Source organism: Equus quagga, chromosome 13 (genome assembly GCF_021613505.1).
Source record: "Equus quagga isolate Etosha38 chromosome 13, UCLA_HA_Equagga_1.0, whole genome shotgun sequence".
In the NCBI taxonomy this organism is placed as follows: domain Eukaryota; kingdom Metazoa; phylum Chordata; class Mammalia; order Perissodactyla; family Equidae; genus Equus; species Equus quagga.
In genome coordinates, this window is record NC_060279.1 from 68,378,725 (window position 1) to 68,522,190 (window position 143,466).

The following is a 143,466-nucleotide window of genomic DNA, read 5'->3' on the forward strand; positions in this document are numbered from 1 at the left end:
CGCGGTTCGAGAGGAACGACTAAGTTTGGCTTCTCCTAGTTGCCATAGCCGTGGTCTCCACGGCAACCGACGGCGCAGGGAAAGGAACCAATAGCAAGGAAGCGGGGCCACGGTAGGGGCGGGGCTGGCGGGGGCGGCTCCCGCTGGTGGACGCTCGACCTGCTTTACGTGTTACGCACGTTTCCCTAAAGGCTGAGTGGTAATAGATTGTTTCTGTGCACCAAAATTGTAGTGGTCGCCCGTGTTAACACTTGTGTAAAATAAGGTTTTCATTAAAAGTTGCCTTAAAGCAAATACCCGTTTATGTGTCATCTCTTAATCCCCGGTGTAGTCTAACCAGCCACAGCACACCCTACATTGGAGGAAAACACGCAGAACATAAATGTGGCCGTGGTCCTGGACCTGGTCCTGGGCTAAGACCAAAGCCAGGTCCCTTTGTCTCCAAAGTTTCTGTTGCTTTCACTCTACTCCATGACAGGACAAACACGGAAACAGGACACAAATCTCGCAGCTCTTCGTGGGATAAATGATAATTACTACATAGCTCTCTCTGCTATACTTTGTTACCGTTTATTGGGTACAAGCTTCCCCGGTTTTAGGGGAAGCTACGGTCCTCCCCAAAGATAACACTTGCTTATCACTTAATTGAATGCTTCCAACCCTCGCCTCCCCCAAACCAGTATTTGGAACACGGCAGAAGGATTTTCTCTTTACCGTGGTTCACAGCCCGTTCTTCATCAAAAGGCCCTGAAGGATCACCCTGCAGTGCCAAGAGATAGTGTGAGATTTGTGCTCGGAGTGGAGTCCCGCAGTCGATGTCCCCCTCGTTTTGTTTTGTTTTGTTTTGTTTTTGAGGAAGATTAGCCCTCAGCTAACATCCGCCACCAATCCTCCTCTTTTTGCTGAGGAAGATTGCCCCGAGCTAACATCTGTTCCCATCTTCCTCTATGTTATATGTGGGCGCCTGCTACAGCGTGGCTTGATAACCTTACACACCTGGGATCTGAACCTGCCAACCCTGGGTTCAGATCCCTCCGAAGCGGAGCGCTCAAACCTATCCGCTATGCCACCAGGCAGCCCGATGACCCTATTTTGAAGGCAACCTAAAAGTGGTTTTTAGATAAAGAGAACAGCTGAGATCCTAACAACACAAACAGAGAGAGGTCGAGACCTGCCCATTTGGAAAAACTATCCAGGGTTCTTACCATAGTCCAAGGCGACAATGTCATCAGCCATAAGATGCTTTTGACATATCCAGTCCAGTACTGCTCATTCCCGATTTAAAGCTTTTCTGGGATGGCAACACAGCTCTTAAATACAGGAATTGTTAGGCTTAAATCTATGTTATGATTCTGACATTATATTGTATCTCTGCTTTAAGTGGATGAGTTTCATTTATTTAAATAACCATTAAAACAAGATTCTAGGATAGATGGTTCTACTGTTGTATCCTGAGGGTGGCTCTATTCTGAGGAAGGAGGTGTTTGCTCCAAAGCGCCTCCTTTCAGCAGAAGGGAACACACACTAACTAGTGTCACTCGGTCACTTCTGAAACAGAGGGAAGTGACTGTTAAGGATGTAGGCGTATTGGGAGGGCAAAACGGGTGATTAGGCTCACATGTGAGGGGATGGACTATAATTAGTTTTCGGGTGGTGAACATGATGTAATCTACACAAAACTTGAAATATATTATGATGTACATCCAAAAATAAATAAGTTAATTAATTAAAAAACAAAACAAAAAGGAATCTAGGTGTATGAAGTGCTTCAGCCTCCCCTGAAATGCCAGGAGCTTTGCCAAAGTATTTAATAATAATGGATACTAATATTTACTCTTTGTCTCCATGATTTGAGGAAGCTAGTCTGTGTCTTTAATTCTTTAAGAGAGAATATTGGATTTTTTAAAAAATGCTAAAGATCTGTGTATGTTGTATCATTTTCACACATTCATGACTGAGAACTGACTTCTCAGTTTCCATAATTTTCTTGTTTCCTACAATTTATCTCCAAGATCAAAGAGAGTTGTTCTCTTAAAACTACACATTTTAATCCAGTTTTACTCCTTTCTAGAAGCTCCCATTCAGGGTCTCCTGAATCAGTCTAGAATTCCTGAATGTTTGCTTCAAAGCTTTCCAACATTTTTTTCACCTTGGCGTTTATCTATATATTGCTGAACTTTTGGCTTCCCAGTTCCCCCTTCCAACTCGAGCCTTTGTTTCTATCTGTTAAGGAAAGTTTATCCTTTGGAAAATGTACTCTTCTCTCTGAAACATAAGATTCACGTTCTCTGTGAAGTTTTTTTTTAGTTTCCAAATGTATTTTTTATTATCTTGTTAATTTTATTACCTTGTGATCAGAGAAAAAAATCATTATAATATTATTGCAGGTAGCTGTCAATCCTTCATTTTGATTGCTGGACACTCTTCCGTTCTGTGCATGTACTACAATTTGTATATCCATAATCTTGTCTGTGGACATTTGGGTTGCTTACAGGTTTTTGCCAATATGAACAATGACACAGTGAACATTCTTGTATACGTCTGCAGGCATACACATGCAAAAGTTTATCTTGGACACACCAAGGAGTAGAATTCTGGGTTATAGAAATGTAAGTTTTTAATGTGAAGTCTTTCTTGATCAGCTTTCCATGGCTTTGTGTTCGCCCCCACTGCCCTAGCCATCCCTCAGTATCCATGTTCACATACCTCGCCAACATTTGAAATTTATTGTGTTTTATAAGTGTTAATGTGTAATTGCATATATTCATTATCTTATTTCTCCTCCTGACTCACCCCTTCAACTGACCACCCCCTCAAGAAAGGTATCCAGTGTTCTTAGAACATTCAATAAGCTAAATGTAATGACCCAAAGAAGGTGATGCATATCATCAAGACAGATCAGAGAAGCCAATTAGAATGGTGAACTAGAAAAAGACATCGAGAAAGCAGGTAAAGATAGAAGACAGAAACGCATTGCACATCATTGAGCCCATCAGGTGACATGCCTGTAAGTTGGGTGAGTGGTGGATCTTTCCCCTGAGAAGTGTACTAGCTCTTTCCGGTGCAAGGTGGTGTAGACATGACTTGGACTACGACACAATGAGCAGGTCTGTAAGGAGAAGCAGGGATCTTCAGCCCCATTTCTAACTCCTCCACTGATTCACTGACTATCAGATGGTGAACAACCATCTTCACTCTTCAGTGTTTAATTCTACTTGCAAAAAAGGTATTTTCATTTTTTCCACTCACTCTCTAGCTGATCTCATCCAGTTCAATAGCTTAAGTATTTCTCTCCTGAATTTAAAACTCATGGATTCATTAACCTACTCTACATCTTCACAAGAGACACACACTCGGGTGTGTCTCTTGAACATCTCCTACTTAATATATCCAAAACCAAACCCTTGATTCTCACCCTCCTAAGCTAGCTCCACTCTATTTTAGTAAATGGCAATTCCATCTCTCCAAAAACCTTGACTTGACTTGTCCCTCACCCCTCATATCCAATCTATCAGCAGATTTTGTTGGCCTTCCTTTCAAAATATATCTAGAATACAACTGTTTCCCACTGCTTCCACGGACACCATCTTAGTTTAAGCCAACATTATCTTCCACCTGGATTATCATAATAGGCTCTTAACTGTTTCCCTTGCTTCCATCCTCAACCCCTTATAGTCTACTGCCTACACAAAAGCTAGCCTGATCACTTAAAAACGAAAGTTATATCATGTCACACCTCTGTTTAAAACTCTCCCGACTTCTCATCTCATTCTAAATAAAATCCAAAGTTCTTCAGATGAAATTCAAAGCTCAACACAGTTTTGTTCTAGATCTCTTTGATCTCATCTCCTAACACATTCCTCCTTGTTTACTCACCTCCAGCCACAAGGGGAGCCTTCTTGTTCCTAGAATATGCCAACCACTTTATCTAATTAGCATTCTATCCCACCATCACTCTCTAGTCTCCAGCCCTGCTTTATTTTCCTAAACAGCACCTATCACTACCTGACATATTTATTTTCTGCCTTGTTCCACTAGAATGCAAGTCCATGACAGCAGAGGTGTTGTCTGTTCTGTTCACTGCTTTTCCCCAACACCTAGAACGGTGCTCTTATAAGCAACAGCAATAACTTCTAGGTATAAAATTCAAAGGATTTTTCACTTCATTAAAAACAAGCAAGCAGGGGGCGGCCCCGTGGCCAAGTGGTTGGGTTCGGGTGCTCCGCCTTGGCGGTCCAGGGCTTCGCCAGTTCGGATCTGGGTGTGGACATGGCACCGCTCATAAAGCCATGCTGAGGTGGCATCCCACATGCCACAACTAGAAGGACTCACAACTAAAAATACACAACTATGTACCAGGGGGCTTTGGGGAGAAAAAGGAAAAACAAAATCTTTAAAAACAAACAAACAAACAAGCAAATAAAAACCTATTTTGGTTGCTCAGATACACAATCTTAAAACAACAAAAATACTTTTAGAATGAAGCTAGATTCCACAGCATCCATCAGGAATTTCAACTGCAGGAAATGATGAATGACAATGTTCAAACATACAGGTCTTTCAGCTGCATCAGAATTACAAGCACGTGGCAAGGATCACGTGCCCAATTAAGTAAATATTCTTGTTACATATTTACCAGCTCATAAACAGATGGTGACCCAGAGCAGACCGCCCTGATGACTCTGCTAGGAATAAAGGAATGACATCACTGGAGAACCTCACAGCATATGCTCAGGCAGGTGACACACACACAGAGTCTGGGCTGGGATTGCTGAACCCTCCGCTGACTGCCAAAGAAGCCCGTCTCATGACCAGCTCTCAGGGGAATTCTCCGAGCCTGATAGTCACCTCTAACTCCTCAGCCAGTTAAGCTTAAGGGGTCTCTTTGTGATCAGTGTGATGTAACACTCCTCAAATGCATATTTGTGATACTTTTCTTAAATGTTTATTCAAACATTTATTTATGGGTAAAGGGAGGAAATGGGTTTTGTTTAAATTCAATTTTTAGGTCCGAGGCAACCTATTATGGCTGTCCCCAATACTGAACCCCGGGTTGTCATCAGTACCTCCCCACACAGTCCCCCAAAACTAATCACCCCCCACCCCCGTACTGAGCCCACAACCTGTTACCACACGAAACAATACTCTCCAAAGCGTCAACGCCCTAAACAGACTCCCCCTGCTATCACCAACCACCAGAAACCCCTCTTCTGTTATTCATACCGCCAAAAGCCCCCTCTTGTCATCAACGCCCCAGACTTCCCTCATGAACAGCCCTCTATAAAAGTCCAATCCGCAGCCAGACCCTCAAACTCCCCATTACCAACGTCCACTGAGTCCCCAAGTTCCCGAATGTCCCCTCCCCAGTGCCCAACATAGCTCACAGATGCCCACGTCGCCAACGTCACCACCCCCACTACCCGGACGGCCCCTCGCCGCGACCCCTTGCGTGCGGCCCCGCCCCTTGGCGCAGCGTAGGGGCAAGTGGAGCCGGAAGCCCCGTCCCCGGCCGGTTGCTAGGCTCCGGGGGCCGGAAGTCCCGCCTGTCGTGTAGTCGCCGCCGCCGCCGCTGTCGTTGTTGTTGTAGTTGGTGCTCTGAGCTCCGCGGCTCCGAGAGCCGGCTGCGTCCCTTCCCCGCCGCCGCCATGAAGTGGATGTTCAAGGAGGACCACTCGCTGGGTAAGCGCTTGGCCCTTGGCGGGGCCGTGGGCACTGGGGCGGCGGTGAGCCCCCTCCCCCACTCAGGCCGCCCTGGGCTGGGCCCGGCAGGGTGGATGCCGCGCGCTCTGGGCTCGGGTGGCCGAGGTCCCAGCCCCCGAGGCAGCTGCCCACGGACCCCGTGCCGCCATCCGCAGGCTCTGCCAGGAGCCAGGGGACCGAGGACCGAGGCCGCCAGGACTTCCGAACCGGAGCCCGTGGCGTGCGCAGGTCGCGGGGGGAGGAGGTCCGGGGCCTCGGGAACCAGCCCGCGGGCAGGCGCGACCGTCAGCCCCGTGTGTTTGTCCCACAGAACACAGATGCGTGGAATCTGCGAAGATCCGGGCGAAATATCCTGACCGGGTTCCGGTGAGTGGACTCCCCGCCCCCTCACCTCGCTGTCACCCCTATCGTCTAGGACTCGTTATAGGGCCCCAAGCCGTTCAACAGTTGACAATTAGAGTTTCCGTCCCAGTTATAGTAGCAGACGGGCCAGACAGGGTTAGGGGCCGTCCGGGGGCCAGGGCGTGAGGGGTTCGAGCTGGTGCTCTTCGGGGTGCCTCAGTGCTGAATCTCCCGATCTAGGCCACCGAGTTGTCTGCAGCCTCTGGGCTCCCTCGCCAATTACGTAAGGAACGATGTTCTAGGACAGGGCAACAGGTCACCGCCACTTTTGGGAACGGTGGTGGAGGGAGACTGTCACTTTGGCCTTAGAAGTGGTACTTTAGTCTCAGGACATTCATCTTTAACTTTGAGCCTCCATCTTTACCTGATTTCTAGCTCCCTTTCCTCACTCTGACCCTGTTATCCTTTCCTGGTCAAAAAAAATCTGAAAAATGGCTGAAAACCCCTTCTTCCGTGGTTTCCCTTTAATTAATAATAAATATGATCCTGTATTTCTACTGTGATAGGGGAGATAGTTTCTGTAATCCTTATTGATTTTTAAACAACATGCAGGCCTGGTATTGTAGCTTATTGCTTGTGAACAATTCCTTTGGGGAGGGGGCAGGAGGGACACATTCGAAACCTAGTTCAGAGAGAAGCAACAGGCCAAATGAAGAGCTTGGTTCTTGGCTGGCAGGGATTGCCAGTCATTCCCATTAGTCCATCCATTTTCATTTCCTGTGTTCCTTGGGATCTTAATTCCTCTGTAGTGTGAATGCAGATCCATTCTGGGGTCCTGGAGTAACAGGCAGTAGATGAGACTCTCATCAGATATTCTCCGGTCTGCCCCTGACAAAATGTTGAAAAGCTTTCTAGTAAGGGCTGTGTTTCTCTTATGCATGCTGAGATCAGGGATGAGAAATATAATAATTGACCACAGAAAAGCATTTACCGTTTCCCTAGAAGACATTTATATCAGTTCTTAGCCTCCAGAGTGTGTGGTTTATTAAGTCAGGGGCATATTTTCTCATGTTATGCAGTTTCCCACCCATCTCATTGCCCACACACTGTTCATCAGCTCCCCAACAATGCGAGGCCAGAGCTGCACATTAGAAATCCAGTCCTGACCTCTCTTTGCTTTCCCAGGTGATTGTGGAAAAAGTCTCAGGCTCTCAAATTGTTGACATTGACAAACGGAAGTATCTAGTTCCATCTGACATCACTGTGGCTCAGTTCATGTGGATCATCAGGAAAAGGATCCAGCTTCCTTCTGAAAAGGCAATCTTCCTGTTTGTGGATAAGACAGTCCCACAGTCCAGGTGAGAGATGTTCACTGGTATTGGCTATCTGCTTGGCTGTTTACAGAACTCAAAGCTTTGGAGGTCTGAAAACTCTTAGAGGTCCTCACTGGAAATCTGGATTTTGTGCTCCCTGACATCAGGAGCTCAAGGAAAATAAGAAAAGGTTACGATATGTGGGAGTGTACTTTGGGTTAAGAAAATTGAACAACGTCTGGATTTAAAAAAAAAAATGAAATCCAGCCTCAGACCCCTGAAGAATCCTTTAAAAGAGTTGAGGACTTATTTAGGCTTAAGCCATCAGTCATACTAAAGGCTGAAATGAAGTTTTCTCCAAATGATTCATATAATAAGACCTGTCATCCTCCACCAGGAGCTTCCGGGCCGTGCTGTAGCTCAGCTTCAGTTAATCACCTTGTCTGCTTGCTCTCCTAACTCACTGAGCTCTGCGCCTCCGCGAGGGTCTGTAGCTGCCCGATCCTCATGTACGCTAAAATGGCTGCTGTCCAGCAAAGGCTCCGAGGTCCCTTTACAGACTTACATCTCCCTTGGCACCACCTGCTCTGACTGGCAGAGTAACTGCCCTTTGCTCCAGCTGTTGTCCTGCCTGGAAGCAATCTTTGGGATAACTTGGGGCCTGAATCTAGGCAGAAGCGTTACAATTCTCTTCTTCTGTAGAGGTGACAGCCCAGCTTTAGTCCCCTGTGAAAAGAGGAAAATGGACTGGCTCAGTCTAAATCCCTGGTCAGTCCTTTGCTGTTACTGATTGAGGACTTCTAGGCCCTGAGCCAGATGCTGACCCCTCTCCCCTGAGTGTGCGTTCTTGACTGCATCTCATCTTGGTGACCAAAACTAAGTTTCATTTGTTACCCCCCAAAGGTAGTACTTCTAAAAGCTAAGGCTTTCAGAAGCCCTGGGAACTAGCCCAATGTCACCAAAATATATTCCTTTTGAAAATGCTTAAAAGCTCCAACGAGGCCTAAGCCAAATTTCAGTCCTTTTCCTACAATAGGAGGAAAACTCTGGCTATATTTGTGGTCTGATTTTCTGTCTCCCACCGTCCACCACCTCCATTGCCTAGTGTTTAGCAGAGAAGCAGGATAGGGGAGAGATGGAAGGTTCTTCCCTAAGGCCAATGTCTTGCCTGAGGAGACAGGCCAGGCCCTGCCCGCTGGGTGCCGTTGGTCTGCCACAGCTATATCTCAGGAAGCTGCGGTGTTGTCAGAGGTGATCCCGTCACCCGGTTGGGCTCTTCCACCTTTCCTTCCCAGGCGTCCAGGCAGTGTGGTACTGGGTGCAGTCTTCACTGGGGGCGGAAGCCCTGGGCCTCTGTGGTCACTTGTGACTTGCCTTATGGTGGTATGGGAGGTAAATCTTCACTCATACCACCTGCAACTTATGCAGAGCCTTCGTGACCGTGTGTTTCCTGCTTCCTAGAGGTGACTTCGTAGTGAGAGGAAGTAGATGACTAGGACCTATGGCATTGAGTTTATTTTCCTTGATTCTGATCCTCTGATGCTTCTTGCAGGAAAGGAGTCAGGCTTCTGAAGACATTAAGATTACTCTGATGGCTCCACGTTAATCTAGCAATGAAAATGGCTGCAGATTTTAGGAACTGCCCCCTCCCTCCGTTATCCCTGAGATATAAATAGAATTGGAAATGAAAAGTGATTCTCAGGGCAGCAGAAGCTGCATCAGGGCCATTTTCTTTCCAAGTCCCATTTGCCTTTCCAACCTGGTAAGAATCTGCTCTAAAGCAGATTACACCAGTGACCTGAGTCAGGATTTTAGAGTCACTAACTAGGGCCCCTCTGCTCAGGCTCTGAGTGCCTTTGGTCCCAGTTAATGACTTCCTGCCCCACAGTTAATGCAGCACTTCTTTGTTTGGGGTTTGATTCTTGAAAACAAATTTGTTTATAAACAAAAGAGGCATGTGACATCATGAGGTTTTATGCAAATACTAATCGCCTGAAAGCACAAACAGAATTGCTACAGGGTCTCCTTCCTGAAGTTGGTGTGTGACTCAGCTTCACCATCTCCTCCTCAAGGCAGTTTAGCATCTCTTCCTCAGCTTTTTCCAGCCTCCTCAGGGAATCGCAGGGCTGCCCTTAACCTTCAGCCAGTGCTTGCAGCCTTCAGAAGGTGGCTGGGGAAATCAGTTGAGAACGGATGAATCCAGGCCTGTAGGAGCCCTCCCCTATCCCTAACAGGAATTGTTTATGCCTGAGGCTGAGCAGAAGTAACTTCATTTATTCCTGCCTTGGAACAGAACTTTGGGAAGTGTTCTGGAACACAGGTGATCACCATGTAAAATGTCGTGATTATTGTTTAGAGTACTTGGTATTAAATATTGATTCTAGAAATAGAGACAGGCAAGTCCCTAAGTGTTTTACTTCCTAAATTCCGAGTTCTGTTTTTTTAAACAGGGAGAGAATCTCAACTGCCTTTTCTTATTTAGCATTGGAAAGCTGAATTCTCTGCCCAGGTTTCTGCATCTAGAATCAGGCCAAAACAAAAGAACTATGCCTTGGTGCAGGCAGGACTTGAGAGGGAACGTCACTGTACAGGTTTCCCAGTCACGGCTTTAGAGGGGAACCCAGACCTGGCAATGGTGTCTACCTTGTGGTCTTTGTTTAGAACACAGACAAGACTCTTGTTAATCCCCCCTTTAAAATAGAAATAGGAGTATATTATTAAATGAACTGTCTCTAAGATGTTATAATTTGGGAATGTTACCTTGGGAAACCTGTACTGTTTAAGATTCTGGTGTTATGGTGTTGCTTCTGGATCTTAAAGAGGTACAAGGTGAAGGGAAGTTATGATGTCTTATAGTCCATTCAAACCTTATTTAGAAATGTGCTTAAATTAAGCACTCTTGATCATTTCTGGGTAAATACTTCAAGAACAGGGTTTATTTCAGCAGTAGAATAGAGTATTTATATTAGAGAACAATCTGATACAAGGAAGAGGCAGTAGTTAATTTTTATTTTTTAGAATCTTGAGGAGCCTTCAGGGCCATGTTAACCTTCACTTCGAGGCCAGTGCCTTTACTGGACCTACAGCAGTGGCCATTGTCCTTCCACCTCACTCCACCTCCCCTGCTGGAAAAGAGAGAAATCCAGGTCCAGTGGAAGTACCCAAAGCAGATGGGAGGCCAGGTGTGCCCATCAGTCCAGCCAGTTCATGAGCCAGGCTGGATCCCACAGCCTCCACCACCTGTCCTTGTTTGGGGGCCAAGAGGAGGTTCTGTAGGGATTGGGCATCCACACGGTTCTAGGTCAGCCTCCCTCAATTCATAGGCTGTTCAGTAGCTTAAAACTACTATTTGTCGTCAGTAGCATGGCTGTTCCTGGATGTGGATCCTTCTGAAACTTGCCTTTATTATTGGTTAGTTGGTCTGGATACATGTGACCTTGAACGGAGGGGTTGGGGACAGAGTTTTAGGGGGCAGTTTAGGTTCATTTCACTCAATACACCAGCTGCACTCCACCTTAGATTGGTTCCATGGCCAGAATCTAACATTGGCTTTTCCCATTTCTTTCCTTGTCAGACTCAGAGCTTAGAAGGCGGCAATACCCTGGTACCCCTGGTACTTGGATGAGTGCATGTAATACTTGGTGCCACAATGGTGTGCATTAGTAACAGGGACTGGAGGCCCTCTCTGGGTGTCTCCTGCAGCCAGTAACTTAGGCAGGAAGCCTTGGAGTTACAGTGCTGCCTGCGAGTTGTCAGTCCATCCAGCAGCCCGTGCAGCTTAGCCTGACAGACGCAGCAGAGCTGCCTCTGTGCATTAGGATCCTCAGGCATTGCAGCGGTGGCCTGCCTAGCGCTGTGTGGCTCAGGCATCTGTGAATTCTGAGAGGGAAGCTCATCTTCTCAGAGGCTTATGGAATTTGTTCTAAACTGACATACTAGCTTTCTGCTGGAGACTGCCTGCTGACTAGGGTCACGTTTTCTCTCTGCACTTCCACTTGACCATTCTTTTTTTTTTTTGGAGGAAGATTAGCCCTGAGCTAACTACTGCCAGTCCTCCTCTTTTTGCTGAGGAAGCCTTGCCCTGAGCTAATACCCGTGTCCATCTTCCTCTACTTTATATGTGGGATGCCTACCACAGCATGGTGTGCCAAGCGGTGCCATGTTGGCACCTGCGACTGAACTGGTGAACCGCAGGCTGCCGAGAAGTGGAACGTGCACACTTAACCGCTGTGCCACTGGCCGGCCCCTTGACCATTCTTTTAATGGGACCAAAAAAAAATTTCTTTTTAAACTGTATTTGTGGCTCAGCTCTTTTTGGCTCTAGGGCAAGTAGTTGTGACTCTGTATGAGTGCAGCCTGATCTCACAAGTGCTGTAGATGTGCCAGTTTTCTTTCGTGGCACCCAGGAAAGCCTCGAAATCAGGCATTCCATCACAGGCTGCTGAATGGAGCTTGTAGTCCCAGAGTTGAGCCTTATCAGTTTTCAAGTTCCTGCCCAAGCGGTAGCCTGAGTATAAGGACACAGTGCTGCTGCCAACTAAATAGTTTCCACGCGAGGCTGTGTGACAGAAAAGGAGAACAGTGAGAGGACTCTTAAAGTTATGAGGCACAGCCATCCAGTCGTCACATTACAGGATGTGAATGAGAGAGTGCTAAGACCTGGCTCCTCGACGTGTGATGCAGAGGCTGGCAGCAGTGGCCGCAGCTGGGAGCTTGTTAGAAATGTAGACTCTCAGGCCCCACCCTGACCCCCTGAATCCAAACAGGCGCTCGAACAGGCTGTCCAGGTGAGTCGGTATGCACATTTGTGTATGTGAGAAGCCCTGTTCTAAGGGAGATTGCTGAAGAAGGTACAAGGACGCTGACATCAGCTCATTAGAACAGACCTAGCAGTGTATTCACTTGGAGGTAGCACAGCTTGGTGTTAAGAATGTCTCCTAGCTTTGTGACCTGGGGTGAATTATTTAACCACCTGTGCCTCACTTTTATTATCTGTGAACTATGGATATGATAGTACCTGCCTCGTAAGATTGTTGTGAGGATAAAGAGTTAATATATGTAATGCAGTTAGAATAGTGCTTGCCATGTGTTTGCTATTAGAATTAGAACTTTTCCTTTATAGCTGCTAGGGCACTGTTTAAACAAATTTATATAACCCAAGTTTTACTTAAAAGACAATGGAGGGGCCGGCCCTGTGGCTGAGTGGTTAAGTTTGTGTGCTCCGCTTTGGCGGTCTGGGGTTTGCCAGTTTGGATCCCAGGTGTGGACCTACACACCACTCCTCAAGCCATGCTGTGGTGGCATCCCACATAGAAGAACTAGAATGACTTACAACTAGGATATACAACTATCTAGTGGGGCTTTAGGTCGGGGGTGGGGGGGCGGGAGGAAGATTGGCAACAGATGTTCGCCCAGGGCCAATCTTCCTCACCAAAAAAACCCCACAAAAAACAAACCGTTAAAAAAAAAAGAGTGGAGTCGAAAGACAGAAAGGTACGTGATTATGGCCCCTGGCCCCACCTCTAAGTCTCAGAGCCTGCCTCGGACAGTAGTGGTTCCACTGGTTTTTGTTCACTATAGACGGCATACGAGAGTCTCAAGTGGGCCACTCATGTTTATAAAACTCAAATATTTCTAATTCAGAGTGGAATTTAGAGTCATTGTACTAGGGCTTCTAACTTGCTAGGAAAAGAGCAGAACTTAATCTGTCAGGTGGAACCAAATGTGACATAGGCACCAAGGGGTGGCTGCCTTTGAATTGCACACAATGTCTGCTACTTCTGCGTCTAAATCCTTTGGTAATGGTAGTGGGGAGATGGTAGGACAGGTCTCATCAAGGTCACCCTGCATACTTGGACCAAGAGGGGCAGAGAGAGTTGTGGCAATAGCTGAAGCTGTTTTCCGCTTAGCCTCATTCTGAGGAATTGCAGAGAAGAGCACGTTCCTCCAGGCATTCCCAGCCACCAGGGTAAAAGTCTTTTTGAGAGACTCGGCTGCTTGTTCAAGCCCTTTGCTCCCTGCTGGCTTCTCACTCCACCTCCTGGCTTGTGAGTCACTCTACTTCCCCATCACATGGCTCTTAAAAATAAGCATCTGCAAAAAAAAAAACCCGAAGCATCTTTCTTCCTCTGGCAGAGGGACTATTTCTCAACCTGGGTGCACCTGGAGTCATCTTGGGCATTTTAAAACATACTGGTGCCTGGGTCCTACCTCCAGAAATTCTGATGGTAGGGTGGGGCTTGGGCGGGGAGATGTTTGTAAAGCTTCTCAGTGTTTCTCAAGTGCAGCTGAGGTTGAGACTCAACACTCCAGGTGTTCTCATGAGGAGGGGTTCTTCCCCCTACCCACTGCCCCCCAAATGCTCACATGTTCCAGGGCAGTGCTGTCAATAGAAAGGGCATGTGAGCCACGTATGTAATTTTAGGTTTTCTAGCAGGTGCATTAAAAAAGAGGTGAAATTAATTTAATAATATATTTTATTTATCCAGTACATCAAATGTCATCATTTCAACATGTAATCAAAATTAAGATATTTTCCATCCTTTTTTATCATACTAAGTCTGAAATCTTGTGTGTGTTTTACACTTACAGCACATCCCAATTCAGACAAGCCACACTTTCAGTGCTGAATGTAGCTAGTGGCTACTGTATTGGGCAGCAAAAATACAGGACATTTCTGGACACTGCTGTTCCAGGGAGTCCTTATTTTACAAATTCCAGGTTAAGAGATCCTCACAGGGAGCACTCTTGTATTATACCAGATGCTGATGACAGGCCATTTTGTATTCATACTCATCCACCCCCACGTTGTTACTCAAATAATTCTCATCTACCCACACAGCCAACCCAGCTAAGCTTGCAAATGGGGCAAGAAGAATAGGAAAGGAAAAAATTCTCCCTTTATAAATGTGCCCTGTATCGCTGTTTACATGGACGTCCCACTGAGTCTGCCAGGAGCAAAGCAGCAGTGTGGGGCAATCATTGCTTCACCAGCTTGAGGCCCTGGACCCTCTTTATGTATCCCACCAGCCCTTGTTTTACTGAATCCTGCATTTAAGTATCTCTTGTGACCTCTCCAGGCTAGTGACCTCTGATGTCTCGAGCAAGCTCTCAGACCGCTGCTTTACTGCTGGTTCTGGTTGACCCCACCATGCATGACTGACATTTAGCACGTCTGCACCTCTTGTTCATCTCGAATAGTCCAGTCACGTGGCCAGAGCTTGCCTCAGGTTCCAGGTGTTACTAGTCTTGCTCTGGAGCCAGTACAGCTCAGTTTCATGGCAGAGAACTAGATTAGGTCTCCTCTCCTGAGTCTGTTTTATGGCTTAGGGAAAGCCAGCTTTCCCACCCACACATGTTTAGTTTGAGCAGTATCTATTTCTGGAGGGTTCTTAGGAAGGTTGGGCAGGGCTTCCTTGGCTCCCAGATACAGTGTGAGAGCTTTTTGCATTATGTGTGAGGAAAATCATTTCTCTGTGATGACGCTGATGCAGATCTGCGGGGCACAGGTTTTTTGGCGGGGGAGCTTCCACAAGAATGAACCACTGTACTTTATCATGTTAGGCACAAATTATCGATCTTCACATAAACCAGCCTGAAGGGGAAGAGAGTCCCATGTACTCTTCCTTTCCGTGGTCCTCCACCCACACTGGGTTTGGCCTCTTAGGCTCTTAATTTTGCCCAGTTTTTTTCCCTTCCCTTGGCATTCTGAACGTACTAACCAGTACTAAGAAGCCAAGCCCACTCAAGGAGCTAGTGTTGGCCTCTGAAGGATTTATTTGGTCTGAGGGTGAGTCGGATGGCCTTGCCTTGGGACAGGAGGATGGAGACTTGATTCTAGTCTTATTTACTGATTCCCAGAGGCCTAATTTATCTTAATGTTTTGTGGCTCCATTTCCCTTCTTTAAAACAGGATTGTAGGCACACAGCAGGTACTGAGATCTGAATTACTTTTACCACCTACCACCAAAAGTGTGGTAGAGAGTAGCTAGTTTAAGTAGTCAAGTTCCTTATCCTCAAGCCATCTTTCAACACCTAGACTCAGTAACCAAACCCAATTCTCAATGTTGTGTTTTGTTTTTCTTTTTCAAGCCTAACTATGGGACAGCTTTACGAGAAGGAAAAAGATGAAGATGGATTCTTGTATGTGGCCTACAGTGGAGAGAACACTTTTGGCTTCTGAGGGCCAGTGCTGGGCTGGGTGCACCGTTCCTGCTCGTGTATCTTGTAAATAGCTGGCCGTTTTCAGTTACTACACCAGAACCTCTTCACATAGACCTATCAGTGCATTTGTAACTGGATTTATTTCTTAATATATTGGAAGGTTTTGTTTCCTTAGACTAGTAAATTATCATACAGAGTTTTATTTTGAGTTTTTCTTTTTGTGCACTGTCCTCATGGCTATACTCTCCAGGGAACTTGTTCCTCTGGGAATCATATTTAATGAAGATATTTCCATATTGAAGTGAGGTAGGTGGGTATTAAAGTGAAAGGGAGGGAGATGACGCATTTATTCTGGATTATGTTTGAAGTGTTAGATGGCTAAGTATTAAAAGCATCCAAATTAAATCCTTAGCAATCAGAACACTTGCTTCACTAGATTTTGCTAACTGCCAATCATGTTGGAGTGAGCTAATCTGTTCTTCTTTCTGAAACTATTAAGGTAAATAATTAACAATAAAACTTCCTCTTATAAAGGCCTTGAAGTGTGACCATGTCCTTTATTCACCTTCTTTTAGATGGGTCAGAGAAGTAGCTCCTATGTCTGCTAGGCCAGGATGAGGGCTTGTGGGGGCCATGACAGCACAGCATAGGACAGGAACAGTGGCCTGTGTCATAAGGAGGGAAGTCTTTTTTTTGAATGGTTAATATATTTACGTGGTTCAGATATCACATATCATAGTTCATTTATCAATACATTGAGAAGTCCTGCTCCTACCACTGCTTTCTGATTACCCTAACCCTCCACTTATGGGAATCTACTTTTACTGGCTTCTTTCTTTCAGTATTTATTTTTGAAAGTACAACTAAGTATGAATATGTGTCCTTATTTTCTCCTTTTTCTTATACAAAGAAAACACTTTATATATATATATAGGTATATTTTTTTTCATGTAACAGGATATCCTGGTGATCTTTCCATATTACTTCATAGAGAGCTTTTTCATTCACTTTTACAGCCAAATAGTATTGCACTATGTGGATATATCATTACTTATCTAGTCCCCTATTAATGGCATTTGGGTTGTTTGCAGTCTTTTACTATTACATGACAGTGTTGGAATGATAACTACATACAGACATCCTTTATATTTCCCTGCATTCTTTAAGGTTTTGCTCTCCTATCCCTTCTTCCTAAAAATCAATATTAGATTTTTTCAGGCCTACGAGTTTCATGATTTCTCACAAATTAGTACAGATGTGTAGGCTTGCCACAACACAAATGCATTTAAGAGGAAATGCTTACTTTCCTAAATCTTTCTGAGATGGACTGTGTTGGAGGCTAGAGCCCCACATAGATCATGAGAATGAAGAAACCAGGTATTACCCAGTGATCCAAGAACATGTAGTTAAAATGACTGTCTTAAACTTCCTGTTGGGGAAGAAACAAAGGTCTTTAGCTTTTTCTTTACCAAATTATGTAAGCAACCCGTCGAAGCTCTCTACTAATGTCAGCTTCCCAACTAGGATCAGAAGAAACATTCTTGTCATAAGCATCTTGTTGGTCTTTCCCAAACCTGACCCAAGAAAATCTGTACTCCCATTTGCTGCTAGTTTCAAACTATAGAAGTAGGTAGAAACTGACCTCTGAGTGAGCAAGGTAAAGAGGAGGAAGAAGCTCTGTGTTACCAAGGAAACTTGTTTGCAGTGACATACACCCAACTGAAACTAGCTGAAGTTAAAAAAGCTATTTATTATTTTAACTATCAAATAGGGATGGTTCGCTAGCTTCAGGCATAGCACGAACAAGAGATGAAATGATAACATCAAAACTCTTTCCATCTCTTGGTTTTGTTTTCCTCTGTGTTGACTTCATTCTCAGGCAGATTCCTCCCATGTGACAGCAAAGATGTCCCCATCAGCTTAGCAACTCCAGTGGAAGGAAGAGCGTTTCTTCTGAGGACAATGTTAAAAGTCCCTGGGAGGACTCTGGCCTCGCTTGACTTACCAAAGAGCCCCCACCTGAGGCAGGGACTGGTGGGAATGAATGGTAAAACCCTCCTTATCCAGAGAAACAGAATGGGATTATACAGAAATGGAGGAGGGCTAGCTTCGCAAAGGCATTTCGATCTGTGTCTGTGTCACAACCACAAACCCACAAATGAAACTGAGAAGAAATACTTACAGAGAAGGAAAAAATCAAAAGGCAAGTGTCACTGAAGCCACCTATGTTTTTCTTTCTTTTAAAAGTAATTTATAGTTGAGCACTCACCGGATACCACAGTAGCTAGGTACATCATCACTTAATCTTCAAAAAGCCCTGATAAGATGGGTAGCGTCATTCTCACAGCCACACTACTACCGGGTGTCAGAAGTGAGACATCAAACTTGAGATTTCAGAGGAAAGAGATGGTTGGCAACCTGAAATCATTTCAAGATGTTTGTTTTTTCTATTTACAATGTGCCTCACACTGTGCTGGACACTGAGGCACAAATATGAATAAAACATTACCCCATCCTGTAGGCGCCTACGGTCTGGTGGTAAACCAACACGTAGACAAATAATTACAGAGCAGTGTTGTAAGTGCTTTATTAGAAAGTATTATTGGAACTGAGGAGGGAACAGCTATTACCAAAAAATAAAAGATTGAAGAAAGCAGCATTAGTTGTAATATCAACCAATAAAAATAGGTTTGTCAATCTTGCCTTTAAAATGCAGCATCTGAAAGAAGGTTTTAAAAGTTAAAGTAGCATCTAGTCTCCCCCAACTCTAGTCCTTAAAAGACACTAGCAAGATTTGACAGATGAATTTTATCAAACTACGTAAGGGACCCTTAACCCTTTCTTAAGTTTTCAGAGATTAGAAAGAGGAAATAATCACAAATTCATTTTGAGACTTATAAAATCTCAATGCGAAAACTTTATAAGAGAGAAAAATTATAGATCTCATTTATCAACATAGAAAAACTCTAAATAACATATTAGGAAATAAGCAGTGTACTAAAACAATCATGACCAGGTAGAGCTTAGCCCGAGAAGGCGTTACATAGCTTATCATGTCTATTAATAAAAAATACCAAATTAACAGAGGAGAAAAACTATAGGATCATCTCACAGATGAGGAAAAAGCACCTGAAACAACTCAGAACCAATTCATAATTTTTAAAAAGCCTCTTAGCAAATTAAGAGTAGAAAGGCACTTCTTTAACTTGATAAAGGGAATTCATAAATCTACAGCGAATATGTACATTATTATATAAAGCTATGGGAAATACGGCAGTGTGGTACTGACATTAGGATAGATACATTCACTAATGGAACCGAACCCAGAAATAAATCTGTATATAAAACATATGTCAGAGATAACATGACAAATCAGTAGGGAAATGGTGACCCAGTCAACAAATGTAAATGGTACTATGACAATTGATTACTTAGATGGTAAAATTTTAGAGGCATTCCCATTAAAAACAGTAACTAAAAACGGAAGTCTGAAGGTTGAACTTTATGGTATGTGAATTATATCTCAATAAAGCTGTTAAAAAAAAGTCTGCTGTCACAGCTTTTACTCAACATTGTTCTGGTGTAAAACCAATACAATAAGAGAGGAACAATAAATGAGAGGCTTAAGAGTCAGAAAGGAAGACTAAACTGTACTTGTATGCAGACAGTGATAGTCTACATAGAAAAATCCAAGAGAATCTATATAAAGATTAGGATAAGAAAGTTCAGCATGGTTGCTGGATACCAGATCAGTTACAAATATCGATGATGTTTCTACATACCAGTTGTAACCAATTAGGGAATGTAATAGGAAAAAAGATCTCATTCTCAATAGGAGCACATAGGAATAAATTTAAGATATGATGAATCTTCCTCAGCAAAAAAAATAAATAAATAAAAATAAAAAAATAAAAAGATATGCAAGACCTTCATGGAGAAAATGACAAAACATTATTGAAGGACATAAAAGAAGACCTAAATAAAAAGAGAGAGATAGGGGCTGGCGCCGTGGCATAGTGGTTACGTTCAGCACGCTCCACTTTAGCGGCCCGGGTTTGCAGGTTTGGATCCTGGGTGCAGACTTAGACCACTTGTTGGCCATGCTGTGGCGGTGACCCACATACGAAATAGAGGAAGACTGGCACAGATGTTAGCTCAGGGCTAATCTTCCTCAAGCAAAAAAAGAGGAAGATTGGCAATGGATATTAGTGCAGGGTGAATCTTTCTCAGCAAAAAAAAAAAAAAAAAAAAAAGATATACTAATATATTATATTCAAGGATGAGAATATCCAATATTGTAAAGATGCATATTGCCCTCAGATTAATCTGTGAGTTTAATGCAATTCCAATAAACATTCCAATTAGGTTTTTATGTTTTTTTTGTGGAATCTGACAATTGGTGCTAAAATCCATCTAGAAGAGCAAAAGGCCAAGCATAACCAAGAAGTGTGAAGAAAAACAAGCTGAGGAAACTGGTCTTAGCAGTAATTAAGTAATTAAGACTGTGCCATATGGCATAGAGATAGACAAATAAACAAGAGAAGGGAACACCACAGAAACCCAGAAACAGACCCATGTTTAAAATATAACAGTGATGACATGAAAGTCAAAGGGGAAATGATGAACTAATTAATCCACGATTCTATAATTGGTTATACATATGAAAAAATAGATTTCTCTATCATATCATGCATAAAATAAATTCAAGGTGAATTAAAGATCTAAAATGTGGAAAAGCAAAACTTAAGAAAAGATCTAGAAAAAACTTTTTAGACTATCTATGACCTTGGAGTAGGGAGGGAGTTCTTAGACAAGATACAAAAATACAAATGATAAAGGAAAAGATTGATGAATTTAAGTACATTAAAATTAAAAATTTTAATTAAAAGAAAAGGTACTATAAACAAAATTAGAGCCGGCCCCATGGCCGAGTGGTAAGTTCACACACTCCGCTTCTGGCAGCCCAGGGTTTCGCTGGTTCGAATCCTGGGCACAGACATGGCACCGCTCATCAAGCCATGCTGAGGCAGCATCCCACATGCCACAACTAGAAGGACCCACAACTAAAAATACACAACTATGTACCGGGGGTCTTTGGGGAGAAAAAGGAAAAATAAAATCTTTTTAAAAAACCCAAAAACATGGGGCCGGCCCAGTGGCACAGCGGTTAAGTGTGCACGTTCCACTTCAACAGCCTGGGGTTCGCCAGTTCAGATCCCGGGTGCGGACATGGCACCACCGGGCAAGCCATGCTGTGGTAGGCGTCCCACGTATAAAGTAGAAGATGGGCATGGATGTTAGCTCAGGGCCAGTCTTCCTCAGCAAAAAGAGGAGGATTGGCAGCAGTTAGCTCAGGGCTAATCTTCCTCAAAAACAAAAAACAAAAAACAAAATTAATAGGAGCCACAGATTTGGTGAAAATATTTGCAACAGATATAAATCAAAAAATAATTAATATCCAGAATAAAGAACTCTTCTTCTTCTTCTTTTGGTTTTTTTTTGAGGAAGATTAGCCCTGGGCTAACTACTGCCAATCCTCCTCTTATTGCTGAGGAAGACTGGCTCTGAGCTAACATCCATGCCCATCTTCCTCTACTTTATACATGGGACGCCTACCACAGCATGGCTTTTGCCTAGCAGTGCAATGTCCACACCTGGGATCTGAACCGGCGAACGCCAGGACGCCAAGAAGCAGAACGTGTGAACTTAACCGCTGCACCACCAGGCCGGCCCCAAGAACTATTCTAATTAATAAGACAACCCAAAAGAACAATGGACAAAAGATAACAAAAACTTCACTCAAGGCCACTGTATATGTTGTTCATTGTACCAACTCTGGAGTGTGCTTTTCACAAAGACTACAATGTGGACAGTGCCCCCTAGAGTTGTACAGTGCACAACTCTACACTAAAAGATACAAATTTACACTATATAGTTGGTGGCCCTGTGAAAATACAAAAAATAAACTATGGGATATCTCTTCATACTCATCAAATTGGCCAAATTAAAGTTTCAGCATATAAAATGTTAGGGAGTATGTGAAGGCATCTGGAATTCTCATAAATTGCTGCTGTGAGTGTAAACTGGTACCATCACATTGGAAAGCAATTTGACAACATCCAGTAAAGCTGAAGATAACCCATGACCTAGCAAATTCCACGTCTAGGTATATATCCTAGAAATAATGCCATCCATGTACAAGAGTGATCACTGCAGCCTTATTTGTAGGAGCAAAAAAACTGGAAACCAACTAAATGTCTGTCAAGAGAAGAATGAAGAATATGTGGTATAGTCATACAAAGGAATACTTGACAGAGTTAAAATGAATGCGCTAGAGCTATGTATGTCAACATAAACCTCCAAAATGCTGCAGATGAATGAAAAAAGGAAGATGCAGAAATACATTCAGCAGGATACCATTTCTATAAAGTTAAAAAACATGCAAAATAATTCTATGTCTTGCTTTCAGATACAAACTTATGAAATAAAAGTATAAACAATGTAATTCAGGATGGTGGTTACCTGAGTGACAGTATCAGGGAGGGGTAAATGTGGGGTTTCAAATACAACTAGTCATGTTTTATTTCTCCAGAAAGTCAAAACCTGAAGCAAATAGAACAAAATGTCTACTGTTAATTGTGTGGTGGGTGTTATTTCTTTTTATTGTTAGGTTGGAAATATTTCATAACTTTTTGTTTTTCAGTTACATCAGTGAGACTAGAGATTGAGTCTTTCTCAAGGAAGAGCACACGGTGCCTCCATTTCTCACTTCCCTTTCACTCTGCAGTCTGGGAGAGGCTGGCTTCCACTTCCCTGACCCTGCGTTTGCTGAGGTTACCAAAAATAACCTTGTCAAAAGAACCTTGTCCCCCAATGGGGGAGGGCGACAAGGTTGTTAGTTCTTACCTTCCTTGTCTCTTTTAATATAGTCCACGCTTTAGATTTCTGCCTCCTTGAAGCTCCTAATTGGCTTTCTCCTGATTCTCCTCTGGCCACCTAGTCACAGTCTTTCCTGTGCTTCTCTAAACTGTTCCTGAACTCTCTATGTTCCCCAGGGTTCAGTCCAGGGTCCCCTTTTCTTCTCATTCTGTACACCTTCTCTCTGGACGATTTTACCCTAACCCATGTCTTCAAAGACTTCCTATAAAAAGATGACTCAAAATCTCTCTCCAGCCTGTCTCTCTATCCCTAGCCCCAAACCAGTCCCTCCAAATGTCCACTCGAGGTCCTTATCCCATTGTATCACAGAAATCCCAAACTCCGAGACTGAGCTCGTTGTTCCCTGCCTGCATCTCCTGCCCCCCCACCCCAAGACGAGCTCCTCTTCCTGGATACCCTTTCCTGATACACGGCACCACATGCCATCCTGTCACCCACACAGTAACCTGGGAGCCATCCTCAACACTCCCTCATCCTTATCCCTACCTGCAGTCAGCCAGTCAGCCTGAAGAGCCTCTGAGTATTTCTCAAGTCAGTCCCCTCCCTATAGCTCCTCGAACCATTATTGTCTGGGCCTCATCATTTCTAATTACTGTAGTAATCCTCCAACTGTGGTCTCCCTGCCACCATCCCTGCCCCTGTCAATCCATCCTCCTTGCTACGGAGGACAGCGATCTTTCTAAAATGCAACTTCTATCCCAACACCCTTTTCTCAAAATCCCTGAAGTGCTGAGTTATCAGGATAAAACCATTCTCCTTTGAAGAACATACAAAGTCTGCCCCCAGATGCCCCCAGTGCCTCCACAGCCCCTCCTGTGCTCCGCCAGCCCGAGCTGCCGTGCTCTCATCTCTGGCCTTTGCTTATGGTGATTCTCTACCTCAAATATCCATCTCTCACAACTGTTCATATATGCACTACCATTTCTCTTTGCTTGCTAACCCCTAATCCCTCCTCCTTCACCTCTCTGCTCAAGTATACCTGGGCCTATGAAATCATCCTGTGCCCCTCACCTCTAGGATGGCCACCCTCACACTGTACTGTCCCACTGCAAACACGCTTGCCTGTCTTCCCCATTGGTCAAGGAGCAACAAGGGGACTATCCCCTTATCCTTGCACCTCAGGTGCATAGCGCAATGCCTGGCATATTGATGGTGTTCAGAAGGCCTACGACAGGTCTACCTGAAGCTGAGAGCCTACTTAATAAGCGCTAATGCATCTTAATATTGCAACAGTGGCCGAAACACACTGGCCACATGGAGGGCATGGGGCAGGTTTGTGCATCCGGGAACCATTCGAGGTGGCTCGAGGACCTCCTTCAAGGAGAATTTGGAAGAGGGCAATATAAATTTTCTTATTCTCCAAAGACTTGCTCTTCATTAGACCAAATGTTTTTTAAAAGTGCAATTGGTTCCCCTTTTCATCTTCATTTCCTTAGGGAGAAAAAACAATCCTGGTGGTTGACATGGGGGAGACAAAGCCACAAGAGTTGGGTAGGAGGATCTATATATACCTCTGAGATCAACAGCTTTGCTTTCTCACCTGCTTAGCTGCTGGAGACAAGCTCTTGCTTCCAGATGTGCAATGGAGTGGTGCATGCAAACATGCAAATGCCTGGTGTGCAGCAAGAGGCGCCATGAACATTTGCCCAACAAACTCCTCCTAAGGACAATCTCTTACATTTATTAGCACAAGCTCTGGAAACCAGGACTAGCAAATTGGAGAGAGTCACCTATGAACTGCAGTGGCAGACCAAGGCTGGTGTTTCCTATGTGCCAGGCACGGGACGTGTGGTAGGCAGCCATCCTCATACCTATGTTGTACTTTATCTCATCTCATCCCTACCCATTGCCAGGGGCTGGTAGTGTCCTCATTTCAAAGGTGAGGATACCGATACTCTGAGAATATGCTTACCTACCTAAGATCGCACAACCAGTACATCCTGGAGCTACAGTTCATACTCAGGTCTACGGCCAAAATCCATCCTTGTTCTGCTAGACCAGAGGTTAGGAACTGAAGGCCCGTGTCTGTATTGGCCCATAAAAATCCAGCATTTTTGCTTCTCCTGTAAAAATGCTGAAGATCTGACAACAATCAGAGGGAACAAGATAATGACTCCTCATTGGACAGGGAATACACTTCATTCACTCCACCTACTTTTAGTTTCCTACTCCTGGAAATATTTGGGTTTACAAACTGCACCATAGTTTATGTGCCATCCTTTATTTTAGAACAGAATTCCTCCAAAGTATATGCAAGCAAAATACTAACCACATTGGTCCTCATCTTTCATGAAAGGAGCAAAGAGCTGGGCTGCATGATCTGCCCACGTCAGCACGGCTGAGTGAACACTGTTGTCTGGAGCCAGGTGAGACTGTACTGCCATTCCATCACCTGAAACCTTGTTTCTTTCACCGCCAGCTGGTTGCTCAGCCCCGCAGTTACCAAAGTCCTGGGATAGAAGGGCATTCACAATGGCACTGGATAAACGAGGAACAAAAAGTACAGGATGAAAATGCCAGCTGAGGGGGCCAGCCCGGTGGTGCAGTAATTAAGTGTGCTTGTTCCACTTCTCAGCAGCGTGGGGTTCACCGGTTTGGATCCCGGGTGCAGACATGGCACCACTTGGCACATCATGCTGTGGGAGGCGTCCCACATATAAAGTAGAGGAAGATGGGCACAGATGTTAGCTCAGGGCCAGTCTTCCTCAAAAAAAAACCCCAGCTGAAAAGGCACTCATGGCAAGTCCAAATAGTCCATAAGTGGTAGCAATAAAAAAGAAGTTGAGGGGCCAGCCCCATGGCTAAGTGGTTAAGTTGGTGTGCTCCACTTCGGCCGCCTGGGGTTTTGCTGGTTCAGATCCTGGGTGCGGACATGGTACTGCTCATCAAGCCATGCTGAGGTGGTGTCCCAAATAGCACAACTAGAAGGACCCACAAATAAAAATACACAACTATGTGCTGGGGGCTTTGGGGGAGAGGAAGAGGGAGAGGGGGAGGAAAAGAAAAAAAAGATTGGCAATAAATGTTAGCTCAGGGCCCATCTTAAAAAAAAAAGAAGGTTGATGAAATCTTGTCGGGGGCAGGTGGGGATATACACTGAGAAGAGCTCTCTTCTTTCTCTCAACAGAATAATTCAAGAAAAACAGGGGGGAACTAGATTGAGTGTGCATGTACCGTTGGGCAAAGCTTGGGTCGGCCGCAGTATAATTTCTCCGAGATTTCCTAGGTTGCACATAAAGGCCTCTTGTTGAACTGCAGAAAGATGCTGGGAATGGGCTCTGTTATCCTGCTCGGCTGTCAGGTTGGTTTCACCACCAAGCGGCCCACCCTGCTCTCCCCATGGAGACACTGCTGGGTTTCAATGTGCTTTTCATTCTCTTGGCCGCCTCAGCAAACAGCCATCACTGTTTCCATTGTGAGTTCTTCTCCTTCTGGAGCGGAGCCCAAGTTCAGGGAACATGTGCTTGAGACCAGCATTTGGCAGCCTGGGTCCCGGCTTGGACTGACTTTCCACCTTTGCCTTTTCCTCCTCAAGACACTTCCCTCCATTTGGAGATTGAAAAGCAGGGCTGAACACGCTTAGTTCTAAAAGCTGGTTCCTAATCCTGCTGGCTCATTGGGATGAGGGACAAAAAATTCCACACCCAAATTCAGACCCAGGTTACCAGACGCAGACAAGAATTATTTCCGTCCCTCCTTTATCAACATGATGGAGACCAAATGTCTCTCAAAGTGTCAATGGGCTCAGTTTCCTGGAGAAAATTTCTCTTTACATTATCTACCCAATTAAATATTTTTATGAGAAATCCTGCCTCACAGTTGAAAAAATTGAGCATCCCAACTGCTGGGACCTCATTTTGTAGAACAGGTGATGGTTTAGAAGTCAGAGACTACGCGCTTTCCCCACATCCACATAGGAAGTAGTGGCAGAGTGGTACTGGAACATAATTACTTGAATATCCAGACCAAAGTTTATTCTATTATACCAAATAATTAATAAGGACAAGGTTTTTTTTTTTTAATTTTTAAACTGAGGTATAATTACATACAATAAAATGCACAGATCTTAAGTGTAGAGCTTAACAAATTTTGAGAAATGTTTACACCCATGTAATCAATACTCCAAACAAAACAGAATGTTTCCATCATCCTAGAAAGTTCCCTTAGGCCTTTTTCCACTCAGCTCCCCTTCCCTCATCTTCCCATACCAGGCAACAACCACTGCTCTGATTTCTATCCTCTTCGATTAGTTTTGGGGCCTCAGTTTTAAGAAATAAAAATGGAACACACACAACTTTGCCTGCAGCCCTGACGTGTCTCTTTGTAGAATTTTCCTCCCTCTTTTAGACCACAAGTATTAAAGATTTGTTTTGGATCCATCTGGACAGACTTCCAGGAAGTCAGTCTTAGCCCCGGTATAGATACGTTTAAGTTTAAAGGCATTCACGTTTCTAAGACGTGAAGGCAACTATGACTCCTCAATATGTGGTCTAAAAAGAACTCTTCTTTCTGGAAAATAAAGTTGCTTACTCCAAAATATCTGCCTTCTTGGCTCTTTCTGTACCCACCACTGCTCAGGATAACTGCCTTTGTTTCTATGGAAAGAATCGCTTGAGCCCTTGAAAGCAAGCACATATGTATTCTCTACTTGGAAGCAGTTTCCTACTTTCGACAACCTTCCCGCTGCACCGAGACTCCTCTTAACAGCTCATCTGCTTCCTCAGACATCATCACATGACGCCAGTGGCAGCTGAAAATGTAACACGGTCCTAAACCATTAACTAGCCCGCAAGGGAACTAAATTTTAGAAACTGGAAAACTTTGGCTAAGGCTTGCTCAGAACATTGTCTTAAAGCCAAAAAGTGCTGCCAGAGTCCAGGTGGAGGCAGCTTTCCACCAGCCACAGACACAACCAAATCAGACAGGGCCTGCCTCTCTTCCAAGCGGAGCACTGGCAGCCAGGGTGGGTCATTTTCTCCATAGCAGCTTCGTCTCCCCAGACGGTGAGCTAATGCTTGGCAGTGGCAAACTCCATAAAACAAGGCATTTACCCCCATGCTTTGAGGCAGAAATGACTACATGGAATATATACACAAAATTATTTAAATCAAGCCAAGTTTTAAAAGTTCTAAAGAAAAAGAGAATAAAAATTAGGCACACATAGTCATAACGTTAGAACCCACTTGCAAACACAGAACAAAGCAGCCATGCTCAAAGTGTAAACTTCCCTGAAAGAGCCCAATTCCAGAAGACATTTTGTTAGTAAAGAGATAATTCTGTGGAATTATAAGCAGAGCTGCTTGAAGCATGCTGTGAGATTCTCTCTTCCATATACAATGTCACTGCTATTTTCTGGTGTTTTCACAGCTTAAAATAAAAAATTTTTTTCTATTTTATTTTTCACTTCTGAAATTTATTTTTCAAATAGATATTACGTTAACAAGGTTCAAAATTTTCAAAATAACAAAATGTAGAAGGTTTTCTGTGAAAAGTGTCCCTTCCACTTCTGGGTCCCAGCCTTTCCCCTTCCCTCCCCAGAGGCCCCATTGTTGTGGTTTCTTGTGTATTTACTCAGAGACTTTGGCATCTACAAGCAAAACATAGATATATACGTTTCATTCTCCTTTGTTATAGAAATGGAATGTTACAATGCTGTCCTGCATTTTGCTTTTTTTTTGTTTTTTTTGGAGGAAGATTAGCCCTGAGCTAACATCTGCTGCCAATCCTGCTCTTTTTGCTGAGGAAGACTGGCCCTGAGCTAACATCCATGCCCATCTTCCTCTCCTTTATATGTGGGATGCCTGACCACAGCATGGCTTGCCAAGCATTGCCATGTCTGCACTGGGATCTGAACTGGCAAACCCCGGGCCACCGAAGTGGAACGTGTGCACTTAACTGCTGTGCCACTGGGCTGGGCCCATTGCTTTTTTTCTTTGCACTCGTATTTAGAAACAGAACTTTAAAGATGTATTTTAAAAAAGCAAAATTATATGTTCATTCACCTTTTGACCCAGCAAATCCCACTTCTAAGAATCTATGCAAAAGATACATTGGCAAAAATACAAAATATTTTATGTAAGCTATTCACAGAGCATTTCAAAAGCAAAGAATGAAATGCCCACCAACAACTAATAAAAATAGTTTCTGCTGTGAGAAGGAAAAAACGGGGGGTGGGGGGAGACAAGGGTGGAAGACCTCTATGAATGTACCTTTTTTCTTTTTTAAAAATAGTTTTAACCTTAGAATCACATAAATATTTTATATAATTCTTTAAAAATCCCTCCTAAAAATGGTAAGTAAAATGACCAGGGTTGGTCAGGAGGCAGGGGAAGTGAGGGGGAAATGTGGGCAAGAGCTGTTACTGTGAAAGGGAAGGAAGGGGCGAGGCAGGGTAGGCAGGCGTGGAATTGGCAAGTTCGACTAATTTCAGTGGGCTCTGAGGCACAGTGGCTGTCCCTAGTGTCTGGTGCCTGGCTGTGGGGTGATTAGGGCAGGTGGACAGCGGCCCAGAGTGTGAGAGCCTGACAGAGGAGGTGGCTGGCATAGGGGCTCTGGATTGGTGCTTTGCATATAAAAGGTGCACTCACAGATGAGCCTTTTACTGTCTCTAGGAACTGGCTGACCCTGGGAGGGGCAGTTTCTGCAGGGTCAGCAAGGCCCCAGATGTCGAAGCATCAGAACACATGGTTAATGCAGAGGGGACTACTAGAAGCTTGTGCCTGCTCTCTCCTGAGCTTCACCCACACAGCTGTGCCCTTTGCTCACTTTAATTTGTTTGCTTTCACTGTAACAAATGGTAACTATGAATATAACAGCCTTTCTGAGTTCTGTGAGTCCATCTAGTGAATCATCGAACCTGAGGGTGGTCTTGGGGACCCCCAACACAGCCGCTAACAACATCAGGTGAAAGGGTGATGGGAGCTTCATAACGGGATAGAGCAGGCTGACAGCACTGAACCCACTGCTCAATCACTGAGAGTGGGACAGCCAGATGTCACTTTCTTGATAGGTGATTCTGCTTACTTCTGTTGCATCCTAAGAAGTATTCATGCCAGATGAACTGAACCTGAATCTAATCAAGCCTCTCCATGTAACTGCACATTTATAGGACATATGGGAGACAGAGGAATCTGTATCAACACTAGAGGAAATCAGCAGCCAAATCCAGGATGGGGGAGATTCTAGAGGACAAATGACCCATTTGTTAAACACACAGAAAGGAGAGTGAACTGTTACAGATTTGGTAGGACAAAAGACAAATCAATCAAAAGCACTGTGTGGACTTTGTTTGGATCCTAATTTGAAGAAATCAATAGTCAAAGACATTGTTGAGACAATGGGGAAACAGAACACGGACTGCATATTAGATATTAAGGAATTACTGTTAATTTTGTTGGGTGAAACATGATGGTTAGGATTTGCTTTGAGATGCTCCTAGGAAAAAGAATGGGAGGGGAATAAAGCAGATAAAAGCAGCATAAAGCTGAGGGTTGTTAAGTCTGGGTGATGGGTACATGGGGGTCCACTGTGCTTTTCTATGTAAAACTATCCAGTTAAAAAAAAAGAAATATATTTAAAAATTAGAAGGAGTTTTCAGTCAAATACGGGTTAAGAAACATTAGTAAAAACACAAGATCTGATTAGATGTATGAAATCTGAGAACCTACCAATTTGGCAGAGATGTGCTTCTAAGGCATAGGTGAGATTCTAAACGTTGGTTTTAAGAGATTAAAGTAAAACGTAGGAAGTTGGATGTCTAAGCACCACTTTCAGCTTTTGAGAAAAAAAGGCAGAGCCCCAGGTGAAGCTGCCTTTCATCTCCAGTTTTTAGGGTTTTCCCAATCTCTGTTCGGAAGACAAAATTTAGGGGTGTTTTTTACATTTAGCTTTTTTTGTGTAGGTTTGACAAACTTACCAGAAAATATAAATCTTTAGCCTTTAAAATAGAATCTCATGAGAGAGAGAGAGAGAGATGCATGATCTTCTGCGGATAAAAGCTCCTGTCAGTTGAGGTGTCCTAAGTGCTGTCATATTGTGGGACTTGGGGTCAGGCAAAAGGGTCTCACTAATGCAAATCAAAACTACACTAAGATACCACATTACGCCTGTTAAAATGGCTATAATCACTAAGACTAAAAATAACAAATGTTGGAGAGGGTGTGGACAAGAGGAAATCCTCATACACCGCTGGTGGGAATGCAAACTGGTGCAGTCACTATGGAAAACAGTACGGAGATTCCTCAAAAAACTAAAAATAGAAATACCATATGACCCAGCAATCTCACTACTGGGTATCTACCCAAACAACTTGAAATCAACGACACAAAGTAACACATGCACCCCTATGTTCACTGCAGCACTATTCACAATAGCCAAGACATGGAAACAATCCAAGTGCCCATGGACTGATGATTGGATAAAGAAGATGTGGTATACATATACAATGGAATACTACTCAGCCAGAAAAGAGACAAATCCATCCCATTTGCAACAACATGGAAGGACCTGGGGGGTATTACGCTAATTGAAATAAGCCAGTCTGAGAAAGACAAACACCAGATGATTTCATTCATATGTGGAATTGAACAAACACATGGACAAAGAAAACAGTTCAGCGGATACCAGGGGAAGGGGGGTGGGGGTGGGCACAGGAGGTGAAGGGGAGCACTTATGTAGTGATAGTAAAGAAATAATGTACAACTGAAATCCCACATTGATGTAAACTATTACGGAAAAAAAAGGGTCTCTCTGATTAAAGGAGAACATGAGCGAGCCTGGCCTTCAGCTAGCGGTGTTTTTGCCTTTCTTCCTTGCTATCTAAAAGGATTTCTTGGGCTGGCCTGGTGGCGCAGCGGTTAAGTCTGCACATTTTGCTTCTCGGTGGCCTGGGGTTTGCTGGTTCGGATCCTGGGTGCGGACATGGTACCGCTTGGCACGCCGTGCTGTGGTACGCGTCCCACACATAAAGCAGAGGAAGATGGGCATGGATATTAGCTCAGGGCCAGGCTTCCTCAGAAAAACAGAGAAGGACTGGAAGTAGTTAGCTCAGGGCTATTCTTCCTCAAAAAAAAAAAAAAAAAAGAATTCAAGGATAACTTGTTATGACAAACATATATTACTTTGGTAATTAAAATTTAAGAACATATGTTTACACACAAACTTGTACACGAATGTTTATAGCAGCACTATCCACAATAGCCAAAAAATGGAAACAACCTAAATGTCAATTAACTGACGACTGGATAAACAAAACGTGGTATATTCATACAACTGAATGTGATTTTTATTCCATAAAAAGGAATAAAGTACTGATTCATGCTACCAATTCATATTACATCATGAATCTTAAACATTAAGTGAAAGAAGCCAGTCACAAAAACCACATATTGTATGATTCCATTATATGAAATGTTCAGAATAGGTAAATCCACAGAGACAGAAAGTAGATTATTATCACTTGTTCTAGGGGAGTTGAGGGGAAATGAGGAGTGACTCCTAATGGATACTGTACTGGGTTGAACAGTGTCCCCCAAAATTTAGAACAAAAATGTTCTAAAATTGTGGTGCTAGTTGCACAACTCTGTGGATATAGTAAAAACCACTAAATTGTATACTTTAAATGGGTGAATTCTATAGTATGTGAATTATATCTCAATAAGGTTGCTATTGAAAAATATTTAAAGCTATAAAAAAAAGAAGAATCAACAGGGACCTTGAGTCATGTGAACATGGAGAGCTTCCATATTCAGGAAATAATTCAAGGTGTGACGAGGTTGAGTGTTAAATATTAGGTGTTGGCTCAAACAGGATTGGTTGCTAGGTCTGTTGCTGATTTGCTACAGGGAGTTTTGGCCATTTAGACAGAACTCTTTCCATTGAAAGTCATAGAAAATCATCTCAAACAGGCTTACTCAGAACAACAACAGGAACTGATCTCCCATAACTGAAGTCCAGGGTGGGCACTAGCTTCAGGCATCCGAACAAGATCCCGAGAGCTCTGATTCTCTGGCTGTTTCCTTCTTGACTGCCTTCATTCTCCAGCTGGCTGTCTTTATTCGGTAGGCAAAGGCAGCCATAGGCAGTCCCAAGACTATGTGGCCCTTACTGCTCCTGATACAAGAGGAGACTCTTTCCTGATAGCTCTGGCGATAGTTCCAGGACTGTCCAGGGCTGGCTCACATTCCTGGAGCCAAGGAGTAAGGTTCACTTTAACCAAGTTCCCTGGATAGAGCAGGAAAGAGTGGCTCTTGGAAGGAAGAAAGGCTAGGTATACAAAATATATATGCCAGGTGAAGCTCTCAAACTTGCAGAGATTCAAGCATCACCTCAACCCAATAAATATTTGCTGAATCAGTGAAGGGACACATGAAATGGAGCTACTGCAGAGTTCTTTTTTTTTTTTTTTTTGAGGAAGACTAGCCCTGAGCTAATATCTGCTGCCAATCCTGCTCTTTTTGCTGAGGAAGACTGGCCCTGAGCTAACATCTGTGCCCATCTTCCTCTACTTTATATGTGGGATGCCTACCACAGCATGGCTTTTGCCAAGCGGTGCCATGTGTGCACCCGGGATCCGAACTGGTGAACCCCGGGCCACGGAAGTGGAACATGTGAACTTAACCACTGCGCCACCGGGCCGGCCTGTGCAGAGTACTTTTAAAGCATTATATTCCAAATTCTTATTCCATACTTTAGAGAAGCAATAAAACACAAGTTAGGATGGATACCAGGGCCATTAGTGAGATGCTATTTTAGCAGAGAGCTACTTCAATCAACTATAGATCGATTGTTCCATGTTTTGGAATTCCATCCATCTTACATAGAAGAGATATGTTGCTCTGGTAGATGGCAGACTCTTTTTCCTGACTCAGCCACAAGAAAAGCTAAGACTTGTCCAGCACAAAGGAAGAAGGCAAGGCAGTCTGGTATGAAGGGCTGAAAACACACTGCTGCCAGTAAGTTCTCTGCAAACTTTCTCTTCTCATTTAAACTGGTGATAATCCGGTGGGTTTCTGATCCAGGATCCAAAAGCCTGCTTCCGGAGTGCACTCCAGGCTTCCTGGTAAGCAGATGCAGCTTCCTTGTACTCTTGGTATGTCTCTAGCTTCCGCACCCTAATGCACACACACCACCAAGCACACAGGTTCTCAGTGAACAGTTCACCACTGTGGCCAACGAGACACCTGAGAAATCCACTGCACAGGTTTATACAAGAGACGTAGCAACTGAGGATTCTGGTACACTTTCCTAGAGCGACTCTGTCTCCTTTGTAAATAATTCACTAGAAAGCAACATGGATTAAAATGGGCAAGAATAAACAGAATGCTAGTTGTGTCTGATCCTGGCGGAATCAGATAAAACAAGAATAACTGTATCTACTTTTTGGTTTGAATTTTTTTTTTTTAAAGATTGGCACCTGAGCTAACATCTGTTGCCAATCTTCTTTTCTTCTTCTCCTCCCCAAAGCCTCCCAGTGCCTAGTTGTATATTCTAGTTGTAGGTCCTTCTGGTTGTGCTATGTGGGACGCCACCTCAGCATGGTCTGATGAGTGGTGCCAGGTCAGACCCAGGATCTGAACAGGTGAAACCCCGGGCTGCTGAAGCGGAGTGCACAAACTTAACCGCTTGGCCACGGGGCCAGCCCCTGAATTTTCTCAGCATCTATAATTTCCACCAGAGGATCTAGCCATTAGAAACTTAGCTGCATTTTTCCTCAGTAAACTAAGGTGCTTTCCATCTTAACCATACACTACACTCCTGTGTACCACCAGCCAACACCCCTTCCCAAATCGCTTAACTGCCTCTGACTGCTAAAGAATGGCTGACATGCTGAGTAATATTTTTAATACTTAAATCCAGTTAAAAGATTTTCTTGTGACAAAGACTCTCTCCTTTGACCAAACTTGAGTCAGGCTCCTCTGAGCTTTCTTCTCAACTTGGCCCAACCTTGAACTCTGTTCTTGCCATCTTTTAGTTGAAGAAACTGAGACTCATGTCTTATTGATCCAGTTTTATCACGCTTCTACTCTTTCATTCTTTGCTAGGATCTGAAGAGACCAAACAGTTTCTTAGCTCACTTCAGCAGGAACAAAGTTGCTAAGTGTAGCAAACAATGCCTCATCAATTTCCCACAGTTTTTTGATGGTTAATAGGTGGGATCCCACAAATGACAATGTTAAGTTTTACCTGACCCCTGTGTTCCCAGAAAACAGCTATGGTTAAGAAATCACCCTCCTACTCTTCTGTGTTCTGGGGAACAGCTGACTGCAAAGAATGGCCCTTCTCTATGACTTAGACTCATGGATGCCCCCCTTGTTTACCTATGACAAGGCCAGACACACACCCTCCAAATTCCCATTTTTTGGTCTCATAATGGTTAGCTGAACTGTCTGTACCCACTGACCTATCTCAGCAACATGAGTTATGCTTCTCTCCTCCCCTTAGACCCCTGAACTCTGACCCACCCCAGCCTGGCTCACGTGTAACAAAGCCTTCTTAACAGCCCCTCTGGAGAACTGACTGACCCCAAGAAAAGACATTTCCTACTCAACTGTCCCATCACACCACCTGCTCACCCTACACCCTGGTTCCGGTTCTTCCTAGCCTTGTTTACCCCTCCCTGTGAAAGAAAACTCCTTCTGTCTGCCCTTTGGGAGGCTTAAAGATCTTACGATTGGAGTCCTCTCCCAACTACATTACTCCTCCTCCTATTGCAGTAGTCTCCTTCTCTTGTTGCAATAATCCTTTTGAATAAAGTCTCTCCTGACCTGAGTCCAGATTTGTTTTTATTGACACACAGAATGGATGCAAACCCAGCCAGTTCCAGTTTGATTCATTTTTCCGGACAAGAAACAAGCAAACTGACCACAGATGACTGGAGGGCATCAATACTGAGTAGGCATCATGGTGGCAACAAAGGCTAGCCTCTTCACACAGCAGCTGCCAGTTCCTCCTTAGCTCCCCACTGTTGTATAATAAAGAATTTGGCTAGTCTTGGTTGCCAGTTCCTGGGAGGAAACCTCTAAACCCTTAGAATTTCCCAAGTGATAGGAATGTCTTTGTTATTCATGGTGGATCCCTCAGATCACACAATGAAGTGACTCACGGTAAAATGATAGTTTCAGGGTGGGGTTGGTCATGCCAGAAAGACCAACTACAGGATTAGAGAGCTGTAAGCTTTGAGCCTCCTGATAACAGTCTGACTTCCTAGGGGGTAGGGGGACATGGAGATCGAGTTCAATCACGTTATGTGGCCAAGGATTCAATCAATCATGCTTATTAATGAAATCCCAATAGAAAACCCTGGACCCTGCAGTTCGGGTCAGCTTTCTGGTTGGTGATACAGTGATGTGCTGGGAGGGTCACACATCCTGAGGACACAGAAGCATTGTGTTTGGGACCCTCCCACACCTTGCCCTATGTGTCCCTTCTTTTAGCTGGTCCTGATTTGTACCCTTTACAATAAAAAGTAAGTGTAAGTATAGGGCTTTCCTGGGTTCTGTGAGTTTTGTTTTAGTGCATTATCGAACCTGAGGGAGTAAGGGGAACCCCGGAATTTGTAGTCAGTTGATCAGAAGTGTGAGTGGCTTGGGGGCCCCTGAGCTTGTGGCTGGCATCTGAAGTGAGGGCAGTTTGTAGGACTGTGCTCTTACCCTGTGAAGTTTGGCCCAACTCTGCACCTGAATTGCAACCACCCACCTGCCCAAGGAGTGGTTTTATAGTTCTCTACATTCCCGTGTGGAAGTGATTTAAATTGTGGAGCTGCAGTTCACAATCACTGATGTGAACAAAAGAAAAAAGAGAAGACAGTAATGTTCTTAACAGAATATATTGCTCCTGAAGCACTCACATTTCCACAATGTTCTCCGTCTGGAGGTGGAATAAAAGGAGGGCCTGGAACGGGCCAAGCCCCAATTCTACCCCTAGTCTCTTGTGACTCTGTACCATCCTCTACACCTCAGATCATACACAACGTGCAAGTGGGGCTGTGGGACAGAAGAGCATGTGGTCAGTAAGAAACGCCCCCTTGCTTACTGAAACACCATTCCTGCCAAAGCTTCCTGCCATTCTTTAAGCAGAATTCAACCCAAAGTCTTCCTAAATATGAAAAAACATGGGTCAATAGCATCACCTGAGGGAATCTGGCCACTTGTCCTCTGAAATACTGTTTAGCAGCTTCTGGAAGGACCTAAAGAGTTCCACTTTGCTGATTCGGGATCTGTTTGGAAAAAGAAGACAAAGAGGATTTATTAAGTGTTTACTAGGTACCAGGCCCCTATCAAAGACATCAGGCTTCACATGGTGTTTAGGTTTGAATGAGCACCATTTTCACCTGTGTTTGGCAAAGAGAAAATCTAGGCCCAACTGTCTGATTAGGTCGAGGCACAAAAATGAATCTCATCTTAAGAAATGTCACCAGAGGTGAAATTATCGAGGTGACAGGTTCAAATGGGGTAAAGATGAAGGTGGAATTGTGAAATTTCCCCCCAGGAAACCTATCAGCCACGTCTGGCTTCCTTCTTTCAAGAGAGCTGGTAATATTGCTTACAAGAAATTGAAAGTTTTGTTTCAAAGACTTCAGTGTTGTTTCCTGTGTGAACTGTGGTTACAAACTCCACTTGCATGAACCGCCTGAGGTAGAATCTCCAGACTCTCCCTATGGGCATTGTGGGCTTTTGGAGGACAATCCTTTGCTTTTAACATCAAGCTTCAATGGAGGTCATAGTTTGGAACAGTGAAGGAAGTGAGTGTGGATTCCTTCCTACCAGCCCACTCGGGCCTTCCTGGTTTTGCCCATCCATGTTGGCTGTGGATTGCTGGATGATATGTGCCTCCTTCCTTTCCTCATATACACAATTCATGAGTTAATCTAGAAGTTGGGAACTGTTGTGTGTGCCAACAATGTGCAGTCTCATCTTTATATAACAGACTCTTCACTGTCCTCGCAAATCATTCCATCAGCTGGGATACGGTGGCCATAACTGGTATATATTAGGGGATTGTACAGTCTGCTGAAAAGCTCCCTTACCTGGCTGGGACCTAGCCTACTGTGGGAATCACTGCTTAAAGGGGAACCCTGAGCCCCACATGCTGCTGTCCCTGGGCTTAACTGTGCTAGAGTGGCTGCTGGCACTCAGGAATATAGGTTGCTTTAACATTAAAAAAAAACTCACCAAAACCAGAAAACTAATGGAACTCATTTCATAACAGATTAAAGGAGAAAAATAATATAATTATGAGGACAATATATGCAGAAAAAGCATTTGTGAGAATTCAACATCTATTGAATGATTTAAAATCTTTTAGCAAACTAGGACTTAGAAATATAGTTTTTAAATTCATAAAAGGTATCTACAAAAATCCTACAGCAAATATATGTCCTTAAAAATCAGGAATAAACACGGGTACTTGCTGTCACTACTTTTATTTAATATTATACAGAAGGTTCTGGTCAGTAAGACAAGAAATAAAAGGAATAATGATTGAAAAGCAAAAACCAAAGTCATTATTTGCAGATGACTGTGACATTGTCAGTTCTAGCCAGCACAGTAAGTCAAGATAGAGAAATAAAAGCAATGGAGGAATGGAAAGGAAATACTATTTGCAAAAGACTGTCTACATTAAGAAATTCCTAAAGAATTCCCAGGCAAATTAGAATAATGAGAGTTAGCAAGGTTGCTGGATACAAACATCAACTGCAACAGAGAGAAACAAGAAGTCGACTGCAAAAGCAAAAACCAGAAAATGAAATAAAAGGAAATTACTTAAAACAGCATCTGTGGTAGCCAGCCTCTGAGATGGTGATTCCTGCCTCCTGGAATTCATGCCTCTGTGCAATCCGCTCCCACACTGAATAGGGCCGACTTGAGGAGATCACAGATGGAGTGTGACTTCTGAGGCTAGGTCATAAAAGACACCGTGGCTTCTGCCTTGCTCTCCTGAATCGTCTGTTCTGGGGGAAGCCAGCTACCATGCTATAAAGACGAATACTCATAGCCTTATGGAGAGATCTAAGTTGTGAGGCACTGAGGCCTCCTGCCACAGCCAACACTGACCTGTCAGCCATGTGAGTGAGCCATTCTGAAATCGGATCCTCCACCCAAGTCAAGCCTTCAGATGAGTGCGGCCCCCGCTGACACAATGGACTGCAACCTCATAAGTCCCTGAGTTAGAAATGTCTGGCTAAGTTCCTCCCAAATTCCTGACTCACAAAAGTTGTATGAAATAACAAATGTTGATTGTTGTTTTAAGCCACTAAGTTGGGGGGGGGGTCATTTGTTACACAGCAATAGCTAACTAATACAACATTCAAAGAGTAAATCTAATAAAAAAGATGTGAAAGATTTACATGAAGGGGGCCAGCCTGGTGGGGTAGTGGTTAAGTTCGCATGTTCTGCTTTGGTGGCCCGGGGTTCTCCGGGTTGGATCCTGGGTGCAGACCTATGCATTCTTGTCTGGCCATGCTGTGGCAAGAGTCCCACATATAAAGTAGAGGAAGATGGGCATGGATGTTAGCTCAGGGCCAGTCTTCCTCAAAAAAAAAAAAAATTTACATGAAGAAAATCATAAAACTTTACTGAAATATATGTAAGCCTTAAGATATACACATGTAATTTTTTAAAGATTATACATTCATATTGATATTTTCAATCTAGCCCTATCTCTGGTCTCTTGACTGGGATGGGAAGAGGATTTGCCTATAAGAGGCAGAGCAAAATTAGCTTCTTAGCAATAAGAGTCCTTTATATGGTTCATCTCATCGCTTGTAAAAAACACAAAGACTTAAATAAAATATTTCCTTCTAGTGCTGCACTAGCATATTAAATGTCTCTAACATCCAAGCCTGAGTTCATATTCCTCATAGTTTTTTTTTTGAGGAAGATAAGCCCTGAGCTAACATCTGCTGTCAGTCCTCCTCTTTTTGCTGAGGAAGACTGGCCCTGAGCTAACATCCAGGCCTATCTTCCTCTACTTTATATGTGGGGCGCCTATCACAGCATGGCTTGATGAGCAGTGCCATGTCTGCACCCGAGATCTGAACCAGAGGACCCCAGGCCACTGAAGCAGAACGTGCGCACTTAACCACTGCGTCACTGGGCCGGCCCCTCATATTCCTCCCAGTTCTAAAGGAGGTCCCAGGATGCCAGCACTCAGGAATACACAGTGAGAAAAACCTGCTTTCTCCCCAGCAGCTGCTGCTCTTTTGAATGAAAGTAACTCTGGCTCTTTCACACATGATCTGAAGCTTCATCTGACGACTGAAGAGGAAACCAGTCCTAACAAGGTGTCTATCAAGCCCTGCACCACGCTCTTCTCATTCAATTCTCATAGTATTTCTGTGTGACAGATACTGTCAGTTACCCTTGCTTTATAGCTGGGGAAACAGAGGCTCAGAGAGGTACAGGGATCTGCCCAAGTTCACACAACTGGCGAGAAAGGGGCCAAGAAATTAAACACTGGTCTCTTGAACTACACAGCTCCTGCTCTTTCCACCATGTACTTCCCCCTGTATGGCATTTGCCTTCCAAATGAAGAGACATCCACAATGTGTCAGGACCTCAGATCTCTACTCCAATGTCCTCATTTTACAGATATGAACACACTGAGACGCGGAGAGCAAGTGGACTTGTCCAAAGTCACCCAGATAACTGGAGACAGAGCCAGGGTCAGAAGATGATGCACTCTCAATCACACAGAAAGCAGTGACATATTGGGACAAGCTGGAGAAAAGCACCGGAGGAATTTGGAGAAAAGATGGTAATTTTGAGCCAGAAGGCAGCAGTAGCTTAACTGGGCTTTTATTTTTTGGTGAGCAAGATTGTCCCTGAGCTAACATCTCTTGTCAACCTTCCTCTTTTTGCTTGAGGAAGGTTGTCCCTGAGATAACATCTGTGCCAGTCTTCCTCCACTTTGTATGTGGGATGCCACCACGGCATGGTTTGATGAATGGTATGCAGGTCTGTGCCTAGGATCCAAACCCATGAACCCTAGGCCACCAAAGCGGAGCATACGACCTTAACCACTATGCCACTGGGCCGGCCCTGAGCTGAGCCTTTCAAGTAAAAGAAGGTGTGGATTCATACTGAAGAAAAGCATTTTAGACCTGAGTAAAGTAGCAAATGGAAGCCACAGTAAGGTGGGTGGGGCCAGTATGAACTGCTGTTGGTCTGTCACTAACAGGAAAAACAGGGTTCAGCAGGAAATGTGGTTCCTGTCCCCATGACTTGCTCTACTCACAAATCCTGGTCTGTGGCTAACAGTTGGTCCTTTACAGGTGTAAACAGAGGTTAGAGGTCAGGAAGGCCCTTGGGGAAAAACTGGTCCAAAAATCTCTACCCCTGACAATTTCGTAAATATTACTCAATTCAACATCCTAGGCCACCAGGAGACAGGCTGAGTCTGCCATTTAGGCTATTTGAACCCTGGTTAGTGGCTGTAATGAAGAAAACATTTTTTTTAAAGTCTGAAAAGATGTAAGTTGTTCTTGTTTGTGTTGAGGCAGACAAATAAGCATGTCAAAAAGAAAAGAAACAAGTCCATCTGTGAACTTTAATTACAACACAACTTTTTATAAGGGTGTGATAAGAAATGGAAAAGCAACTTAGAATGAAAAGGACTACCTTAAATTGTGGGAGTCCTACAACAGTCACTCAGTGGCAACTCAATCCAGACTGAGATGGAAATACCTTTGGTGGAGAGGCTGCTCCCCCACAGCCCCTCCCCTCTCACCCTCAGGCAGCCCACCTGTGGCTCAGTGGGAGGGAAAAGCAGAGTGGGTGAGATCGGCTGAGCAAGAGAAGAACCAGCAAGACAGATGTGATGTGTGAACCTCCAAACACACAAGGATGAAACCCGAGTCCAGTGGCCCACAAGCTCTATACTTCAGTAAAAGCCAATCTGAAGACACAAACTCCTATTTCCATGGTGCCCTTTTCACCAGTCCAAACCACTGTGGAGCTTCATAAACAATTCTTAGGTTCCAACCTTGACCTACTAAACCAGAATCCCAAGAGGCAAGGCCCAAGCAAGTGTTCTTTTTAAAATCTCCCAGGTGAAAGAGTAGTCTTTCCCAAAAAAGGTGCTGGAACAACTGGATATCCACATGGAAAAGAATGAAGTTGGATCCCCACCTCACACCTTACAGAAAAATTAACTCAAAATGGATCAAAGTCCTAAACATAAGAGCTAAAACTACAAAATTATTAGAAGAAAGCACAGAGTAAATCTTTGTGACTTTGGATTAGGCAATGGTTTCTTAGATATGACACCAAAAGCACAAGTCACCAAAGAACAAAACAGATAAAATGGGCTTCATCAAAATTTAAAACTTTTGTGCTCGAAAGGACACTGTCGAGAAGTGAAAAGACAACCCATAGAACTGACGAAAATATTTGCAAATTTGTATCTGATAAAGGACTAGTATCCAGAGTATATAAAAAGAAATCTTGAAACTCAACACAACCTACTGAATGGGAGAAAATATTTGCAAATCATATATCTGATAAGGGGTTAATATCCAAAATATATAAAGAACTCATAGAACTCAACAGCAAAAAAACAATCCAATTAAAAAATGGGCAGGGGATCTGAATAGACATTTTTCCAAAGAAGACATACAGATGGCCAACAGGTACATGAAAAGATGCTCAACATCACTAATCATCAGGGAAATACAAATCAAAACCACAATGAGATATTGCCTCACACCTGTTAGAACGGCTATTATCAAAAAGACAAGAAATAAGTGTTGGAGAGGATGTGGAGAAAAGAGAACCTGTGCACTGTTGGGGGGAATATAAATTGGTGCCGCCACTATAGAAAACAGTATGGAGGGTCCCACAAAATTAAAATAGAACTGCCACATGATCTAGCAATTTCACTTCTGGGTATTTATCTGAAGAAAACAAAAACACTAAGTCAAAAAGATATATTTTGGGCCAGCCCAGTGGCACAGCGGTTAAGTGCACACATTCTGCTTTGGTGGCCCGGGATTCACTGGTTCGGATTCCGGGTGCGGACATGGCTCTACTTGGCAAGCCATGCTGTGGTAGGCGTCCCACATAGAAAGTAGAGGAAGATGGGCAGGGATGTTAGCTCAGGGCCAGTCTTCCTCAGCAAAAAGAGGAGGATTGGCAGCAGTTAGCTCAGGGCTAATCTTCCTCAAAAAAAGAAAAGATATATGATCCACGCGCCCCCGCCCCCGCATGTTCATTGCAGCATTATTTACAATAGCCAAGATATGGAAACAATGTAAGTATCTACTGACAGATGAATGGATAAAGTAAAACGTGATATATATATATATATACACACACATACATACACACAATGGAATATTATTTAGCCATAAAAAATGAGGAAATTCTGCCATTTGCTACAACATGGATGGACTTTGAAGGCATTATGGTAAGTGAAATAAATCAGACAGAAAAAGACAAATTCCATATGATCCCACTTATATGTGGAATCTAAAAAACAAACAAAGACCCCAAAAAGCGAAGCTCATAGATACAGAGAACAGACTGGTGGTTGCCAGAGGTGGGGGGTGGGGGTGCAAATGGGTAAAGGGAGTCAAAAGGTACAAACTTCCAGTTATCAAATAAATAAAGCATGGGGATATAATGTACAGCATGGTGACTATAGTTAATAATATAAAATATCTGAAAATTTCTAAGAGAATAAGTCCTAAAAGTTCTCATCACAAGGACAAAAAATTCTGTAACTATGTACAGTGATGGATGTTAACTAGACTTATTGTGGTAATCATTTCACAATATACACAAATATCCAATCACTATGTTGTACACCTGAAACTAACATAATGTTGTATGTCAATTATACCTCACCAAAAAGAAGATATACAAAGGGCTAATAAGTATATGAAAAGATGCTCAGCAACTTTAGTTTTTAGGAAATGAAAATCAAAACCCCAGTGAGACAGCACTTCACACCCACTAGAATGGCTACAATAAAAAAGATAGACAATAGTAAGTGTTGTAAAGGATATAAGGTCATTTAAACTTTCATACATTGCTAGTGGGAGTTTAAAATAGGCAGACGCTAATCAAAACTGGCAGTTCCTCCAAAAGTTAAACGTAAGATTATCATATGACTCAGCAATTCTACTTGGGCACACACAAGAGAACTGAAAACATATGATCACCCAAAAGCTTGTATACAGATGTTCATAGCAGCATAATTCATTATTCAGAAGGCCACATATTATATGATTCCATTTATATGAAATGTCCAACATAGATAAATCCATGGAGATAGAAAGTAAATTAGGGAGGGAGAGGGAGGAGTGGGGAGTGACAGCTATGGGTACAGGATTTTCTTTTTGGGGTGATGAAGATATCCTGGAATTAGACAGTGGTGAGACGTGAGTGCGCAGCCAACATCTCCTTCTGCCCCAATATGCTGTACCTGGCCTGAAGGCTTTGGATTCCTTTCTTTGTTGTTCCCTGCGGAAAGCCATTGGCAGTGACATCTAATGGCTGCTCAGGAACTGCACTCCAGCTGATGGCTATGAAAAGATAAGATTCTGGGGTTAAAACTGTTCAGTTTTCTGTAAATGCCAGAGATGTTTTAATAAAGATATTTCCCTGCCCCTGCAGACCTGGATGAGAACTGGATATGACGTCAGAGACCAGGATTGCCACTCTGACCCTTGGCCTCCGGAGTACAATAATATAAAGTGATTCAGGATTCATCATCATAGTTAACACTCACTGAATATTTATTATATGCTGGACACAGAGTGAATGCATGAAACAGAATTTCTCATTTAAATCTCATAACAACCCTGACAAATAAACGATAGACTTATCTGAAGATGAAGAAACAGAGGTCAAGAGAGGGTAAGTAAGTTGCCCAGGGTCACATAGAGCATGAACTTGACCTAGTGTGGATGTCTCCCAAGCCCACACTATTGACCAGTCAAGTGGTAAAGTGCCTCCCGAGGCTGGGAGCATGCAGCCTCTCCCGGCCACTCCCCGGTCCGGGGACGAGCTATTCCCCGGGAACCTGGATCCCTTACCTGCCCCACAAGGAACAAGTCGGCCTGGGCCGTCAGCTCTTTTCACCTGCACTGCGCAGCGGCTCTGTTCAAACAGTAAACCTGACTGCTGTATTTTCACTTCTTGAACTCCAAAGCCTTTGGGTAAAGCCGAGATGTAGTGACACCTAAATGTGAGGGAAATTGCATTCAGTAAGGAGCACTCCTAGAGAAAGAGTATCTAGGACTGTCCATCACATTACTGCTGCTGAGTCTCAGTGGGAGGCAAAGGCCTTAGGAGGTGTGTAGATTTCTTTCTTTCTTTATTTATTAGAGGGGTTCCAGGAGGGCGTGACAGAATAGAATCTAGATCCTACAAACCTATGGCTGGAGGAAGATCCCTTCCCACCACTCTGAAGAGAGAACTCTATGAATTGAGTCACCATCCATCAGTGATTTCAATAACACTAAACTTCATTCCGATACCAGCTTGGAAAGATTTGAAAATCTTAAGCAGAAATATTACTTTGTAGGCACCTGCTTCCTAGGGAATCCTTCAAACACACCAGAAACCAAAATTATCTTATAGTGTTAAAACTTCCTTTCTTTCTCTTGTATCTTTCACACAAACTAGATGCCAACACGATGCTGGTCTGGAACTAAACACACAGCAATGGAAAGTCTCAGAACTGGGAAAACACAGAAAAGTCTTAGGGACAGTGCCTTTCTCCCCCCTAATATCTTTATTGAGATACAGTTTATATAGCATAAAATTCACCCATTTAAAGTGTGTCATTCAATGGTTTTTTAGCATATTCATAGAATTTTGCAACCATCACCACCATCTAAGTTTATAACATTTTCATCACCCCAAAAAGACACCCCACACCTAATTAGCAGTCACTCTCCAGCTCCTGGCAACCACTAATCTTTCTGTCACTATGGATTTCCCCATTTTGGACATTTCATGACATGAAATCATAATTTATACGTAGCTTCTTTCACTTAGCATAATGGTTTCAAGGTTCACCCATGCTGTAGCATGTATCTATGCTACATCCACATCCTTCCTTTTTGTGGGTGAGTAATATTCCATTGTATGGATCTACCACCTTTTGTTTATCCACTCACCAGCTGATGGATGTTTTGGTTGTTTCACTTTTTGGCTATTATGACTAACGCTGCCATAAACATTCACTTGCAAGTTTTCATGTGGATGCATGTTTTCATTTCTCTTGGGTATGTACCCAGCAGTGGAATTACTGAATATTATCCTGGGGCTGCTTCCTGGAGTCGGCTTCAGGAGTGGTGTATTTGACATGGGCCCCTTCCCCTGCCCATGGCTTCACCTACTCTCAGTTACTGCAGCATTAATCAGGGTTGGCTGCCTTCTTTAGGGAGACCACGCTTGAGTGGTCATCTTTTGTCTTTTATCTTTTTAAAAATTAAAACTAATGTTAGAAGGTTTTTAAAAATTATAATAGCAATATATTTACACTGTAGGAAAATTAGAAAATATAACAATCACTAAGAAGATAAAACCACCCATAATACCACAACTCAGAGGTAATCATACCGATACCTTGGTGTATATCCTCCTACAATTTTTTCTATGTGCATACATACTTTAAGACCAAAATGAGCTCATTTTACCTTCTAAGTTGCTCTTTAAACATCATGAGCATCTTTTCATATTAAATATTCATCAATATTATTTTTAGGAAAAATCTACTGCTGGCCATTTCAGTTGTTTCCTTTTTCTCCTTTTAAAATGACTACACACAAAGCTAAATGTTTGAGCACTTTTTAAAATTATTTCCCTGGGCCAAACTTCTAGCAGTGGAACTGCTGGATCAAAACGTATGGATATTTTTAAGGCTCTTTGGACATACCCTCAGACTGCCTCCTGGGAAGGCTGTTCCAATTGAGCCCTCCCACCCTGCCGTCTCACCTCCCAGTCAGTGCTCTCTGCATGGCCTCCTGGCTGTATGGGCACTTCCCAATGACCACAGCCGACAGGTAGATGGGCTCTTCTAGGAAGTGCATCAACAGTGCCCCTTGGCATCCGAGGACATTCCACCGTGCCAACTTGTCACTGCAGGACATGGAGGAAGTCCTGTCTCCCCGGCCTGGCTTCACTCGGAGCAGCCCTACCTGGTGATATGCAGCACCAGGCTTTCCCGAGTCTCCAGCTTCTCCGGGCACACACTTGGCTCCTGTTCTGTAAACGTCTACCACTTTGGCACCACTGGGGGCCATTCCAGTGACAGTGGCCAGTTCCTCTGTGGTGAGATTACATCTGCTGACACTTGGCGGGTCTGGGCTGCTTTCCTGATTGCCAAAACTCTGATGGTGAGCCACACCATCTGGAGTCCCAGGCTCAAGCCTCATCTTTTTGGTCACAGGACTGTCCGGGTCTTCACATTTCCTTTTATCTTCAGGAGCTTCCAGGTTACCACTGGCTTTTACTGATGGGTTATTGGCCCAATTTCTACTGACAGGACAGCAAGGCTGATCTTCAAACTCAAGCATCGGAATAATGGAGGCATCTCCACCTGCAGGAGAAGGAACGCCTTAAACCACTGGTTCTCAAAGTGAGCTCCTGGACCAGCCATATCAGCATTCTTTAGGAACTTGTTAGAAATGCATTCTTGGGACCCCCAGTTGATCTACTGAATCAGAAACTCTGGAAGTGGTACCCAACAGTCTGTGTTTTAACAAGCTCTCCAGCTGATTCTGATGCAAGCTCAAGTTTGAGAACCACTGCCTTAAACAAAGTTTAATTCTATTCTCCCAGCTGACCTGATACGAATAAAGAACACTTGCCCAAATTTCCCTAATAAGAATCCCAATAAGAATCCAGGGTTCTTGTTGAAAACCCTATCCTAGACCCAGTGAGTTAGACTCTCTGGGGTGGGGAGGGGGTCTAGAAAACAGAATATTTTAACAGAGCCTAGATAATTCTTATCATAGGAAGTTTTCGAAACATCAGTTTAGACCAGGGTTTCTCAACCTCCACATTATTGACATTTTGGTCCAGATAATTCTTTGCTGTGGGGGCTGTCCTGTATATTATAGGATGGTTAGCAGCATCCCTGGTCTCCACCTACTAGATACCAACAGCACCCCCAAGTCTGACCATGAAAAATGTCTCCAGATGTTGCCAAATGTCCCTTGGGGAGCAAAATCATCCTGAGTTGAGAACCACTGGTTTGAATAAGCATGGTTTCCCAAGTGCATTTCGTGGACTGTTATGCCATAAGATGTGTTGGAAAACAAAAGTGGGTGGTTGATTTCATGGTTAAGTAAATTTGGCAAGCAATGCTCACAATGTCCTCATCTTGGAAATTTTGTGCATATCCTCACAGTAAAGACTTTGCAATAAATTACAGAACTGGTGTGTCCCCGTGCTGGTTCAGAGATTTCTGACCTACTCTGTGCTTACAGGGAATCAAAGAAAACCAGAGGTCAGTAAAACACACAGCTTCCCCTTGAGAAGGGAGCTACTTCTTCAAATACTAACCTCATGTGTGTCACTTTTCTAAAGTGTGTAAATAATACATCTGTAGTCTTTATAACCTAAGAGTGGGAAAGGCAGGAGATGTAGAAGTGGGAGTGTTGCCAGAGAGGCCGGCTGGCAGACTTTCAGGGACCTCACAAGGTGACAGGACCTTTGGAGAACTCACTGGGGCCCACCTCCCACTCTGGAGGCTTGGAGATTTGATCTTGATGGATGCTTGAACTCGAGAAGCTGACTCATGCTAATAAAACTCACAAGTAAGAGTCTGAAGTAACTAACCCAGGCACTAAATTATCAATTAGTAATGAGGAATAAATGCCAAGGGAGACAGATAGTCACATTCTTTAGGTAGTGTTCTTTCTTCCTGCAGACAAATCATGTGGACAGCACATTTTAAAAGATTACCCATGAGCCAGGGGAGTTAGATCACTGGCTCTAGATTTTGATTTCATGGACCAGTAAAATTTCCAGAAGATTTTAAGATCAACAGAAGAGTGTCAACTTTTTATTCCATCAAGTAAGATCTTTAAAGATCCTAACTACTATTATTAAAAAAAAGATAAAAATCTCTAACCTTTTCATGGAAAGATATTAGCTTTTTGAAAAACTCACTGCATAGTCCTGATTCTTCTCACCTGGCCATGGACCTGTACACTCTCACAGGGCAGTGCCAGCCTGTGGACCACTGTTTATGTAGTTTGATTAGGTAGTCAGGCTAGCAGTGGTCCTCAGATGCATCTGTTTTCACAATAAGGCTGCATCTGCCACTGGGATCAGCTAGGCCTTGGCTACTTAAAGTGCAGTCCACAGACCAACACCACTGGCATCACTAGAGTTGGTCAGAAACGCAGAACCGTAGGTTCCACCCTAGACCCACTCAATTTGAATCTGCATTTCAACAACATCCCTCGGTGATTCATATGCATATTACAGTTTGAGAAGCACTGAGTTAGGAAATGTCCTTTGGTCCTTGGACTAGGGCACCCACTGCTAAGAACAGAGCATGGATGAGCCCTGCCTACCTATGTCATTTTTCTGACCTTTGACTCTTTTTTTTCTTTGAGGAAGATTAGCCCTGAGCTAACATCTGCTGCCAATCTTCCTCTTTTTGCTGAGGAAGACTGGCCCTGAGCTAACATCCGTGCCCATCTTCCTCTACTTTCTATGTGGGATGCCTACCACAGCATGGCTTGTCAAGCGGTACCAGGTCCACACCCGGGATTTCAACTGGTGAACCCCAGGACTCCGAAGTGGAATGTGCGCATTTAACCGCTGTGCCACTGGGCCGGCCCCTCACCTTTGACTCTTAACCCACTCTTTTCTGATAGACTTACTCTCTCAAAAATATTACATTTTTGATTTGAGTTATGATCAAGTCTTGACAGCTATTCTGTCTCATTACAGTGATTACCTATCTCTGTTCTAATTGCATGTATTAAAGTTTAATACTCACAGGACTATCTTATATCCTTCTTTCAAAGGTTTTAGGGTGAGGAGATTTTACTACCATCCCTGAGCTGTTGTCTACAAAGGGTAGAAATTCTTCTCAATTTCCAAGACAGAAAAACAGTGGATCAAAACGATCCCCCAGTTTAGGCCTGGTCTTCCTGCCTAATGCAACCACAGCATCCGTACAGCCACTTAAAACTCATCAAAATTTACTTTAACTAACCATGACTGTCTACATTCCCTAAAAGGCTCTATGAAGGTAAGCAAGGGGCTTGTCTTATTCATTGCTATATACCCAGCGTGTGCCTGACAAATAGAAAATATTTGTTGAATGAATGAAATAGGTTTCAAGATAAATTCCTACAGAACTCAGGGCTTTGGACTTCTAAGCCCTATTGTTGGTTTCAGAACTTGTGGGGTTTTATCTTTAAGCTTCCCAGTCCTGAGTGGGAACTGAGAACTGAATAATGGTATGAGTGAGGCTCTCCCTGCCCCCTCACCTTTCCTTGGTAGAGAAGTGGTTAGGCACACTGGCCTGTTCATAGAAAGGCATTGTCATCAGTTGTAGCTACACTTCAGCCGGAAGTGCCTTTTATCTTTTATCTTTTTACCTATCGATAAGACAAACATAAGGAAGTAGACAATGTACCATTAATCCAAAGGCTTGAATATACTTACAGGGTGTATGGCTGGAGAAAAACACAAACAAGAGGTCTGGTCTGAGTTTCCACAGTCCTCTCCGAGTTCCTGGGACAAAGATGCTATCCTCCTTCAGGGCGGCTGCTAAGTGGAGCTGATGGAGAAGGTACCTAATGGGGGCAGGATTTAGAAGGAACAACCAATCTCTGTAGTAAAGGGAGACTCTGCCTGGGTGATAAGAAAGAAACAGTTACTGCAGACTGGTGATTTGGAATTATGAGAATGATCTAGACCAGTGATTCTCCAAGTGTGGTCCTTGAACATCGGGAATTTGTTAGAAATGTGCAACTTCTCCCACTCCACCCTGGACCTGCTGAATCATAATCTCTGGGAGTGGGCCTAGTAATCTGGGTTTTAGCAAACCCTCTAGGTGATTCTGATATGCACTCAAGCATGAGAACCACTGTCTAGACCAGTGTTATCCAAAGTGTAGGTGACAGGGCGACATCATCAGTATTACTTGGGAGCTTATCAGAAATGCAAATTCTGGGGTCCCCACCCCAGGCTAAATCAGATTCTCTGGGGATGTGGCTTTACCTTTGGAAACTCCTTCTGGCTATGATCTCAGCATGGCTATCATTGAGGATGTCTCCTGCGGCAAAGACAGCACACTAGTGAAGACATATGGAACCTCAAGAGGCCCTGGTTCCTCGCAGCAGAACAAAGCAGTTGCCCCAGCACCCAGGACAGCCATGTAGCTCCTGGAGGGCATTGCCAGAAAGCATCACAATCTTTAAAGGCAGAGCATTTACAGCAGGGTTTCCTTAACTTAGCACTATTGACATTTTGGGTTGGAAAATTCTTTGTGGTGGGGGTCTGTCCTGTGTATTGTAGGATGTTTAGCAGCATTCCTGGCCTCTTCTCACTAGAGGCCAGCAGCATACTCCCCTCCCCTGAGTTGTGACAACTAAAAATATCTCCAGATATTGCCAAATGTCACCTGGGGGGTAAAATCTCCCCTAGCTGAGAACTACTGATTTATAGCGGAGTCTTTATCTGGAGATCTTTTGTACCCTAGTGTGCGTTCATGGTGATACAATTCCACCAAATTCAGTCCATAGTGTCCCAGAAGAGCTCCCTCATATACAGGAGGCAAGGCTAGGATAACAGAGGAAGCAAACTCCAGGAAGACGTGAAGATGCCAAATCTCTAAGGGATTTCCATTTTCTTTTTGGTGCAAAAATCTCCATTTAACTCAAGATTGCTTTCTGGGGCTTCAGATATAATGTGGAAGAGCTAAGCCCATGGAACTTCCAGCTTGAGCATGAAAATACTGGCCAACTTTCAATCCACTCAGAAAGCATGTTCCTGGCGGCCTTTGTTTCCACAATTTATTTCCATTCTTTAAAAGAATTCTGTCTTTCCAACTGGAGCGACAGTCAGTGGGAATAGAAAGGTCAGCCACCTCAGCAATATGGCCCCACCGTCCTGAGGTGGAGAGGAAAGGGCACCGTGGACACCAGTTCCTAAAGTTCCCTAGACAGACAATGTTTAGACCCCATCTGGGCTTACCACTCTTCCTCATTTTGGACTGGCCTATGCATTTCGTTCCTGTTCCCATTGAGACAACTTCCTTCATCACTGAGGGGAAAAGAACGAATCGTTAAGTGAGCTTTCAGAATCTGCACATTCCCCAGTCCTCAGCTTTAATAAGTCTGCACATTCCTCCAGAGCATGCCCATGGGCTGACCCAACTGAGAACCGCAGGTCCAGCCTGGCCATCTCTCGGCACCAGAAGTACTGCGCCACCTGGCGGAGAGCAGGGGAACATGCCCAACATTGCAGTTTACACCTGGCCACGACTGTCCCTGCACAGCCATGTATAATTCTACCATCTTTGACAGGAAGCAGGAGTGTTCCAAGGACAGAACGTCTTACCTTGTGCTGGTTTGTCAGGAGAGTTGCAGGCCTGGTCAGCTGCAGGCTGTATCTTCACCATGGCTGCTAGTAAAGTCCACTCACGGTTGGGCTCAGGTTTCCCTTGCTTGGGCAGCCTGAGCCCATAGTGCTCGTAACACAGCCGCGCAATCTCATCTGCGGTCCACATGGTTTGAGCTGCTGCTGAGGCCCTGATCAAAAACCACAACCATCAGAAGTACACAAAGGAGAGCCAGTGCAAGATGCTACAACTTTGTGCCAGTGCTTCACCAGGCTTTCAGATACAGCCCAACCGTGTTCACACTGAGGTTTCTCTATCTGGAACTCTGGGGGTCATTTTCTCTTACTACCTCCCTGCCCCCTTTTCATCTTTAAGATCAAAGAAGTCCCAAATCTCACCAACCTCAGAAGATACCCTATTTCTTCAAGCTGTTTTTCTGTTTGTTTGTTTGTTTTTAATGTTGGATATCTGACATGTTTCTAATGAATCTGAACCTACCACTCAAAACGAAAGCACATGAGAGGGAAGCATCCTTGCTACTCTACTTTTCATTTGGAAATAGCACCTACAGGGCTGCAGACCTCAGCTGGCCTTGGGCAGACTCTCCACACACAAGGATTATCTTTCCAGGTAGATGTTCTTTTCCACCCTCTTTTCCAGATGTTTTACTCTTCTCTCTCCCCAACACCAGATTGGTTCTTTATTTCCTTCTAGTAAATCTCCACTGATGCCCCCATCAGGAAGGCAACCCTTTAATTTCTGCTATAACGTTTTATGACACAGAGGGGAGAAGCGACAGAGCCCGGAAGTTTTTCACCAGTCATGTCTTCTCCTCAAAGGAGCTGTGCTGAAGAGTGTGGGTTTTGGAGTTACTCTTTCTGGGTTCTAATCCTGGCTTTGCTACAGATTAACTGTGTGATATTGTGTAGATTACTCAATCTCTCTGTGTCTGTTTCTTCATCTGTTAAAACACGGATAACAGTAGTATTTAATTCATGGGCCTACTGTGAGGATTAAATAATATTTATTAAAAAGCAATTGCTACAATGTTGAGCATAATGTCAACTATGATTAATATTACAGAAAAGAACATTTGATTTTCCTGGTTGATTTCCCTTGAGCTCCTTGGGGGGCAGGGGGACTGTAATGGGCACGGAAAGCCATGAATAAAAAACCACTAAGCAGATCAGGTCCAAAAGTGGCCTAGGATACTTTGTTAGAAACTCTCTCCCTAGACTCTACTGATGTTCGCTCAATGACCTCATTTCGACTCAAATGTATAAAAAGCTTCTTAGTAGAAAATGAGATCATATGGTGATGGATATAGCTAGATGTTTAAAACACAGAGGCTTTACTGAGCCCCAATGCATGTAACTTCTGAAAACTGGTATTTCTACAATGAGCCCCCTGCACTGTGTTAAATTAATTAAACAAAGACGTCATCAGACTGATGTGGCTCTAAAGCCTTGGCCACCTATGTAAGCAAACCAAGATGGAAACTTGTAAATGCCTCAAGGTTACAAAATCAAAATGCTAAGGACAACCAGTCACAGCCAGACAACTAGGCTTCAAACTATAGCCAATTAAGAATTTCCTTCCTTGCTTCTGCACTTTCTCTGTCTTTCTCCTGGCTCCTATCTCCGGAGAGCTCCCAGCCACTTCTGGTTTGGTGCTGCCCGATTGGAATCGATTTATGCTCAAATAAACTCTTTACAAAATCTTAATATGCCTCACTTTATCTTTTAACAGTTCCGACGTGCAGGCCTGTTATTGCAATAAATGGTCATGGCAAATCAGACCAAATCAGTGATTTAAAACAAGAATCTGGCAGGAACTAACATAAACCGTGACTTTAAAGTCAGAGAACCAGCATACGTCTTGAGTCTCTTGGAGCAAAAGAAAAGCAGGGGAGGGAGATCCTGGAATCCTCCTGGAATCCTCCGTTTGCAAGGGATCTCTATCTCATTTCTAGGGGGGCGTCACAAGGCAGTATATTGTATGAAGGCAGATACTGTGGCACCAACCTGAAATTAAACCAGAGGCACACATCACAGACCATAACAGCCAAGGAAGACAGAACTTGCCATAATAAACGGTGCCTCCCTAAGACGAGGCAGCCCAGAACTGTATCGTCACCTCATTCCCGTAGCTGAGTCTGGAAGAGCGTGCACAATAGTTGAAATGAATGTTTTGCTATGCTGGGTCCACTAAAACTCAAATCTCTTAGATCTTGAATAACTTCATATGCAACAATAGCTCAGCGAAACAGGGATTCCTTTGCCCACAAAATCGCACGTTGTAATAGTTGCGAAAAGCTTAAGGACACACTTCTTTTTCAAGGAAAGTTAAGGGAGGTCGGCTGCCCGGGGAGAAAAGGCTTTAGCGGTGTCGGAAGGTGAGACTACTTCGCTCAGGCGCCCGCATCATACCCTCCGCAGCACAGCAGCGTGCCGGCTCCAGAGGCCGGGGGTGGGGCCCGCTCGGCAGGGTACAGGTGAGCGAGGACCACACGCCCCGCGCGCGCCCGCGGCGAGAGCGCTCCACGCGGCGCATATTGGCGTTTCCACGGAAGGAGTGGCACTTTCCCACGGGACACACCTGGGAGAGGCGCCGTCCTCACAACCTCTTCCTATACAAACCGGGCTCAGGAAAGTCAAACAGAGGGCATCCCTCCCAGGATTCCCAGGCCTCCCTCACTTGCGGCCCCTAGGCCCCGCGACCCCACCGCCTCACGGACGCACCCCTCCCACCTCCACAACGTGCGCCCTCGGAGGAAGCGAGCAGAACCCGCGCTCGAAGCGGACGTGACGTCACGGTGGCCGATCTTCCAGGCACCGCCCCCAGAGGCGCGCAGTGCACGCTGGCTGTTGTAGTCCTTCAGGGGGCGTAGCCGGGGGTGATGCGGCTGCTTGCGGTCATGCAGCCTCCCGCGCTGTACCTGGGCACCGGTGAAAAGGGTGGGTGCAAGCTGACTCCCAGGTAAGATATGATTCAAATAGAATGATGTGTCTTACTAGTCTGAGCTTCTGTCTAAAACAGCGCTATCCAATAGAAATATAATTTGAGCCAGATATGTAGTTTAAAATTTTCTAATAGCTACATTTTAAAAAGTCAAAAGAAATAGGTGAAATTATTTTTAATCATATATTTTATTTAACTCCTCAATAGCTCCGTGCGCCTAGTGGCTACCGTGTTGGACAGCGTGGGTCTAAAACCTTAAGACTGCCAGAAATAGGTAACATAGCAGTCTGGATAGTTCAGGAGCCTATACTATCCAGCAATTGTATACCTCAATTCCTAAAGATGAGAGAATTCACTTTTGTTACTCCTCAAAAGTTAGAGGAGACAGAAGTGCAGCTTACTTGACCCCATACTTCTCTCTAGTTCAGAGGAGAAGAGCCAAAGGCCTCCTCAAGCCTAAGAACCCTGCTCCTCATTCCTAACATCTTTAATCTGCAGCTGACTCCCTCTTCTGTCTTTAAAGAAGCAGTAATCCTGGTGGAGAAATTAACCTCTTCCAAGGTTATCTCAGGAATTGATACCACCATCAGTCAAGTTGCATAAACTAAAAAATGAGTCACCTTCCTAGTCATTTCCCTTCCCTTAACCCCCACAATATGTTACCAAGTCCTGTTGATCTTACTTCCTATCTCTTGAATCCATCCACTTCTCTCCACTTCCACAGCAACACCCTAGTCCCAGCCACTATCATCTCCCTCTTGGATTGCTATGCTAACCTCTGGACTTTCACTTTTTCTTACCCAACTCAAATACTTTTTCACAGAGTAGCCAGACTGATGTTTTCAAAACACAAATATGATGTCATGCCCCTGCTTAAATAGTGGCTTCCCAGCACTCTTAAAATACAAAATCCCATAGCAAGGCTCACAGCTCTGTGTGACCAGCCCCCTCCTGCCTCAAATGCTGTCATATTTCTTTGGGTTTCTGTACACTAGTGTCACTGGCCTTCTCTGTGCTCTTTCCTACCTCAGGGCCTTTGTGCTCTTTGCCACACATGGGAAGCCCTTCCTCCCCTTCTTTGACTAGTTAGTGCTCTATCTTCCTTCAGGTCTCAGATCTAATGTCCTCAGAGAAACTTCCTTAACTAGGTCTGTTACAGTTTCTCAATAATCCCATAGACATCTCCTTCAAAGCATTTACCAGAGCTGCCATTTTATAGTGTTTTGAGTAATTTATTAAATATCTATTTTCCTTACAAGTCTAGAAGCTTGATGAAGTTGGGAACATGCCTTTCTGTTCGCCCCAGTACGGCAGTTAGCAAATTGCGAGCCTTCAACTCTTTGAGGCAATGAGGACTTTATAATCCTTTTCCTTTTAGCTTTCATCCTCTTTGTCATTTTTCCCTCCAAATCCCACAAAGTTGTCTACTGCTGCTCTAGTTCATCTGTATCTCCAGCCTCCTTGAGGCCAGACAGCTGGCTTCTGTCCTCTTCTACTAAACAGCTATTTAGAGGTCACCTGTGACCTTATTAATCCACGTTGCCTTTTCAATGGTCCACATTGACAGTACAGTGTTGCTTGAAGTTCAGTCCCTTATCTTGACCCTATTCCCTCTCCCCTGGTGAGAGGATTGTTTTCATTTTAGTAATATCACCTTGCTGAAGGATGTGCCATATGGAAGTGTTTCTTTTGAAAAACCACCTGGTCATCTACCACCACTGCCAAGTGCTCCTAGAGCGTATGCTGAAACACCAGCAAGGGGTGGAGATGCTCAACATTCTCTGAAGCAGTTCCCAGTTAGATAATCTGGCACGCTTAGATCCTTTCCCCAGCTACAGCAGCAGAAAGCTGCTCTGTCAAAGTAGACTGGCAACACCCAAACTGGGACGCTTGCAGATGTTTTGCTGAAGCGCAAAAGACAAGTCCTTTGTTGGATGACTCATAGGAAGGTTCCCCCAGCTGCCTCCCTGTGTCAGGGATCAGGCGCTCCCCTGTAACAGCAGGCCCTCAGCCATACCCATGTTATTCTCAGCCTAGTCAAACTGAGCTGAAGATGAGGAAACTCCAGGCTATTCAACATCCTACTTACTATTCCCACTGTGTCTAAGAGGCATGTCAAATTTAGTATGTTCAAAACCAAACAACCCACCTTCCCTCTCAAACCTTCACTTCCTCAGTTTTTTCCATCTTGGTAAATGACAACTGTACTTTTCAGTTGCTCCAGCCCTAAACCTTTAAATCATTTTTTACTGCTTTTTCTCCCAACCCAGACGTCATCAGCAAATTCTGTTGACCTCAGGAACACTGGCAAAGTCCAAAGACTTGTAACCATCTCCATCAGTTTAAACCACTCAAGTCTAAGCCGTCATCTCTCCCTAGCCAACTGCAACAGCGTAATTGGTCTCCCCGTTTTCACTGTTGCCCTCCACATGCTAACTAGGACAATCTTTAAAAAAAAAAACTCTGCTCAAAACCCACCAATGGCTTCCCATCTCACTCATAATAAAATATACACTCCTCTGCATGGCTTACAGGGGCCTGTGTGACCAGGCCCCTCACTGACCTTTAGTCCCCCCCTAGCCATACTAGACCCTTTGCTGTTCCTCACAAATGCAGTCCTCTAGCCTGGATCACCCTTTTCCCTTAGATCTTTACTTAAATGTCACCCAGAAGAGGTCTTCCCTGATCATATATTTAAAATAGCATTGTCCCCTCATCCACCTCTTCCTGCAAGAGCTCCTGTCCCCTCATCCTGCTTTTTCTTCTTAGTATGTACCATTACCGGATATAATATGTATTTACTTATTTCTTGTTTGTCTGGTTGCCCCTCACCCTCCTGCCCCCAAAGAAGGAATTTAAGTTTCAGGAGGAGAGCAGGGATTTGGCTTTTGTTCACTGCTGTGTCCCCAATCCCTTAGGACAATGCCTGGCACAGAGCACACATTAATATAAATTTGTCGAATGAATAAAGTGGTATAATCCTAAACATTTTTTAGGCTATCTGAGAAAAAGTTGACATTCCAAAGGTAAAAAGAGTGATGGGACAAAGAATAGAGACAAATGGTTTATTTGGTAACAAGGAATAAAAAGGAAATCTTAATTCCTCTTCTCTCCTCTGGTGGCTGACCTGCACTGTGATAGTCAATGGATAGAAACACACAAGAATTCCCTTGCAGTCCTTGATCTTTTGCAGAGATGCAAAGATGCCTGAGTTATATGACTTGCAATGATTGTTTTCTAGACAGAAGTGCCAGCTGTTGTGCTTTCCAATGTGTCAGTGGTTGCTACATTCTCCTTCTCCTTCTTGTCTTCGGGTTTCATGGCAGGAAACAGAAGTACTTCCTACAGGAGAGAAAACGCATTTTGAAGCTAAGAGGGACTCAATTTTTCCACAGCTATCCACCCAATCCTTTTGCCTCTGGTTCTTGTTATGACCAAAATCCAAAGATCTGTTCTTTTATTTCAACTCAGTCCCTCTGAATGACAGAGGATGGGAAAGGACAAAAGCACAGCACTGCTTAGAGCACGATGTCAGAAAAATAAACACAGAAGTTCTCTTCAAATATGATTTCCTCGTCTATAAAAATCGGGTAATGACAGTGTCTGTACCTCATAGGGCTGACAAATTAAATGAGATAAGGCATGTAGAAGGCCTAGCACGTTCCTTAGGTCTTTAGGAAATGCAAACAATTAGTATTCCTTCTGCCTCAGGCCAAGGAAAACCCCAGATCCTATAAGGTCAAGATGCTCTGATCCTCCTCCTTTGAAGTTGCATGTCACTCCTCTGCCTGTCCTCCTTCCAGCCCAAAGCTCTATCTTTATTCTCCTGGCCCACTGTGTGCCCCCTCACCAGAGTGGCGCTCCTTCAGGACAGTGTGTGCTGTAGAGGGCGGCTGTTTACCTTGATGTTATTGGAGTCTGTGAGAAACATGGTGACGCGGTCGATGCCCATGCCCCAGCCAGCGGTGGGGGGCAGCCCGTACTCCAGGGCGGTGCAGAAGTTTTCATCTATGAACATGGCCTCATCATCGCCAGCAGCCTTGGCCTAGACGAGGAGAGAACCAAACAGTGACAATGCTCCAGGCTGCACTGTCTCTCAGTGTCTGAGTGAGCATGTTCAGAGGGTTTACCATTTCTCTCAAAGACCCAGAGGTCAGGACTGATGAACTCCACTTCAGAACACATGCAAATTTCTCTGTGAAATGAAAACACCTCCACTGCCTGGGGCTCTGTGAGTCCAGTGAGACTGACTTTCCAAGACTCTGATGACTCCTAAGAATCTTTCTCCCATTTCCAGAAACTACCCATCAATGGCAGTGCTAGTGCAGGCAGCCTGGGGGACTCTGTCTTCATGACTCTTTACCTGCCTCTCATCCCCAAGCCACCTCAATAAATGTGCCATCTGATGAAAATTATGTTCTTCTTAGGCAAACATTTTCAAGAGAAGTCTCACACTGCCCTCACAGATAATCATGCCTAAGCTCTTCTTATGTAGAAAATTCTAGGGCCCAAACTAGTCAAGTTCTCCATCTTCAAGTGTGACTTCACCGTGGAGGAGGGAGGAGGAGCCTGTGGCTTTATCCTTCATTTCTGTTGAAGTCACCAAGAGATGCAGACAATGAGAGGCCAGGGTTAAGGCTGATATTTTCCAGTCAGTGGGCACACCGATGAAATATGTGCCTTTGCTCACACTCTCCCTCCTTACCTTGGCCTGTTCTTCAAAAAGCTGCCGCTGCCGCATGGGGTCATTCAGCTCAGTGTAGGCATTGCATATTTCCTTCTTCATGACAAACAGCTCAAAGCGCTCAGTCAGGCCCTCTTTAGAGCGGTGCCTGGGGACAGGAGACCAAAGGAGAGGCTGAATATACAGGTTCACTAATAACATCTGGTACAACAGAGTTCCTGAATTCTATTAAAAGTGTTACTGATTGTGACTTGGAGCCTGCATGCATTCTCAGCACCAAATCATTTAGTACAATAGTGAGGAAGATTAGAGATAAGGAAGCTTTAATTATCTTCACAAACCTGTGCGGTAGACTGTTGCACTGAACCATAGCTCCTGTATTCATGCCCTTCTGCAGTCCCTGTCACACTGACTCTGGTCTGCCTACATGACTTGCTTTGGCCAATGGGACATCAGCAGAGGCTTGATATGTGCTTGCACCCTGGGCTTTATTCTTTTGGAATGCTTCCTCTTGGAGCCTAGCGACTATGTAAGGAAGCCCAGGCTATGCTGCCAGAGAGAGGCTACATGAAGACGCTCTGGAGGGTGAGATCCCATGTGGAGGAGAAGGTACCCTGGCAGAGTTCCTAGCTGAAAAAAGCCACTTGAGTTACCTTAGCTGACACTATGTAGAGACTACCCAATGAACCTACAAGATTTTGAGAATTAATAAATTGTTGTTTTATGCCACTAAGTTCTGAGGTTGTTATGCAGCAATAGGTAAATGAAACACAATGCTTTATCTTACCATTTGGCCAAAGGGCTCATTATCTGCGGGTGATCACAGATGAACGTAGGGTTGATGCACGTCACTTCCAGGAACTCCCCGACGAGCTTAAGGAGAAAACAAAGCAGAACTAGAGACCCCTTCTGAATAGCATTTTGATTGTCCCAGTCTTGGCAGAAGAGGACTCAGCTCCTACCCACACCTAACGCTATAAGGATTTATCCTAAGTTTCTCAATGGGGCTGGTTAAGGACTAACTGAGATAACATACCCAACTCTTTGGCACAAAGCTTAGTATAGTAGGAGTTCAAAACTTATTAATTCTCTCATTTCTCTCTTTAGAGCTTTCCTGCGAAGCTGTACGAGTTACTTCTCCACAGTGGAGTACACTGTCATAGGGGGCAGGTGGCTAGTGACCACTGGATGAGGGCATGTACTAGAAGCAAATGGCCTTTCACCTTATCAAGGAGCCTGGCTGTGGTCCGAGGTGGAGGGCATTCAACACCTTTTGCCACACAGATATCATCAAGAATTTTGCGAGTTTCTGTAATACAAATGTACAAGTTAGAAGAGAGAATATCACAGTACCCCCTAAAAAAGTATATAAAGAGAGTGGTGTGGGAAGTTCTAGCCCTGACCTAATTCAGAGCTGACCAGGAAGGAGGGCCATAGAACAGAGGGGTGCATCACTTTACCTTCAGTTTCGAAAAGGTTAGTTTCTGGCAACTTCACCCCCAGGACTTTCTCAAGCTCTTCTACCATGTTGATTCTCCGGAAGGGTGGGGTGAAGTCAATCTCCTGGGCTTGGCCCTCCGGGCCATCTGGATGGTAGATTACCTTGTAACTGCCTGTAATGTGCTTCACCATCCCTGGGAAAGAAATCTGTCATTTAAAGAGGACCAAAAGGAAGTCCTCCTGTAAGCAGCACACCAGCCCTTCAGACATGCATGAAGGACAAAGGGAGCCGATGGGGGGGGGGGGGGGGGTCGTTACCTGAAATCATCTTCTCTGTGATTTCCATGAGATCGTGATAGTCTGCATAGGCCATGTAGAACTCACAGGTGGTGAACTCAGGATTGTGAGTCAAATCAATTCCTTCATTCCGGAACTGGCGCCCAATTTCATAAACCCGGTCAATGCCACCAACCACCAGCATCTAATAACAACATGTGGCCATGGTCATAGCAGCTAATCTTGTCTTAATAGCTCTGGAAAATTTGTCTCTAAAAGCTGTAACTTGGTTTTCACAGCTCAGTCATGCTTTCAGGTCTTTATCCAAATGGTGAGTACTGTCCTCTCTTTAGGCCTTTGTAGTGGATAGACACCATTCACTTTGGCTTCCCAGGACCTTCCGTGGTCTGTGGTGTCCCCCATCTCCAAGAAAGAAGGCTCTCTTGGGGTTAGGATACAGGCATGTGACCCAACTCCCCACCAATCAGACACACCTTGAGATGTGTGGAAGCTACTGAAAGAAGATGCGGGTATTGCAAAGAATTCTTCTGGTGAACAGGGCCAGAGATATCTAGCTTTTAGAGGTAGTAACTGCAGAGGTCCTAATGGCAGTGACCTGTGCCTAGTGCCAGGGTTATGAGCTGTGGTAACTGCCCCTAGTGAAAAAGATACGGGGTTCTCCATGGGAACAGCCCAGTGTTGTAACTGTATGGTCTCCAAGCCTGATTCTCTGATCCTCCTGGAAATTATGAGCCTCCTTATATATACAAATACATTATCTTTTTGCTTAAACTAGTTATAACAGATTCTGTTGCCTGCAGCTAAGAATATTGAAAGACAGTCTTCTATATTTATTCTGGTGATTTCAAGATATTTATTTCCAGCTTCCAGACAGGATTAAGCTCTTTCTGCTACGAAAGACTAAAATCAGATCTAATCCAAGGAGGAGTGTAAACTTAAAATATTATGAGAACCAAAGTAGGGGAGGAGGATCTACAGACCTAGGAAAGACAATTCCTTTGCCCTCTGACCTGCAATGCTCTACTGATCTTGTAGAGAAAGTCGAAGTGTAACACTCACAAGGCTGACAAATTAGAATACTCTCCTGGCAAGTCTACGCTCACTGTTCCTCTTCAATCAGACTATACCTGTCTAGCCAATGGTTTTCCAACCTCCTGCTTCTCTAAGGAAACAGGGCATCTTCTTATTAATTACCTTATGGTAGAGTTCTGGAGCAATTCTCATATATAAATTCATGTCCAGCTCATTGTGGTATGTGATAAAAGGCTTGGCCACAGCTCCACCTGGGATGATGTTCATCATGGGAGTTTCAATCTAAAAGACAGGGAGAAACATTCAGTCCACAGACAGAGGTCCTCAAACCAGAGACCTTGGGGATAGCTCATGCTTTGCATGTCTAAACCTGTTATAGCCCCAAGTATAGTTAAGTTCAATAGTAAAGTGCAAGTGGTTGACAAAAAAGTAGAGTTAACTTGATTTTCCAGAGCAGTTTCTCAATTTCTATTAATACCAAACACTATTAACATAGTACCATAAACTTTCGCAAGCTGTAAGTGGGAATCTAAATGGGTATAGCCTTGAGTTCAAATTGCAGTATTAAAAATTTAACTGCTTATATCCTTTGACTTAGTTATTCTACTTCTAGAAATCCATCCTACAGAAACAGCTGCATGGGGCCGGCCCCGTGGCCGAGTGGTGAAGTTTGCATGCTCTGCTTTGGCAGCCCAGGGTTTCGCTGGTTCAAATCCTGGGCACGGACATGGCACCGCTCCATCAAGCCATGCTGAGGCGGCGTCCCACATGCCACAACTAGAAGGACCCACAACTAAAAAAAAAAAATACACAACTATGTACTGGGGGTTTTGGGAGAAAAAGGAAAAAAATAAAATCTTAAAAAAAAACCCCCAAAAATCCCCAGCTGTACCTGAGCACAAAGATGGTCACTGAAACATGATAGAAGAAAAACAGAAACCTAAACTATCAATAGGGGAAATAACTTATGCAGCATTAAAAAGGAATATAGATAGATAGATAGATAGATAGATAGACATGCAAAAGGCTCCAGATTATAGTAAGTGGAAAAAAGCCAAAAAAAAAGACCCAAACCAGATCCACCACAATACATATAATGTGACTTCATTCATGTTTAAAGCAAAAAATAAAACCCTCCCAAAACATTTACACATGTACCCATCTGCAACATGCACAGGTGTGTATGTATATATGCATAGTAAATGGCATGGAATGATACAGACCAAACTCAAGTTTGGGGAGGGAAGTTAGTTGGGATAAATAAAAGGAGACTTTGGTTTTGCTTCTCTTTTATTGTTTGAATTTGTTTTACATGCACTCACCTTTCTCATACAATTAAAAAAAATGTTTCTAAATAATGCTTTCCCCAAAATTTCCCTAAAAAAACTTTTTTCCATTTAGATAAATTGAATAAAAACTAAAAATTTTTTTTAACGCTACAAAAAAGCAAAATGAGTTGATAACACATTGAACGTGGCATCATTAGTGTGTGGACAGCCCTACACTTTGTCCATTATCTTAGCAATCAGATCCTGTCTTCCTACTCAGGGCACTAAATAAAAACAGAACAAAGACACTGGCAAAAAAGGGGACTTTTCACTGAGCATAAAGGATATTGACACAGGATATGCCCCGGAAAAGGGAAGAGAAGGAGTAGTAAGAGGCAAGCATAGCAAGGTGGCTAGTCATGTCAGCTAAGGAACTCTCCATCACCTCTAGGAAGCCCAACTCATCCAAGAAACTTCTTATATATGTGATGATCTTAGAGCGGATGATAAATTTCTGCCTCACAAAGTCATTTAGGATCAAGTCCAAGTATCTCTGACGATATCGTGTTTCCTAAACCAAAAGCAACAGAGAGAAATCACTGACATGTCTGCTTCAATGGTATGATAAATCACAGCTAGGAGGCCACGAGAGCTTACCTTGTCTTTGAGGCCAAAGTGAAGATGAGGTAACATATGCAAGCAAGGAGACAGCAGTGTGATCTCATAGGGAATGATGCTCAGCTCACCCTTCTTGGTTTTCCCAGGATTCCCCTGAACTCCAATTATGTCTCCCCGACGCAGTTTGTTATTGATACGAATAAATTCTTCTTCTGATTTATAATTCCTGAGTGAAAGGCAAATGTAATTCAGTATACAATATTCCAAATTAACACTGACCACTGGTTTACTCTGGAACCTTCACTAAACTGTTAATGCTTAATTACTGGGAGCTGAAGAGGAAGCTCAGATTCAAAGTCAACTGTTAAAAAAGTATTACCTTTTATTTTTAACTGCCACACAACCTGATAGCAGTCATTATTCTTCAGGTGATCAGATGGCCTTTTTATTCTCTTTTCAGCCTTACCCAACCATACCCCATTTCTTCTAACTTTAAATACTAATGGGAAAAGAAGAGCACACAGACCTTTGTCCCCAACTGTGTTGCTCTGGGCCAAACTAGAAAGGCTTATAACTGGATATTTCTATATACCTGGAATTGGCCATGACTTGCAACTTGACGCCCTCTCCTCGAAGATCATAGAAGATGAGCTTTCCCCCAGAAGCTCTTTTGGCATGAATCCTACCTAGAAAAAGAACAGCAAAAATACTGATTGACAGAACCAGAAGCCATTTCGTGATATCAGTTCCAAAAAGCTCTCTGTGTATTATTTACGTCTGGGCAGAACATAAAGTAGAACAACCTGATTTTAACCTGATGCCTAAGCCCTGCCTTTTTCTTCATGATAATGATCACCAGTCAAACCAATTAAAAATGTGCAGGAAGGATGTTTATTGGATTCCTAGAAGATGGCAGTGTTGGTGCCAGCATTGTTTTGGGATCTTCCTGAATCCTCACATAAAAATAAAAGGACAACTAGATAGGCAAGGCCAAAAAACTGTGGACGAAATTTACAACAAAATTATGTTGGAAGGTATTCCCCAGAATCCCCAAATACAAGCAATGGGGCAAACCACCAAGAGCCCCAAGACCTCCATACAGGAAAAAGCTGTAGATAGCAACAGGGCGTCTGATGGGTCTGAGAACTGGAAATCTCCCAAACAGCCATAAGTATTCACCGGAAAATGTGGCAGGCTGAGGGGAGGAGAGCAGCTGAATCTGGGAGGGGATCTGCCTACTGCCACATAAGTGAGTACAATGGGCTGCATTATGAAGGTCTAGGGGCCGAAGCCCTTTAGTGCAGCCCCAGGAACTCTCTAAAGTTTACAGCCAGGGATCTTTTCTACACAAGGCCCCACAAAATTGAACCAGACCAGGAAAACAGAGGCAAAAGAAAAAAAGGTCCAACAAGAGAGAGGAAGGGCAAGAGAGCCTGAAAATCTCAGAAAGCAAGCTGTTATATTTCTGAACACTTCACAAAAACAACAGAAGAGGGAGCTCAGTGAAGCTGGAAAAGCTACCTGAACCAAGCTTCCTGTTAACATTCAGGAAAACTAATTTCATACAAAAATAAGTAATGTGGTCAAATACCACACACAGTTACTAAACAAAAAAAAAGAGAGAATAAGGAGAGTAACATCCCCACAGTGAAAGCACTTAAGAAAGACAGGCTCAGAAAAAACAAAATTCTATTTCGCACTGAGCTGAAAGACATTAAGATGACAACACAAAACATGAAAACACAAGTTAGAATCAGAAAAACTAAGAAATGAGGTGACACATGAAAAAATTAGAAAGAAAGTGAAAAAATCATCTCGGAAATGAAGACTAAAGGAAACAGGACTGAATAAATACAACAAATAATGCCTTGAGAGAAACAAAGTGGAAAGGAGGATAAAATTAAAAAATCAAAGTATACAGAAAGAGATAAAAAGGATGTGAGAAAGAGTGACAAATACCAAAAAGCAGCAAAGATACATGTGGATAAAACGAGTCCCAAAAGTAAACCAAAGCAAGAAACAGAATACAAAAAATTATATTCAAGAAAAACTTTCTAAAATAGACTTGAAAACACGTATTTAAAGGGCACACTGGGTACTGAAAATATTAACCAGAATGACTAGCATGAAGACGTATTTGGGTAAAATCACTGGACTTCAAAGAAAAAGAAATTTTGGGGGCATTTAGCTATAGGCAGGAGGTTCTCTCTGGGTGGTAGCATTATGGCTAACTAAACTTTTCTGTGTGCTTCTTTGCATGTTTCAATGTCCTAAATTTTCTACAACTAATAGTTTTATTATTTTTTTTGGGGGGGAATGAAAGATTTAAATTTTTTTTAATTAAGAAGAGATCCCACACAAGATATTAAACTCCAAAATAACAATGTTCTAGAAATGACAGACTAGCACAAAGCATTTTCAGGCCACAGATTCACATTTTTTAGGAGCCTGGGGCCATGGCTCCCACAGATGAAGGGAAGTCCTCATAAAGGACTATGAATGAGTAGGAGCATCAGGCTAGGAGTCCCCCTGAGACAATGCCCCTTCCTCTGCAGCATCACCACTGGAATGTGATCTCACGCCTCAGGGCTGCTCTACTCTCTGTGAATAGATACACTGGCACTGTCCCTAGTAAAGCAGCCTTAGACACAAGCTGCTTGAAAGCCAAGACCACCCCAGACCCTTCTTTGCGCTACTGGAGAGGTATGCCTGCTGTGGGAGCTCAGCAAACTGCCAGGAAGGCTTCCTACCTGCCACCTTTAAGGTGATGTCAGTCAGGTGGTCCCCAGGCTGCAGGTGGCTGTATTCTTGGATGAAGTGAGTGAGTGAGATGTCTACATGGAACTTGTGTGGGTACGGGTCTTCCCCACTGACCTTCAGTTGGTGGACTGCTTGGCTGCGGATCTTGTAGTATTGCTGTAATAAAAAAAAAAAAAGAGCTTTGAGAAGTTGAACCTGGTCCGAACAGCGGCCCATCTAGCAGAGTACTGTATTCTGCCTCAGAGGAGCCCCAATACACTGAGGTTTTTTTTTTTTTTTTTGATGAGGAAGACTGGCCTTGAGCATACATCTGTTGCCAATCTTCCTCTTTATTTTTTTTCTCCAAAGCCCCAGTACATAGTTGTATATTCTAGTTTCAGTCATTCTAATTCTTCTATGTGGGATGCTGCCACATCATGGCTTGATGCGCAGTGTGTAGGTCTGTGCCCAGGATCCAAACTGGCAAACCCCGGGCTGCCAAAGTGGAGTGCATGAACTTAACCACTCAGCCATGGGGCTGGCCTCCATTGAGGTTCTTTAACTGAGCCATCTGCACTGTTGAAATCACGGGATTGGATATGGAGTGAGATTTGCACTTAAAATATGCAGCATGGCCAGATACACAGCTGGAAATGAAGGCCAGAATTCCAAAACGCAAGATTCAACAAAAAGAAAAATCAGAGTTCTTCCTAAAATAATAGAAGTTAAATGGTATAGGTGGCCTTGGTTACCACTTTTGTGGAACCATCTGGATAGTGAATCACTTATCTTCTTTCCTACTTTCCTACCCCTGGCCACACATCAGACTTTTCCCCAAAGCCTGGAGAATGTAAAAAAGAAATATTCTACAGCAGGGGTCAGCAAACTTTTTTCTGAGGCAACTACTCTAATGTAGTGTGAAACCAGCCTCAGACATACGTAAACAAATGGGCATGGCTGTGTTCCAAGACAATTTTATTTACAAAACCAAGAAGGAGGGTTGGGGGGGAGGGGCAGTGCTGCATTTGACCTGTGGACCACAGTTTGCCAATTTCCTGTCTAAAGTAAACCCTAGTCCATCTTCAGGGAGACACTTTCTCTGGGGCTGCTATAAGGCCCAGCTAGTTCCAAGGAGATTAATCAGTCACTTGGAAGTACTGGGTTCTCCCAAATGTCTGTTGGGAGTTGATTAGAAAAATACTCAGGGCCTATGCCTTTAACCAGATGGAGTGGTAGGCCCACTCCTATCTCTTTGCTGTGACCCAGGGCCCAGTGCCGGTTCCAGTTCCTATTTGTCATCTTAGTCACAGGTCCCTCCTACTGTCTGGTCCCAAGGAATCTGCCACGCTCCACCAGAAGCTTCCGTGTGCCCAGCCAGGTGGTGGTCAGAGGACTCACATTTGGGTCCAGGCTCTCCTCCTCTGCACCAACACCATTGTCAGCAGTGTGGTTGGTGGCAGTGGCTTGGCTTAGTTGTTTCTCACTGAGCTCCTTCTGCTTGGCCTCCTTCTCTGCTACTTTCTTCTCAGCTTTCAAGCGTCTCTTTAGCTCACTGTTGGGAAAATGAAGATGTTCAATGTGATAGCTGCTTGAAGAGTCCTCTACTACGTTCTGCCCCATAGCCACTCATCAAGAATATGAATAGCCTGGGGCAAATGCTCTGGCCCAGTTCTACACCCCCACCTCTAGGCTCTTAGTCACTGAACTCTATATGTGAAAGAGACAAAGGAAAAAATTAGCTTAAAATAAAGATGTGAGAGATCTTTCTCAGTTTCTGCTTTCCAGTCTGAGGTCTTTGGCATTAGATCCCAACTAAAGCTAAGATACACCAGGACAAAGAAAATCCTACACGCTAATTTATATATAGAACAGGAAAAAAGGTTTCCCAGAAAATCAGCAAGATAGGCCTTTCTCAAGCTAATTAGGCTAGGGAGCTCCTTGAGGCCAGGGACTGAATTTTAGTTGTTTGGTATCCTCTGTAGAATATGAAGTTCCTAGAGTACCACACCTGTGATAAGGCAACATCTCTAGCTCTGTCTGCCACCTCTCTACTCTCCCCTAAGGAGTGGGTTAGTCTGGGGTGGGGTGGGGGAGAGGCGGCTCTTCAGAGTTCAAGGAATACTCTGCTGACAGTCTCTCCCTCAGCACTGATCAGTGCATTGACAATGGCCCTCAGCATTGGTCTCACTCTGCGCACAGGAGCCTGACTATGACGACAAACTCAGTAGAACAGTGTACACAGCAACATGGCATAGGTGATGATATACCCTCTTTGGAGTCAGATGCCTGGGAGTACATCCTGACACATCTACCTACCACTTATGTGAACTTGAGCAAGTGACTTAACTTCTGCCCATCTGTAAAATGGAAATAATAATAGACATTCCCTTCCCCAAATGTGGTGGGGATTGAGATAATGTATGTAAACAGACGACCCTGTCCCTAGCATTTAGTAAGAACACAAATGTGAGCTATTCTAGGTTATCTCTCACTATCTTAACCCTTCACTCTCTGCACCCAAGACAGAAACCTTACAAATTCGGATAAATTTCTGGTCAAATCCCTCACTATCCAAACTCTTGATACTTATCACCTGAGACTCAAAAACTAATTTGGACAACTTGGTATCCCTTATGATCTGAAATCTTGCTATCTGAACCCAGAAACCAAACAGATTTGGGTAGAGACGGATACCCTCATTATCCAAATAGAATTGATCATTCTTTCAAACCACCAATGTTAACTGAATATCCTATAATAATGAACCACGGCAAATGATCCTCAGTCACGATTGCATATTGTCTGGCTTCAGGACACATTCTTAATTTTCAGTGAGTTTAGAATAACTCAATTAAAAAAACTTAATTGGGGATTTCAAATGGTCATCTTTTAAGTAACAAAACTGGCTCTCAGGGCCTCAAAGCAGGCATCTCCGACTGGATATAATTTGTCTTCTAACAGCTGTGAAGACAACCTTTCCAGAACAGTGTGCCAGGCCTACTGTGCTGTAATGAGTCAGCAGGCATCTAAGCCTATCTAGTTCTTCCTAGTATTAACATAATAAACCTGTGTTCCATTCAACTAGGTGTTGCTCTTTAAATCAAATCAGTCATAAGGATAAGCCAAAAAGGCCCTGGGGATAGAACTAAGACTAGAAACCAAACTAATCTCAGGAGCAAATTTCAGAAAGACAGGAAAGAGAAAATACCGTATTAGAAATTCTTTATTCATACACGGGTTTTGTTTTCTGCACTGTTCTAGAATAAGATCCAAAAGTCATCTCAAGAATCTATGGATTGAGAATTCGAATTTATTAAAGAGAAAACGAAAAAGGACCATTGATTCTGGTAGCAGGGCTCTTTGTTTCCTTAGTAACAAGTCCAAAGGCTTAAAAGACAGGAACTTAGTAAGGGAAGGAATTTTGCTCCCAGAGCAATAAAGAAGGTAACAGGCACCAACCTTCTTTTATTAGAAAGTGGCTTGTCCTTGTGAATCGCTGTGAAAGGAGCAAGTTGACACAGTCGCAGCTCCCTCTGCCCCCACTGTGCCCAGGAGGTTTGGCGCAGGGACCCCCTAACAAGCCTTACAGCAGCTTGCATCAACATGGCAGAACACCCTGGAACTAACGATTACCACCACCTAACAGGAAACACAGAGATGTGGTGTCAGATGGGACAGACAGTATATACACACCCAACCAGCACTCCTAGTCTTATGGGTTGGGTGAGGGGGATGGGGGAGATTGTACCTTTTAGTGTCCCATTTTACATAAGACCCTCTTAACTGACAGCAACTCTGTAACATTTACTGTGCTGCAACTGTAACTGACAACGTTCTTGGTCCTGGCTACGGTAAAAAAGAGGTGCAGATCCTGCATCAAAACTCAAGAGCGAGTCAATCAACAGTTTGCAGGTAGAAATGATCACAAAATTCTAGAAGATGGGAGATAGGACATAAGGCAGTATTTCTGCAGCCCCTCACATGTGGTTTCTCCTGGAGATGAAATACCTGGCCACAAAGATGGCAATGGGAAGTATATACAATTATCATTATCAACTGCAAACTCTAGATGAAGCTAAAAAGTAAACCACACAAAAGGACCTCTGAGGTAAAGATAAGACTTGTTTAGAGTTCTAGAAACAAGAAGGAAAGGAGAATTTCAGGAAGGGTCTTAGACTACATTATGTTTAAACATTAACACTGGAAGGCAAGAGAATTATAGGGATCATATTCTTTACTGCATTCAAATAAATTTGGCCTTTCGTTCGGGAATGAGTCACCTGGAAGGCAGCCCTTCTCTTCTTAAACTCGGAGAAAATAACTGGCATAAAATGGTGCTCACTAAAGATTCAGACCAAGAAAGTTCCAAAGAACAATTAAGAAATACAATCATGTGCTGCTTAACGATGGGGATATGTTCTGAGAAATGCATCCTTAGGTGATTCTGTCCTAACGTGAACATCACAGAGTGTAGTTACACAAACCAAGATGGTACAGCCTACTACACACCTAGGCTCTATGGTACTAATCTCATGGGACCACTGTCATATATGCAGTATATTGCTGACCAAAACATTACGTGGTGCATGCACAAATTATTTTAGCCCGTAGTCCCTAGAGAAACATATGACATCAATGGCAGATTCTTTTAGACAATGTGACGAAGAGGTATGGTGCAGTCAGTGTAAAGAGCATGGGCTGTGGAGTTACGGACTTGATTTTAGATTTCTGCTCCAGAGCTCTGGATCAGTGATAGACCACACTTTAGCAACATATTTAATCACCCAGAGCCTCAGCTTACTAAATTGAAAAATGGGTATTAACACTTGCCTTGCAAGGTTATTACTGAGATCAGACAGGAAGTCTGTATAGTTGTAGCACAGGGCCTGACACACAAAAGCTATTTTAAAAAGTGGTTGCTATAATTAATGTAAGAAAAGTCAGTAGAAAGGATTTGGTCAGTTTCCTCAATTTACCTTAAAATCTCACTTGACTACGAGGTATCTGTGATATACAACCCTAAAATTCAATTACTGACGTAAAGATCAAAATCCAGTCAATTTTTCCCAAAGGCAGAAGTCCAAGACCAGGCTCTAAACATTTATAGTGATCCATCAGACACTCTCAAAAAAGACAACATATTAGGGTGCCATCAACCATAAATTTAGGTATTTCCTTTCCCATTTTTCTAGAATATTTGAAGTATAAACCCAGAGACACAAAAGGAAACATCAATTCTTACTTGTTGAGTGCAGTTCCATCAGGGTTCTGCAAGGGAATTGAGCCCTCGCGCAATAAAACAGCCTTTATATGTAATGAACTAATTTCTCTCCTATGCCTCTCAAATAGCACTATTTATGTACCATCTTCGGGGATATTGAGAAAAGTCATTGCCTATGTTCTATGAAGAACCCTGGCTGATAGGGAGTGGAGTATTTAGAGAATATAAGACGTAGTCAAAGAGCGGCTAATCTTGGTTTGTTTAAATTTACTTTCATACTCCAAGGATTTGGGGTGATTAGCAAAGATATACCCAGCAGTGTAGGAGCAACTTGGTGTACTGGGCTGAAGAAGGCAGTCCTTACTGCTAGACACTGCTCATTCACTCAATACTCACAGATCCCTGGAATAGCCAATATGGATAGGTGCAGGACACTGTTTCAGAACTGATCTCTTCTATATAGAAGGTTCAGAATGGCCTTGGTGAGGCCAAGAAAAACTTGGAGGTCTTTCTGGAAAGCTAGGGTATTTAACATTTCTCCAACCTCCTCATCGAGGCGTGGCTTCCTCATAAAAGAACGCATTTCTCAGAGAGGAAAGGGAAAGAGTCAAGTTTCGCTTTTCTCTCCGTCACCTCTCAGTCTTCAGTATTCTCTTACTCTAGGAGTAGGACGGGCGAACCCCGCCGGCCCCAGGGCATCCTGGGGGATAGAGTTTCGGGGAGTAGCGGCTACGTCCCGGCGCGTCCGTGCCCACGAGAACCGGCAGGAACGCCCCACGAGAACCGGCAGGAACGCCCCACGCACAGCCACCTCTCCAGGAGCCTCGAGGTGATTCCTGGCCCGGACACTCCGACCGCAAAGGCCTTACTGACCCGCAGCGACACTTACTTCTTGCTCAGTTTCGGCTCGCCGCCGTCCACTTTCACCTCAGCCGCCTGCACTGCAGCCATGTTTCCCGAGGGCTCGACCTAAAAAGGATGAGGTCTCACGGCAATTTCCAGGTCAGCGTCGGAAGCCCCACCACTTCCGGGGCGAGAGGGCGGTCCCTCTTTGCGCGCTGCAGCCGCGCAGGCGCACAGCGAGGCTTCGCGGCCGCGGCGTCGGGCGCGCCAGCTGGTTTAGTTGTGTGCGCCAGACGCTCTAGGGGGGCGGCTCTCCTGGTGCCTCTCTTCAGCTATGGCGGAGGCCATGGATTCGGGGAAAGACCCCAACGGGCCCACTCATTCCTCGACTCTGTTCGTGAGGGAGGACGGCAGCTCCATGTCCTTCTACGTGCGTCCCAGTCCGGCGAAGCGCCGGCTCTCGACGCTCATCCTGCACGGCGGCGGCACCCTGTGCCGGGTGCAGGAGCCCGGGGCCGTGCTGCTGGCCCAGCCCGGGGAGGCGCTGGCCGAGGCCTCGGGCGACTTCATCTCCACGCAGTACATCCTGGACTGCGTGGAGCGCAACGAGAGGCTCGAGCTGGAGGCCTACCGGCTGCGCCCGGCCCCGGCGGCCGACCAGACCCTGGAGACGAAGCCGGGGGCCCCGGCCGAGGGCGCCGCGGAGCCCGAGCCGAAGCCGTACACGGGGCGGATGGGGTTCACGGACGCGGACGACTTGGCCATCTTGACCTACGTGAAGGAAAACGCCCGCTCGCCCAGCTCCGTCACCGGCAATGCCCTGTGGAAAGCGCTGGAGAAGAGCGCGCTCACCCAGCACTCGTGGCAGTCCCTCAAGGACCGCTACCTCAAGCGCCTGCGCGGCCAGGAGCACAAGTACCTGCTGGGCGACGCCCCCGTGAGCCCGTCCTCTCAGAAACTCAAGCGGAAAGCCGAGCAGGACCCCGAGGCCGCCGACAGCGGGGGTGAGGCCTGCTGCTGTGGCCGCGCGGGCCCCCTGCTCACCCCGGTGCTGGGGCGGGGGCGTCTCCTCCCCTCTGTGTCAGGCGTCCATTGTGGCGTGTTTGCTGGCGCCGCGCGGCCCCTCCCTCTCTTGACATCCGGGTAAAAGTGCAGCATTGTTTTCGTCTCTGAGTTTCCTTTGCTTTTCCAATATCTGGGATATTGGCACGATTCGATGTTCAAAAGGTACAAAAAGCGCGCATGGAAAGTCCTCTCGCCCTTCCTACCCACCCAGTTTTTTTCCCCCGAAGGCGACGCGTTTACCAGCTTGTGTTATCTTTTCAGAGAGATTTCAGAGACTGGTTTTGGAAAAGTATTTCCATGTTCAGCTGGGTTCGATATAAACCATTTTAAAGGCGTGCCAGACGAGTTTGGTTTCATGTTTTGGCTTAATTGAGTGCGTAGTCCTGTGAGAAGGTTTTCACCCACTGGACAAGGGTTGTGCTCAGGGGAAGTGAGCTTTTAACGCAGTTGAATTGAATGTTGGGATTCAGGTGTGGTTAGTGATGCGGGGTTGGTGAGTCGAGGAGTTGAAAGATTTGTTGGACTCTCAAGGTCTGGCAGTAGTGCTCTTTTATTTAGAGAATAGTGTGGAATAGCTTGGGGACAGGACCCATGGGCAGTCAGGCTGCTGCGGGGGGACAGGGCCCACAGGCTGGAGGAGGTGCTACTGCTGCCGGCATGGGCACAGGACTGATGGGCAGGCAGACCTGCTGCGTGGGGACAGGACTCACGAGCAGGAGGAGCTGCTGCTGCCGCTTCTGCTGCAAACATGAGTGGAGAGTAAGGCTAAATTTAAGGCATAGTTATGTGAGCCATCTCTTTACAAGACAAAGGAAAGAATATGAAAAAAAGTTAAAATGGTATCAGTGCAGGTGGGGTCTGGCTATTGGGTGATCCCCTGACTTTTAGATAAGAATCAAATCGGATTAAGTAAAGGTCAGAAGCCACCACCCTAAATTACTTACATGAGATTGCCAGACGCTAACCAACTTAAGTTCTTGCCTTCCCCATTGAGAGTTTCTGGAGACAAGGTCATCTCCCTTCTTTCACAAATGCAAATGTCTCTCAAGGGGCAAGCAAATTCCAGTCGTCGGAGCCTGCCTCTCATCTGCAGTTTAAAATTAACCAGCCTAAAATCCTCATCAGTTAGGACACGGTGTCAAGCTGTTAAGATGCTTCACTTTTGATCTAGTGGGTATAGACAGCTTAAACTGACGGAGCCTTTTGTTTAAAAAGGCAAGTCCCCCCCTTCCCTTTTCTTTCCTTATGGCTATTAGATGTAACAGGTGAAGTCTGGGGAGGTAAATCTGTTTCTCCGTTGAGTATGCTTAGTAGGAATTTTGTTTTTGGTAAAAGTGACATTTCAGATTCATTCATTCAGCAGATATTTGAGTACCAGTTACTGTTATCCTGCTGGGATATAACAATAAATAAAAGTCCCTGCGGTTATGGATCTTAACATGCTAGCTGGGCAGTGCTAAGTGCTGTAGAGAAAAGTAAATCAGCGTAAGGGCTGGGGAGGAGGTTCTTCTCTACAGGATGCTAAGGGAAGGTCACTACATATGCTGATGTTTGAGTAGAGACCAAAGGAGATGAAAGAGCAAGCCAGGTGGTTATCTGAGGAAGTGTTCCAGGCGGAGGGAATATTAAGTGCAAAGGCCATGAGGTGGGAATGTGGGTGGTGTGTTCTTGGAGCAGCAGAGAGATCAGTGTGGCTGGAATGGAGTAAGCAAGAGGGAGAATAGGAGAGAGGACAAGGCTGTGTGTATGGGTGAAGTAGGTCATGTAGGGCCTTGCTTTTAAATCAGTAGTGATGGGCCTACTGGGAAGCCATTTGGAACTTGGGACAAAATTAAGCAGGATTTACCCTACTCTACATATTTTGATCACGTATTTAAATGTAAAAATTAAAATCCTAAAATGACTAAGGGAAAACACTGAAGAATATACTTTTTTTTTTTTTTTGAGGAAGACTAGCCCTGAGCTAACTGCTGCCAATCCTTCTCTTTTCACTGAGGAAGCCTGGCCCGTGCTAACATCCATGCCCATCTTCCTCTACTTTATATGTGGGACGCTTCCCACAGCATGGCTTGCCAGGCGGTGCCATGTCTGCATTTGGGATTTGAACCAGCAAACTTCGGGCTGCCGAAGCGGAACGTGTACACTTAACTGCTGTGCCACCAGGCCAGCCCCTGAAGAATATACTTTTTAATACAGTCATGAGCTTCATTAATGACATTTCAGTCAACAACAGACTGCATATAGGACTGTGGTCCCATAAGGTTATAGCCTGGGTGTGTAGTAGGCTGTACCATCCAGGTTTGTGTAAGTACACTCTGATGTTCAAATGACCACAGAATCGCCTAACAATGCATTTCTGAGGTTGTGTACCTGTCCTCACGCATGATTGTATTAGTGATGTGTGACTGTATTAGCATGGGGATAGTCCTGAAACCAAGAAGACTAAGAAAAAGTTTTAATATATTTGATTACTTAAAATCAAAAACTTCTCATGATAAATAAAGACAGGGCAAACTGGAAAAATATTCCCAATACTTTGCAGAGTTGGTTTCCTTCAGGACCAAAGAGCTTGCAGAAGTTAGTAAAAGAAAAACTAGTAGAAAAATGAGCAAAGGAAATGGAACAGGAAGTTCCCAGAAAAGGAAATAAATGGCCAATAAACAAATGCAGAAGTATTGTTAAATAAAAGTAAATAGACTCTGAGCAGAGGGCCAATATAAGCCATGCCTGTACTTCTGACCCATAGAAACTGAAATAATAAATGTGTGTGGTGGTGGTGTGTTTTAGACAGTAAATCAGAGCAAGGAAATGTATTTTATCAGATTGGCAAGAATGAACAAAATGGGTAATACCCAGAGTTAGTGATGTATATGAAAAACAGGTACACTCCTGCATTACTAGTAGAAGAAAACTGGTGTGATTTCTTTGGAGGGCATTTTGACAAAATCTAATATTTAAAATGCATATTCCCTTAAACATGGCAATATTGCTTCTAGGAATTTATCCTACAGATATACTCAGACTGCAAAAGGGTGCATAGTGAAAAGTAAGTCTCCCTGCTACATACCCTTCCCCTGGTTCCTCTCCCACGGGCAACCTTTGTTATTGTCCCTTGGCTGTGTCCTTTTTGCTCATTAGCACGCTAGACATCATTTTGTTTTACAGTTTGCTTTTTTTTTAACTTAATAGATATTGAAGTTCTTGTGTGTCTGTGCCATAATTTGTTTACTTTTTATTATAGAAAATTTCAAACATTTGGAAAAGTATAATGAACTGTACTGCATGTACCCATGACCCAATTTCACCTGATTATAGATCATGGCCAATTTTTTTCATCTATACCTTTCATCCTGACTTCTGGGATTATTTTGAAGAAAATGCTAGGCATCATACGATTTTGTCTGTTTCAGCATGTATCTTTAAGAGATAAAACTTCTTTTTTAAACTACTTGAAAAAAATTTATAGAAAATAAAATTGACTTATTTTGGTATACAGTTATGTATGTTTTTTAAATTTATTTTTTATTGTACAGTATCCATTCCATAAATTTACCATTTTAACTGTTTCAGTTTAGTGGCATAAAGTGTGCAGCCATTGCCACCATCCATCTCTAGAACTTTCATCTTCCAGAATTGAAACTCTATACCCGTTAAACACTAACTCCCCATTCCTCCTCCCCCAGCCCCTGGCAACCACCATTCCACTTTCTGTCTTTATGAATTTAATCTCTCTAGGTACCTCATGTAAGCAGAATCATAGAATATTTGTCCTATTGTGTCTGGCTTATTTCACTTAGCATCATGTCTTTAAGATTCATCCATGTTGTAGCATGTGAGAGAATTTCCCCTTAGTAGTCAGTTTTTGTTAAGTTGGAAAAGAGAGCAGAGTTAAATCCTCAGAGAACTAAGAGTAAAAGAGAAACAGGAGGATGTTTAGCTTTAGGAGTTGCTCCTTTCTGTAGATGGCATGTTGTGGGTTGTGATGTATCTCCCAGATCTGCCTTCAGCAGCTGGGAGAGCTGCCTTGCCCATAGTCCTGTCATCTCAGGGTGGCTAGCATCCAGTGACTGATCTATGTGGAGTTATAACGTCTTGGCTCCCTCGCTCCAACTCAGTCAACTCGGAAGGCCTTCCCAGCTCTAGCCTTTCCCTGGTTTCAGCTGAGGCCCTGTTGGAACTATTTCACAGCTCAGATCTCTCTCTGCCCACTCTTGGTTTCTTCTCTTCAACAGGTGTTTTCCCGGAAGCACTCTCTAATAAACCCCTTATTTTTTTTTTTTTTTAAAGATTGGCACCCAAGCTAACAACTGTTGCCAATCTTTTTTTTTTTTGCTTTTTCTCTCCAACCCCCCCCAGTACATAGTTGTATATTTTAGTTGTGGGTCCTTCTAGTTGTGGTATGTGGGACGCCCCCTCAACGTGGCCTGATGAGCGGTGCCATGTTCGTGCCCAGGATCCGAACCATTGAAACCCTGGGCTACCCTGGGCTGCCGAAGCAGAGCGCGTGAACTTAACCACTCAGACATGGGGCCGCCCCAAATGCCTTATATGTTAATCGCAATCTCAGAATCTGCTTCCCAGAGAACCCAATTTATGGCACAGTTTTGTTAATTTTCAAAATCTGTAAATACAAAGCAAAAAGTGAATTACGCTTGAAGAGTATTTTTATTTTACATATCAGAGCCTAGGAAAATTATCACATTTGGATAGTACAACTTTCCAGAAACAAGAGTAGAAATTATTGAACATGCGTGTGTTGTGTTTTTCTTATCCTCTGACCAAAACAGATGTCTTCTAGTAGAAAAGGAAAATGCAGGCTTACTTTTGGCCTAGAGCTCATGTACTATATTTTTGGTTTCTGCAAAAGAGGCTAATTCTAATCTGATGCTGTTCGTCTCTTTAATAGAACCACAGAATAAGAGAACTCCAGACTTGCCTGAAGAAGAATTTGTAAAGGAAGAGATCCAGGAGAATGAAGAAGCAGTCAAAAAGATGCTCGTAGAAGCCAGCCGGGAGTTTGATGAAATTGTGGTATGTTAACTAAATTTAACTCATTTTTTTCCTACCTCCTTTGAAAATGGTCATCGTATCTACCTTTTCATACACCTGAGGCCCAGAAAGGTAAGAGAGAAGTTCAAGGAGGAAAATGGAAAGTGGGACTGATCCTAGGTTCTAGACATGCAGCTTTTAGTTTTTGGTAGGACAACTTGAGTGGGAAGGGAGAGAGGGAGAAAAATTGGGAAGAATTATTTTTAAACAGTATAAAGCATTCCATTTTGATACTTTGATCTCAGTATAATTTTTTTAAAGTTAAGGCTATGGATTTTTCTTTTAAAAGCATTTTTATGCTTCTCAGGAGAATAAATGTAATTTTTTAAAGAGTTAAATTTTTTTATCAAGCAAGTGTAGCTTTTGGTATGCAGGCTTACCTTGGAGATATTGCAGCTTCAGTTCCAGGCCACTGCAATAAAGCGATTGTTGTAGTCAAGTGAATCACATGAGTGTTTTGGTTTCCCAGTGCATGTAAAAGTTATGTTTATACTATACTATAGTCTATTAAGTGTGCAATAGCATTATGTCTAAAAAAACAATGTATATATCCTAATTAAAAAATGCTTTTATTGCTAAAAAAATGCTAACCATTATCTGAACCTTCAGAAAGTTGTAATCTTTTTGCCAGTGGCGGGCCTGGCCTTGATGTTGATGGCTGCTGACTGATCAGTGTGGTGGTTGCTGAAAGTTCGGGTGACTGTGGCAGTTTCTTAAAATAAGACAACAATGAAGTTTGCCACATCGATTGACTCTTCCTTTCATGAATGGTCTCTCTGTAGCACATGATACTGTTTGATAGTATTTTACCCACAGTGGGACTTCTTTAAAATTGGAGTCAGTCCTCTCTAACACTGCCACTGCTTTAACAACTAAATTTATGTAATATTCTAAATCCTTTGTTGTCATTTCAACATCTTCACCAGGAGTAGATTCCATCTCAGGAAGCCACTTTCTTTTCACATCCGTAAGAAGCAGCTCCTCGTCCGTTACAGTTTTCTCATGAGATGGCAGCAATTCAGTCACATCTTCAGGCACCAGTTCTAATTCTAGTTCCCTTACTTTTTCTACCACGTCTGCAGTTACTCCCTCCCCTGAAGTTTTGAACCCCTCAAAGTCATCCATGAGAGCTGGAATCAGCTTCTTCCAAACTCCTGTTAATGTTGATATTTGACCTGTGAATCACAAATGTTCTTCATGGCATCTAGAATGGTGAATCCTTTCCAGAAAGTTTTTAATTTACTTTGCCCAGATTTATGAGAGGAATCACCATCTATGGCAACTATAGCCTTATGAAAAGTTTTTCTTAAATTATAAAACTTGAAAGTCAGAATTACTCCTTGATCCATGTGCTGCAGAATGGATGTGGTGTTAGTAGGCATGAAAACAACATTTATCTGGTTGTGTGTCTCCATCAGAGCTCTTGGGTGACCAGGTGCTTTGTCAGTGAGCAGTAATATTTTGAAAGGAATCTTTTTTTATGAGCAGTAGGTCTCATTAGTGGCCTTAAAATATTCAATAAACTATGTTGTAAACAGATGTGTTGTCATCTAGGCTATGTCATTCCATTTATAGAGCACAGGCAGAGTAGATTTTAACATAATTCTTAAGGGCTCTGGGATTTTCAGAATGGTAAATGAGCATTGGCCTCAACTGAAAGTCACCAGCTGTATTAGCCCCTTACAAGAGAGTCAGCCTGTACTTTGAAGCCAGGCATTGACTTCTCTCTAGCTGTGAAAGTCCTGAATGGTGTGTTCTCCTGATATAACGCTGTTTCGTCGACATTGAAAATCTGTTGTTGAGTGTAACCACCTTCATTAATTATCTGGATAACTTGCTGCAGCTTTACATCAGCATCTGCTGCTTCACCTTGCACGTCTAAGTTATGGAGACAGCTTCTTAGATCTCGTGAACGAACCTTTGCTAGCTTCAGATATTTCTTCTGCAGCTTCCTCACCTTTCCTTTCTCAGCTTTCATAGAATTGAAGAGAGTTAGGGCCTTGTTCTGGATTAGACTTGGGCTTGAAGAATGTTGTGGCTGGTTTGGTCTTCTATCCAGGCCACTCAAACTTTCTCCAGTCAGCAATAAGTCTGTTTTACTTTCTTATCATTCGTGTGTTCACTGGAGTAGGGCTTTTAATTTCCTTCAAGAACTTTTCCTTTGCATTTACAACTTGGTTAACTGACACAAGAAGCCTTTCTTTTTTTTTTTTGAGGAAGATTAGCCCTCAGCTAACTACTGCCAGTCCCCCTCTTTTTTGCTGAGGAAGCCTGGCCCTGAGCTAACATCCATGCCCATCTTCCTCTACTTTATATGTGGGACACCTCCCACAGCATGGTGTGCCAAGTGGTGCCATGTCTGCAGGTGGGCTCCGAACCGGCGAACTCTGGGGCCACCGAGAAGTGGAATGTGCGAACTTAACCTCTGTGCCACTGGGCCAGCCTCAAGAAGCCTAACTTTCAAGCTATCTCGGCTTTTGACATGCCTTCCTCACTAAGCTTAATCATTTCTAGCTTTTGATTTAAAGTGAGAGACATGCACCTCTTCCTTTCACTTGAACACTTGGAAGCCATTGTAGGGTTATTAATTGGCGTAATTTCAACATTGTTGTGTCTCAGGGAATAGGCCCAAGGAGAGGGAGAGAGACAGGGGAATGGTTGGTCATTGGAGCAGTAAGAACACACACAACATTTATCGATTAAGTTTGCCATCTTATATGGGCATGGTGGCATCCCAAAACAATTACAATAGTAACATCAAAGATCACTGATCACCATAACAAATATAGTAATAATGAAAAATTTTGAAATATTGTGAGAATTACCAAAATGTGATAGAGATGCAAAGTGTGTAAATGATGTTGGAAAAATTATGCTAATAGACTTGCTTGACACAGGGTTGTCACAAACCTTCAATTTGTAAAAAAACATACTATCTGCAACACACAGTAAAGCTAAGTGTAACAAAATGAGGTATGCCTGTACTTACAGCTTTTTTGGAATTGTTTTAGTTCTTCCGTATTTAATCTAGCTTCTTATTCTCTGTTGGAATCCCATATTTAATCATAGTTACAGAGAAAGGCAGGAGGCATAAAATAATGGGTAATTTTAAAAAATCCAAATTATATGTGCGTATCATCTTCAAGAAAAAGGATATTGTAAATTAACTTTTCTTACTAACACAAAGAAAAATGGCTAAGCCTCAGTCTCAAACAGGAAAGTAATGTAAAGTTTGTGTAATTGATGAGTGAAGGAATACACAGGAATTGGCAGAATTTAGGGATTGTTGCCTTTATTTATTTATTTATTTTAGGAAGATTAGCCCTGAGCTAACTGCTGCCAATCCTCCTCTTTTTACTGAGGAAGACTGGCCCTGAGCTAACGTCCGTGTCCATCTTCCTCTACTTTATATGTGGGACACATGGCTTGCCAAGCAGTGCCATGTCTGCACCCGGGATCTGAACCGGTGAATCCCAGGCCGCCGAAGCAGAATGTACGCACTTAACCGCTGCACCACTGGGCCGGCCCCAGATTGTTGCCTTTTGTAGTTTGAGGGTTTTTTTTTAGTTTTTGCTATTTGGTTCATTTTCCATAAACTTTCAGATGCTCTCAACAACTCTCAAACATGGCCTACATAGGTCTCTTCTCACATAACATGCTTTGTAATGTGTCTAAATGTGGTATAGCTTGGAGAACCTAATATATTCATACAGCAATGTTTTTTGAGTACTTATTATGTGAAGGCATTGGTAGGCACTGGGGATGTAGTGATGAGCAAAACAGGTACAATTCCTACCCTTATTGAGCTTACAGTCTGAGTGAAGTCAGACAGACTTTCAACAAATAATCTAATGTACACATGGGTACACATATGTATGTGTGTGCATATACTATATTTTTTAATATTCAGTGTAGCTGCCAATGTTGTAATACCAGAAGTGATTATACATACACATACACACATATGCACACACACTTAATATACCTACCACCTACACACATATTCCCCCTTACCCCATCACATAGGTATATACGTGTATACACATCCAACATGAGTAAATGTAAGAAGGAACATAGCATATTAGAGGAACATCCAGTGTGATTAGGGTGAAAAGGGTAAGAAGGCAGTAGTTGGGAGAGACGAGATAACACAAGAGTAAGTGTTTGTGACTTGATAATTAGGAACTGGTTGTATTCATCACTTTCTCTAGGTGGATGAGAGCCCTGATTTTGAAATACACATAACAATGTGTGATGATGATCCACCTACACCGGAGGAAGACTCAGAAACACAGCCTGATGAGGAGGAGGAGGAGGAGGAAGAAGAAAAAGTTTCTCCACCAGAAGTGGGAGCTGCCATCAAGATCATCCGGCAGTTAATGGAAAAGTTTAACTTGGATTTGTCAACAGTTACACAGGCCTTCCTAAAAAATAGTGGTGAGCTAGAGGCTACTTCTTCCTTTTTAGAGTCTGGTCGAAGGGCTGATGGGTATCCCATTTGGTCCCGACAGGATGACTTGGATTTGCAAAAAGATGATGAGGCTGCCAGAGATGCATTGGTCAAAAAATTTGGTGCTCAGAATGTAGCTCGGAGGATTGAATTTCGCAAGAAATGATTGGCAAGCTAATGAGAAAAGAAAAAAGGTGTGGCAGATGAGGTGGTTAAAAAAGGGTTTTGACTGTTGATCTTCAGAGATTCTTACATTGGAGCTGACACTTGTCTTTTGACCAATACTACCATTGCTCTCTAAGTCCCAGATTTTGTAGCCAAGCAGAGTTGTGTAGGAGGATAAAAATAAAAGAAATGGGATATATTTAGAGCAGTCCCTGGCAGTATCAGTGTGCTGATGAAAGGAATATCTAAACTAGAGAGAACTTGGTCTGCATAGTAGTAATCCTTTTCTGGAATGGAACCCTTGCTATATTGGTGACAGGAGTTAGTGACAAAGTCAAAGGAGGAAAATTAGGAGGGAGATCTTTTCAGGCAGCATGAATAAAGAGCCTCCTATCTTTTGGCAGAAGCTCATCTAGATTGTGGTAGATTCCAAATTAAGAATCTAGAAATATGGAAAGATTTCATTACAAGGCCTTGAACATGGACTATCCCAAACTCTGTATCCCCCGTTGAGCTCTCATTTCTAGACTGCTTTGAAAACTCCATATTCCCTTTGTTAACGTAATATTTGGGGACCCTGCTTCTTGGCTGTTCTTTTCTTCAAGTCCTTGATAGACATGTCTCTAGCATGTATTTTCTTACCACCCGGTTTTTAAAACACACACACAACCCTAGAGAGTCTGAAGAACAGTCTTACTTTGTTACTAGTAATGTGTTTTTAGTTAGTCTTTAGCACAAAACTACCCCCGATTGTGTTAGATTTAAAAATTAGTAGATTAATTCCTCTCTGTTGTATTGCTTTCATTATTGAAAATAAATAGAACTTTGTATTTGAGTCTCCAACAAGTGTTTTCTCTGATTGTATTTACAAAAGCTTTTAGGTGTAAAAACCATAAGGAACCAGCATTTCTGGTTCTTATTAATTAGAACCAATAAACTGGTTCCATTTTAGAACTAATAGGCCATTAGAAAGATGCTAGTTCTTCTGGATGGAGCAAAAAGAAGATCTGCATCAAGGACTGTGAAAGTTGGCAAAATAAGATGAACTGCTGAGAGTCAAGGGGAAGAGAAGCCAATCAGGAACCATCAGGTGTGTAACAGGTGTCTACCCCACTCATATCCCCTGGGCACTCACTAGTCCAACACATGCCACCAACAGGAGTCCTGCTAGCATCTACTTGCAGTGCTGTGGATTAATGCCCCTGGGAGCGGCTTTCAACTAATGGCAAATAAGAATTAGAGGATGCATACGCAGCTTCCTTGCTGACCAGAGAAATGACACAACCAAATATTGGAGAGTTACCCCTGGAGTGGGATAATGGTTTCCATGCCATCTTTTAGAGGTCTCCAGCAGAAATAAGCATAGTTGCCCACGATGGTAATCTGTTTATGAATGCACTCAGTATAGGCTTCCTTCTCTTGTCTCACATCCCAACTTCCCTACTAGTGCATCCTGGAATCACACCAGTTACACTCAACTACTTTCTTTAGAGTCTGCGTCTAGGGGAACCCAGCTTAAATCGAAGTGCTTAACCTTTCCTTCCTCCTTCGTATATTGGAAGGATACAACAAACTCCCAGTAGTAACTACAGCTTACTACAGTTGTTAGTGCTTTTGAGTTGGTTCTCACTCCTAGAGATCCTGTGTACAGCAGAATGAAACCCTGACCAGTCTTTTTGTGCCATCCTCTCACCTGGTGCTGTATCAGACAATGCTCCACTGCTATTCATAGGGTTTTCATGGTCCATTTTTTGGGAAGTGGGTGGCCAGGTCCTTCTTCCTAGTCTGTTTTAGTCTAGAAGCTCTGCTAAAAACTGTTCAGCATGAGTGACCCTGCTTGGTATTTGAAATATCAGTGGCATAGCTTTCAGTACTACAGCAACACACAGACATCACAGTATGACGGTTGACAGGTGATTTGGTTCCCTGACTGGGAAATGAACCCAGGCCTTGGTGGTGAGGGTACCGAATCTTAACCACTAGAACTTGCTATACTAGTAATTCTTAAATGGGGATTGGGAGGGGCTGGGTGGTGGGCATTTGTTTAAAATGTGTTCTCGATTCTGATATGACTCTAGGGTGGTTGAAAATCATTGCTTTAGATGTGAAATGGAGACGTCATCTAGGATGTCAATACCTTAGTAAAGTTACTGCAGCCTATTGGCTTTACAGGGCTAGAAATTCCAGTTTTGTCAAATCATGTGCAAAAGGGTCTGATATATACCCAGACTCTCAAAAGACGTGTTTAAACCAACATGCACACCAACCTGTAGTGCTCATTGTAAACCAGTAAGTTTCAAATACCTGGTTTTGTAATTTCTCTGGTCATTCATCTCTCCTGCTGGCACATATATGTGGGGAGTCAAATTATCAGAAGTGTTTTTTGGAGCACAAACCTAAGGGAGGAAAATGAGTTGGGTCTTAATGGTTAGTGGCATTGAGCTATGGCTGCATCTGCTACACAGACCAGCTGTTCAAGTCCTGAAGTCGGAATACCTCTCCCTTGAAATGCCGGATTGTTCTTTAGGCTTTCTTTTCTCAACTTCGAGTCTGGTTGTGCTTTTCTGCTTGTGCTCTGGGATACAGAATTTCTTACACAGTTTAGCTCTTGAATTCTGGGCCTTTTTCACCATTCCTCACTGCTCCTCCCCCTTACCCATACTCCAGCTTTTGAAATTTTCTGGGCTTTAACTTGTATAACTTCAGTAGTGCCAGAAGCATTTCCTTTCTGTTTCTTTCCCTGTAGCAGTGGATTCTGCCCTTGGTGTCCAGTTTTCCTCTGTTCCCTCTTCCTTTGAAGTAGGTACAGTTGAATTTTAAAAGTTTCAGCTGCTGCTTGAGTTGTTCAGATCCTCTCTTGCTTTTGGTCTAATACTGTTTGCTGGATCATATGCCTACCTGCCTATATCAATAAGGTATATTTAGTTTCATGCAACAGGAAACCTAACCTAAAGGACTTTAAACGATAAGGGGATTTATATCTTGTATTTGTAATAAGAGGTCCTGAGGTGGGGTGGCTTCAGGGTTCTTTGTATTTTTCTGCTTTGCCATCTTTAGCTTGTTGTAAAGGCTGTGTCCTAAAGGTGGAGTGTCTTCCTTGGGCTTCAGATGGTATAACCTTTTCTGGGAATGTGGCCTGGAAGGGGAGGGTTAATATCCAAACAAAAGTCAGGGAGTTTAGGGCCTGCTAAAAACTTCCATTGTACAGACAATCCTGGTCACTTTCAGGAGCAAAAGTATTCCACCCAGAAACTGTCTCCTTATCATTAATCTGGACTTAACCTTTTGAGTTCATTCTTGTCTCATCTTCCTTATAACTTTCCTTCTGGTTTTTAATTTGCTTCCTGAGCATATTTTCTTACAACAAATGCCAACTATGCTTCTCTATCAATAATACTCATGACAAATAAAAATGGCAAGCAATAGGATATATTGGAGAATAGGAGGAAGCCATTTGGTATAAACCTAATTCGGCCTGACCTTGTCTTTCCAAAAGGGCCTGACCCTGGCTCTTGAGCATGCATTATATATCTGCTTTAGATATTCCCTATGGCAAGAACAAAGGCCCTTCAGATAAAGGTGCAACTTCCCTCCCCCTCCCAACGTTGGCGTTTCTTTAAGGATTAAGCATCTTTCCTTAGGCTAGAAACTGATTGCTGTGCTCATCTGTGACCACCCAGCTCAAGACAATAGACTTGCCTCCTGCTACAGACCCACTACCTGCTGTGTCCAACAAGCGCTGTGCTGACAGGGCAATCTTGTGACTATTGTGGGAGGGACATTTCAATCATATGTGAAACGTCCTGCTTGGGGGTATATAACCACTCTGTACACCTCACTTCTTTGGTGCCCTTTCTTCCTTTGGGAAGAAAGGCCCCGGGCCATGGTCCTCAGATTTCAGCTCAGAATAAACTCACCCAAATTTTCATTTATAGGTTGGTTATGAATTATTTTCGTTGACACTCATTACCTTGAAACTCACTCTGCATGACTTCCTGGTGTTTTCCTCAGGTTCTGCGGCTTCCAGTATAGTTGTGCCTGTCAACAAGGATGGCTTCCCCAGTTCTTTCTTTCGATTTTCTACTGGTAGCTTTTGATGCGGGGGTCGGTGAGCCGAGGAGTCGAAAGAAGGATTTCTTGGACTCTCAAGATCTGGCAGTAGTTCTCTTATTTAGAGAATAGTGTGGAATAGCATGGGGACAGGACCCATGGGCAGTCAGAGCTGCTGCTGCCGGCGGGGGGACAGGACCCATGGGCAGTCAGGCTGCTGCATGGGGACAGGGCCCACGGGCAGGAGGAGGTGCTGCTATTGCTGCTTCTGCTGCAAACATGAGTGGAGAGTAAGGCTAAATTTAAGGCATAGGTATGTGAGCCATCTCTTTACAAGACAAAGGAAAGAACGTAAAAAAGTTAAAATGGTTATCAGTGCAGGTGGGGTCTGGCCATTGGGTGGTCCCACAACTTTTAGATAAGAATCAAATCGGATTAAGTAAAGGTCAGAAGCCGATACCCTAAATCAGTTACATGAGATTGCCAGACAGTAACCAATTTAAGTTCTTGCCTTTGGCATTGATTAAGAGTTTCTAGAGACAAGGTCATCTCCCTTCTTCCTGGCACAGAGAGGGAGGCATCCCCACAGAAGGGGGTTTCCCCCACAAATGTAAATGCCTCCCAACAAAGGACAAGCAAACTCTGCTCCTCGGAGCCTGCTTCTCATCTGCAGTTTTAAAAGTAACCAGCCTAAAATCCTCATCAGCTTTCAATTTTGATAGTTTGTTGGCCCTGGGATCTTTCTGGGGAATGTATCAGATTGTTTTCTGGGCTCATTACTCCCCACCCTTTGCTGCCTCAGACATGAGGTCATACATTTTTGTCCAAATATTTGGAGAGCTCCTCTGGACCCTGTTGAGAAGTTTGCTGATGACTGTCTTACCTAGTGGTTTGTGTATTTGATTGCCAGCTGCCGTCCGCACTTAAAACTGTTGCACAGATTTAAGTAAATCAAATTATTTTCTAACATTTTTAAGGTGGGCTGTGGAAAATTTTTACAGATAGATTCTTAAAGTTGTTAAAATAGTTAAATAAGGAGCCTGTTAGACTGGAGTGGCTCTAGTGCCTTTGGTAGCTTATGTAAACCAAAACCTAAGCCAGAGTGAATGCACTCGAATCTAAGAAAATGAAACTGAAGAAGAGGAAATTTGGATACACAAAGAGGCACCCTGGAGGCACGCACACAGAAGAAGGACTGTGTAAGGACACAGGGAGAAGCTGGTCATCAGCTTAGCAAAGAGAAAGGCCTCAGAGGAAACCAACGCTGCAGACAACTTTGATCTTGGACTTCCAGTCTCCAGAAGTGTCAGAAAATAAGTTGCTTTTGCTGAAGCTACCTAGTCTGTGTATGGTATCAATACTGTCAAATAAATAAGTCAGATTCTTTTTTTGTAGATTTGTGCCACTAATATGGGTATATGTTGTATGCACGTATGCGTGTGAGTTTTAATTCCCTAGGTGATTCATGAAAGGATAGCACATATTAGGAAAAATATTTTCTTCTGAGTGTAATTTGATAATTATAAATAAATATTGATGTTAGAATATTCTGGCACTTGTGCTTTAGTGTATAAACGCCTAGAGAAACTCTTGCACATAGTGCATCCAGACACCAGTAAGAATGTCCCCGTCACAACTGTTTGTGTTAGTGCAAAACTGGTATCTTTGTAGAACTAGTTGTCTGTGTACTGACCTTGTTTTGACACCTTTACATGGAAAGTAAAAAAAGCAAATATGACAAAACAATGCAAATTGATAAAATGAACAAAGAAGTGGTATTTTTCAAAGATATTTTTATTATACCAAGGTAAACCCACATACACCTTTATACACCAAAATCTATTTTTAGACGTTAGCATTTCAAAAGAAAAGAGAAGACTGAGAATGAGAATGATTATCCCAGGTTTTAGATTAGCAGAATTTATAATAAAATGAGGATTTTGTGGATATATGTGTATATGTGTAGATATATATGAAAAACCTAAGATAGTGGAAATATTAACATCATTAGACTATATTCAGTGATTGTATGATGTTGCTACGATAATTTCCTGTGATTTTTTTTTTGTGTTTTAAATAGTTAAAGTAAAAATACATTTATAAATGAAAATTACTTAGTATTATGGACTTATCCTAATCATCCCCTTAATGATGGATACTTGAGGTAGTTTCTAGTGTCCAATTCAAACCCTCAGAGCTTCGGGAAAAAGCTCACTTTTATGAACTCACATCATCAGGAAATAGAGCATCCCTTCATTTTCTACATGAAAAACTAATTTCAATTTTGCCTTCCTGTGTTGCCAGAAGGGAAAGAAGTGCCAATGTGTCCCTCAGAGACATATTCTCACCTGGGTGAGGTACAGTTCATGGCTATTCCAGACTGTTGAGGACATGATGATTACAGGGAGGAGGTCATATTTGTCCGTAAAATACTTTTTTTTGCAAAGTTTCAGCAGATGTCTCCACTGCCTAGTACCTGGAGTGCTTCCAGAGGCTGCATGGAGCTTGGACACAAACCTTTACTCAGTGAAATGTGTACAGAAGATAACCACTGCCCACAAGACAGGGTAAAAAAACTTGCATTTGGGTTCCCAAGTGATTTCTCCTTCCCACTGCATTAGTTTTGTCCCAAACAGGGTGACTTCATTGTTCATCATCCTTTCAATTGCACCGATTCTGCATCAAGAGAAAGGAGGCCTGGACCAGGTTCTAAGAATGCCATCTTCTTCCTCCTGAAGCTCAGGTCCTGGTGAGCTTTGCAGCATGTGCAGAAGAGTCTGAGAATCTTCCTCACTCAGACACGGTTGAGGTCCTGGAGGGTCTTCTTCCTGTGGATCAGGATTCAAAAAAGTTTGTACCTTTTACTGAAAGTCTGGATGGTGGGAGTTGGCCTACAGGCTTGAGGTTTCTACGTATTGCTGGTGCAGTTGGCTGAGGGAGTGAGATGGTTCTCCAGCTGACTGTGTACTGCTCCCACAAGTCTGTCTCAGTCTGTTCCTTTTTGAGGATCCCATTCTGCAAGCAGAGCCTGGTAGCCCTCATCCCACCATTGCATAATGTAAGATATGTCCACCTGACCCAGATCCTGTGGTGGCTGTTTTTTGTGCTCAGAATTAGGCTGAGAATTGTCCTTCAACTGTAGTACTCCTGTGTCCGTCTGTTCTTTGTGATCCTGGCATTTTTCTTGGTATTGGGGCCAGAAAGGATTCTGAGTATCCAAGAGGTCTCCTCCCAAAGTCAGGGGTATTGGGACATAATTTGTAAGTGTCAAAGTAGAGGAAGCATTCTCTCCTCCCTGCACAGCCTGTGTAGGCTGTGTTCTCATGATATTTTGTCCTTGGATCACATCAGGGACAAAAGACACATGTGATGGAAGAAGAGCAAGTAGAAATGTTTTGTTCCCGCTGAAAGAATTGGAGGAAGGAAAATGATAAGACCTGCTTGGGAGAGTGGACAGGTCAATTTGGTGCTGCTGAACTGTCAGATCTGGTCTCTCATTTGGGCCATCTGCCAAGGGATTCATGGGCTCACTTCTGCTCTGCCCAGGGTACAGAGATCTTCGGTTCTGATACCACATCTACGTGAGGAAAAGGAAGATATGGACATGAAGCATAAGCAATTCTGGCTCTGTTTCTCATACTGTGTAAAGCAAAGGGGCTATTAATATAGGCCCTAATCTCAGAATATATATGTGAAATTAATTACCCTTGTTCCTGTGTTCAGTGTGTGTGTGTGTGTATGTTTGTATATATGTGTATGTATGTATACAGATACATACATTGAGGTCATAACACACTCAGCAATCCATTACATGTGAATTGAAACTGGCTGAAAGGGCATATGCTCTAGAATCCACCCTCTAATTTCAACAATGGATCAGCGAACAAGGTCTCTTGACCAGGTTGACATTTTTTTCCTCTTTGTCAATGTGTGCACAGGCATGCATACCTTATATACACTTGTGTAAATCTCTTCAAGGGTTAATAAGCACAAATAAGTGTTTTTGAGGGCTACTGTGCTGATAAACCTATGAACATGCTTCCTAGTCATGAGCATTGAACATATGCTAAATCACTATGCCCTTAACTTAGGTAGAAGAAGGTACTCAATGAGGACGATTTTGTTCCTCAACTGGATGACTTCTACTATGTCTATAGATTTTTGGGGGGTGTTGTGGATGGGAGGAAGGGAAGTGGACAGGGTATCTAGTTGGTAGGGGCCAGGAATGCTGAAAAATATCCTACCAAGCACAGGACAGCCCCTTAAAGAATTATCTGGCCCAAACAGTGCCAAGCTATAGAAAACCTGACAGAGTGTTCTCAAAATAGGTATTAACTTTAACATTTTCTCACAGTTTTGCTGCTGGTGATTCTAGATGGATGCACCACTGACAGTTTGGTTTGAAAATTCTTTTTGCAGGAATGTGACTTGCAATGCCTGTTCTTTTACTATCCCATTTCTTTGCCCTCGATGACTGTGATAATCCAAGTTAGGTCAAGGTTTTCCAGCAACCCCTCAGGCGGTAATATCATTTAACAGGTAGGGATTTTTGTTGCTACAGATGTAGAACTTACTTTAATTCTTGATTCCCGAATGCCTGTTTGTTTAGCCAGTTTTTTCCTGGCTACAATGTCAGGGAATCGGTTCCTCTCAAAGGCTCCAACTAGGATGTCTGATTGAGATCTTGTGAGGGATGTCTGGTCTCGTCTGGCTTCTTTTGGTAAGTAGTCTAAGGGAGAAGACAGGGACAAAAGGGGCTTGTTAGGACAGCTTTCACATTCAAAATGGAAACTCAAACTTGTGAAGATAATGCTGACCTTTCGCTCCCTCTGAAACCCCCTGAGATGATAGAAGAGGATGTCACTCTGCCTCGAGCAGCAGGACGAAAAAAAGGTCAAAGACCTTGCTTGCTAAGAACCTACCTGTCCCAGCCAACTGTGGGACCGTGCTTATATTTCCGACACTACATTGCCCAGAACAAGCTGTAACTGGCTCCCGAGCTAAGGATTCTTTGTGGAAAATTTGGGCACAACATGGAGAATTGTTCCCATCTCAATGGGACCCACTGAAGAACTGCATTTGGACTTGTAGGTTCTTACCTTGAATCCGTGGCTGAGTCTGGTCCTGTCCCTGGGTTTGATCTTCTCCTAAGGAGCATCCGGATCCCAATTGTCTCTGTTTTGCTCTGTGGTTTTTAAACCAAATCTAAGTGGGAAAAGAAAATGTGAAAGTCATGTAACCTGATTTGTGTCATCCTAAGTGTCAGTGCAATTGAACAAAATTGATTTGATCAACTGCCCCTGGGATAATATCCCTAAGAGAAAGGCAATGTATTATCCTAGGAATGGTGTTACTATTAGTGTATAATTCAGGACAGCACAGCACACAATCTGCTCTTAACTCAAATTAGCCTTTCTTTTGTGGTCATCATCAGGGTATCCAAAGTAAATTTCCCTGATTTAAGAGACACTGTTAGTTCTCTCAAAAGAAATAACCAATCAATCAATCTCTCTGTCTCTCTTAGTCTTCAATGTCTGAATTCTCTTCTTGGCCCCCATCATCTCTTCGTAAGAAAGAACATTTCAGAATACACAATGCATATGGAATTGATCTTAGAAAAGAATTTCTTTATGCAGGGCAGTAGAATTAGGCACAGTCAAAAGCTGGACTAACACTCGTCCACATTTCCTCTTACTTATTTTGCCCCATAGTCAGCAATAGATAAGGAGACTTAGGGATCCCGTCCATCTCACTGTAAAACTGTTGTCACTAACGCAACCAATTGTTCTCTTTGCTTGTTACCTCGTTATTGGAGTCAGAATTGCAAGGTACTTTCTAATTCTGAGTCTTTTATTTTGATAATTTGATGACTCATGATCAAATTTAGGATGTTAATGATAATATCCGATGAACAACTCGTATCCCAGGCATTGTGCTAAAAGGTTATAACTGTTCTCTAAAGTAATCAGGCAAAATATTTTCCAATAAGTCTTCAGTGCAAGTTGAAACTGGAAACTAATGATTAAGTTAGCGAACACTATGGCAGAGCCATATATAATTGTTTACAGCTATCTCCTTACTAACTGAAGAAGTCCAGTTTAGTTTCATTTTTATATCAGTAGTTATATTCAAAATAATACATTATGGGATCTTACTTCATACACTTCTGTATATGAATCACATTTCAGATATTAATTAAAAACTAGCCTGAAAATTGGGAATTTATATGAATTCTTGCCCCACAGTTCCCTTGTAATTACACATTAATCAATCACCATTCTGCAGTCTGTACTCCAATATGTAATGACCATATCATTATCATAGTGATCCAATTTCCTGTATTCTTTAAATCTCAAATTGTGGGGCCGTCTCTGTGGCCGAGTGGTTAAGTTCGCGCGCTCCGCTGCGGCGGCCCAGGGTTCGGATCCTGGGCGTGGACATGGCACTGCTCATCAGGCCACGTTGAGGCGGCGTCCCACATCCCACAACTAGAAGAACCTGCAGCTAAGATGTACAACTATGTACAGGCGGGATTTGGGGAGATAAGGCAGAAAAAAAAAAAAAAAAAAGATTGGCAACAGTTGTTAGCCCAGGTGCCAATCTTTAAAAAATAAATAAATAATCTCAAATTGTGATTTAGTTATTTCCTGTTGAGAGAGCCCGAATCAGTATATTCTCCTTCCTCCATAAGTGAATACGTCCAACCGATTTCTCCACCACTGATAAAAGATATAAACAGAGTTCTTGTTTTCAATATAGTATAACAGGAAAAACCTTCTGAACAACATACCTAACAGGAGAATTGCCTCAAGGTGCTGAGCCCAGCTTTTCTCTTTACCTTGACCCTGACAAATAATGAAATAGAAATCTAATGCTTACCTGAATTTTAGACTCTGCAATGCCAATTTCCTTGGCCAGTTTTTCCCTGGTAGCTTTATCAGGGTAAGGGCTGTGTTGAAACAATTTTTGGAGGATGTCTTTTTGACTCTGGCTGTAAACAACCCTGCCTTGCCAGGTTTCTTTTTGTATTATCCCTGATGAAGAGAAAATAGGGAAAGAAATGTGAAAGATATATTTATGGGTTAAAAATGTATGAGCATATGTCTTATGTTTATTCCAGGTTGAAAGCCTGTAGGTCCAATGATTATTCTTTATTTTTACTTAAAGGATGCAGCTAAAGTAATGCTGAATATATAGGTTGAATGTATAGAATAGGAAAAATGACAGCCTATGATCTGAGTTACCAAAGGAAGAAGTTGCAGAAAATCTGTAAAATTATATGCAAAGAAAATAGTAAGCAATAGGAACTAGGAAAATTAGTGAAAATAAATGAAATAAGTAAAACATAAAAAAATTAAAAAGCTAAATAAAAATATAGAAAACATATTTTGTGATAAAAATACATTTTAATAAAATTAAATATAAAATATTAGGTATTCCATATATATTTTTCTCCATTTAAAGAGTCAACTTTAAAACTTGACAACCCACTTTTGGGACTCAGGGCTGTCATAGTAAATTTGAAATTTCAGTCTCCAACTTCAAAGCACCCATCAATCCTCTGATAAAAGTTATTGCTGCAAAACAACCCCTGCTCCAGCTATCTATCCCTCTAATTGTGATTGCGGTTCTAACTTTTGTAAACTTTGGAAAATAAACAAAGCATGTGGCATCATGAAAGAAGAGAGCAAAAAAGCAGATGGGAACTGACCACTCACAGAGTTGTTCAAATCCATCTTGGGAAGATGTACCTGGATTCCACAGAGACCAATGGACAACTGAGCAACTCCCCAAGACACAGGGCTTATCAACGCCCAGGGTGAGCCACCCATTCCTTAAATACTCTTCTATTTAATCCCTTCATTAAATATTTAACACTTTTAGGAAGAAACTTAAAGTAATCAGATTAAGAGGAAGTACAGACTCTACCAGGTAATTTTACATGTATCATATTATCTTTCCAAAGATGACTTAGAATCTGTGCTCTCTAGTTTACTTATACACATGTATATATAAACGTTTTGTTCTCTATAATGTTTTAGTACTCTTCTTAATTATTTTGGCTTCACAATATTATTTATAATATTGTATGGATATCCTCACTTCACTTTGTATTTTTCCTGTTTTCCTCAGCTCCTCCTGAAACACATTTCTTTCCATCATTGATAACAGGGTTTATGCATCATCCTGACTAGTTTGTGCTCCACAGTTATTTAAAAAAACACTAGGTGTTGCTGTGAAGGTATTTTGTAGATTGATTAAATTATGCAATCAATTGGATTTAACTAAAGGAGTTTATCCTCAATAAGCTGGGTGGGGCTGATGCAATCAGCAGAAAGTCTTTTTTTTTTAATTGAAGTATAATTGACATACAATATGCTATTAGTTTCAGGTGTACATCATAGTAATTCAGTGTTTATATACATTACACTATAAGTCTAGTTACCATCTGTCACCATACAAAGTTATTACAATATTGTTGATTATATTCCCTACGCTGTACATTACATCCCCATGACTTATTAATTTTATAACTGGAAGTTCAAAAAGTCTTAAGTGAAAAGCTGCAGGATTCCTGAAGGAAAAGAAATCACACCTGTGGATGGCAGCTTCCTTTCCTAGCAGAGACTTTCAGTCTGCCCTTCCAAAGGCCCTAGAAATCTCATTCTTGCCTATCTGGGCCCCACAACTGTATCTTTATGTGGGTGTGTATATATGTGTGTGTGTATATATATATATATGCATACACGTATATATATATATTTTCACTAGTTCCCTATGTGACTTGAATTCAGAACACTACTGATTCTGTTTCTCTGGCTGAACACTAAATGATACAGATGTTGGTACTGGAGGTGGTTCTATAAGAACAGACTCTTATAGATATATGTTTGTATATATACATATATTTATAAATAAATATTTGGGTCACCCAACCAGGCAAAGAACCAAAACCAAGTGAAGTGTTTGCTGGGGTCAAAGGAAATAAGAACTGGTAGTGAAAGAAAATAGTTACTAATACCAGCTACTACCATGTGAAATGGTAGTAGTAAAATGAAGACATAATAGTTATGAGAATTTTGTTATGAATCTTTTTGTATATGTATTAACAAAATGTTTTGTTTTTTTCCCACTGTTATCCCCTAATGATCCAACATGAGATGCATTAATAATAGTTAACCTTAAATCACGGTATTTAAGGGACGTCAAAAGAGAAGGACCCGCATTACTCAAGGATGTTGCATCCTCTTTTGGGGAAATGGTTGGCATGTTTCTATTGTAGGCAGGATAGTTGTACCATATTAAGCAAGAATATCACTTTGTTATTTTCTTTATTTGGAAATTGTGTATGGTTTCAGGAGATGTGTGTGGTTTATATGTTGACAAGGGATGGACAGAGATGATCAGTTTTACGTGTCACTGTGGTGAAGCTACAGACCCTAGTTATTCAAACACTCATCTAGGTGTTTCTGTGAAGGTGTTTTGTAGATGTGATTAAAGTCCATAATTACTTGACTTTAACTAAAGGACATTATCCTATATAACCTGGGTGGGCCTGAGTCAATCAATTGAGAGGCCAAAGGGAGAGAGTGGAAGCTTCCCTGAGAAGAAATCACTTGTTGACAGATGCTTCAGCTCATGCCCAAGAGTTCCAGTTTCCCGGTGGATTTTGAACTTGCCAATCAGTCTCAACAGTCACATAAGCCAGCTCCTTGCAATGAATCTACTGATTTTGTTGCTCTGGTTGAACTCTCCCTGATACAATCATCAAATTCTTTATTTTGAAATGATGACATTAACAGGAAAAAAAGTATATATGTGGATTTGTCATGGGGATAGGTCAAAGGTGGGTGGGAAAATTTATGGAATCCTAGAAAGATGGCAACTCATGTTATGCCACTATAAATTTTTTTTTGGTTAATCTATGTCAGCTGTGAAAAACTGGAAGACAGGAAAATGTGACGAACCGTCTTGTACGTTGACCTAAGGATAACAGAATATCTCTGTCGTGACCCATGTACTCTTGACCACTGCTGCCTGGGAACATCTAGAAAGAAATGAGCTCAGAAAGAAATGTGTTCCTTAACTGCAAGAAGGAAAGAGGATGGAAAGAATGCGTGAGCAGCAAGGTAAGGTGGATGGGTAGAGTTTACATTTCTTTAAGTGAGGCAATAAAAATTTGGAGACACATTTTCTAACAAAAAATTATACATAGTTAAAAAAAGCAAAAATCAAACCTGGATTGTGGCTTAAAACCTTTGGTTTAAAGCAATGATTACATTAAAACTTCTACCAATAAATCATTTCCCTGTTGTTTAAGAAGGCATTCCTGTAAACTACCAAAGAAAAAAAATGCTGTGTGCTTTTACCACAGACGACTGATAAGCTCAAAATATTTTAGTTAGGATGAGAGACAGAAAAATTAGGCACAATGAATTGGGGATGGGCTAATTGCACCTAAAAATAGATGTGATCAGATAGGTTACTTGGTCTTTATTTGTGTGTGTTTTCCTTTGTCAACATATGTGTGTGCTATTACCAGAAAATTCACATGCTTTAACTAAAAGAAACTTTGTTTGGATAAAAACAATATTTTGTGTACTGCACCTCCTCGGATCATACCCAGAGGGTAAAACCCAGCAGAGCTCTAGTCTCTAATGTCCCTATTAATGAGGCCAAGCAGGATAAGGGACATCTGGTTTGGGGACTTCATCCAGGAAGCAGAATTTGACCTAATTAGGGGGAAAAGCATCTTCAGTTAAGGAGAGCTCTCCCTCCAAACATCTCACTAGCTGGATCTTGCTATTGCTATGTTCTGATGGGTGCTGTATTCCTCCTCTTCTTCCATATCAGGAGAGAATGTTTATTATATGAATGCAGTCCCTGTTCCAACGGCTCATGGCATGGGCTTTTGTTCTTTGACATCTTGATGAAGAAGAGTTATAATATCTGGACATTCTAGTTGGTTTGAGTGTGAGTGGAGGCTTTGAGCTTGGAAAATCTTTCATATTGTGCCTAGTGGAGAAGGGTAGGATTATTTCATGTACTTTAGGGATGGAAGCTAATAATTTTGACCAAATAGATGGACCACTATATATATATATATATATATATATATAAAACATATATATATATTTATTTTTTAATTTTTTTATTGAGTTAATGATAGGTTACAATCTTGTGAAATTTTAGTTGTACATTAATGTTTGTCAGTCGTGTTGTAGGTCCACCACTTCACCCTTTGTGCCCACCCCCCACCCCACCTTTCCCCTGGTATCCACTAACTGTTCTTAGTCCATAATTGTAAATTCCTCATATGAGTGGAGTCATACACAGATTATCCTTCTCTCGCTGGCTTATTTCACTTAACATAATTCCCTCAAGGTCCATCCATGTTATTGCAAATGGAATGATTTTGTTCTGTTTTGCAGCTGAGTAGTATTCCATTGTATATATGTACCACATCTTCTTTATCCATTCGTCTGTTGCTGGGCACTTAGGTTGCTTCCATGTCTTGGCTATTGTAAATAATGCTGCAATGAACATTGGGGTGCATAGGACTTTTGGGATTGCTGACTTAAAGCTCTTTGGATAAATACCCAGTAGTGGGATGGCTGGATCGTATGGTAGTTCTATTTTTAGTTTTTTGAGGAATCTCCATACTGTTTTCCATAGTGGCTGCACCAGTTTGCATTCCCACCAGCAGTGTATGAGGGTTCCTTTTATCCACAACCTCTCCAACATTTGTTACTATTAGTTTTAGATATTTTTGTCATTCTAATGTGTATAAGGTGATATCTTAGTGTAGTTTTGATTTGCATTTCCCTGATGATCAGCGATGATGAGCATCTTTTCATGTGCCTATTGACCGTCTGTATATCTTCTTTGGAGAAATGTCTGTTCATGTCTCCAGCCCATTTTTTGATTGGGTTGTTTGATGTTTCATTGTTGAGTTGTGAGAGTTCTTTATGTATTATGGATATTAAGTCTTTGTCAGATATATGACTTGCGAATATTTTTTCCCAGTTAGTGGATTGTTTTTTTGTTTCAATCTTGTTTTCATTTGCCTTGAAGAAGCTCTTTAGTCTGATGAAGTCCCATTTGTTTATTCTTTCTATTGTTTCCCTTCTCTGAGATGGCATGGTGTCCGAAAAGATCCTTTTAATACTGATGTCAAAGAGTGTACTGCCTACATTTTCTTCCAGAAGCCTTATGGTTTCAGGTCTCACCTTTAGGTCTTTGATCCATTTTGAGTTTATTTTGGTGAATGGTGGAAAAGAATGGTCAATTTTCATTCTTTTACATATGGCTTTCCAGTTTTCCCAGCACCATTTGTTGAAAAGACTTTCTTTTCTCCATTGTATGCCCTCACCTCCTTTGTCGAAGATAAGCTGTCCATAGATGTGTGGTTTTATTTCTTGGCTTTCAATTCTGTTCCATTGATCTGTGCACCTGTTTTTGTACCAGCATCATGCTGTTTTGATTACTGTAGCTTTGTAGTATGTTTTGAAGTCAGGGATTGTGATGCCTCCCGTTTTGTTCTTTTTTCTCAGGATTGCTTTAGAAATTCGGGGTCTTTTGTTGCCCCATATGAATTTTAGGATTCTTTGTTCTAATTCTGTAAAGAATGTCATTGGGATTCTGATTGGGATGGCGTTGAATCTGTAGATTGCTTTAGGTAGAACGGACATTTTAACTATGTTTATTCTTCCAATCCATGTACATGGAATGTCTTTCCATCTCCTTATGTCATCATCCAAGTCTCTCAGAAAGGCCTTGTAATTTTCATTATATAGGTCCTTCACTTCCTTAGTTAAATTTACCCCAAGGTATTTTATTCTTTTTGTTGCGATTGTGAATGTTATTGTGTTCTTGAGTTCTTTTTCTGTTAGTTCATTATTGGAGTATAGAAATGCTGCTGATTTATGCAAATTGATTTTATACCCTGCAACTTTGCTGTAGTTGTTGATTACTTCTAAGAGTTTTCCAATGGATTCTTTGGGGTTTTCTATATATAAGATCACGTCATCTGCAAACAGCGTGAGTTTCACTTCTTCCCTCCCTATTTGGATTCCTTTTATTCCTTTTTATTGCCTGATTGCTCTGGCCAGGACCTCCAGTACTATGTTAAATAAGAGTGGTGATAGAGGGCATCCTTGTCTCATTCCTGTTTTCAGGGGGATGGCGTTCAGTTTTTGTCCATTGAGTATGATGTTGGCTATGGGTTTGTCATATATATGGCCTTTATTATGTTGAGGTAGTTTCCTTCTATGCCCATTTTGTTCAGAGTTTTTATCATAAATGGCTGTTGGATCTTGTCAAATGCCTTCTCTGCATCTATTGAGATGATCATGTGGTTTTTATTCCTCAGTTTGTTGATGTGGTGTATCACGTTGATTGATTTGCGGATGTTGAACCATCCCTGTGTCCCTGGTATGAATCCCACCTGATCATGATGTATGATCCTTTTGATGAATTGCTGAATTCTGGTTGCCAAAATTTTGTTTAGAATTTTTGCATCTATGTTCATCAGTGATATTGGCCTGTAGTTCTCTTTTTTCGTGGTGTCCTTGTCTGGTTTTGGTATCAGCGTGATGTTGGCCTCATAGAATGTGTTAGGAAGTGTTCCAACTTCCCTAATTTTTTGGAATAGCTTGAAAAGGATAGGTATTAAATCCTCTCTGAAAGTTTGGTAGAATTCCCCAGGAAAGCCATCTGGTCCTGGGGTTTTATTCTTTGGGATGTTTTTGATTGCTGTTTCAATCTCTTTCCTTGTGATTGGTCTGTTCAAATTATCTGCCTCTTCTTGAGTGAGCTTTGGGAGATTGTAGGAGTCCAAGAATTTATCCATTTCCTCTAGGTTATCCATTCTGTTGGCATATAGTTTTTTGTAGTATTCTCTTATAATCCCTTGTATTTCTGCAGAGTCTGTTGTTATTTCTCCTCGCTCATTTCTGATTTTGTTTATTTGAGCTTTCTCCCTTTTTTTCTTTGTAAGTCTGGCTAGAGGTTTGTCAATTTTATTTATCTTCTCAAAAAACCAGCTGTTTGTTTCATTGATCCTTTCTACTGCCTTTTTCATTTCAATAGTATTTATTTCTTCTCTGATTTTTATTATTTTTCTCCTTCTGCTGACTTTGGGCTTTATTTGTTCTTTTTTCTCTAGTTCAGTTAGGTGTAGTTTAAGATTGCTTATTTGGGATTTTTCTTGTTTGTTAAGATGTGCCTGTATTGTGATGAATTTTCCTCTTAATACAGCTTTTGCTGTATCCCATATGAGTTGGTATGGCATGCTATCATTTTCATTTGTTTCCAGGTATTTTTTGATTTCTGCTTTAATTTCTTCAATGATCCATTGCTTGTTCAGTAGTGTGTTGTTTAGTCTCCACATCTTTGTGCCTTTCTCAGCTTTTTTCTTGTAATTAATTTCTAGCCTTATAGCACTATGATCGGAGAAGATGCTTGTTATTATTTCAATTTTTTTAAATTTGTAGAGGCTTGCCTTGTTTCCCAACATATGGTCTATCCTTGAGAATGTTCCATGTGCACTTGAGAAGAATGTGTATTCAGCTCTTTTAGGGTGAAGTGATCTATATATGTCTAGTAAGTCCAATTGTTTTAGTTTTTCGTTTAGCTCCACTATTTCCTTGTTGATTTTCTGTCTGGATGATCTGTCCATTGATGTGAGTGGGGTGTTGAGGTCCCCTACTATTATTGTGTTGTTTTTAGCATCTTCCTTTAGGTCTGTTTATAGTTGCTTTATGAATCTTGGTGCTCCTGTGTTGGGTGCATAGATATTTATAAGCGTTATTTCTTCTTGATGAAGTGTCCCTTTGATCATTGTATATTGTCCCTCTGTGTCTCTCTTTACCTGTCTTATTTTGAAATCCACTTGGTCTGATATAAGAATTGCAACACCTGCCCTTTTTTCCTTGCTATTAGCTTGAAGTATTGTCCTCCACCCCTTTACCCTGAGTCTGTGTTTGTCCTTGGGGCTGAGGTGTGTTTCCTGGAGGCAACAAATTGTTGGATATTGTTCTTTAATCCATTTTGCCACTCTGTGTCTTTTTATTGGAGAGTTCAATCTGTTTACATTGAGAGTGATTATTGATGCATGTGGACTTAATGCTGTCAATCTGTCGCTCATTATCTTGTTGTCCTGTGTTTCTTTTCCTGTGTGCTTTAGACTACCCATTTAATACTGCAATTTCTTATGCTGGGTTTCTCATATTTTTCCTTATTTATGATTTGTGACTCGGTTCTGTACTTTATTTTAGTGTCTACCTTGAAGTTTGTATTTAGAATCTCATGTATAATATAGTCTATTCTCTGGTGGTCTTGACCTACCTACTTGACCAATACTGATTTAGACCCTTTGCTCTTCCCCTCCTAAATAATTATTTTCATTTTTTATTCCAACTCGTCTTATTAATTTGTAGTTAGAGTGATAAGATCGTCCTTGTTTGGTAGTTTCCTTACCTTTACCCTAATGCTATAGTTGAATATTTGCTATCCTGTTCTGGTTCTATCCATTGGTCTCCCTAGTCTGTGGATTGTGACCCCTTTCTCCCTTATTTCTTTGTTCAGGTATGAGAGCCTTCTTGAGGATTTCTTGTAGTGGAGGGCTTTTAGTTACAAATTCCCTTAACTTTTGTCTGAAGGAAATTCTTGCTGGATAGAGTATTCTTGGCTAAAGATTTTTATCTTTTAAAGCTTTGAATATGTCACTCCATTCTCTCCTAGCTTGTAAAGTTTCTGTAGAGAAATCCGCTGACAGTCTGATAGGGGCTCCTTTATAGGTTATTCTCTTCTTTTTTCTTACTTCCCTGAGTATTCTTTCCTTTTTGCCAATTTTACTACTATGTGCCTTGCAGTAGGTCTTTTTACATTGACAAATCTAGGAGATCTGAAACCTTCCTCTACACACATTTCTCCGTCAATCCCTAGATTTGGGAAGTTCTCTTCAATAATTTCATTAAGCACACTTTCTGCTCCATTTTCCTTTTCCACATTCTTGGGAATTCCTATGATCCTTATGTTCTTACTCTTCATTGAATCCACTATCTCTTGGAGATTTTCCTCATTTTTTTAAATTCTTAGTTCTCTTTCTTCCTGTGTCTGGAGCCATTCAGCCTGTCTATCTTCAATTATGTTAATTTGCTCTTCTATGGTGTCTACATGGGCATTCAGGGAATCCGTATTCTGTTTTATCTGGTCCATTGTGTTTCTCATCTCTAGTAATTTTGTTTGATTTTTCTTTATGATTTCAATCTCTTTTGTGAAATGACTCCAGAACTCGGCTTGTTTCTCTATCTTTCTCTCTACCTCATTGAGTTTTTTGATTATAGCTGCTCTGAACTCGTTATCACTTAGTTTACCTACTTCCAAGTCCTCAGGACTTAATTCTATGTTTTTATTGTTTTCCTTCTGGTCTGGGGCTTTTATAAATTGCTGGATGGTAGAGGAGCGGTTTGTTCGCATGGTGGCAGAATTCGGTTGCAGTTACAGCCTGTCGCCACTAGATGGGGGTCGAGAGCCACGTGTTATGAGCTCTCCGCCTTTGGGCAAGATGGCTGCACCCACTGGCTTTGCCGGGAGGGAGGGGTGCTATTCTCGCGTGCCAGTCTGGATTCAGATCAGTTCTGTTCTCTGGTCTCCCGAGGCCCTGGGTTTATGGGGTCCCCGTGGACGGAAGCTTTCCCCTGGTCAGCGGGTTTCCACTGAACCAGCGGCAGGAGTCCTGGATGATCCCCCGGTCGCGTGGCCCCTCCCCCACTCCTTCCCGACTGGCGCCAGCGATCGCAGACTCTAGGGGAGGGAGCGATGTTCTCTCCTACCGCTCCAGCGCCTCCGAGGCCGTAAGTAGGGTTTATGATCTCCGCCTTCTTGGTATTGTAGGTCTCTAACGTGTTGGCATTAGATTTAGTCTCTGAAATTCAGTTTTTCCAATCCTTTGTTGTATTTTGGAGGGGAGAGAATCCCAGGTCAGCTCACCCTGCCATTTTGCCCCGCCCCTTCTCCTATATTTATTTTTTGAGGAAATTTTTTGAGGAATCTCCATACGTTTTCCATAGTGGCTGTACAAACTTACATTCCCACCAGCAGTGTGTGAGGGTTCCCTTTTCTCCACATCATCTCCAACACTGGTTATTTCTTGTCTTTTTAGTAATAACCATTGTGATGGGCATGAGGTGATATCTCATTGTGGTTTTGATTTGCAGTTCCCTAATAATTAGTGATGTTGAACATCTTTTCATGTGCCTCTTTGCCATCTGTATATCTTCTTTGGAAAAATGTTCAGATCGTCTATCCATTTTTTAATTGGGTGGTTTGTTTCTTTGTTGTTGAATTGTATGAATTTTTTATGTATTTTCCATATTAACCCCTTATTAGATATGTGATTTGCAGATATTTTCTCCCAGTTGTTAGGTTGTCTTTTTGTTTTGTTGCTAGTTTCCTTTGCTGTGCAGAAGCCTTTTAGTTTGCTGTAGTCCCATTTGTTTATTTTTTCTTTTGTTTCCCTTGCCTGAGGAGACATGATATTCAAAAAGATACTGCTGGGGCTGGCCCCGTGGCCGAGTGGTTAAGTTCGCGCACTCTGCTGCAGACGGCCCAGTGTTTCCTTGGTTCGAATCCTGGGCGCAGATATGGCACTGCTCATCAGACCACGCTGAGGCAGCGTCCCACATGCCACAACTAGAATATACAACTATGTACTGGGGGGCTTTGGGGAGAAAAAGGAAACAAATAAAATCTTAAAAAAACCAAAAGAAACAAAAAGATACTGCTAAGGCCTATGTTGAACAGCATACTGCCTATATTTTCTTCTAGGAGTTTTATGGTTTCAGGTCTTACATTTGAGCCTCTAATCCATGTTGAGTTAATTTTTGTGTATGGTGAAAGATAATGGTCTACTTTCATTCTTTTGCATGTGGCTGTACAGTTTTCCCAACACCATTTATTTATTATTATTATTAATTTTTCTGCTTTATCTCCCCAAATCCCCTCTGGACATAGTTCTATATCTTAGTTGCAGGTCCTTCTAGTTGTGGCATGTGGGACGCCACCTCAACATGGCCTGACAAGCAGTGCCATGTCCGCACCCAGGATCTGAACTGGTGAAACCCTGGGCTGCCACAGTGGAGTGTGCGAACTTAACCACTCGGCCACAGGGCCGGTCCCCCAACACCGTTTATTGAAGAGATTTTTCCTTTCTTCATTGTATGTTCTTGTCTCCTTTGTCAAGAATTAGCTGTCCATAGTTGGATGGGTTTATTTCTGGGCTCTTGATTCTGTCCCATTTATCTTTGTGTATGTTTTGTGACAGTACTGATGCCGAACCTCTTAATCTCAAGTTTGTGTGCCCGATGTGCAGTGAGCCAATCACTGAGACAACAGTGCTTGGAGATGGAGAGAGGTTTATTTGAATTGGCCAAAATGAGAAGTCAGGAGGATAGGTTCTCTCAAAGCTACCTTTATAAGAGAAGAAAGCAGTGGGTTTTATAAAGCTAAAGGGCTCGGCAGGAGGAGTTTCAGAGAAACAGAGGGATAATCTGTGTTTCTTTTACTCCAGATAAGGCCCTGGGCAATCTGACTTCTGGACATCAATGGCAGATGGAGGCTGGTTATCTGGTGATTCTAACTTCCTTGAAGGCATTCTTTTTCTTCTGCAGAACAAGCTCATAAATCTTTGTGACCCTTGAGTCACCCTCAGGTTAAACAAGAAAACAGCAAATTAACAAGATTAACTTCTTTTCGTCTATGTCTGGATGGGAACAAGATTGAAAGGTCATCCTGTTCTTATTGAATATTTACAGTTAGTCTCAGGTACCCAGCTTCAGTACCATGCTGTTTTGATTACTATAGCTTTGTAGGATGTTTTCAAATCTGGGTGTGTGAAACCTTCATCTTTTGTTCTTTTTTCTCAGGATTGCTTTGGCTATTTGGGGACTTTTGTTGTTCCGTATAAATTTTAGGATTCTTTATTCTATTTCTATGAAAAATGTTGTTGGGACTTTGATAGAGATTTCATTGAATCTGTAGATTGCTTTAGAAAGTATGGCCATTTTAACTATATTAATTCTTTGAATCCAAGAGCACAGAATATCTTTCCATTTCTATATGTCGTCTTCAATTTCTTTCAACAATGTTTTACAGTTTTTGGTGTATAGATCTTTCACTTCTTTGGTTAAATTTATTCCTAGATATTTTATTCTTTTTGTTGCCATTATAAATGAGATTGTATTCTTGATTTCCCATTCTGCTTTTCATTGTTAGTGTATAGAAGTGCAGCTGGTTTTGTATGTTGATTTTGTACTCTGCAATTTTACTCTCTTTATCATTTCTAATAGTACTTTGTGGATTCTTTAGGGTTTTCTATATAAAAAATCATGTCATCTGCAAATAGTGGCAGTTTCACTTCTTCCTTTCCAATTTGGATTCTTTTTATTTCTTTTTCCTGCCCTATTGCTCTGGCTAGGACTTAAAATACTATGTTAAATAAAAGTGGCAAGAGTGGTCATCCTTGTCTTATTCCTTCTTACAGGGATAGCTTTCAGTTTTTCACCATTGAGTATGATGTTGGCTGTGGGTTTGTGGTCTTTATTATGTCGAGGTACTTTCCTTTTGACCCATTTTATTCAGACTTTTTGTCCTAAATGCTTACTCTGCATCTATTGAGATGATCATGTGATTTTTATTCCTCATTTTGTCAATGTGGTGTACCACATTGATTGATTTATGGTTGTTGAACCATCCTTGCATCCCTGGAATAAATCCCACTTGATCATGATTTATGATCCTTTTAATGTATTGTTGTATTTGATTTGCTAATATTTTGTTGAGGATTTTTGCATCTATGTTCATCCATGATATTGGCCTGTAATTTTATGTTTTTGTGGTTTTGGTATCAGGGTAATGTTGGCCTCATAGAATGAGTTAGGAAGCATCCCCTCCTCTTTAATGTTTTGGAAGAGTTTGAGAAGGATAGGTATTAACTCTTCTTTGAATGTTTGGTAGAATTCACTGGGAAAGCCATTTGGTTGTGGACTTTATTTTTTTGGGAGGTTTTTTTTTAGGGGAAAATTCTACCTAAGCTAACATTTCTTGCTGATCTTCCTCCTTTTTTCTTCCTCTCCTCACCCTGCAAAGCCCTGGTACACAGTTGTGTATAGTTATAAATTTTTCTGGTTCTTCTACTTGAGCCACCACCACACCATGGCTACTGACAGACAAGTGGTGTGGTTCTGCACCCAGGAACTGAACCTGGGTCGCTGAAGCAGAGTGCGCTGAAATTTAACCACTACACCATCAGGGCTGGCTCAGGAGGTTTTTGATTACTGTTTCCATCTCCTTACTAGTGATTAGATTATTCAGGATCTCTGTTTCTTCTTGATTCAGTTTTGGAAAGTTGTCTGATTCTAAGAATTTATCAATCTATGTATATCAATCAAAATATATGTCACAATATATTTTAGAGGGACCGACTGTTTCATGCCTATCCTTGTGGTACCACCCCAGTCAGGACATGTCTTCCAAAGGGATTATGCTCTCCAAATTCCTGATTTCAGTCTTTGCCTTGTGATTTCTTTCAGCCAGTGAAATATGACTGGATTTAATGAAGCACTGAGTGCCATCTCTGAGCAGAATCCTCCATCTTTTTGGGCCAATGTTCTTTTCTTACTATAATGAGCATTCTCTGTCTTACATAATGATGATCCCATTAACCTGAATCTCAGAAGGATGAGTGAGAAATAGACTTTTGTTGAGGTCACCCATTAGTGTTGGGAGGTTATTTATTACCATGACATAATTGAGACTAACGTGATGGAAATACAAATTTGCTTTTTGTATCTGAAAGTCTGTGACCAGACTTAAGTCTTTATTTTTAAACAGTGATCTGAACATTCTCAGTGTAGGGACACTAGCCTGCGTGCCCTGTCGTAATCGTGGGCCCTTCCGCCCCCTCTTGGCAGGACACCAACCACCTGGCGTTTGTAACAACCCACTGCCTGACCAGCCTGGATCTGTTTATCTCAAAGAATAGCATGTCTTTTTTTTTTTTTTGAGGAAGATTAGCCCAGAGCTAACTACTGCCAATCCTCCACTTTTTGCCAAGGAAGACTTGCCCTGAGCTGACATCCATGCCCATCTTCCTCCACTTTATATGTGGGACGCCTACCACAGCATGGCTTTTGCCGAGCGGTGCCCTGTCCACACCCGGGATCTGAAACGGTGAACCCTTGGCCACCAAGAAGCGGAACGCGTGAACTTAACTGCTGCACCACCGGACCGGCTCCAAGAATAGCATGTCATGAAGGAACATAGAGCCCTTCCATGTGAACTACTGGTCTTTGGAAGGCTGGTCATGCAAAGATAGTCCCTCTTGGGAAGCAAGTAGCCTTTGTTCCCCTGCCTGCTTAAGCAACCCCCTCTCTGCTTGCAGTAGCTATTAACTCCGTCCAGCCAGCTGCCCTAGACACCCACTGTGCATAAGTCCCAATAAACGCATATGTCTTGTATGCTGTCTCTGGGTCTTTTCTTCGATCTCACCGAACCTGTCCCAAACTGCTCGCACAACTGGGTGTGCAGTCAGACCCCCAGAAACCCATTTGTTATAATTTTGTTTTATAGCCTCCCCTTTTTTTCAACGGCAGTAAATTTTTGTGAAATTTAGAAGGGCATGAAATCCATTTTCTAAATGAAAAGTTCCAAGAGACTTCTCCTTGTGTCAGGTGGGAAACCTAAGGAGGTACCAGAAGGACAAGATCCATCATGTTGAAGATCACGTGAAGATGTTTGCTCAGGTGGTCATGTGACATGCAGAAAATGAGAGAGTCCCTCTGGACTTAAGAGATAGACTCAGAATGTTGCCTACATGTGGGAGAAAAGAGGGAATCTATCCAAGTGTTTTCTTCATCCTGGAGAAGATGTTTATTTGTACTTTAGGAAGAAAGGATACAAAGTGATAAAACAAAGACCTTTCTGGATGTAGTTATCCAGATTCTAATCTATTTATTAAAAAGTTGAGATGAATCCACAGTCCCAGGGCCAAAATAAGGGACAAACAACCCTTTGACTCAGAGAATAACTGAGACAGCACAAATTGGTGCCTCACCAGAGAGGGGTGAGAACTCCAATCCTAGTAGTAGATGGGACAAAGGGGATGTTAAGACAAATTTTCTTCTGACAGTGGGTAAAGCATGTGAAAAATTAAGGCTATCTTTCCCAGGGCTGCACGTATGATTGCAGAGGTTGTGCATTGTACTTTCCCAGAGCTACAACCAATGATCTTCAGAATCTGCCGCTCATTTGTAATCTTCCCACTCTTGTTCACTAAGAGACTCTCTCTGTACTACAGAAGAGGCTCCCAGTTGTCCCACCAATACAAGGCATTGTTCCTACAACTGTTACTTTACTCAGCTGCCCCACCAGGGTGAATTAATGATGTACATTCTGATATCTCACACTTCTGTTTCTTATATGCTCATAATTCTTATGTGCATTGATATCCACAAGTAAAACAAGAAGATGTTCGTCATTACTTGATCACGTGTTTGTTGTATGACCCTATTTCATTTAATTTCTCTAATCCTTACTTTACTCCCTCATCTGCTCTTGTGTGACAGGAGCTATAGCCTGGAGGGTCTTAACCCTGAGTAGGGGGCCACGTAAGAAGGAAGACCCTCCCCAAACTATGAGCAGAGGTTGCAGCCCTCCTCAGGCCCAACCAAGTGGGACAGGTGGTGCTGTGGGGCATGTTCCTGGTGAACAGGTCATGGATGGCTGGGACAGACTGTGCTGGGCAGAGATCTGCAGCGCTCTGGTCAAGAACCACAGGGACATCTCGTGTGTGCAGGATGTGCCCGGGCGGTTGCAGATCCAGCGCCATTGTGTGCGTGTTCAAGATGGCCTCTCAGTTGTGGCTTTATAGCCTTGAGCTGGAGCCAAATGCACGAAGAACTGCTGCCACAGTACATAGTTCTCACTGAACAAGTTTGAATTCTGACTTCTAATCCTATTGCAAATTAGGTGCCAATTTCACCTCAATCCAGAGATAATCACTATGAATGAACAAAGCCACAGATGGGAGGCCATCAAGGCTATATTCAATGACAACAGACTCAAATAGACTTGTTTACTGGAGGGAGGCCTTAGGAGCAGTGAAAATGGCCAGAGGCACTGACTGTCCAGCCTGAACCTGAGACCCAGCAACCAGACCACCACCCATATACTCCACAAGAGCCTGTGGAAAGAAGACTTCAGAGCCCCCTGGCCACTTCCTCAGTACCCACAGTTCAGCTTGGGTGGATGGCAGGTGCCAGCATGTGCAATAATCTGGTGATCCCTGTGCTAAGCTCCTTCCTGGAGGGGCTACCCCTGCATATCTACTACATCCCTAGGGTTTCCCCTCTGGCTGTCAACTTCTGCCCTAGGAAGTACAATACAGTGCTCAGTGGTAAACCAAAGACACCCCTGACATGGAAGCAGAAGGGGCCTAGGACTCAGGACATGTGCATGTGACTAAAAGACTATCCAGTATGCTATGTTTTGAAGGCCTCAGAAAGCAGGGGCAGCCAAGGATGCACAGGTTTTGAGGCAGTTCCAGTCACCAGCATCTCCCTACATTGCTCATGTTCTCATGATGCTATCCTCTGCCACACAGAGGCAGACAAATGTCCCGGAAGCCAAGGCAGCAGCAGCAGCCCTGAGTCCAAGGATGGCTCTTAGCAGGCCAGGAAGGTTTGCCTGGACACACTGTCCTGCAGGTGACTGATGAAGGACAGCTTGTTCTAGGCTCTGAGACTGCTGCCCTGCTGGGTTCCCTGCTCATCTGCCACCCACCATCTGTCCAGAGCTCTTCTATGTTGGACTTTGGCTCATGAGACAGGACAGGAGAGTGTCACAAAGCTGGACATCACTTCCCTCAGTAGTATGGGATGGGGCTGGTGGCAGCAGTGACATAATCCAGGAGTAGCTTGGACTTTCTGAGTAAGAGTAGCTCCACCTACTGCTGTAACTTACCTGTATGGGTACTATAGACAAACAAACCTTAGATGGACAAGGAAAGTGGAGTCTAACCACAATTCCTGTAATGAGGACAAGTAGCCTGCAGGGCCCAGCCCCTGCAGAAGGAGAGGTGGACGGGGAGGGCACCTTCCCAGCCAGTTTTCCTGCTAGCCCCATCAGTCTGCAGTGGGTGAAGGGATTTGTTCTGACCCTTTTGAAGGGCCACCACCAACATTGTTCCCAGTCTTGCTGCTGGATTCCTTGCTGATCCCCCAAACCCTCTATGGTTTGGCAGTTGCCCTTGTGTAAAGGCCTTATTATAGGATTTCCACTTATACTAGCTGACTTTGGGTTGAGTTCATGGAAACAGACATTTTCTCTGGATTGTGTACAGTCATGAAACAGGTATAATTCTATGATTGGTATTTTAATAAATCTTATCTGTAGGGAGGGAAATTTGAGCAAGGCTAGAGCTGTAATTGTAAAGAAGCAGCAGTCCCTCATATTGGTCAGGAGAGAGGATGGTTGGTATTTTGTGGTATAGACAATGTTCAATTTGTCTGTGTTCAGACAGGATCAGAAAGTGATCTTTTTGTGTCTTGATCCATCATGGTCATAGAGTAGACTTGTGTGATGTTGATAGTCTGTAAAAATGCTTATGTTCTACAGAAGCACATCAAGACATAACTGAGGGTGCTAGGCCAGCTCCTGGATACCAGGCATGACTTCACTCTTCCTCATACATTTCATTGAGAAGTCAGGGCAGGAAGTGAGCTGGAGAATTGCAGCACGTCTGCTGGGTCCCTTGTCTTGTCCACTCTCAAATACGGGTCTAAGGTAAAGAGAGAAGGGAAAGAAAAGCGTTGTCAAAAAATAATGGAGCCATGATGAACCTGACTGGGAGAGGAAGGGAGCCTGGGCTGGTGGCATCCAGGACCTTCTGCAAAGGGAGGAACCAGTGTCTAGGCAGCCAGAGCGCCCTAGGCCATTCCCCTGAGAACCACCTCCTCTCCATTCCCTCCTAGTGTCTGACCCCTCTTTACTTCTCCTCCTTCATCAGAACAGATGTCATTTTTCTACCTTCTCCCCAACTTTCTTCCATCTATTGCCACCCCCTCCCTCTCTCACATCAGCCATCTCACTCCTAGAAAACACTTAAATGTCAGCCCCACAGGGCTTAGGGCTGGGAAGTGCTGAGCCTCCCTCACTGCCAGATGCCAACATGGAGAGGGCAAAGAAGAGGCAAAGACTGAACAGGGTCCCAACATTCGTGGTTCTCAGTGCCTGTCCTATAGCACATCTGAGAATATTCCAAAGAGGTAGGGAAACTGATGTGAAATAGAAATTTCTATCATGGAAAGCATTTTGCATATGATATTCATAGCACTGAAAAAGTACTTCAATTCAGGAAAAAAAGTATTTTGGCTCTTACCCTGAAAATAAATATTTAAATCATTCATGATTTAACAGAATAAAATGACACTCTGCACACTGGGTCCAACAGGAGCGTGTGTGCACGTGTGTGTGTGTGTGTGTGTGCACTCATATTCCTTTGATAAACTTTTGGCACCAGGTTGGCTATTGAGTCATTCTCACCTGTGCACAGCGAGCTGACTCTCTTAGAGACAAATTTCCTTATGGGTTTACAGGGCATCTTCCTCAAACAAGTCTTGCCCATTCCTTTTTGGGATCTGAGGGCTTTTTTCTCCCCTAGGAGGGCATGCTTTCTTTCTTTCCCAGATTTTATTCTCAAGCTCTTTACTTAAGGAGAAGAATGACAAGGAAAGATTTGGGTAATTACTGAATGTAGGAGACCTCAATCAACTGATGAATGGATAAATAAAATGTAGTGTATCTATACAATGGAATATTATTCAGACATATAAATGAATGAAATACATGCTATACATGGATGAACCTCGAAAACATTATGCTGAGTGAAAGGAGCCAGACATTGTCTGATTCATTCACATGAAATGTCCAGAATAGATATATCTATAGAAATGGAGTAGGTTAGTAGTTTCCAGGGACTGGGAGGAGGGAGAATGGGGGCTGATTGCTAATTGATAAGGGATTTCTCTTTAGAGATGATGAAAATTTTCTAAAGTTAGCTAATGTTGATGATTGCATGACTCTTTGAATATACTAGAAACCACTGGATTGCAGAGGCACACCCTACAAGGATAAATTTTAGGGTAAATAAATTATATCTCAATAAAGCTGTTATAAAAAAGAGAATAACGTAAAAAGATAGTATAATGGAAGGGTCATGAAATGTTCCATCACCTGAATATGTGGATGTGCAGAGGAAACTTTCCAAAAACAACTTTGCAAAATTGTTTAAAATGGAAGTGTAAATTAGAGTCACACACTATTGTGAAATTTAACGCCATTGATAGTAACACTTGTCAATATATATATTGACAGACTACACACTTTAGATTAAAAGTCTAGTTGACTGTAACTTGAATATTTATGTAAAGTATCTTTGACCAGAAGAAAATATTTTAAAGTATGCATTTAATTTTGTGAATAACTTTAATTTTTCAAATGAGGATATTAACAAACATTGGAAATTTCAAAAACATAGAATGAATAATACGATCTGATTATGTTGAAAATGAAAGGAAATTAAAACATAGCTCAAAAGCATTCATTCATTTCCAAGTATTCACTTTCTTTTTTCAGTCAGACAGAAAGTGACATTAATATAAGGAATATCACTTTATTTATTGGCCAAAAGATATCGCATATGATTCTATATAAATATTAATTATAAATTTGGAAAGTATTGTCTTAAAATATGATGAAAATATAATATTTTATCAATCACTAATATAATATTAGTAATAAAAATATTTTTATTCAAAATTAAATTTCTATTAATATTTTAATAGTACCACATAATTATTATATTGATAAAAGAGAATTGTTTTATTAATGATTATTTCATAGTCTAATATCAGAAATATGAGTTCAGATGATATAAATAATAAAATTGGGATTTATGATATGTTCACCATTAGAGCACTCAATTATGATTAATTTTTAATATTTTTGTTAATTATTCTATCATTAAAATTATTTTATCACTTAAAGTTACCTTTCTATTTTAGATGCTTTAACATCATTTTGTTTTTCTAAGATCTTCATGCTGCTTTTTTCTTGATTCTCAGACTTGATAAAAATCAACTTATCACTGAATCCTGCTGTTCTAAAAGCTGAGGGCTTTTGCTCTCTGGGTGCTGCAGGAAGAAATGTAAGTAGCTTTGAATATCAATTACATTTTATTTCTAATATTCAAATCAAGAAGTTCAAAACAAAATGTGAAATTCTCAAGAATATAAACCTTACTAAATACAATGGAAATGAGTACATATGAAATATATTTCTTCTCATTCAATCCTGGGATTCTTTTCAGATCTATTCATATGCATATGATCATGACTTACTAGTAACATTTCCCCATGAATAAATTGGTTAGGCTGCAATGGCTGGGATGTCAATGACCTGGGAGACAATGTGGTACCCTGGATATTAGGCTAAAACCTAGAAAACTTGACATAAGTAGCCAGAATCTTCATAATGATATTCAGACCTTAAGATTTCCTTTACCACCAACTTTTGTGTCATGTCACATCTTCCTGCCCCTAACCTTGCATCTATCATAGCACACATTTCATTGTCCATTGCTGAGAAATAATCTAGTATAGCACTTTCTTCCTATTCCTTAGAACATAACATACTATATATATGAATAAGTATACATGCATACTTATGGAACATTTATATGCTTATATATCCTGGTAATATTTTTCCTGTTATTTTATCTAAGAAAAACATTACTTGCCTTTCTGAAGCCTCAAGTGTCCTAAATATTCTATCAATTGGAAGGAATATAAAATGAATAATTCAAATAATCAGGCCTCAATTCTAAAATCTCTCCTCTCTTCTAATTTTGTTTTTCTTAATTATTCATGCATCTCCCAGTCCACTGAGGAAGTACAAAATTGTTATTAAAGAGAATGCTCCTATCTCCTGAAACTCAAATTCCATAGTTTGTTTGAAAGCTCCTTGGTTAATGCAATTCTTTGACAGAAAAAAGATTATTTTTGTTTTTTAAAAACAATCCATGAAATCATGCTGAATAGCTTTCGATTTACTAGTGAATGTAGATTCATTTGCTACATGCCTTTCCCCATAAAAATCCAATCCTAAGACATCCCTAAGTTAGATTCAACGTCGTATTAAAGTTCATAAACTTATGCCTACTACATCAAGGGAACTAAAAACTAAAGTTATAAAGAAAGATGTAATAGCAAATAGGATAAAAAAAGATTTGTGGACACAGAGTCCAGAATGGTGTGCTGAGAAACAGATCTTTGCTGGAGGTTAAATATTTGCCTAGACCTGTGTTGGGCTTGTCCTGGACACCATTAGCTCACTCAGACACATTCGATGTTGAAGGACATTTCAGGTAAATCAATACTCAGTGATGTGTCCAGGAGTCAGGTCTCATCTTGGTCATGTCGGGGTGCAAAGGATCAGGCCCAGCCTACATGGGCAATCTGTTTAGTTGCAGGCTGTATCAAGAAGCCTCCAGGTAGAAAGTTCTAGAGCATCACCTAGGATGAAAATACATCAGCCGATGGAGACCCTATATACTTGGGTTAATTGGGGACGTATCTGCCAAGCTCCAAAGCATTTACAATTCAATGTGATCAAAGGAAAGCCTTAGTCATGTGATCAGGCAAAATGTCATGATACAACTAAAAACTCACAAAACTGCTTTGGCTGTGAGGGGAGGGTACTTTCTCTGGGCTACTATTTCCCCGCAAATAACAACCGTGTATTTGTCTTCAGAAACTGATAAACTGAGTAAGAGACACTTTGGGAATTTTTTGTGAAGAATCAATAGTTGTCTCATTCACCTGTGCCAAAGGTCAGAGACATGCACTACTGCCTGCTTTAATGCCCTTCTTCACCAGACTGGGAAGGAGTCTTCATTCCATTAGTTTGAGCCACAGAATACATTTACTCCCAGACCCCACCTCATTCAGAGGCAGCCATTCTCAAGGACCTCGGGGTCCTTAGGAAGGTAGCCTGTTGTAGCCCAGCTGGTGCCGATTGTTGTCTCTGCCTGTGCCTCACTATGACCTGTGCACTGACAGTGCTGTGGGCATTGAAGGACAGCTGCATGCCCACAACCTTGTTTAAGTCTCACTGCAGTCCTGCAGTAGTGAGGGGGAAGTGATCCTGGGAGAGGTAGGTGTTCCCAAGGTCCAGTTGTGGCAGGCTAGACCCTAACAGGGGCCTTGTGCCTCCTGGGCCAAATGTCCTTGCTCTGTCCTGGAAGACAGAATTCTAAACTGTCTCAGCTCTAACTGTCACTGGGTTGGCCAATCAGTGCCTGAGGATGGAGAAGGCAACCTGGGAGTGGGGGAGGGTTGATAGCTTGGCTGAAGCCCTTTCCATTTCCTCACAAGACTTGTGATGGGGAGGGAGAGGGGAAGGACATTAGAACAGAAGAGGGAATCTGTGGTCCTAAGAAAATATTTTCACCATCATAATTTTGCCTTGAGTTGGCCCTGGCAAAGGAGTGCTGGGTATAGAGTTTTAGCCTGAGGAGAGTAAGGCATTTTTTGACCTTAGGGTTAAATCTGAGTTCAGATTCCCTCTCATGCATCCCAATGACTCCATTTCACCTATATTCCCGTTCACTAAAGTGTGCATCCTGAGAGGCTGGTACTGAGAGATGTTAATCAGGTTTATAGTGGGTCAGCAAGGGGTGGGGGCCTGGAGGGCTGCCTTGGGAAAAATTTGCACAACTGGGTTTCCTCTGGAGGAAAACTCTCAGTCTATATTGGTAATCTTTGTGTAGAGCTGGATTTTTAATCTGAAGCATGAAGGTGGCTGAATCCACAGGGGCAGGCGGCCTCAGAGCTGTTTACGCACTAAATATGTTATGAACTTTGGGGGAAGCAATGCTTGGCCTAGAAAAGTTTTCACAGACTACTTTCTTTTTGAACCAAAAATAACTTAATTAAATTAGTCTTTTAACTAGAGTCAATTCAGCTATTGGCACAGAAGTAAACTTTGTGTTCAAACCTCTCTTGTTGTAAGAGCACTCACGATAAAATGCTCACTAGTTGTGGGACCTTAATAAATATCCATCACTGAAATACTGTCCTTACACAGTCTAGAAAAAGAGGAGAAGGAAACAAGGCACTCACCAAATTTACTTCCAAAGGGTATCCATTTATGAAGCACTATTGTAGAAATTATTCTTCTATTGAGCTTCAATTAGAGCAAAATTTGAGCAAATGTATAATTACTTAGCAACAGCAGTGCGACCAACTGCAAGAAAGTCCAAAATTACTTCAAAGGAGAGAAAAAATATTCCTGTTTCTGGATGAAACAGTAATGACAAAAAGAATTCTCTCTGTACTATCTAGAAGTCAGATAATATGGAAACAAATTACTAGTATAATTCATATTTTGTATAATGAACATTTATAAAACACTATCCTAGATATTATACTCCCACTAATTCTCCATTTGGAATATTGTGCAATCACTTAGATGATAGCAGGAAAGCAAAGAGAAAGAAATCAAAATTATTTCAGAAGAAAGGCAAAATTCTTGCTGTGTTTCTGATTATGTTAGTGACCTTGTTAATGAGAACAAAGTTACTATCATTATACCACCTACAAACAGAATAACACAGAGACACTTAATTTTGAGAGTCACATTGAATAATCTACAGTTTTAGAGCACAATCTAAGAATTACAACCCCACCAAGTTCCCACATGGAGCAGTGAGTGGTCTGTTTGTGTAAAGCTCTGCAGGTCACCAATGACCAGGAGTGAGGCAGAAACTTGAACTTGAAAAGAGACTCGCACTCCAATGTTGGTGATACTAGATGGTGACACAAACTAGTGAATGTGAGTGCTCACAGCAGGGCAGTTATGGAGGAATCAGTCACTGAGATTTATCTGTCATATTTCAGAGAAGCTCCTAAATGGTTCTTTATTGTGATATTACCTAAGGTACTCACTCACATCTATTTCAATAGTAGGCTCCAAAATCTTTTGTCAATGTACGGAAAGTATCTCCTTGGGGTCTAACTGGGATCCTTTGTGTTAGTAACTTTCTCAGCATTTCTCCACAATTCACAGTAAGCTGGAAAATGCCCCCCACTCTTGATTTCCCTCAGCCCAGGGGCAGTTCTTGCCGTCTGGCACTCAAAGCTTTCTGCGGAACCCCTCTCCTACCATGTGCCCATTGACGGTTGAATCTGTCCCTGAAAGATGTGCTCATATGCTTCCAGCTTGCACGTACCTGGCCCCAGCTAATGCTTGCTCGCAATCACTGTTCCCTCCTCCTGAAGGAATGATGCTTACCATTTCCCTCCAGGAAAGATCCTCATACTCTCAGCACTGTGAAGCAGTCTACAAGGCAAACACAGTTTAAACACAGGCAAACGGTTTTTCAGAGAGTGGGAAGTGAACGGGATTTAGGAGTAGAGTTCCCAGATTCAGTGCCAGGTATGTCATTAGCTTAGTTTGGGATGATAAAAAGAGCAGCTTACATGGAGGGTTTAAATGTGCCAGGAGTTTTACATAAATTCCTCTCATTTAACCTGCACAACAACCCTCATCTATGTTCCAAGTGCTCAACCAGGAAGGTGCAGTGGTGAGACTAGTTGACAGACTAGAGCTGTCAACCACCTGTGAATACTGTGTGATTTGTAGCTTGTTTGAACCTCAGTTCCTCACCTCTGCATGCAATCCCTTTCCCTTGAGAATAGCCAAAGCGGGGTTTAATGGGATAAACAAAAACATGGTGTGGGGGCAATATGGCACTCTGTGCTTTGTGAGTTGGGTGCCCACAAACATTAGTTAGTACACCCAGGGAAGACCTGATAATCCTTACACTTTCCTGCCTTCTCGCTAGGACTACCCAAGCCAGTCAAATGACCTGAGTCCCTGAGGTCCAGTGGCTTGTCCTTTACCACAAAAGAACCCAAGCTCTTTGCTGCTCACCTGTGGTTCCAGAGTCCAGTGGCCACTCTACTATGTATCTTTCCTCAGCATCTCCTTCCTCTTTTCCCACAACCTTGGGATTCCCAGCCATCTCTACCACCCACATTAATGTGGAGTCATAGGACTGCCTGGTAGGGGTTGACCTCAAAGGGACCAGCCCATCACGCATGCAGGAGGGTGGAGTAGTCTTTATAACAAAGCAAGGGTGCTCAGGGGAATATGGGCAGTGGGGAATGATAGGGTCCCAGGTAAGGCTCCAAGGTGCACCCACAGGTGAGTCTTGCACTGGGAGGCACAGAATGGTGTTACTCTGATGTTTAGACAGGTCTGAGGTCTGAGGTCTTCTCACTGGATTCACTTGTTCATTTCTTGCTCAGTTTCCCAAATCCTTAATGAATGTCTGTCATGTGCTAGACAAGAGAGAGGGCTCAGTGGGAATAAGATAAACTCTTAACAACCTTCTACAATTCAGAGGGAAATGCAGATGATACACAGGCAACAAACATGGAAATGAAATGATTTCAGAGAGAATGAGTTCTATGAGACCATAAAGAGGGTGAAGGAATAGAAAGGGATGCAGTGCGCCTGCTGTGGTCAGGAAAGGGCACTTTAAGAAGACAGGGGCAGAGTTGGTATCTTAAGGAAGGAGGCAGCCACCCACCTGTCTGGGGAAAGGCATTCTTGGCAGAGGAAATAGCCAGTGCTAGGCTCTGAGAAAAAAAGGACCTTGATATATTAATGGAACATTAAGAAGGCCTTCCCCAATGGAAGGCAGAGTTCTAAACTGTCCATGGACATCAGTTCTAACTGTCACTGGGTTGGCCAGGCAATGGTTGAGGATGGAGGTGGCAACCCAGGAGGGGCAAAGGTTGACGGCTTGGCCTCTGAGGTCCTTTCCAACCCCAAGTCCAGTCTTGTGATGGGAACAGGAGATGAAGAACACAGAACAGAGAAGGGGATCAGGGTCCTGAGGAAAATCTTTGTTACAGTCATATTCTTGCTGTGGGCTGGCCTGGCTGAAGAGTGCTGGGTTTGACCTGTGGACTTGGTCCCCCTGAGGCATCTTTCAGAGTTAAGATTAAGGCTGTGTCTTAAGGATTGTCCCAGGGAGTTTAGCTTGAAGAGGGTGAAAAGCTTGTAGCCTTAGGATTAAATCTGAGTTCAGTGTCCCCCTTATACATTCTGATGACTCCATTTCTTCTACACCAAGCTTAACTGAAAAATATTCCTTGAAAGGCTGAGTCTGGGAGTTGTTAATCAGGGTGATGGTGGGGGGGGGGGGGGGGTGGTGGAGAACATTGTCTTGTAAGTGTGGGAACCCGGGTTGCCTCTGTTGGAAAACTCCCACTCTGAGCTGCTAATCCGAGCCTTGAGCTCTATTCTGAGGATGGAGGGTGGCAGAATTCACAGGGGCAGATCTTTTTGGAGCCATTAATACAAATTAGTACATGATGAATACTTGTTACCGACCACAGGCAGGTTTGTTTTCCTGATGTGCTACAGAAGAACCAGATGCCGAGGCAAAGGTCTTTTGCAGAAAGAAAGGACTTTATTGCAGGGCAGACAAGCAAGGAGACAGGAGGCAAAGCTCTTAACCCTGTCTCCCTGAGCGGCTTTTGTGTGGGATATTTACTGGGGAGTAGGGAGTAGGAAGGTGTTGGGGGCTAGGAAAAGGCAAGAGGAAGCTTCAGGAGTCCTCTGAGCAGGCGTGACTGTCCTTTATGTCTTTTCGTGGGTCACATGTATAAATCTGGGGAGGTCTGTGTGTTACATGTGGTGGATCTTTGGCCTGGGATGTCCAAAGTTCACTGATCAGTCATTCTGGTCCCTCAATGTACCTACACGATGTTTGGGCAAAGGAGGTCATCAGCAAGTTGTTTCCTTATCTGCAGTATCCTTGTTATTCTGCAAGACAAGCTCAGAAACTTTGGTTAATTTGTTTCTTACTTTAGCCTTGTGGGTACGGTTTCATACTGAAGAAAGGGATGCTTGGCCATACAAAATGTTTCACAACCTACTTTTTGTTAAATCAAAAATTGATTTTGTTAAACATATTAGTGTTACAACTAAAGTAACTTAGCTTTGTTACACCGAAATACACTTTGTGTTCCAAATCTTTCTAGTTATGAGTCCGCTCATGTAAAATTCCTTCTTAGTGTTCATGTGATGGGGCCTTGTTAAACAGAATTAAACAAAATACTGTCCTTCCTTAAATACTAGCAATTAAAGCAGAAGAGAAAAAAATCTAAATCATTTTGGAAAAAAGAGAATTCTGTGTTTCTGATTACTTCAGTGGACTTGTTAGTAGCCATAAAATACTGTCATTACACCCTACAAATAGAGTAACGTGGAAGCACATATAAGAGTCACAATGAAATAATCTACAGTTATAGAGCATTGTCTAAGAATTACAATCCTACCAAGTTCCCACATGGAGCAGTGAGTGGTCTTTGTAAAGTTCTGCAGGTCACCAATGGCCAGGAGTGAGGCAAAAACATTGCCACACTCTGGACTTAAAAAGAGGCTCATTCTTAAATGATGGCAGTACCAGATGGTGACATGAATTAGTGAATGTGAATTCTCAGAGCAGGGCAGAGAACGCATTCACTGGGTTTCAGTTGTTACTACTGCAGAGAAGCACTTACAAGTTTATTTCCAATATTGCTTTATGATCCTCTCACATTTATCCCCATGGTTATCTCCAAAATGTTTTGCCTACTCCCAGAAAGATCCCCTTCCTGGCCCCCGTGGTTCTAATTAGGATTGCATTTGCTGATTATGTTGCGTCATTTCTTACCCACTCACAGTGAGCCTGAAATGGCCCCCTGTACCTTTGGTTTCCCTCAGCTCCAGGGGCTGTTCTTGGGATCCGTACTCAAGGCTGATCTGTAGCCACTGATGTTCGGCTCTGCCTCTGGCAAGTTGTGCTCATGTGCTTCAGCCTGCACACACCTGGCCCAAGCACATGCATATGCACAATCGCTGGGGCCCTCCTCCTGCGGGGATGACCATTTCCCTCCAGAAGAGGTCCTCCCACCCTGAACATTTTGATGCAGTCTGCCAGCCAATAAAAGCTTAAACAGAGGCAAAACAGCTTTCAGAGAATGGAAAATGAATGGGATTGGGGGGGTGGATGTCCCAGATTCAATGCCAATTATGTCAGTAATTGTGTGATGATAAAAATAGCAGTGTGATGATAAAAATAGCAACTTATTTTACCATGTGCTAAGAGTTTTACATAAATTCATTTAACTTGCACAACTTTATGTTAGAGTTGAGGAATTCGAGGGAGCAGGTCTAACTAATGTGACCAAAGGTACCCAACTAGGAAAGTGCAGAGGTGAGCCTAGTCACCAGGCAGTCTGGCTTCAGAGCCTGAGCTGACAACTCCCTCTCAGTATTTTGTAATTTGGAGCTGATTTGAATCTCATTTTCCTCATGTCTGCATGTAACCCTTGCACTAGAGGGTTGCCATGAGGGGGGTTTTGGGAGGATGAAGTAGAAGATAATGTGGAGTTCCTGTGAAGGTTTGTGCTTTGTGAGTTCCTTGCCTTGCAAATATTAGTCATGGCTCCTAGGGAGGAGCTGAGTATCAAGCGCTTGCAAGTCCTTTCTTGCTAGGGACTGTCCAACCAAGGAAATAATCTAGGCCCCTGAGATCCAGTGGCTTTTCCTTTACCACAAAATCTCCTGAACTCTTTCCTGCTCAACCCTGCAGTACAGGAGGCAGTAGCCACCCCACAATGTCTCTGTTCTTAACACTGCCTACTTTCCCCACAACCTTGGGCTTGCTCTGCCCTCTACATGAACCACAGTAATGTGGAGTTTTTGGTTTGAAGCCCACACACAAGGGAGGAGCAGTTTCTAGGAGAATACCTGTATTCCTCAGGGAACATTCAGGCAGTGGGAGCAGCGGGGTCCCATGGAAGGCCACAAGGAGGCACCCACAGGAGTGTGGGTCCTGTGCTGGGAGGCCCAGCATAGACTTACTCTGATATTTGGGCAGGTCTGAGGTCTCAGGGGGTCTTCCCACTGGATTCATTTGTTCATTTCTTGCTCAGTGCGCCAGATCCTTAATGAGTACCTGTCATGTGCTAGACAGGAGAGAAGGCTCAGTGGAAATGAGAAAATCTCTTTGCCTTATTGGCCCTTACAGTGCAGAGGGCGATGCAGAAATATATGTGAATGAATGTGGAAGTAAGATGATCTCAGAAGTGCTATGAGGCAATAAGTAAGGCAAAGGACCGGAGAGCGATAGAGGTGTTACCAAGCAATGGGCTTGTTCTGCTTGATGCAAGATTAGCCAAAAAGTCAGGAGGCAGGTCGATGGAATGGAAAGGGTTTATTCATTTTTGCCAGCAACGATGGCAGATGGTGGACTAGTGTCCTTAAAGCCCATCTTCCAGAACAAAGACTACAGGACATTTATATGGGGGCTGCTCTCCAGGAGGGCAGACATCTGGTCTCTGGGTGGGCCAGACATCTGGTCTTAGTTCCTAATAATCTTTTGTTTTCCCTCCCTTGAGGCCATTGTTCCCGTTTTCAAGAGACTGGCGGGCCTGCCCTGTGGCACAGTGGTTAAGTTCGCAGGTTCCGCTTCTCGGAGGCCCAGGGTTCGCTGGTTTGGATCCCAGGTGCGTACATGGCACCACTTGGCAAAAAGCCACGCTGTGGTAGGCGTCCCACGTATAAAGTAGAGGAAGATGGGCATGGATGTTAGCTCAGGGCCAGTCTTCCTCAGCAAAATGAGGAGGATTGGTAGTAGTTAGCTCAGGGCTAATCTTCCTCAAAAAAAAAAAATCATAAGACTGCATATGCATCAGAGATCATAGCAATGCTCTATACCCTGATTTAGTTTAAAGATAATAAGAAGAAAAGCTTTAATATGTATAGTAAAGATTACTGTTTACGTGAGTGGCGCCAACAGAGGAAGTGCCGTCACTAAGCTACAATGGTCAGTAAAGGGTACTTTAAGAAGACAGGATCAGAGTTGGTATCTAAATGAAGGAGTCAGCACCCACCTCCCCAGAAAAAGGTGTTCCTGGCAGAGAAAATGACACAAGTGAGCTTGAGATGCTAACTGAACAGAAGGATGATCAGTGGCTGTATAGGAGGGGTTTGGGCATGTACAGGCCTGGACCAGGACATACACCACCTTGTGGGTCATGGGAGCATGGATTTGGGTCTCAGTGTGATTTGGAGGCATTAAAGGGCTTTGCCACTGTGGCCTCATGGTCTCATTTAGGGTTTTTAATTTTTCCATTGACTTTACAGTTGTAAAATTGAGCCCGTTCAGGGAGGGAGGGGTGAGAATTGACTGCTGGCCTCTGAGGTCCTTTCCAACCCCAAATCCAGGCTTATAATGAGGCAGAGTGGTACAGCACACAGGACAGGGACAGGAAAGGGAGTCAGGGGTCCTGAAGGAACTTTATCACCTTCACAATTTTGTCTGGGGCAGTCCCTGGGTGAAGAGTGGCTGGGTTTCACCTGTGAACCCAGTTAGGGCTCCCTGGGGGTCACCCTTCAGAGTCAAGGTTAAGTTTGCCTCCCAGTCAATGCCCCAAGGAGCTTAGGTTGAGGACAATGAGGCAGCTGTGGCCTCAGGGTTGAATCTGATTCACATTTACATCAGGAACAAAATAATCCACAATGGTCAACATTGTAATCCTATCAGATGTCCTTGTGAGTTGTTGTGTAATCACTTTATATAATGGCAATAAAACCAATAGAGAACAAAGCATCAAAATTATTTTAGGAGAAAGTCAAAGTAACATATTTGCTGGATTCCTGGATTATTTTAGAAGACTTGTTAAAAACGACAAAAAACTGTAATTATGCTGCTTGCAAATAGAGTAAAATGGGAGAAATTAATTTAGTGTCACATTGAAATATCTAGAGGTATAGAACACTATCTAGGAAGTAAAATCCACGTGGTTTTCATTTTGGATATTACATTATCACTTAACAGCAGTAAAACTAAAATAGAAAAAATGAAAATTGTGTTAGTGGAGAGAAAAAGAGCATCTTTCTATGGTTCTGGTTCTATAGTTGTAGCTTCAATGGAAGGTGAGGTCAACTCAGAGGTGACTCACTTCTGTTTTCAGGCTGTGTGGACAGGCTTTGGTGCAGAGACATTTCCTGTGGCTAATGAAGGGTGGAGAGGAAGTATGGGGCCAGTGAAGCCCCTTTGTGGAGAAGATTCCTAGGGAATGTCTTCTGAATTTCTGGCATAAGAGGGAAGAGCAGAGTCCTCTTCTCAGGGCTGCCCTCTCAAGCTTCTCTAAAACATCTGAAGTCTGACAAGGGGCAAAGTGGAGGGCCAAGGCCTGGGCCAATGGAATTCTGATCCTGTGACTTGTTGAATCAAAAGAAAATCCCAAGCTGCTGTCCACCAGGAGCACCAGGACATGCTCTCTCTATCTTGAGAAAAATCTGCTGTGTCAGGATGGAGTTGACCTGCTGGAGGGATCTTTCCCTTGGGCTCCTGATCCTTGGAGGGACCTTGAATCTCTAACCAGCCACAGCCTGGTGCTACTTCTTTGGGCATCTGGACGTCCAGAGGATGTCCTGGTCGTCTTTTCTGGCCTTATGCCAAATGTCCTATTTGCAACATCAGGGACATAAGTATATTTTTTGAAACCTTACATTCTTCCTCAATTTTTTTTTTGTCTCAGCTATGCATTTTCTTTTCTTAAGCTATGGAAGTGTTTCTCAGCCAACAGAGCTCTCAACTCACTGTAAGGAGCTCCTCTCTAAATAGGTTTCAATAATAACACACGATTCTTTCGAATTTTCCTGAAAGAATTTTGGCTTGTATTTTGTAGGTATCCAGCTCTTTGCATTAATGGCTGGTCTTGTCATCTGCTTTTGAAGGATTCTCTTGCACCTTTGCAGGGTACATTCCCTCTAAATCAGGTATCTGGTGAAAATTGTTTTTTTACTGATACAGTTCGAGGAGGACTTGAAGGTTCCCCTGGAGCTGTGGTGTCTCCCTATCTCACTTTTTTCTGACTGCATAAAGCTTTCCCAGTTTGGAGATGTTTCATATGATATTTAAAGACATCAATTATTTCATATTCTTCAGTTAAGTTAGTATGCAATTGGTTTCTTTTTTCTTCAAGAGTTTTTAAATAAGTATTTAACTCAGCCGCATCAACCATTGTCTTCAAAACTCTCTTTGGTTTATCTTCCACATGGTCTCTGTTTTCTGGTGAATTTGTTACATTCAATTCCAAGCTCCTGCTGGTGACCCATGTGTCTTCTCCAGGAGCAGCAGCCCAATCTCTCATCTTCTGCAATGTTCACCTAGATGCTTGATCTGACTTTTCTTTTAGAGTTTTGTAATCTTTTATTCTGTATAATAAATGTATTCACTCTCTTGTTCACTCATTAAGCTTCTTTTGAAAACAGTATTAGACTTCCTTGAAGATGAGGAATTTTTCTCCAAAGCCTCTTTTGGAGATCCCTGAATTTCTTCAATTTCCTGATGGATTTTGAAAGATGTTACAGTAGCAGCTACTTGATTTTTTGTGTCCTCTGCAATACCTTAAAAAGACTGATTTTTTTTCTGGTAATGTCAGCCATTAGTTTAACTTGTTTTGTATCTTGAGATTTGTCCTTTTTTGATAGTTTTTAGAATGTCCACTTTATATCCAAGAAAAGGGTTAGTTGTTTCTAGGTCTTCATTCACGGCCTTCAATTTTCTTGTTGCTGGTACTGTGGTCTCCTAAAGGGGCTCCATTGTCCTTCCTCCAGAGGGACAGAATCTCTAGTGTCCAATCTGTCTCTATTTGAATGAAGTCAGATCTTGATAGTGATAAACCCGACCATGACCATCAAAACTGCCATCACACACAGCAATGAGCTGGGGACCTGGGCCAGATCTAAGGTCCCCTGGAAGTGCTGCTGGTGACTAGCTCTCCATCTCCAGGACCAACAGGACAGAGCATCACAAATATCAGTACACCCACCATGGCCCAGAGTCCACTTCGGAGTCGCCTCATGTCCAGAACAGTGCTGGTCACAACAGACTTCAGAGAACATCGAGAGCATTCTGCCTGGAACCAAACCAGTGCCTGGCAACTAGGCAGACCCTGGCTGAGGTGGGGGAGAAGGACAAGCACAGTAAACAATGGCCAGGCTCTTTTTTCAAACAGCTTGATTTAGGTACATTTTATGTATACAAAATTTGCCCCTATCAAATGAATGATTCAATGATTTTAGTAAATTTACTGAGTGGTGCAACAACCAGCATTAACGTGATTTTAGAACATTTTTATCACCACAATAAGAACTCTCACGCCCAATATTTCAGTCAAGTTGACCCTTTGTTCTTGATGTCCTTTTGTCTCTGACTTTGGCAGACCCTGTCCCTCCTGGGGAAGGAGGCTTCAGGCTGAGGCAGGAATAAGAGAGGTGGGAGCACAACCAGGGCCTGGTCCAAGACAGATCACAAAGTCAAACTCTCTTGCCATTGTCTGGTGTCTGCTGTGTCCACACTTGTCATCTCCACAGAGGAATGTGCTTGGTCTTTACACGGGACATGGTTTTGTTTGGAGTGAGGTCTGGTCACAACACTCAAACCAGGAGCCTGGTTGGGTTGCTTGGCAGGACTGAGCTGGTTCCAGGCAGGGGATGTGGAAATCCACATGACTTTGGATCTCCTGCACCCAGCATCTCAGCCAAGGGTGAGTGACCCTGCACCGAGGAAGCAATGCCCCAGCTGCACCAATGTCATACCATGAGTGCGAGGGCATAGACACTTGCCTGACTTACACCACCACCCATTCCAAAGATGAGCAAATGGAGGCCCTGGCAGAGCAGACGTGAAAGTAGGGGATGCAAGCATGGACTCCACCCTCCATTGCACTGGGGGATGCTGGTGGCAGGAGTGATTTTGCCCCAGGGCAGTGTGTGAATGAAGGGGTGAGAGTGGGATTTTCAGGGTCCTGGGCTGGTGGGGACATCCCTACCAGCCCCTGGCTTCACTCCTCACTGGGCATTCTGACTTCAGACAATGCACACAATGTTTTACTGGAGACCTTTTTCCAGCAATGCAAAGTATGTATGGACAAAGTCAAATTTATTAAATTAAAAAAAATTTTGTGCTCTTTGTGTTGTATTGAAACAATCTTGTCAACCTCAAGATCACTAAGATTTTCTCTTATGTTTTCTCCTAAACGTTTATATTATGTTGGAGGGGGAAAAATACAAGTTTGGATTCATTGGAGTGGATAAGAGGAATAGCTTGTCTTTAACCAAGTCACTCCTTCCCCAAGGCAGCACAGCTTAAGGCCAAGAGAGATGTCAGCCTGTGATTTCTCCTGCTGGGAAAAGGGAGAGCATGTGAGTGAGCACCTGCTTCTCTAGTTGTGCGGGATGCTACCAAAGGGGCTCATTTCTTTCTTGCCCCACCCAGAGCATCTAATCCTGAGCTACTTGACTAGGGGCTGGAAGAGGCTGGGAGAGGAGCAAACAGGACTCTCAGAAGGCATTAAAGGGATGCAGATCCTACTAACGGTGCCGCAGGCTCCATCAAGAAGCCTGCCAATGCCTTACACTTGGATCCCCCCAACTGGCCCAGGGGCACCCCAAGCGCTCTGCATGCCTTACCCACATACACTGGGCAAAGCAGTTTTTAAGTTTACAGGAAAACTGAGCATAAAGTACAAGAGTTCTTATAAACACACAGTTTGTAGTGTACAGTTTCTCTATAATTAACATCTTGCATTGGTGTGGCAACTTTGTTACAATTGGTGAACAAATATTGATAGATGATCAATATCGAGTCCACTGGGCTCCTCTCTGATACTTTCTTTGTCCAATGGCCGGGGATCGCTTTTCAAGGTAGCAATCTGGGGGAAAATTGTAGGGTTTACTTTTGTTTCCTTTTTCACAGAACCACTGTCTTTTACTGCCTATTTTCCAGCGTCTTGCAAACCATTGTGTGATATAGTTTGTTTTTTTTTTTTCTGGTGGGAGGGAAACTTCGGTCCCTGTCATCCTGTCGTGGCCAGAAACTAAGATCCTATTATTTATCTTTGAAACAGTGAAAACAGGATTATTTTGAGTTACGTACTGTGATTTGAAGTCTACCACTAGGTGGCGATGTTATACAACCGAGACGCTTTTCAGAGACGCCACAGTGCAAAGCGTTTCTAGGTTCTTTGAAGAGATCTATGAGATCACATATTCGGTGTTAGCTTGGGTACACTAGGCGGTTTTGTTGAGCTCTACTTTATTTCTATATCTGTTACCATGGGGTTTTTACTTCAGTGTAAAATTTATAAAGATATTTTGCCTAAAATAATACATGCTATAGATTGAAGTGATTTATGACATTCTCACTGGGACCCTGTAGTAGAAGTAATAGAGTTGTTGGGGTAATTTTCCACCTCTCAGTGGATTTAAATATGTTTATGCAGGCGTTGATTAACGTCCATTCGTGTCTGGTGTATAAGACCTGCACAGAGAAGAATGGCAAGATGTGTTCCCTGCCTCAGAGGGCTCCTGTCCTTGTGGGGAGGCACAGATGTGGACCCCCAATGACAGCACAAGGTAGCGTGCTTTGTAACTCTGTTGGGGGGAGTCTGGGAAGCTTCACAAAGGAGATGACCATCCATCAGGGTTCGAAAGATGTGTAGAAATTTTCCACTGGAGAACGGGGCAAATAACAATCCATCCTCAACAATGCAAATATCACATAGAAGGAGATATTTATACTCAAAATATCATAACAAGATCAGAGAAGATGGACTGAGTCCCTGTGGTTAGCAGGAATGAGAAGAGTGGCAGGAAATAAGGATAAGAAGGGGTTGGGGCCTCACTGTGAAGGGCCAAATTTGCCACAATGAGTTTGGACTATATCTTGTAGCCAGTGGATATTAAATGATAGTTTTTGATTAAGTGATTGATATGATTAAAATAGTATTCTAGTCTAGAGTCACCAAACTATTTTGACCAGCCTTTACAATAAAACATTGTTTTAATAAATGTCCGATATATCTATATGTAGTGATGTATAAATCATACATGTATAGTACTCTACAAATACATTATGTAGCTTACAAAATATACACACAACCATGAAGCTTGTGGTAATAATGAAATGGCATCGACAATTTTGAATTTCTTTTGCAGATTGTCTGTCAGGTCTGATTAGATCACTGTCTAATGTCATAACGGAGCTAAGTTAAGTGGAATAGAAGACATTTTAACCTTGGGGTTCTCTTGTTCGTTTCAAGAAATGTGAAGGTCTCAGTGAACTTGCACTGTTTCCTCGAGATGGCTGATACAGAGCACACGCTGCACGACTGTTCATGTATAAACTGAGTAAGATTGCTCTCCCAAGAAAGTATAAGAGGTCTAGTTTCTTTCTTATTTGTTAATATAAAACAAATGCTAATTGGAGACATACTATTTTATTTGTCCCCTGTGGACCATTCTGCACACCCTGGGATGCAGGGACCTTTTTGTACACCCCTAGGTTGGATGGCTATGATTGCAGCATGGAAGACTGCAGAGTGTAGGCACAAGCCCCATACACAGAAACCAAACCTGAGCTTCTTGTCTGTTGATAAAGAATTAGAGCAGAGATCAATTAAGATTGAGATAAATAAGTACGGTCCAGTTCAAAAATTACGTATTGTATTTCAGCTTGTAAATTAACAAAGACGTTAAAAATAGCAATTATGTTCTAGAAAGTTCTGGTGAACACGGATTAGAATTATCTCGAGGGGCCGACCCAGTGGCACAGCAGTTAAGTGTACATGTTCTGCTTTAGCGGCCCGGGGTTCACCAGTTCGGATCCCAGGTGTGGACGTGGCACGGCTTGGCAAGCTGTGGTAGGCGACCCACATATAAAGTAGAGGAAGATGGGCATGCATGTGAGCTCAGCGCTAGTCTTCCTCAGCAAAAAGAGGAGGATGGGCAGCAGATGTTAGCTCAGGGCTAATCTTCCTCAAAATAAATAAATAAATAAAAAGAATTATCTCGGAAAGAAAACTTTGTGACGGAGTCTCAGGCCAATAGCTCAGAAAGGACAAGATGCCTTAACTGGTATGAACCTTCCTGGTGGCTTGTGATGAGAATCAGGAAATGATGTGCCCCTTGTGAATGGCTGAGAAAATGCCTGTCGCTGGTGTGATATTTATCATCCAGATTAGCAATCTTCCAAGTGTGGCCAAGGACTCCTGAAGGATCTCACAATCCTTTCAGAGACTCCATGAAGTCAACTCTATTTTAAGAGTAACACGAAGATATTACTTGCCCTTTCGACTCTCATTCTACCATGCGTGTACAATGGAGTTTTCCAGAAACCATGTGATGTGTGATATTGCAACACATGGAATGCAGAAGCAGATAGAGAATCCAGCGGTTTTCTGTCAAGCCAGATATTAAATAGATTTTCAACCATGTTAAGACAATGACCCTTTTCTCATCCCACATGCATGAGGATAGGCCAGGTTTGGCACTCATTGGCTCAGGACTGGCTTAGATTGTGTCTTCTTGTTGAAGTATTTTAGTTCCTGTGTCAGGAAAAGCTGGCCCTGACAGCAAAAGGAACCTACTGCTTGAAGGCTCTCAGTTAAGAAAAGGAAGAAGAAATGGTGGAGCTTGAGGGGCTACAGAATTTAGAATGTTTTTTGGATATATTTTAGAATTGACAAGAAACAGGTAGAAGAGAGGTATGTGAAGATATAAGAAGGAGATACTGGTGGAGCAAAGCCTTAGGCAGCAAGGGTGATCAAAGTGTCTGGAAGATCTGGCACACAGCATTCAGGTGCAGGTACACACATCTGGTCCAAAGGGAAATCAGCTGGGATTTGGAAATTCCGATCTATGTAAGCTGGCCTCCATGTTGGTACCTTCAGCCACTTGTGAGCTGAGTGTATGTGGGAGCATTCTATAAACTATTGAGTCCTTTTATTCAACAGCAAACCTGTATCGGGATCCTATTGTGTGTCTGGAATCATGCAGCCTGTCCCTGGCCTCTGGAAGCCTCTGCTCTGGTAGGAGAGCCAGATAAGCTGAGGGCCTTACACTGCAGGTGCAGAACCCTATGGGGCATATGCAGAGAATCCCAACCAAGGTTGGAAGGGTAAGGACGACTTCCTGAAACATTGACGTCTCACCTGAGTCCTGGGGATGGAGTATCAGTGAGTGAGACACAGCGAAGGAGAGAATGTGAACAGGGAATTACAGGACAGTGTGAAGGAGGGTAGCAGGAAAAACTACATTGAGACAGGTGAGGCAGGTAAGAGGAGAGTATGGACAAGACACAGAACAGGAGCGGAGAGAGGAGCTGTCCTCAGGGAGAGCATGCCTAGCTGTTGTTAGTTTAGTACAAACTTGGGGTCACAAATGTGCAACCTGAGGAAAGTCTAAGAGCAAAACCAAAATGACACATGAGGAATGCTATCATCTGAATGCTTGTATCCCCCCCAAATTCATATGTTGAAAACCTAATACCCAAGGTCATTGTTAGGAGGTGGACCCTTTGGGAGAAATTAGTGCCTTTATAAAAGAGGCCCAGAGAGATTCCCCATCCCTTCCAGCATGTGAGGACACAGTGAAAAGTTGGCAGTCTGCAACCCAGAAAAGGATCTTTGCCAGAACCTGACCATGCTGGCACCCTGGTCTTAGACTTCCAGCCTCCAGAATTATGAGAAATAAGTCTCTGTTATTTGTAAGCTATCCAGTCTGTGGTATTTTATTATAGCAACTCGAACAGACTAGGACAAGTAACAAAGATGAGCTGGAATATTTGACCTATGGTATCTGCCACAGTGTTGTAGGCAATGCCTGAGAAGACTTGAGTTGGCATCCATCTCTCCATTTCTTTGCCTAAGCAGTGGTCCTTCAGATGAATGTGACTACTTCACTCAAGATGTTGAGTTTCTCAAGTGTCACAAGGAGCATCACACCTTCTGCCTCATTTTTGCAGATAAATTTATTATAGGAATTTATAAGTTACTATTTATAAATTGCATTGACTACATGAAAGATATTACATAAATTCAGAGAAGGTTTGTCTCTTAATTAGTGTCATGTGAAGTATTAAAATAGATGTTTTCAAAGTAATGGTTATAAATAATTTATACCTAGACCATTTACAGCTAATTTTTTTCTCCCAAATTGTGTTTTGTCCTTGTTAATTTGTTGATTGGAAAATTGCATCCCTTTTCTTACTTCTGAGTGTGACGGTGATATCAGCATTCAGTGAGATATTTCGGGATTCACAGTTCTTGAATTCTGTCTTCCAGACAAATTTGAAAATGTGCTTTCTTCATTGCAAAAGATCAAAATTGTGGCCAGTCTAGGAGAATAGTTTTGAAAGCTGAACCAGGATAGAGCTACCATGTGTATAATGGTGCACCCACCAAAAATAAATGGAGACTTTGTAAAGTAGACCCCAGAGTTAACCTGAGTGAGTTGAATGTTCTTCTTGCTACACTGATTCCTTACCTGGCCTCCAAGCATCTGTTACTGGAGTATTTCCTGTTCCCACAGTGTTCTCGGTATTGCTTCACTGGTCTGTGTAGACGAGGACAACCTGATGAGCGACTTCTCTCTCTCTCTGTTTACTTTAGTGAACCTTTGTAAATTGTCCTTCCCTATCACTTTCTACCTCGTTATTCAGCTGCATTTTCTCCGTAGCACTTACTAGTATTTTAAATGATCTTACCCACCTATGCTGTGTTTTTTCTCTCCCTTCACTAAAATGTAAAGTTGCCTGAGGTCAAGGGCCTTGTCATTCTTGTTCATCCTCCTGTCACCAGTGCCAAGACAGGACCCGGAACAAACTGAGTGATCAATAGAAAGTCATTAATTACATGAATAAATGAGCATGTGTAATAGTACCTGATGTGATGTCCATTGTCACCATTATCAATATCACGAAGCATTTACTCGATATGGAACCTCTAGAACAGTCTGGTATTATGCAGTTTAAAATATGTTAAGAGGTTAGATCTCATATTAAGTGTTCTAACCCCCAAAACCAATAACAAACCAACAACCCCCCCACAAAAGAACACAAGGAAATTTTTGGAAGTGTGGGATATGTTACTACCTTGGTTGTGGTGATGGTATCACAAGTGTATGCATATGTCCAAACTCATCAGGATGTATACATTAAATGTGTGTGATCTTTTAGTATACCAATTCTTTCTCAATAAATATTAAAAAAAGAAGCCCATATTAAGCAGAACCACAGTGTTGCACAACCCCAGTGGGCTCGGTATGTGTGTCAAAGACCAGGCCCTGCACAAAACAGACTGAAGCCAAGAAGGGCCTTATTAAATATAAACATGTCATCAAAGTTGCTCCCGGATGGTAAATCAATGGGTTCCTTTATTTTTGAAATCATTTTATGATGAGGATCTCTGAGTAGTTGAGTAAATAAACCACTTTGGGTAAAGGTCCCCACAGAGCCACCCTAAACTGAGTACAAACACTGCTGTACAATAAAGAGCATTTGAGGCGAAGAGCTCTGTAGCCCTTTCATTCCCTAAGATTCTGAATCACAGCAAGAAACTTTTTCATGGAAACAAGTATATAGACAAAGTAGTGTTTTTTTTTTTTTTTTTTTATCAAATTGGGATTAAGTGCTATCTAACACTAATTTAGAGAGAGAGAGTTAAATTTAATTGACTGATTTGGATAGGATGAAATGGTAATAACTGTTGGACATGATATTTAAATTTCATTAGTTGACTTTCTTATTGCTTCTTTTCACGTGAGAATTACCTTTGCAAATATGACATAATAGAAAACTTTTCGAAAAGCTTTTACTTGCCTTTCCTCTCGGAGGGCATTGGTGTCGTATTCAGGGGTTGGTGACTTAGAAGGGCGTAATGAGAAGATGAAGTGCCTCAACCTTAGAAGTGTCTCCAGCTACTGACTTTGTTCTTTCCCTCAGGCTGAGTGAGGTGAATGTAGACTATCTTGCAGTTGAATAATTTGGATTGCTTTTAGGCAAGAATTTTTGTGATGTTATAAAAATTGAGATCTAAAAGGAAACTTAACCTTCACTTCATTCTTTTGATGTATTTTGCCTGAAGCGTGGTGCTAGGACCTGTTATCTCAAATAGGCAATATAAAAATATCTTTCTAATTCACTCCTACAGTTGAAAGATCCTCATGGATTGAAATTACTGTGATCGATCAAAATTTACTATGTTGTGGAAATAAAATAAAATCACATGTCAGGCAAGAAATGATGACAACAATGGACTAGCTTATTACGAAGCTTAAAATGAAAATGCTTTATTGGCAATGCTATTGGACTTTTGAAAGATTGAGAATATGTGTCAAAAGCAGAGAAGCCACAGTGCTGGTGTTCTATTCATTCCTGTTGATGTGGCTTGTTTACTCTGTGCTTAAGGCCCAGCTTTTGGAATCAGCAGCAGTGTTTGTTTTAATTGCATGTCTTTGTTCTTGTTGTTGAGATGTAATTAACATATCATAAAATTCGTCATTTTAAAGTGTACATGTCAGTGGTTTTGAGTACATTCAGGAGGTTGTGCAACTATCACGACAAATTCCAGAATATTTCATTAATCTAAAAAGATAAAACCACTAATGTACTTTCTGTCTATATAGACTTGCCTATTCTGGACATTTCACATAAACTGAGTCATATAATGTCTGCCCTTTCATGTCTGATTACTTTCACTTAGCAAAAACTTTTCAAGATTCATCTATGTTGCGGCAAGTATGAGTACTTCATTCCCTTTTATGGATGAATCATATTGCATTGTATAGCTATTTATCCATTCATAAGTTGAGGAACATTTGCTTTGTTTCCACTTGTTGGCTATTATGAATAATGCTGCTGTGAACATTTGTGTAAAAGTTTATGTGTGAACATATGTTTTATTTCTCTTGAGCATATACCTAGGAGTGGAATTGCTGAGTTATATGGTAACTCTATGTTTAATTTTTTGAGGAATAGCTAAACTGTTTCCCACAGCAGCTGTGTGATTTTTCATTCCCATCAGCAATGTATGAGAATTCCAATTTCTCCACATCCTTGTCAACACTTGTTATTTTCCATTTTAAAAAATTATAGCCATTTTAGTGGGTGTGAAGTGATATTTCATTGTGGTTTTAATTTTCATTTCCCTAATGAATGATGTTGAGAACCTTCTCATGTGCTTATCTGCTCTCTCTCTCTCTCTCATCTATCACCTATCTATCTTTAGAAATGTCTATTTGAACCCTTTCCTATTTTTTATTTGGGCTATTTGTCTTTTATTATGAATTGTAAGAGTTCTTTATGTATTCTGGATACTACATCCTTATTAGATAAATGATTTACAGAGATCTTCCATTCTATGGGTTGTATTTCTCTATGTGTCCTTTGCTCTCTCTGGCACCAAGAATGCAGACTGTAGGTTTCCAAGGCTGCTGGTGAGATGGGCAGTGGGGGATGGTACTAGGGTCAGTTAAAACACCAAAAAACTTGCTGCTTTTATGACTTTAGCCATTTCTTCTTGAATAAATGTTTCTTGGGTTACTACAAGTCTTTTGTTAATATCCAGAGCTCTGAAAAAGTTGATTCTGAAAATTTTTGTGAGTTTTTGTCATTGCTTTTATGAGGAAATAAATTTTCAAAGTTTCTTATTCTGATGTTTTCACTGGTATCATCTCAATTGCATGATTTATATTACAGTGGGATGACTGCTTTGCCTTTAGTTTTTTCACACAGACTTGTCCAGTCATGTTGATGCCATAGAAAGATTGACTCTAGCTTCTTTTAAGTCCATCATCACAATGTTTCTCATCGGATATCATCCTCCTCTACTTTTATTATTCATGAATTTTTGGAACTGTTAGCAGCCTTAGAGATTGGCTAATGGATTGATCCTGTTGTTTCACACATGAGAAAATTGGCACCCCTTGTAAACCGAAGTGAATTGTTTTGCTTCTTCCTCTAGTTGGTAGTTGAGCCTGAAAGAGAACTGAAATTTTCTGACTGCAGGTTAGAACTCCGACAGAAATATGCTGTACAAATCCTTTGCAGTTTTCCAGAGTCTAATCACCAGCCTTCCATACATGATTTCCCTTTCTTCTTGGGCATGTGGGCCAGTCCCTGTGAGACTTTGAAAGTGATGAGATATCATAAGACCTGTGCACAGTGCCACAGCTGTTCTCACGGACTTGGTTTTAACGTTGGTATTATTTGAGGATTATAAAAATTCCTAGTCTCCAGGAAGCAGCTAGCAGTTTGAGCTATGTGAAACATTTTGGTAGCAGACATATTTCTGTCTAACTTTCTCTGTTCATTACTGCATCAGATGACCTCAAGAATGGCTTCTGCATAGTCAAAGAGAACATAGTTTCAAAACAAAATTTTTGTGCTGAAATGTAGTCATATCAATGTACACTGGAAGTGTTTGTTTTTAAGGTCCTCAGGCACATTCTCTGATTGGTGTTTGTATTAGTTTGCTAGTGCTGCCATATAAAGTACCACAGACTAGATGGCTTAAACAACAGAAATTTATTTTCTTATGATTCTGGAGGCTAAAAATCTGAGATCAAGGTATCTACAGGGTTGCTTTCTTCCAAGCCTTCTCTCCTTGGCTTGTACATGACCATCTTCTCCCTGTGTCTTCACATGGCTTTCCCTCTGTAACTGTCTGTGTCCTAATTTTCTCTTCTTATAAGGGCACCAGTCATATTGGATTAGGGCCCACCATAATGACTTCATTTTAACTTAATTACTTCTTTAAAGACCCTATATCCAAATAGAGTCACATTCTGAGATACTGAGCATTAGGACTATGAATTTGAAATCTATGAATCAATTTTTTTGTAAAAAATGAATAGGATACTAGCAAAGCAAACAACATGCTCTCTCTTCCCAAACTGAAAAAAGAATGAGAAAGTGGAGCAGACTATACAAGGACTGTGGGACAGTCCTTACAAAAGGCATAGCACACACATAGTGGGGATAACAGATGGAACAGAAAGAGGGAAAGGGGCAGGAGTATTTGAAGTAATAATGCTGAGAATTTTCCAAATTAATGACAGGCATCAAATGACAGAACCAAGAAGCTTAGATGACACCAAGCAGGATAAACACCAAAAAATCTACACCTATGCATATCATATACAAACTCAGAAAATCAAAGACAAAGAGAAAAAAGTTGAGAGACTGGAGAGATTTATCTACAGAGGAACCCGTATAAGAATTACATTGAACTCCTTGTCGGAAACCATGCAAACAAGAAGACAGTGTAGTGAAATGGTTAAAGAAGAAGTACCCACCAACCTAGAATTCTCTGTCCAGAGAAATCATCCTTCAAATTGAAAGAGAAATAAGGATTTCCTCAGACAAAGAAAAATGAGGAAAATTGTCAACAGTAGATCTGCCTTACAAGAAATGTCAAAAGAAAGTTCTTCAGAGAAGGAAAATGATGGAGGTCAGAAATTCAGATATACATAAATAAGGGAAGAGGATCAGAGAAGGACTATATGAGGATGAAATAATGTCTTTTATTTCTATTATTACTAATTGATCTAATAGATAACTATCTGTTCAAGTAAGATCAACAGGATATTGGGCAATTGTAAGTAGGGATAAGTGAAATGAGTGACAGCAATGCTATGGGGGGGTGGAAGGGAGGAATTGGGAATAGTGTGTTATGAGACACCTGCAGTACCCATGAAGGAGTATAGTGTCACTTGAAAGTAGATTTATATTAGTTGTAAATGAATATTACAAATTTTACAGCAACCAGGAAAAAAATTTCAAAAAGAAGTGTAATTGATATAAAAGGGCAGAGAAAATGGAATTATATAAAATGCTCACATAAACCAGAGAGGCAGAAAAAGAGGGGAAAATTAAAACAAAGGAAGAGGAGAAAGTGCAACAAATAAAAAACAGTTACAAATATGGTAGATTTTAATCCAACTATATCAATAATCACTTTAAATGTGAATGGCCTAAATAAACCAATTAAAAGACAGGGACTGGGGCTGGCCCTGTGGCCGAGTAGTTAAGTTTGCGCACTCCGCTGCAGGCGGCCCAGTGTTTTGTCAGTTCGAATCCTGGGCGCGGACATGGCACTGCTCATCAAACCACACTGAGGCAGCGTCCCACATGCCACAACTAGAAGGACCCACAACCAAGAATATACAACTATGTACTGGGGGGCTTTGGAGAGAAAAAGGAAAAAATAAAATCTTAAAAAAAAAAAAAGACAGGGACTGTCAAAGTGGATTAAAAAAACAAGGCCCAACTACATATTGTCTGTAAGTAAGCCATTTTAAATATAAAGACACAGATAGATGAAGGGTAAAGGGATGTAGAACGTTGTACCGTACTAACATCAATCAAAACAAAACTGGAGTAACTATGTTAATTTTAAGCAAAGCAGACTTCAGACCAAGGAAACTTATCAGGGATAAAAAGGTCAGGGCCAGTCCTCCAAGAAGTCATAACAATCTTTAATATGCATGTTTCTAACAATAGAGCAACAAAATACATGAAGTAAAAAACTGATAGAAGTGACCACTACTGATCTCATGGGCAATAAAAGGTTAATAAATAAATACTCTATACAACTCTATGCCCACAAGTTTGATAACTTAGATAAAATGGGTCAATTGGAAAGAAGCTACCAAAACTCAAACAAGAAGAAATAGATAATCTGAATAGGGCTATATCTATTAATGATTTTGAATAACTATTTAATAAAAATCTCAAAAATGAAAGCATCAGTTCTAGTTGCTTTCACTGGTGAATTTTACCAAAGATTTAAGGAAGAAATAACACCAATTCTCTACAAATTCTTCCAGAAAATTGAAGCAGAGAGAACACTTTCTAACACATCCTATGAGGCTAGGATTACACTAACCCCCAAAACCAGATAAAGACGTTATAAGAAAGGAAAACAATAGACCGATTTCTCTTCTGAACGCACATGCAAAAGTCCTCAACAAAATATTAGCAAATTGAACCCAACGAAGAATAAAAAATTATACATCATGACCAAGTAGGATTTATTCCAAATGTGCTTGGTTAAAATCCAAAAAACTCACAATACCGAAAGCTGGTGAGGATGCAGAACAACAGGAACTCTCATTCATTGCTGGTGGGAATGGAAAATGGTGCAGTCACTTTGGAAGACAGTTTGGCAGTTTCTTACAAAGTTAAACATAGTCCTACTATATGAACCAGCAATCAAACTCCTTGGTATTTACCCAAATGAATCGAAAACTTATGTCTACAAACACATACGAAAAACTCTGCACATAAATGTTTATAGCAGTTTTATTCATAATTGCCAAAACTGGAAGCACTTGAGATGTTCATCAATAGGGAAAGGGTAAACAAACTTTGGTACATGCATACAATGGAATATTATTCAATGACAAAAAGAAATGAACTATCCATCCATAAAAAGATATGGAAGACTCTTAAATGCATATTGCTAAGTGAAAGAAGCCAGTTTGAAAAGGATATGTATAGCCGCAAGCCCAGCTGGGCTAGGGTGGTGGGATACTGTGCTGAGAGGCCGAAGAAACCACCTGGAGACTGCAAAGGAGACATATAGGTTTATTGGGCTCTACTTACGGGAGAGTGCCCAGTGGGGGCCGGCTGGATGGAAATTTGCGTACGCCCGCAACCGCCCCCTAAGAGAAGCTTGCTTAAGTAGGCAGCGGAACAAAGCCTGTATACTTGCCAAAGGGCTGTCCTTGGTACGACCAGCGTTCCCAGGAACAGTAGCTCACATGGAGGGGCTCTGCGTCCCTGTAAGACGGGATGTTCTTCTCGCGGGATAAGGGAGGATCCAGACTGGCCAGGCCCAGATCGTTACAAATCCTGGTAGCTGTACTGCCTGCCCAGAAGGGAGCCAGTAGGACGCATGGTTGCAATGAGCCCCAGGGGCTTTCGCTGAGCAAGCAAGGCCCAGGCCCTACAGGACATATATTTTATTATTCCATTACATATCATTCTGGAAAACTATGGAGACATAAAAAACTATAGAGACAGTAAAAATGATCAGTGATTACAAAGGTTGGGGGGAAGGAAGAGCAGATGGAGATGTGAAGCACAAGGGATTTTTAAGGCAATGAAACTCTTCTCTATAGTGGTGGATATATGAAATTAGTCACATTCCACAGAAATGTACAAGCTTACTGTAAACTATGGATTTTAGTTGATATACTAATATTGTTTCATTAACTTTAACAAATGTACCATGCTAATCCAAGTTGTTAATAATGGGGAAACTATGTGGGGGAGGGGAGTGTATTGGAACTTTGTATTATCTGTTCGATTTTTTTGCAAATCTAAAACTGCTCTACGGGGTCGGCCCCGTGGCCGAGTGGTTAAGTTCGCGCACTACGCTTCGGCGGCCCAGGGTTTCGCCGGTTCAGATCCTAGGCGCGGACATGGCACTGTTTATCAGGCCATGCTGAGGTGGCGTCCCACATGCTACAACTAGAGGGACCCGCAGCTGAAAATATACAACTATGTACCAGGGGGCTTTGGGGAGAAAAAGGAAAAATGAAATCTTTAAAAAAAAAAAACAAAAACAAAAATATAAATAATAATAATGCATATCTGATTCAATTTGCCTATAATATACTCAGAAATCCATTTCATTGAAACAAATTTTAGTTTTGAAATAATCAGATTGTCCAAAAGAGGGTGCCAGAGACTTACAAGGATATCTTCTTGGTTATGCAAAAGGAAGTTAAATAATAAAATGGAATAAAAAACCAGAAGGGCCTAACGTAAGTCAACGTGCATGACACTTACCTACGTTTTGCCTATCACGTCTGTCCTTCTTCCTTGGGACCCAGATCCATTGCCTTTGCTCTTTGGTGCTGCTTGTTTGCTGTACTGAAGGTGTAATTCACCCTGATGATGCCCAGCAGTGACTTGGACTCCACAAAGAGATGCTCAGGAAGCTGGGCTCGCACGAATGCATTTGAACCCTATTTTAAGCATCTATAGACATAGGCTTGTATAAATCAGATTTAAACAAGAGTTTTGCAAATTTATTTTTTCCAATTTATAATGTTTTCAGTGACATATTATAAATTTGGAGGCTTTTTCACTTATTACTGTTGGGTCTTCCATTGATAGTAGCCTGCACAACTGCAATCTTGGATTTCTCTGTTCCTAGGACCCCAAGTCAAGGAGCCTGTAATCTGGTACTAAGTATAAACGCACCAACACAATTCATTCTTCAAGATATCTTTTGGTGAATAGTTTTGTCAAGGAGAGAATCTCTTTGTTAGGGTAATAATATCACAAGTAAATTAAATTTCTTTTCTGTCATATTGCCTTTTTATATTTTCAAAACGTCTTTGTTTTTTGACTGTAAAAGTGTAAAGAAGAGTGATGTAAAAATATACACTTATAAAATAATAAAATTAACAAAGTCTGAAGTGAAAGCTTACTTAATCTCACTTGTAGAGATAAAACTATCAATAATTTGTTATGCAACTTTCTAAATATTTCCATATACATTTAGAACATAAATGGCTTACACTAACCATGTTCGCTG

The 143,466-nt window shown here is 42.4% G+C and overlaps 6 protein-coding genes across 11 annotated transcripts in view; 2 read left to right on the forward strand and 4 right to left on the reverse strand.

The window, feature by feature from the left end:
- The window catches only part of TMEM231 (transmembrane protein 231), a 21,723-nt gene extending 21,699 nt beyond the window's left edge, over positions 1-24 (reverse strand). Inside the window, exon 1 of the mRNA XM_046683489.1 lies at positions 1-24. This exon is cut by the window's left edge and continues 179 nt beyond it. The gene's annotated coding sequence lies outside the window, so the exon portion shown is untranslated.
- Positions 25-5,521: 5,497 nt separating this feature from the next.
- Positions 5,522-16,054, forward strand: GABARAPL2 (GABA type A receptor associated protein like 2). The gene is made up of 4 exons (XM_046683351.1): positions 5,522-5,679; positions 6,011-6,066; positions 7,228-7,400; positions 15,447-16,054. Exons 1-4 carry the CDS (start codon positions 5,646-5,648, stop codon positions 15,535-15,537), a joined length of 354 nt encoding a protein of 117 aa, XP_046539307.1. The 5' UTR covers positions 5,522-5,645; the 3' UTR covers positions 15,538-16,054.
- Positions 16,055-32,996: 16,942 nt separating this feature from the next.
- Positions 32,997-54,799, reverse strand: ADAT1 (adenosine deaminase tRNA specific 1). 5 transcript variants are annotated; one of them, XM_046680261.1, is made up of 11 exons: positions 54,749-54,774; positions 54,023-54,153; positions 51,998-52,188; positions 51,632-51,700; positions 50,657-50,711; positions 50,099-50,229; positions 46,403-47,006; positions 44,494-44,639; positions 43,881-43,980; positions 36,586-36,672; positions 32,997-33,568 (listed from the first exon to the last, which is right to left on the reverse strand). In XM_046680261.1, the coding sequence occupies exons 2-11, from the start codon at positions 54,055-54,057 to the stop codon at positions 33,436-33,438; spliced, it is 1,551 nt and encodes a 516-aa protein (XP_046536217.1). In that variant the 5' UTR covers positions 54,058-54,153; positions 54,749-54,774; the 3' UTR covers positions 32,997-33,435. The 5 variants fall into 5 exon arrangements, 4 of the variants coding, with proteins under 4 accessions (XP_046536217.1, XP_046536218.1, XP_046536219.1 ...); XR_006891372.1 differs by having other exon boundaries at positions 33,513-33,568; positions 35,320-36,672; positions 54,749-54,773; XM_046680262.1 differs by lacking the exon at positions 54,023-54,153 and having other exon boundaries at positions 54,749-54,799.
- A 3,211-nt stretch (positions 54,800-58,010) lies between these two features.
- KARS1 (lysyl-tRNA synthetase 1) lies at positions 58,011-73,296 on the reverse strand. Of its 2 annotated transcripts, XM_046681986.1 has the most exons (15): positions 73,148-73,274; positions 70,497-70,676; positions 68,436-68,589; positions 67,049-67,214; positions 64,891-64,984; positions 64,338-64,524; positions 64,126-64,251; positions 62,575-62,694; positions 61,402-61,564; positions 61,104-61,277; positions 60,867-60,952; positions 60,431-60,516; positions 59,665-59,791; positions 58,861-59,004; positions 58,011-58,301 (listed from the first exon to the last, which is right to left on the reverse strand). In XM_046681986.1, the coding sequence occupies exons 2-15, from the start codon at positions 70,640-70,642 to the stop codon at positions 58,197-58,199; spliced, it is 1,878 nt and encodes a 625-aa protein (XP_046537942.1). In that variant the 5' UTR covers positions 70,643-70,676; positions 73,148-73,274; the 3' UTR covers positions 58,011-58,196. The 2 variants fall into 2 exon arrangements, with proteins under 2 accessions (XP_046537942.1, XP_046537943.1); XM_046681987.1 differs by lacking the exon at positions 70,497-70,676 and having other exon boundaries at positions 73,148-73,296.
- An 18-nt stretch (positions 73,297-73,314) lies between these two features.
- TERF2IP (TERF2 interacting protein) lies at positions 73,315-84,673 on the forward strand. The gene is made up of 3 exons (XM_046681989.1): positions 73,315-74,105; positions 79,073-79,197; positions 83,427-84,673. The coding sequence occupies exons 1-3, from the start codon at positions 73,436-73,438 to the stop codon at positions 83,829-83,831; spliced, it is 1,200 nt and encodes a 399-aa protein (XP_046537945.1). The 5' UTR covers positions 73,315-73,435; the 3' UTR covers positions 83,832-84,673.
- A 6,193-nt stretch (positions 84,674-90,866) lies between these two features.
- On the reverse strand, positions 90,867-99,271 carry DUXB (double homeobox B). The gene is made up of 5 exons (XM_046682050.1): positions 99,256-99,271; positions 94,760-94,923; positions 92,980-93,085; positions 92,455-92,609; positions 90,867-91,457 (listed from the first exon to the last, which is right to left on the reverse strand). Exons 1-5 carry the CDS (start codon positions 99,269-99,271, stop codon positions 90,867-90,869), a joined length of 1,032 nt encoding a protein of 343 aa, XP_046538006.1.
- Between the last annotated feature and the right edge of the window lie 44,195 nt (positions 99,272-143,466).

Excerpts from the sequence above, each read along its gene's own strand:
- GABARAPL2 (XM_046683351.1), top strand. The coding sequence starts at position 5,646 with ATGAAGTGGATGTTCAAGGAGGACCACTCGCTGG. Across the intron at positions 5,680-6,010 it reads CAAGGAGGACCACTCGCTGG|AACACAGATGCGTGGAATCT; the intron begins GTAAGCGCTTGG and ends TTTGTCCCACAG. Across the intron at positions 7,401-15,446 it reads AAGACAGTCCCACAGTCCAG|CCTAACTATGGGACAGCTTT; the intron begins GTGAGAGATGTT and ends TTCTTTTTCAAG.
- ADAT1 (XM_046680261.1), bottom strand. The coding sequence starts at position 54,057 with ATGGTCTGTGATGTGTGCCTCTGGTTTAATTTCAG. Across the intron at positions 36,673-43,880 it reads ATCCAAAGCCTTCAGGCCAG|ATCCCGAATCAGCAAAGTGG; the intron begins GTACAGCATATT and ends TTTTCCAAACAG. Across the intron at positions 33,569-36,585 it reads AAGTGGCCAGATTCCCTCAG|GGTGCGGAAGCTAGAGACAT; the intron begins GTGATGCTATTG and ends TGTGTGCATTAG.
- KARS1 (XM_046681986.1), bottom strand. The coding sequence starts at position 70,642 with ATGTTGATGCAAGCTGCTGTAAGGCTTGTTAGGGGGTCCCTGCGCCAA. Across the intron at positions 68,590-70,496 it reads CCACTTTCTAATAAAAGAAG|TGAGCTAAAGAGACGCTTGA; the intron begins GTTGGTGCCTGT and ends TTTTCCCAACAG. Across the intron at positions 61,278-61,401 it reads CACAGAGAAGATGATTTCAG|GGATGGTGAAGCACATTACA; the intron begins GTAACGACCCCC and ends TTTCTTTCCCAG.
- TERF2IP (XM_046681989.1), top strand. The coding sequence starts at position 73,436 with ATGGCGGAGGCCATGGATTCGGGGAAAGACCCCAACGGGCCCACTCAT. Across the intron at positions 74,106-79,072 it reads CGAGGCCGCCGACAGCGGGG|AACCACAGAATAAGAGAACT; the intron begins GTGAGGCCTGCT and ends TCTCTTTAATAG. Across the intron at positions 79,198-83,426 it reads GGGAGTTTGATGAAATTGTG|GTGGATGAGAGCCCTGATTT; the intron begins GTATGTTAACTA and ends CACTTTCTCTAG.
- DUXB (XM_046682050.1), bottom strand. Across the intron at positions 93,086-94,759 it reads TTGCAGAGTCTAAAATTCAG|ATTTGGTTTAAAAACCACAG; the intron begins GTAAGCATTAGA and ends TTTCCCACTTAG. Across the intron at positions 92,610-92,979 it reads GACTCAGCCACGGATTCAAG|ACTACTTACCAAAAGAAGCC; the intron begins GTAAGAACCTAC and ends CTTCTCCCTTAG.